This window comes from Megascapheus bottae, chromosome 11 (assembly GCF_031878675.1).
Source record: "Megascapheus bottae isolate mThoBot1 chromosome 11, mThoBot2.hap1, whole genome shotgun sequence".
Classification (NCBI taxonomy): domain Eukaryota; kingdom Metazoa; phylum Chordata; class Mammalia; order Rodentia; family Geomyidae; genus Megascapheus; species Megascapheus bottae.
The window spans coordinates 20,997,476-21,141,654 of NC_143519.1; the positions used below are offsets into that span (position 1 = coordinate 20,997,476).

General features: G+C 37.0%; 1 protein-coding gene across 12 annotated transcripts; it reads left to right on the forward strand.

Moving 5' to 3' along the window:
- The first annotated feature begins 20,862 nt into the window (after window positions 1-20,862).
- Window positions 20,863-87,202, forward strand: Rbm26 (RNA binding motif protein 26). 12 transcript variants are annotated; one of them, XM_090341983.1, is made up of 25 exons: window positions 20,863-21,107; window positions 31,366-31,484; window positions 32,348-32,484; window positions 36,789-36,877; window positions 38,090-38,307; window positions 40,743-41,003; window positions 41,927-42,166; window positions 42,561-42,731; window positions 43,473-43,628; window positions 45,727-45,838; window positions 46,344-46,503; window positions 47,965-48,129; window positions 49,053-49,184; window positions 50,837-50,908; window positions 57,960-58,085; window positions 58,320-58,394; window positions 60,985-61,152; window positions 62,431-62,535; window positions 68,594-68,794; window positions 73,281-73,367; window positions 79,727-79,840; window positions 81,219-82,370; window positions 82,975-83,033; window positions 84,517-84,604; window positions 86,773-87,202. In XM_090341983.1, the coding sequence occupies exons 1-22, from the start codon at window positions 21,037-21,039 to the stop codon at window positions 81,306-81,308; spliced, it is 3,069 nt and encodes a 1,022-aa protein (XP_090198109.1). In that variant the 5' UTR covers window positions 20,863-21,036; the 3' UTR covers window positions 81,309-82,370; window positions 82,975-83,033; window positions 84,517-84,604; window positions 86,773-87,202. The 12 variants fall into 12 exon arrangements, with proteins under 12 accessions (XP_090198109.1, XP_090198110.1, XP_090198107.1 ...); XM_090341984.1 differs by having other exon boundaries at window positions 86,776-87,202; XM_090341981.1 differs by lacking the exon at window positions 84,517-84,604.
- The last annotated feature ends 56,977 nt before the right edge of the window (window positions 87,203-144,179 follow it).

Below are 144,179 nucleotides of genomic sequence, written 5' to 3' on the forward strand. Positions count from 1 at the left end.
AGGCCTGGGTTTGATTCCTAGGTACTACATACATAGAAAAAAAAAAAAAGCTGGAAGTGGTGCTGTGGCTCAAGTAGTAGAGCTTTGGCCTTGAGAAAAGACCAAGGACAGTGCTCAGGGTCTTTGTTCAAGCCCCACAAGTGGCAAAAAATAAATAGGCAAGAGAGGAAAAAGAAATCAATTTATACAAATAAGTGTACACACAAATAAGCAAAAGAAAGTATGCAAAATGACTATTGTGATTCTGCAGTTGGCCATAGGCATTGTCTGACACTCTGATCATTATTTTAGCTATTCTTTCTATATTGTTTTTAGTAAACTAAGCTGGCTGGGGCTCTTTATCAGTAGACTAATCCAAAACATAATTATCAGAAGATCTGTATTCTCAATAATCTTATTTCTTTTTGTTTTAATTTCTTTTAAAATTTTTGTTAATTTGTTGCAGAAGGGGCATCGTTTTCATACAATTATGTGTATGAGGACTTCCAAAGAATTTCCTAAATTCATCTTTTGCCTCCATGTGTAGTGAAAACTCCACTTCTCCTTGGTAACTGGGTATACCAGCTGGCTGATAATTACTGTATACCAAAGAAAGGAATAGCTTTTTTTTCCTACCTGTTGATTTTATGGTATAAGAGCTTAATATTCAGGTGGTAATCTTATTTTATATAGAACCATTGTTTGTTTCTTGCCGGTCGTGGGACTTGAACTCAGGGCCTGGGAACTGTCCTTGGGCTTTCTTAAGGCTAGTACTCTACCACTTGAGCCACAGCACCACTTCCAGCTTTTTCTATGTGTGTTGTACCAAGGAATCAAACCCCTGTCTTTGTGCATGTTAGGCAAGCACTCTACCATTAGGCCAAACTCCCAGCCCACCATTATTTGTTTTTTATTGGAAGCATTCTCTCCTGTGAACTAAGACCTCCAAATTTTCAGAGCTTAAAATTTTTGAGATGAGAAGTTGGAATGGGAGCTATTAAGCACAATAGTTGAAGGTATTCTATACTATCCCTTGATTCCACTGCTTGATATGAGGAAAATGGTAACTATCACATTTTCTAATTCAAAGTATATACAATACTATGTAAGATGGAATCCTATAACTCTAATTTCCTCCACAAAACTAACACCATAATTATGTTTTCAGTATGCCATTTTACTATTTGATTAGGTAGGCTACTATTAGGCACATTTCACATATTTTTCTAAAAAGAGATGACATTGTTTTCAGAACAGATAATGAAAATAGTTTAGATCTGCAGTATCAGATTAAATAAGATGGATCACGACACACTTACGGAACATTTAGAGAAATATTAAGTTAGAGAATGCTTGAACATTTATTTCCAAAATATTCACTGTTACCTGACAAGGACATATCTTATTTGGATGCAGAAGAGTCTTCTTGACCAACTAATGCTTCACCTTGTGATAAATGATAGGCTAATAAAAGAATGTTGAGGGCACTCTTCATGTCTGTGAATTATATAAATTTAAAAAGGATAAAATCAGGGCTGGGATGTAGCTCAGTGACAAAGTGCTTGCCCAGTAAGTGCAATGTCAGGGAAGAAAAGACCAAAAAAAGGATAAAATCAACCAACTGATTTAGAGTAAATTTAAAAATATTTAGCAAACAAATTTTAAAATGCAAGATTAAACCTTACAATACAGAACTTAGCAAACTATTCTATAGTCAAGCAAGTTAATATTGAAGTTCTTTTTTTTTTTTTTTTTTTTGCCAGTCCTGGGCTTGAGCACAGGGCCTGAGCACTGTCCTTGGACTTTCTCAAGGCTAGAGCTCTACCACTTGAGCCTCAGCACCACTTCCGGCTTTTTTCTATGTATGTGGTACCGAGGAATCGAGCCCGGGTCTTCATGCATGCTAGGCAAGCACTTTAACCACTAGGCAAAACTCCCGGCCCAATATTGAAATTCTTATAGAAAAAAAAATGCAAAGGTAAGACTAGCAGGGAAAACATTAAAAAGGGAAAAACTCCTAAGAGGAAATAGCGTTTCTCAATGCTAAAACTTAACACATAAAGTTATCTATAATTAAAACTGTATGGTGCTTGTACATGAATAGACAAGTAGATCAGTGAAACAGCATAGAAAGTCAACAATTTGACCTAATTACATATATATGAATTTAGCATATAATAAAGATAATATCTTAAGAATTAGATATTGCTTAAAAGTCAATGGTCTGAGACAAGTAGAGAACTATTTGGGGGAAGATAAAAGTAGATGGCTATCTTATGCCATATACAAAAATGTATTCCAAATGGATCAGGAACCTTAGAAGGAAATATGAGTGAATACTATCATAATCTTAGTATAATGAAAGACTTCTAATCATGTCTCAAAATCCAGAGACAATAATAGAATGATTATTTGTCTAGATTAAAATGAAACCTTTTTCATGACCAACAAAGTCAACAGAGTCAAAGTACACTGACACACTAGGATTAATATTAATGAAGTGTGTCAGACACAGGGCTAATAAACTTAATATATGGCAACACTGAAAGTTGAAGCATAGAAACTAAAGCAGTGCCTATCAGGGTACCTATAACATTAAGAAAGAAAGTAGAGTTTCAGATCAATAATACAAACTTCTAATTTAGGACTAAACTAAGCTACAAATGAGGAAAACAAATCACAGGGAAGAGGAGGAAGAGGAGGAAGAGGAGGAAGAAGAGAAAGAAGAGGAAGAGGAGGAAGAGACAGAAGGAAAAGGCGACAAGGATGAGGAAGAGGAGGAGGAGGAAAGGGATGGGGAGGAGGAGGAAGAGGAAGAAGGAGGAGGAGGAAAAGGAGGACAAGAGAAGAGGGGAAGAGGAGGAGAAAGAAAAAGGAAATAGCAAAGAGTAGTGCATGAATGAATAACACTTTAAAAGTAACAGTGAAAGTAAGTGAAACAAAGAGGTGATAATTTGGGAGAGAGAAGTAAAATTAATAAACTTGCCAAAATAGAGATAAGGGACAAGATTTTATTATAAATGAAAAAGAGTGTATCACCACAGACCAGGCAGACAATAAATGAATGTTAAAAAAGAATATTAGAAATTATTCTATGCCCAAAAGCTTAATAATCCTTTTGCATGCTTGAAAATTCCTTAAAAATTACAACTACCAAAACTCATTTAAATTGAAATAGGTAACTGTAATAGTCCCATAACTACTTAAGAGATTGAAATACCTACTTTGAAAATCTGGGGGAAAAAAGTCTAGATCTAGATTATCTCACTAGGGAATTCTAGCAAATTTTAAAAGAAATAACCAATTCTATACACCCTCTTTGAGACAAAAAAGATCCAAAAATATATAAAAAGAAAAATACATATCGAGCACAAAGTAGTTGTTTCAGGAATGCAGGTCTTACAGTTAATATGATTCCTCATACAAACCATCTAAAGAAGAGCAATATATAATAATTACCAATTACTGTAAAAAATTGACAAAATTCAATATCTGCTCATGATAAAACTTCAGCAAACTAAAACACATAGGGACTTTTACAACCTGATAACGAGCTTCTATAAAAAGTCTACATAATTACATTCTAAGGGGAACAACTCCAGTTGAATAAAATAAATACATATTTATACAAAGACTTTTTCTAATAGATGATGTAGAATCACATACTGACATACATGATATATAAAGAAGACAATCTAAGTTAGTGTGAATAGCTCACACCTATAATCCTAGGGGAGGCTGAAATGCAGAGGATCTAAATTTGAACTCAGCTAGGGGAGAAAAGACCATGAGACTCCAGGCTCCAATAACCAGCAAAAATCCAGGCTGGAGGCATTTCCCAAGTAGCAGAACATCAGCTGATCAAGAAAGCCAACCAGGCTGGGAGTTTGGCCTAGTGGTAGAGTGCTTGCCTAACATGCAAGAAGACCCAGGTTCGATTCCTCAGTACCACATACATAGAAAACAAAAAGCCAGAAGTGGTGCTGAGCCTCAAGAGCTAGAGATCTATCCTTGAGGAAAGTCCAAGGACACTGATCAGGCCCTGAGCTGAAGTCCACGACTGGCAAAAAAAAAAAAAAAAAAAAAAAAAGAAAGCCAACCAAAGAAGAGGAGGAAGAGGAGAGGAAAAGAAAGACATTTATTTTGACGTTTATCTTTTAGTGAGTCTTATCTTTTTTTGTTAAAAAAGAATACCAAAGCTACAAAGTACAGTTTGTTCTACCTTTTTATCTTTTCACTAGTTACAAAGCAAAAGTTTCTTATTTAAATTAAATCACTTTCAATATAGTTTCAATGGAGAAAAGTAGTTTTGAGAAAAACAAGTCCAGAATTTTCCTCATGTCACATTGAATTTTATAATGTAATGATTTATGCACAAGATATTGTAATTATCTTACTTATTTATGAAACACAACACATGTTTCTCTATTCCAAATACTTTGTTCAGACACAAAGGAATTCCTTTTAACAAAGGAATACCAATGGAAAAATCAAATTTATTTCATCTGAAAATGATATATTCTAATTATATGAAAATTTTGGAAAATGGAATCTCAATATTTCATCAGCTTCATTAATAAATATCTATTTATATCCAGATGGTCTGTTATTGTAGTTTATAACATATACTCAATTTTTATTATTATACAGTTTTCCAAACAAAAGATGAGAAAAAAATTATATATACAATTCTAAAATCACTTGAGTATTTTAGAATATAAACAATAACTATCAAAATTACAAAACTAATATAGACAAGTGTTATTCACTGAATTGTGTCTGCTTCTAAAGTTCACATGCTGAAATAGTAATCATCAGTATGGTAGAATAAAGTATGACTGCAGAGATAAGCCTCTGTTTCTGTATTTTGTTTTTGTTTTTTGGGGTTTTTTTGTCATGGGGCTTGAACTCTGGGCCTGGACACTCTCCCTGAGCTCTTCAGCTCAAGGCTATCACCCCCTTGAGCCACATCCCCACTTCTCATTTTCTACTGGTTAATTGGAGATAAGAGTCTCACAGCCTTTAGTGCCCTGGCTGGCTTTGAACCTCATCTTCAGACTTCAGTCTCCTGAGTAGCTAGGATTACAGGCTTTTTGTTTGTTTGTTTTACTTTCTTTTTACTGTACTTTCCCCCTACAAAAAGAGATTGGGAGAAGAACATGTAGATACAGAGAGAAGACCAGATGGGAATCAAAGAAAGGCAATGGCCTGTATGATGACCGCCATTACAATCAAAGGCAAGTTTTCAATCCTTTTAGTATCAACATGAGTTGAAAAATATTTGAGTTCTTGGCATATGAAGAAGACAAACATTTTTAAAATGTTTATTTTGGGGGCCAGGAGTTTGGCCTAATGGTTGAATGCTTGCCTAGCATGCACGATACCTAGATTGGATTCCTCAGTACCACATACACAGAAAAAGCCAGAAGTGGTGCTCAAGTGTTAGAGCCCAAGCCTTGAGAAAACCCAAGGACAGTGCTCAGGCCCTGAGTTCAAGCCAACGGACTGGCAAAAAAAAAAAAAAGTTTATTTTTTCCACTCCTTTAGAATGTTCAGAATGTTCATCATGTCTTTCCAGTAAGAAGTTCTAAAATTTGCTCAATGGCTTTTCCATTTGAAAAAAAAATAACTAGGCTATTAGTTAAAGGAAGAAATGTTCATAAACTCTGATCTTTGTGGGCTGGTACAAAATGTATAATCTATTTCAATGTACTCATCTTTATTACTCATCCCTATCACTAAATAATTGAAAGTCTCACATTTGAGCACTTACTATCATCTTTTCATGAATTCTTAATATAGTATTGCTATTAAGTTTATAATTCACCTCTCATATTAGAAGTAAATAATTAATAAAAAATATTGAGCCCTGGAATATGAGCTGTCAGCCTTCCTTTCTTTCCTAAATACTATGTTTATTACTTTAACAATTGGGCAAGTGATTAGGATTAGACTGTCCTCTGCTAAACATTAAATAAGCATTTGGAAGGGGCTCCTCCTGGAAAAATTAATAAATTTTATCAGAAAGAGATAAAGGCAGACTTACAGACATATTTATAATATTTACTAAGAAATATTCCCAATACAAAGTTATACCGAAAACGGTAGAGTGCTAGCCTTGGGCTGAGGAGCTCAGAGACAGTGCCCTGGCCCAGAGTTCAAGCCCCATGACAATATATGAAAAAAAAATTATACTGAAAACTATGGGAAACTTTCTTAGGCTGTGTTTGTATTTTGTATCATTTTATTCAGTAGATTCACAAAGGTTTATTGAATGCCTACTATAAGATGGTATTTATCAAATTCTATTGCAGAGAAGCAGAACCTGAATTGGTGTGTTTTCAGGAAAAGTAAGGAAAAGAGGCAGGGCACATTTAGGTACATTGTAATCTCAACCACTGTGTATGGGCAATCCAGCCAGGTTTGAAGGATGGGACATCAAGAGCATCTACTGACAAGAAAAGTCAGGACTTACTCCTGTTTAGTGGTAAGAAGTACCTTACAAAGCACATAAGAAAGTACCTTTCCTTTGCCACATAACACTGACAAATATAATCTTAGAAATATCCAGTTTGATATTTGAATTAATCATAATTCTGAACTCTACCACTAGGTAGAGTGCTTCCCTAGCATGCATGAAGCCCTGGGTTCAATTCCTTGGTACCATATACATAGAACAAGTATTGCTGTAGGTCAAGTGGTAGAGGGCTAGCCTTGAGAAAGCTCAAGGACAGTGCCCAGGCCCTGAGTTCAAGCCCCAAGACTGGCAAAAAAGGAATCGGACTTTTAGCAGGTAAAACTTATTATATCTTAATTACTATTTACTTTCAAAAGGGTTTCTTTTGATTAGTGTATAGATAGATGCCTGGGCCAACCGGCAGCAAACCAGGGTTTGCAGATTGGGGTTCCTGAAATAGGGGACAAGGACTAGGAAGAAAAAGAAGAGAGACAGACACACCGGGTTCGGGATGTCCGCAGTCCAGGCAAAGACTGCTGAGACTGCTGCGTTTATTTTCCACTCCCCTTTCTTCCCTCCTCCTCTCCCAGGGAACCTCCAGGTGTTACATTCATATGGTAATTCTCAGGTCATTTACATAGAATAGGGCCAGAAAGCAATAAGACAATATAGCCATCGTCTGATGCAAGTCAAGGTACAGTTTGATTCCACTCTGGCTCCCAACAGCAAAAAACTTATTTCTTTTTCTTTTATTTTTTTGTCAGTTGTGGGGCTTGAACTCTGGTCCTGGGCCCTGTCCCTGAGATCTTCAGCTCAAGTTTATCACCCTGCCCCTTGAGCCACTTTTTGTTTTCTAGTGGTTAATTGGAGATAAAAGTCTCATAGTCTTTAATGCCTGGGCTGGCATTGAACCATAATCCTCAGATCTCAGCCTCCTGAGTAGCTAGGATTATAGGCGTGAGCCACTGTGCCCAGCTCAGAAACCTTATTGCTAGTACCACTTTTTCCAGGGAAGGCAACTGATAATTTATTTGGGAAGTATTATATTATATGAAATATTGACTGCTGAAGAACAGGTAATGGGGGTAATGGGATAAATTTATCTTGCAAAGAAATCAATATCAAAAAAGATGAGAATATAAAAACAAAGAAAACCCCAAACGACACAAAAATAATAAAGAAATTGATTTCTTCCTATTATAAGTGATGAGGCACAAAAATGCCAGGCTGGAATAGTGCCTAGACATGGTGGAGGGAAAAGAGATGTCTTGTTATTTTTCATAGCAGCACGAAGTATTTTTTTTTTTTTTTGCCAGTCCTGGGCTTAAGCTCAGGGCCTGAGCACTGTCCTTGGTCTTTCTCAAGGCTAGAGCTCTACCACTTGAGCCTCAGCACCACTCCGGCTTTTTTCTATGTATATGGTACCGAGGAATCGAACCCAGGTCTTCATGCATGCTAGGCAAGCACTTTAACCACTAGGCCAAACTCCCGGCCGTGCATGAAGTATTTTGACCACATTTTATGAGGGTGAATCTTGAAAGGACCAAATAGAAATTTATCTTTTCATTTTATCTTAGCTTGAAAGGTGTATTTATGTTGTCATTGGGATTCTGTAGTATTGCAAATAGCTAAACTGTGAGCTCATAACTTGGTTTAAGCAGTTCTTAACTTGGGCTCATGAAAGGTGCAGAGAGTCCTTGAACTTGAATGATTAAAAGAAATTAGATCCTTATTTTCAATAACTTCTAACTGAAACTTACAAAGTGCTTCAGGTAGGAATATTTGTGATGTTTATAGATGACTTTGAGATCACAGATAACTTTGATACCAGAATATTTTGTATTAAACCTTAGGTGCCCTGTCCACAGACTCCCTCTGGAACCAGCTAGAGTTAATTCTGGACCTCTAAATGATGAAACCATATCACCTCAAAATAAAATTATAACAGAGATTTGGAAACAATAGCATAGAAATTTTTTTTGCCACTCTTGGGGACTGAACTCAAAGCCTGAGCACTGTCCTTGGGCTTTCCTCAAGGTTAGAGCTCTACCACTTGAGCCATAGCACTACTTCTGACTTTTCTATATATGTGGTACTGAGGAATTGAAGCCAGGTCTTCATGCATGCTAGGCAAGCACTCTCCCACTAGGCCAAACTCTCAGCCCACATAGATTTGGAAATTTAGTCCATTTGTAGTAGACTACATATTTATGCCTCCTCCTATGTGTTGCTACATTAAGAATATGGCCAGGAGCATACCCTAGTAGTGGTAGAGTGCTCGCCTAGCATGCACGAAGCCCTGGGTTCAATTCCTCAGTACCACATACACAGAAAAAGCTGGAAATGGCACTATGGCTCAAGTGGCAAAGCACTAGCCTTGAGCAAAAATGTCCAAGGACAGTGCTGAGGCCTTGAGTTCAAGCGCCAGGACTGGCAAAAAAAAAAAAAAAAAAGAATTCTAGGAGCCGGGAGTTTGGCCTAGTGGTTAAAGTGCTTGCCTAGCATGCATAAAGACCCGGGTTCAATTCCTCAGTACCACATACATACAAAAAAGCCGGAAGTGGTGCTGAGGCTCAAGTGGTAGAGCTCTAGCCTTGAGAAAGTCCAAGGACAGTGCTCAGGCCCTGGACTGGCAAAAAAAAAAAAAGAATTCTATTACTTTTGACATAATGGGACTTATTTATAAATCTAAATATTTTATATATTCCAAATATTTTTAAGAATGAGACTTTATAGATTTTATCAGTCAAAGGGGTCCACAATTTAAAAAGAAAGTTAAAAGCCGGATAAGACTTATCTCTAATAAAAATTAAGAGGGAAAAAGGCCCTCAAAACGATTTGGCCTATGAAGTCATCTGCATGCATTTATAATTTTGAATAGTCCTGAAGTGTTGGTATAATATCCACATAAACCTTCCTTGGAAGAAAATGCACAAATTTATGTTAAAACAAAACCTTAGCAATACGTATATTTATGCTCATGTTGAACACTGAAAGTTCTCACACTCAAATTTGCACTTCATGTTTTGCTGGTAAATTTTTTCGGTAGATACTTTGCATGCCCCACTTCCTCTTCACTTGAGAATGTGTTTTTCTGTTTTGTTATCTCCTTAGGGCAGATAATGCTGAGTTTCAAACATATGGCCATTTACATTTTCTGCCAGTCATCTACAAGAAAATGCCAAAAAATCCCCAATCACTGTGATAATCTAAAAATAAGTTATGGAAATATGGAAAAGAATGAGTCATATATTTGGGGAGCCAGCAGCTTTGGCTGGCTGCTGATTCATGACCTTGGCGGGAGAGGGGGGAGTCTACATCACTTTTGTGTTCTGTTCTCTTCATAATCTTTTCCACAGAGCTTGTGTTAGTTACTGTGTTGTAGGAGTGATTTATGATTATGCATCTCTCAGAATTTCCATGATTTAGGTATTAAAGTAGTTACCACAAATAAAAAATCCCTATACATAGTACATGGATACAAATCCTCCTCTTGATAGTATGATGGTGTTTAATAACTACAAATGATTTTGATGAAGCTCAAAATCATTTTATAATCAATTTTTATCATTGGTTTACTGTATATATTCACTCTGAATACTGAATTGATATTATGGAACACAATGGAATATCATGAAAAACAATTATTAAATGCTCAATTTTCTATATTTTGCCTTTTCATTCTGATACAGGAAGTGCTTAAGTTTTCCCTTTCAAGACTTTAGCATCTGTACCAAACATACTATTTTTGTCTGCCTAGCAGCTGAACATCATTCTTCTTTTTGTGGATTTTTTTTTTTTTTTGCCAGTCCTGGGCTTGAGCTCAGAACCTGAGCACTGTCCTTGGACTTTTCAAGGCTCTACCACTTGACCTAAGCACCACTTCCGGCTTTTTTCTATGTATATGGCACTGAGGAATCAAACCTGGGTCTTCATGCATGCTAAGCAAGCATTCTACCACCAGGCCAAACTCCCAGCCCTTCATTCTTCTTATTTGTCAGTTGTGGGGCTTGAACTCTGAGCCTTGGCGCTGTCCCTGAGCTCTTGAGCTCAAGGCTAGCACTCTACCATTTGAGCCACAGTACCACTTCCAATTTTCTGGTGGTTAATTGGAGATAAGAGTCTCATGGATTTTTGTGCCCGGGCTGGCTTTGAACCTTGATTCTCAGATCTCAGCCTCCTGAGTAGCTAGGATTACAGGTGTGAGCCACCAGCGCCCAGCTGAACATCATTCTTATGGCATGTTGGAGCAGTTTCTTTAGGAAATTGCTTCCCCCAACTAAGTTCATATGATTTAATTGGAGATAGACTTAGACAAAAGAGCCCATGAAACAGATCTAACCAAGAGAAGCAGCCTGTAGTCTATCTACAATGATTGGCTCAGAAATGGGCATGTGTTACCAAAGATACTCATGATTCATAATAAAATTACTAAGAATTAGGTGATGTTTTTCCAGAGACAGCTTGACCAAGGAGAAATTTTAGTCTTTATAGTAGTGATCTTGTTACAATGAGGAGTGAGCAGTTCTAAGCACTTACAACTCAAAAGAAGTTGGAATTTAGAGGTGTAAAGAAGCAATTTCCAATGATCATTAAACCACTGAAACTGGGTATGCCTGTAGAAAGATATTTGAAATTTGTTAATGTTAGTTAAGGTATTTATGTCCTTTTCTTAACTTCTCTTGGTCTGTTTTCATATTTCTCCAAGACAGTTTTGACTCATTTGGTGTATGTAGCAGACAACTGGTTACTTATTCTATATCCATTTTCATCTTAATCTCAGTGTCATGATCTCAATTTCATTCAGGGTCCAGTTTTCAAAGCTTTAAAAATGCATTTCTCATTCTCTTGTATACATATCTATGTCCATGTAACTAAGCACTGACCAAAGATATATAGGACAGAAGTTATAGGATCAGATTTGTTAGGCAGGTTTTGTTAATAGAATACTTGGATGAGTCAATGAAATATGAGGTATGAAGCAAAGCCATGATCACACTAAGACCTATTTCCTAAAATGAAAACAAAAGAAACAAAAGAAAACTGGATAATTCCTTTAAATTCTGCTTCATTTACCCATCAGAACTCAATAATATTGGTTACTACCACCCAAATAATCAAAAATATTTTGTTCAGAGTGGTAAAGCTTTATTGATTTGAACTTGTAGGAATTTGCTTTCTTTCTATCCTTCCTATTATTGTCCTATTTCAGGCCATTATCATTAATCCTATTATTTGGGTCTAAGCATGATGGGATCCATGGCCTGACACATGCTAAGCAGTTACTTTGTCATATATGCTCAGTCTTTAAATGAATATTCTCCGTATCTTTCTTAGACATTGTAATAAATTTATTTTTTCACCCATGGTATTATATTCTTTTGTCTACTTATACAATTATGATTTAAATAATAATAACTGATTATGGAATCCAGTGGCTTTGACAACAAAAATTTTGGTTAAAAACAAAGAAGTATGAGCGCCCTCTGCTGGTTCTGTAGTAGCATATCCAAATGTATTCGGTTTTCATTTGGAAACTGGCATATGGGTTAGTAGGGTCATTAATTCAAATTGCCCATATTAAAGACAAAATTTTTCATGGTCCAAAAGCAAATGTATTCTTTATCTGATTTATGTAATTGTAACCTCTTTGTACACAACCTTTATAATAACAATAAAAAATAAAATACAAAAGAAAAAATTCTCTTTTCTATAATCTCATAAATGTTAAATCATGCAAAGATGCTACTACCATGGGAACAAATGGCAAAAAAAATGGTAATTCAATAAGATAGTAAAGTTTTATTCAGTATGCAGTTGAACCATTTGGTAGATCTTTGAATATGGCATCAGGTAAGTACTTTGCACAGAATTTTTTTTCTGCATGCTCCACAACATGCACAGGAAGAATTTAGTTTTACATTTTATTATAACTTTAAAAGTTCTGAAATCATAAAATCTGTTACATTGATATGTTAATATTTTAGTGATAAAAATATTGTATGTATAGAGTGGGGTGAGAACAAAGATAAATAATATAGTATTGAATAGTAATGACATACAATTTTGTCCATAAATTTTATTTTTGCCTTAATATCATAATTTAGAACAATGTACTTTGCAAAATTTCAAACTTGTTTCCTTATAATTTACAAATCACTGATTTGTTTCTAAGTGGTGAACATCCCATCTTCTCATTTACCTACTAAACTCTAGCTTATCTAAATTTCCTTTAGAATGTCTTTTAACCTCTATTTTATAAATTTTATTCTCCACATGTTTATTCTTTTTGCTCCTTCATGTTAGATTTCAAAAATAAAAGTGTATGACAAAACGCTTTTGCTATGAAGGGTCTTAATCTTTCATATGCAAGATAAATATATATTAACAATATAGTATAGTGTAACTTTTTTTTTCTTTGATGGTAGACACTATCTCTGAGCTCTTTTACTCCAGGGTAGTACTCTACTATTTTGAGCCACTGCCCCTCTTCAAGTTTTTGAGTACCTGGAGATAAGAGTCTGCCTCAGCTTGCTTCAAAATGTGTTTTTCGGATCTTATCCTCCTGACTAGCCAGGATTACAGGTGTGTGCCACCATGCCTGGCTCTTTATGCATTTCGTGTACTCTAAGCATGTTGTTAAGGATGCACTCCTTGCCGTTACTGCCTGGAGTTCACTCTGGGTTATACCCAGGAAACTCCTTCAAACATTTTATCTGAAAAATGGGAATGCTAAATTGTGAGGATAAACAGAATAAAGAGCACTCAGTGTTCTCTTACCATAAAACACACCCATTTCAGTTTGGCATTATTAATAAATTTGTATCTTACTCTGAAAAATGGGAAACCACTTTAAGTTTTATTTTTCATTTGCATACAGGTGAGGATTTCATTATGACATTTCCATGCATGTTTAGCAATCAATCAATCTCACTCCCTCTATTACTCTCATTTCTCCTCTTTTTTCCTTTTCTAAAACAACTTCAACAGGTTTCACTGGTTTACTTTTTTTTTTTTTTTGGTAGGTCATGGGGCTTGAACTCTCTGGGCCCTGTCCTTGAGCTCTTCAGCTCAAGGCTATAGCTCTAGCACCACTTCCAGTTCTTGGGTGGTTAATTGGAGATCAGAATGTCATGGACTTTGTGGTGCTTTGGCTGGCTTTGAACAGCGATCCTCAGATCCTCCTGAGTAGCTAGGCATGAGCCATCAGTGCCTGGCTGGTTTCATTGTTTTATTTTCATATATTCAGATAATCTACCTTGTCTATATTCATTCTCTTTTATCCTCCCAATGAAGAGTTTCAAATAGGTAATATAACCAATGGGCAGTAAAGTTTAATGACAATAAGAAGATTGAACCAGGGCTGGGAGTTTGGCCTAGTGGTTAAAGTGCTTGCCTAGCATGCATGAAGACCCGGGTTCGATTCCTCGGTACCACATACATAGAAAAAAGCCAGAAGTGGTGCTGAGGCTCAAGTGGTAGAGCTCTAGCCTTGAGAAAATCCAAGGACAGTGCTCAGGCCCTGAGCTCAAGCCCAGGACTGGCAAAAAAAAAAAAAAAAAAAAAAAAAGAAGAAGCTTGAACCAAAGTTGAAAGAGGACTGTATCTAAAATTTTCACTTAAATGAGTGCATCATAGTGCCTTTCTGTAAATTAAGTATTACAGGAAAGGAGCAAACTTGGTTAATGAAGAAAATGGGACAGTTTCAAAAATAATTATTTGAAATTTTTGAAAGTCACTCTAATAAGAATATTCAGTAGGCTTGTGAGAATAGACAATTATGGGGGTATAGGAAGTATACATACATACTTCAGAATCATAAACATATATTTAGCTGAAATTATAGAAATAGATGATGGCTCAGAGATAATACTTAAAAGACCCAAAGTAGGGTTGTAAGGCTACATGAATAAAGACAGAAATTATGGAGTATCTGGGGCAATGGTGAGGGAAAACATGGAAAAGAGACTAAGGTTCAGAGAAAATTGTGGGATAAAAACTTTTTTTTAAGAAAAGGCAGATATGAACAACATTGTTAAAGTAACAACTAGCTTTGGGGACTGGAATTTATACTATTAGTATATTGAACTCATTTTATTCCATTAAAGAAAAGAAAGAAGCCAGGCACCAGTGGCTCATGCCTGTAATCCTAGTTACTCAGGAGGCTGAGATCTAAGGATGATGGTTCAAAGCCAGCCCAAGCATGAAAGTCAGTGAGACTCTTATTTCCAGAAAACACCAGAAAACTGGAAGTGGCCCTGTTGCTCAAGTATGCAACTTTGACCTTAAGAGCTCAGGGACAGCGCCCGGGACCAAAGTTCAAGACCCACAACCAAAAACAACAACAAAAATAAATAAATAAAAAAGAAAGAAAGATAAAAAAGGAAAAAGTCCTGAGATTTTAGAAAAACAACCTGATTAAAAAAAAAAGTGATAGCAACGGGGATCTTCCCGGCACCTGAGCACCCCCAATATTAATGTATGTGAAGTAATGCACCTTCTATCTGGCAAATATAATGTAACCCTTTGATTAATTACAATAAAAAATATATGGAAAAAATGTGAGCCACAGGTGTAATCTGTTTTCCAGCTGATGACTGGAAAACTTAAAACTGCTTAAAAATACAAAACAAAACAAAATCTAGTCGGGCTCTGGGCTCCAATGGCTCATGCCTGTAATCCTAGCTACTTAGGAGTCTGAGATCTGAGGATCAAGGTTCAAAGCCAGCCCAGGCACAAAAGGATCTGAGCCTCTTATCTCCAATTAACGCTAGAAAACCAGAAATGGGGCTTAGCTAAAGGGTAGGGAGATAGCCTAGAGCTGAAGATCTCAAGGACAACACCCAGGCCCAGGGGTAGGGTGGAAGCCTTGAGCTGAAGAGCTCAGGGACAGTGCCCTAGCTGAGTTCAAGCCCCATTTCCCACAAAGGAGTAGCCTTGAATTTTCAGCAGCTTTAACCTAACTTCCACAGTAAATCACCTTTAGAACAGACAGTTTTGGCCTAAGGCTTCTAAGGAACCAAAAATAGCTTGCAAATGTGAACCTTGAATATTTATTTATCCCATTTTTTTTTTCCTGATTTTGGATAAACCATGGAGACATTTCTCTTTTTTTTTTTGCCAGTCCTGGGCTTGAGCTCAGGGCCTGAGCACTGTCCTTGGACTTTCTCAAGGCTAGAACTCTACCATTTGAGCCTCAGCACCACTTCTGGCTTTTTCTATATATGTGGTACCAAGGAATCGAACCCAGGTCTTCGTGCATGCTAGGCAAGCACTTTAACCACTAGGCCAAACTCCCAGCCCCCATGGAGACATTTCTATGAGCAACATTTGTGGGAAAAAGAGGATGGGAGGAAATTTGTGAAGTACTCCCTACAAGCAGCTCTGCAGGAATCACATAGATACTTCTCATGGAGAATCTTCAGGAAGTATATAAACATGCTTTCTCATAGGTTAGGCTGTTTTGTTTTATTCCTACACAAGAAAACAGATGCCATTTAAATTATAATATGGGTAAATACCAGGACTTAATCCTCAGTCTCAGCTGTCAGACTCTCATTCAACTAATCCTCAGTCTCAGTATCAGACTCTCATTCAACTTCTAAGTTTTATTCTTCAATGTTTATTCTTCAATGTTTATTCACTTAATATATACTGAGAGCTTACATTGTGATCTGGAATTCTCTGGGCAATGGAGACAGTTTCAAACAGGATAGTTGTCTGGAACTGCCAGATAACTAGGACTTCCAAGAGATCACTTTCTTTTCTATTTTAAATAATATAAAAATTATGGAAAATTTCAAATATATCCACAAACTGAAAGAAAATCTTTCCTTCTAATTTCAACAATAAAATACGCACTGCCAGTCTTGCTTCATGATACTCCATTTATCCATTGCTGCATTTTAAATACTTTTCTTGGGGGGGGGGGGGGCTGAACTCTGGGCCTGGATGTTGTCCCTGAGTTCTTCAGGTCAAGGCCCTACACCTTGAGCCATAGGGCCACTTCTGGTTTTCTAGTGGTTAATTGGAGAAAAGAGTCTCATAGATTTTAGTGCCCGGGGTTGGCTTTGAACGGCAATCCTCAGATCTCAGCCTCCTGAGTAGCTAAGATTACAGATGTAAGCCACTGCTCCCAGCTGCATTTTAAATTCTAATATTATAAAAATGAAATCAATTTAATGACAAATAACTTAATAAAATTGTATTTCCCCACTTCTGGAAACTGAGCTTTATACTTGGTATAAGGTTTTAATTGGCAGTTTGTACAAGAATCTGTATGTCCATGTAAGAATGTAATGCAATGGATGGGCAGTATGTATGTATATGTATATATACATATATATATGTACATATTTTTTTGGGGGGCAGTCCTGGGTATTGAACTAAGGGCCTGAGCACTGTCTCTGGGGCTTTCTCAAGGCTACAACTCTACCACTTGAGCCACAGAACCACTTCTGGCTTTTTCTATGTATACGTTACTGAGGAATAGAACCCAGAGTCTTTGCACATGCTAGGCAAGCACTCTACCACTAGGCCAAATTCCCAGCCCCTGTATATACTTTTATATGATTACTTTCCAAAAGAAGTGAAGAGAGGCATTCCGGGAAGGAGCAATGCTTAACTGTGGAATGGTAATAAAAACGGTCCATGGATTTAGAGTAGGAAGGGATTACTATCACCCCCAGCAGTCAGGGAAAATCTCGTGAAGGTGACAGGGCTTCATTTGTCAGTGGCTCAAATCCATAAAGCCAAAAAGCCAGAAGTGGAGTTATGGCTCAAATGATAGGGTGCTATCCTTCAGCAGAAAAAGAGCTCAGGTCCTGAGTTCAAGCCCCATGATGCCACATACAAATACACACATAGATTCACACACAGTTGGTCCAGGCATTGTGATACATCCCTGTAATCTCAACATGTAAGCCAGAGACTAGGAAAGTACAATTTAATACCAGCCAAAGCGATATAGCAAGGCCCCATGTACAGCAAATTCTGCATTTATGAAGTTACTTTTTACAAAAATTACTTTTAACTCCCAAATCAATGATTGGAGTGATTTTTCAGTGGACATTTGTGGACATTATGCATTTTTTTACACTTGTTAAGCTAATGAAGCTTTTTTTATTAAAGAATTTATTAACACTGATTTTTACATCATATTTCAAATGACAAGTTTAACAAACGAATGTTCAAGAAGGGAATCTCTATATACAATCACTGGCACTTAGTTTTTAGAACATAATCAAAATTAGGCTAAGGGTTTGTATATCATAGGATACTGTGCAATTTTTAAGCGGCCTGATGTGCATATTTCCAGATAATGCTGGACGAGGTGATGTTCTGATTTCTTTTTTTTTTTTTTTTTTTTGCCAGTCCTGCGCTTGAGCTCAGGGCCTGAGCACTGTCCTTGGACTTTCTCAAGGCTAGAGCTCTACCACTTGAGCCTCAGCACCACTTCCGGCTTTTTTCTATATATGTGGTACCGAGGAATCGAACCTGGGTCTTCATGCATGCTAGGCAAGCACTTTAACCACTAGGCCAAACTCCCGGCCCCTCTGATTTCTTTTTTTTTTCTTTTTTCTTTTGCCAGTCCTGGGCTTAGGCTCAGGGCCTGAGCACTGTCCTTGGACTTTCTCAAGGCTAGAGCTCTACCACTTGAGCCTCAGCACCAGTTCCGGCTTTTTTTCTATGCATGTGGTACTGAGGAATCGAACCCAGGTCTTCGTGCATGCTAGGCAGGCACTCTACCACTAGGAAAAACTCCCGGCCCTCTGATTGCTTTTTAATCATTGGTAGAAAGTGTTCATCTATTTAGTACGATTTTCTTGAGTTTTTTTTTTGTGCATTTTATTTATGGTTTCACTGTGTAAAATGGCTCCCAAGTGTAGTGCTGAAGTGCTTTCTATTGTCCCCATGTGTAAGAAGGCTGTGGAATATCTTCACAGAGAATATACATGCATTAATAAGTGTTTTTCAGGCATGAGTTATAGTACCAGTGGTCCTGAGCTCAATCCTAATGAATCAACAATCTATATTAAATAAGGAGCCTTTAAACAGAAACACATAAACATGATTATTTATTGATCAATTGATAAAAATGTGACTAGAGGCTTACAAGAACTCAGCACCGTATTTCCCTTAGGAGCAATGGTTCCATTATTTGCTAATTCAACATTTGTGGCTGTTTTATAGACTGTAACTACCATGAATAAGGAAAATTGACTGTATGTATGTTGGGCTACTTTTGAAGGTGCTGATTGTAAGCTACAGTCTAGTAAGAAGCAGATAACCAGATAATAGTAAAATGAAAATGAAAGTCATGGATGCTATAATAGAAGAAAGCAGAGGCTAATGTGAGAAAACTTGAGAGGGATTCTTACTTTGAGGGAATGAGGGTAAGGGGTGGATTTCTTTCTTTTCTTTATTTGGTAGTACTGGGGGTTGAGCTCAGAGCCTCAAACTGGCTGGACAGGGATTCTCCCACAAGAGCCATATTTCCAGTTCCCAGGGGAAGGGTTTCTAAAGGTGGTGCTAATATGCAGAGTTTTCAAAGATGAGAATGAATCCATCAAATATAAGGAAGAGAAACACATTTGCAATGAATTAGTGAAAGCGTACACTTCTTTCAAGGTACTCAACATAGTTCAGAATGGCTGGCACAAGGATGGGCACATTCAAATCAATTTTTAGAGAAATGTAAGTCGTTAAAGATTTACATTATCCTGAAGACACTGTGAAAGGAAGTGACAATTAGATGTCTTAGAATTCTATTAAAGGCAATTGAAGACAAACTGTTTTTTGGGTTGCCTAAATACCAGAGATTTAAAAGATGTTGCTCTCGTTCCAAAAGAATAAGGCTAAAGAAAACATTAACAGTGGTATTAGAACAGAATGGGTAATATTTGAGCAGAGAAAGAGACATTCGCTGTGGAAAATAACAAGCAAATAAAGTTACCTGGAGTTTACAGTATTCGATAGATTTGGAAGACTCTACCCACCACTCCAGAAACCTTACCGAAGTGAAATCATAAATATTTGTTCTTTTATGTGGCTTACTTCACTTAACTAAATTGCCTTAATCAATACCCTGGCTATTCAGTAGCTGGATTTCAATTTACATCCTACTTTGGATTCAACTATTGTTTTAGGTCGAGTGCCTAGCTTTGTAGTTGATAATCTTTTCACTTAATGCCTCCAGGAGGCTTCAGTCCAGCAATTTATAAACTCCCAATTCACAAGGACCTTTTGTTGTACCATGTTTCCCATGAAGGAACTTTTATTAGCAAAGTTACTGTCATTAGATTATGCGTTATGTTCGTTTCACCACAGTTCATGCATTTTGGATCCCTTTGCATCATCCCATCTGGGTGGGTCATGTGGGCTATAATAATAGATGGGCAGAAATCAAACTTACTGGATCACCCAAGGAGAATCTGGGATGTTCTCTTTTGCTGCAAAGTAAACTAAGAGATAAGCGTTGAAACTTGGCTGTGAATAAGCAATATCTACACTCTATTGTTATTATTCAGGTAGGAGGAAATCCCAGTTTCAGGTGGTGGGAAAACGTCCCGAGAACCGTTAGGTTTTCTCACCTTTGTCTTGGGGCGGGATCCCTATCATCCTGGGTTATTAGGGTTTCTGTCGAGGAATTTCGGAGAGGTAATTAGTACTCTGGAGGTCGCGGTGGTACTGGGGTAAACTGAGGTACACGGAGAAGGAAGGTGTGTGTGTCTGGGGGGGTTCTCACTGCTTTTGAGGTCAGTGCTGTCTCCATCTTTGTAAAACAACAAAACCTCTGACTTCAGTCACGCCGAGCTACAGAGGCTTTAAGGCAGCAGGCCCCAAGGCACGCACACACGCAGCACACGCCGGGCCGCGCTCGGCGCTCAGCCCCCGGCGCTCCGCTTTACGTCTCTTCCCAGAAGGCTCCGGGAGTCAACGCGAGACTTCCTCAGTTCTCGCGAGGTTTACAGGCAGCCATTTTCTTGGGGGTGCTCAGGTGCCGGGAAGACCCCCCGAGTCGTTGCTATCGCGCTACCAAGGGGGTCTTCTCTTTCTTTACTTTTGCCTCTGCTGCGTTGCCAACAAGCACATAATCCCGACGCTGAAAGAACAGCCCGGCCTCAGCGCGTTTGGCGCGCGCCTGGTTCGGGAAGATTTCGCTGAGGGAGTTGGGAAAGGGAAACAGGGCCCGGGTAAACCGTCGCTGCCACCATCGCCGGGGCCCGGGCCGGGGCCGAGGTCTGGGGAGGGAGACGCTCCCGACTCCCCGAGGGTTCGAGGCCACCCCCTGGGCTCGAGGTCAGCGGCGGCCCTCCCCTTCCCTCCCCCCTCCCCCCGCGAGGCTGCGCGCGGCCCGGGGCTCGCGGGAACCTGCCACCGGCGCCTCCCACCGCGGCCCACGCGGGCGGGCGGGCGGCGCGCGGAGGAGGGGGCGGGGGCAGCGGCGGCCGTAGCGGCCGCGACCTGGGCGGCCTGAGGTGGTGTGTGAATGTGTGTGAGTGTGTGCGAGTGAGGGAGTGTGTCTGTGTGTGCGTGCGCGCGCGCGTGTGTGCGTGTGTGTGTGTGTGAGAGAGTGACGGGCCTCGGGGCCGCGGTGGATGGTTTCTAAAATGATCATTGAAAACTTCGAGGCACTCAAGTCCTGGCTCAGCAAGACCCTCGAGCCCATGTGAGTATCACTGGGGTGTGTGTGTTGGGGGGGGGGGGAGTTGGGAGGGAGCGTCGGAGGGGGAGGAGGAGATCTCGCGGGGATGGCGGTGGTGGACTGGCGGACCCAGATCGGTGCAGCCTCTCCACCGTGTCCGCCGCGCAGGCCGAAGCGGTGATCAGAGACTCCCCGAGCTTCTCTTCCTCGTTCCCCTTCGCGTTCAGGTTCAGAATACTCCCCCCGCGGAGAGCCCGAACCCAGCTTTGAACCGGCGTCTCCTTGCTTTTTTGCTTTCCCGTTATGTATAGACCGACTACTGGCTCCCCCCTCCCCCCAACCGCCTCCTTAGACCCGTGTTTGCCAAGGGCCTCCCGATAGGTTTCTTTCATTTCAGTAAAACCAAGAGCATACCGTCCTGCCTGCAGACGTATTTTTACCCAGTTTTCCTTCAATGAAGTGAATTGGCCTTTGTTAGTTTTTAAGTCGCTTCACGTTTCACCTGAATATAATCCCCGAAAGGAAGGCCACGTCTCCCATGTGCTGTTTGGCTTATCTGCACCCTCTTTAACTGATTGAAGGTGTAACAGGTGCCAAGGTGCCCAGTACATGCCCGTGCACTGGGAAAGGAAGAAAATTGAGTCTCCCTACATACGAAATAGATAATATTTTAAAGAGAGATGCTATAGATGGACTGAAGGTGTGGGGAGTGTGTGAAAATGTCTTAGGTTGGAATATTTAAACAGTGTTTTAAGGATTACTAAATAGTCAAATGATAGACCAGCTGTCTAACACTTGTTTGATTTGCAGTAACAAGATGCAGTGGGGGAAACTGAAGTCACAGAATGCATGTGTTACGCTTTTATTATGAGTGGTGGGAGACTTTGGGAATAGAACTTTTAAATTTCAAAGTTGACAAGATGTAATAAGTAAGACCATCTCTGCTGTCAGTGGTTTTTTTGGATGTTGTAATCAGAGAGTGATTAGAAATGGGCTTATTTCACACCTGATAGGAGAAAGAACTGAAAAATCTGACATTTGAGCAAAATCTTGGGAGGAGAGGAATCTTTTTGAAAATTTTTTTTTTGAAAATTTCCAGAAAGTTCTTTGCAGAAGGAAGAACAAATGCAAAGGCTTGGTAGTAGATCTGAGTAGTGTATTGGTAGTGCATTTACGGGGGAAGGGAGGTCAAGGAGAAGGCCTGTGTAGGTAAGTCCTGTGATGGGTTAGGACTACATGAAGTTGGGAGAAACAGGGGCCACATCATGAATGTTCAACAATTAGGATTTTGTTTAGTGTATACTGAAAATACATTGGGTGATTTGAAGCACACAATCATTGATTTAATCTTAATTTTTCTGTGCGCAAGGTAGTTTAGAGTGAATGTTAGAGACAGAACCAACTATACTTCATAGTCTGATAAAACTTGTTTGTGGATTGGATGAGGGAGAAGGAAATCAAAGGTCATATTTAGAAGTTAGTCTAGGCAACTAAATGGCTGATGAGAGAGAAGACTGGTTGAGGCTTCTGATGGGAGAGAAAAGGCTGGTAGTTTTTGATTAATAAGTATGGGGTATTTATATTTAAGTGAAATACCAGATATGAAGTTGAATATATTGAGTTTAGAACTCCTTCCAGAACTAGAGATATTTAGGGTCATATAAGTAGTATTTGAAGCCTTGGAATTGTAGATTTCTTGGGAAAAATATATATAGATGGGGATTGAGGTAGAAAGACAACTAGATTATGTGTTGCTAAATAAAAGAACAAATGTATGACAACAGAGAAGTTGTTAACCTTATGGTTAAAGGCAGCTGTATAGCTCAAATTTGGCAAGGTTGAACTCATTGTTAATCATAACAAATTAGTTCACTGGAGTGGAGTAGTGTAAAAAATTTTCTTATTTCCGCCAGTGGGTGGGCTAGAGGATGTATTTCAATGGTTGAGTAAATGCTTAGCATGTGCAAGACCCTAAACACACACATATACACACACACACACACACATGCATACACACATACACAGATTGGAAAGACAGTGGCAACATAAGTGTTGAAAGGGAGGAGTCCAGAACCTAATGGCTGGTTTTGGATTGTCTGTCACAAGTTGTTAATGTTGGGTCAGTTATTTAATGCTTGGGTTTATTCATTTGTAAAGTGGGAGAAATGGCGAATATATATTTTTTAAAAATCCAAGAGCACTTCTTGATGTGTATTAGCACTTTTATAAGTTTTAGGTGATTCAAAAACTGCAAAATGATTTATATTGAAACAGTTTTTATTAGTCATTTTTAATTAAAAGAATTCTCAATTTCAAATCACTTACTGCCATTTCCTCTTTTTATTCACTGACCTAAAAATCTACAGCTACTTAGTGTATGTACGTCTACTTTTTTCTTAGTTAAAAAAATTTTTTTAGCTTTGTTGGTAGGACTGCGGGTAGCATTGCCTGCCATACTGTTGAAGTAAATGAGACACTGCTAGTACAATCTACAGTGGTGGAAACTGTGATTTGTCTGATTGTAGCATGCATTGCTTGTGTAAACTACAGTCTTGATCTTGCATGGGTTCATGCATTCCTCTAATTGCATTTCAGATATATTCTTTTAGGTGATATCAGTAGTTTTGTTACTTAAAGTGATGTTTTGCTACATTTTAAACTTTGTAGCTGACATTTAACTTTGTAACTAAGAAAGTAGCACCTGTTCAAGGAAAGACCATATGCAGGATCAAGGATAAGATTTTACTTGTTAGCTACTTATCATTTCTCAGGTCTTTGCACTTACCTGGAATTTTATTTGGGGGTAGGGGCTGGTCATGGGGCTTGAACTCTGGGTTTGGATGCTGTCACTGAGGTCTTTAGCTCAAGTCTGGCCCTCTACCACATTGAACCACAGAGCCACTTCAGGTTTTCTGGTGATTAGTTAGAGATAAGTCCTATGGACTTTCATGCTGGGGCTGGCTTTGAACCTCCATCCTCAAATCTCGGCCTACTGAGTGGATAGGTGTGAACCACAAGTGCCAGGCTTTACCTGGAATTTTAAATGTATTCAACAAACTTCCTATTGGATATTTTTATCTACTCTGTGCTAATTGATGTGCTAGTTATTGGGGAAACAGAATGAAGATGAGATGACTATCTGCTATTCCTGGGGCTTGAACTCAGGGGCCTCTCCTTGGGCTTTCTTAAGGCTAGAGCTCTACCATTTGAGCCACAGCACCATTTCTGGCCTTTTCTATGTATGTGGTACTGTCTTTGTGCATGTTAGGCAAGCACTTCACCACTAGGCCAAACTCCTGGCATCTAATTTTTTTTTTGTCGGTTGTGGGGCTTTGACTTTGGGTCCTGGACTTGTCCCTGAGCTCTTCAGCTCTAGGCTACTGCCCTACCCTTGAGCCACAGCGCCATTTCTGGTTTTCTAGTCGTTAATTGGAGGTAAGAGTCTCATGGTCTTTAGTGCAGGGGATTGGCTTTGAACTTCCATTCTCAGATCTCAAAGTCCTGAGTACTCAGCTAGGATTACAGGCTTGTTTGTTTGTTTCACCATATCTCCTGTGGCTTAAATGTTTTGTTTCTTGTAAAATATATGTTGAAATTTAATTACCTTTCTTACAGATGGAACTTTTAAGAGATTATTAGAGCATTAAGGCCATACGTACCCTAATGCATGAGATTAGCACCTTTATAACAAGCTGAATTAAGTGCCTTTTTTTACCTTCTTTTGCCCCTCAGTTTCCCATCACGTGAAGAACAATATTTTCCACTGATTAAAAAATGCTGCATTAGGGCTGCATCTTGAGATGAGAGATGCTAATCATCCAGTACTTTGATAATAATAGGGTTCCCAGCGTCTTGTGAGCTGATTAATCTGTGTTTAGTATAAATGATCAACTCTAGGATAATTTGTTATGCTAGCACAATTGGCTAAGGTAATTTCAGTGTACAATTTCTTTTATAGTCTTTATCATTGACAAAGAAGACTAAACTTTAGAAAAAGTTATTGATCTGTTCAAAGTCTAATTGAAGTATCCATTCCCTAGTCTTCTAGGCATACTTGCACATTTACATTTGATTTCAGAGCTTATTAATGGATTCTGTGTATGAACTTATCTTCTCTGCATTTATTTTTTCACATGAGCATGTTCAGACTTAACCACTCAAATTATTATGCTCTTATCTCTGATTGCAAATTGTATATATCTATCTGGATCCTTCATGTGATCTATAAACTACATATCAGAAACAAAATAGTCTCTAGCCATGTCGTTTTTTCTAATTTTATGTTTTGCTTCCCTTTCACTAGTTGTCACTAATTCACTTTATTTGTTTGGGTTGTGGGACTTGAACTCTGGGCCTTGACATTGTCCCTGAGCTCTTCAGCTCAAGGCTACTGACCTACCCCTTGGGCCAAAGTGTCACTTCCGGTTTGCTGGTATTTGGCATTGATGCCCATTTCTTGACCAAAATATTCACATTTTCAAATGTATGCCTTTAAGCACTGATTCAAATAATCTTCCTATTTATATCTTCCTTTTTGTCTTAATTGTCTTCCTAATTTCAAGTAATATACATGTATTGGCTGCTTATAATGTTAATTATTGTCCATTCATTGAGTGTGAAGTAGATTCTTTTAAAGGTTATAAAATTTAGTAACATACTCCATTCCTGGATAGTGATGGTGGCAGCATCTCAAACAAGGTACTTTGTTTGCTTCAGAGTTTTGCATATTATGTATGATAGGATGTCTTCTTCCTTCCTATCTTTTATAAATGTATATGTAAATATTTATATCTAAATTTCTTTCTCTCTCTCTCCCTCTCTTTTTTTTTTTTTTTTTTTGCCAGTCCTGGGCTGGAGCTCAGGGCCTGAGTACTGTCTTTGGACTTTGCTCAAGGATAGAGCTATACCACTTGAGCCTCAGCACCACTTCCAACTTTTTTCTATGTGTGTGGTGTGGAGGAATTGAGCCCTGGTCTTTGTGCATGCTAGGCAGGCACTCTACCCCTAGTCTAAACTCTGGCTTATGTATGTAAATATTTAAAGGTGTGAAGTTTGATCTGTTTGCTGTGACTTATCTAGCTGGAAGCAGTGACACTTCTCTTTCTTCCATATAATACTTTTTTTTTTTTTTTTTGAACTTAGGGCCTGGGTGCTGTCCCTGAGCTCTTTTGCTCAAGGTTAGCACACTTGAGGCACAAGCTTCACTTCCAGCTTTTTTGGGTGGTTATTTAGTGATAAGAGTTTCATGAATTTTCCTGCCAGGGGTGGCTTTGAACCATGATCCTTAGATCCTGAGCCTCTTGAGTAGCTAGGATTAGACAGCTGAACTACCTATCAGCTGCTGACTGGTTAGTTTCTGGCCCTTTGAAGCAAACTTCACTTCCTAAGATAGAACAGATGCTGTCCTGTTCTTTACAGCACCTTGCACAATGCTTTGTATATGGATGGTATCAATTGAATATGCTTAAAATTTAAGTACATTAGTTGAAATTTCTACTTTGTGTGCTCAGAACCTAAGAGAAGAAGCAATTATTTGCATAAAACTGTAAAATCTACCCTGCTTTACTTTCATTTCAAAGCAGAGTTTTGAACAACTTGAAGGTTCAGTTGCTTATTGTTCTATTTCTTTTGTTTTTATTTCATAGCACCTTAGGATTAGAAACTTAAAGCTTAAAATTTAGTTAATAACTAAATATCTTGCTGAATGCGACTATGAGCAAGATTTTTGCCTCTCTTGAAGCCAAAAAATTACACATAGTAAGGATATGATTAATCTTATAGATGGCAGAAGAGTTAATGTTTATAATTATTTATTGGTCAGAATACTTTCATCATTCCCCCTAACTTTTGGTAAGTTGGCTCTCCTGACCATATTCTACTACTCCAATGGATACCAGGGGTTGGGTAAAGCGAGGCAAATAGATAGAGCTCAAATTTTTTTTAGACTGTAATCCTGGGGATTAAATATGAAATTGTTGTATATAATATTGTAGTAATAGATACATGGTATTATATATTGTCAAATTTGCACATTGTTTACATTTGTAAACAATAGTACTTTATAAATAATAAGGCAGATTTTTAAAAAGAATTGAGGATTTTTATTTTCTTAACCATTTAAAAAGAGGTGCCAGGAAATGGTCTGTCACAGTATGTAACAGTCATCAGGAAAAAAAAAAAACAACCAAGAAAAAAAGTCCTTTGTTTCCATAACTTTGGAGTTTGCTTCAGTACAGATATTATTTTATGTACACATGAAGCAGCCCTTGGGTATTGTACTCTTGTAATTCTCTTCTAAGATTATCCTCTTTTGGGCATGTGAGCAGCTTTTAAACCGTAGTTTAAAAGTGAGTCGTGAAGTGCCTAAACTTAGACTTTGCCATGTAGTGCTTCTTAGTCTATGAGGCAGCCATAGAAAAGGTACTAAATACGTATCTGTCAGTCTTAATCTTCCAGCTTTTGGGAGAAAAAGCAGCTTGCCAAAGGAAAAGGAGCTTGTCAAAATTCTGGACCCATCTTATTGACCTTTTTAGCATCCATAACTAATCTGAGAACTTGATAGTACAGTTTTGTATTTGTTCTATTTGTTTCATATAAACCCAACTTGCTTTTTTTTTTTTTTTGGTTTGTTGCTTTGCCCCTGATTTTGTATGCCTTTTTATGTTTAGGAATTAGTAGGTATGTCTAGCTTATTGTAGGTTGGTTCTTTTTATTTTATTTTTTTTGCCAGTCCTGGGGCTTGAACTCAGGGCCTGGGCTCTGTCCTTGGACATGTTTTGCTCAAGGCTAGTGCTCTACCACTTGAGCCACAGCACCACTTCTGTCTTTTTCTCTGTATGTGGTACTGAGGAATTGAACCCAGGGCTTCATGTGTGCTAGGTGAGCACTCTGCCACTAGGCTACACTCTTGGCTTGTAGTTAGTTTTTGAAAAGGCTGACATTGTTACTTAGAATTCTCTGGGGGGGGGGGGGACAAATATATCAATAGTTACAATTTTACAGTGCTGTAAATTTTATGTATATGTAAGGTCTGTAAGCTTAAGAGAAATATACAATGTTTTCATTTAGTAGAATTCAGAAGTATATGATTTCCATAGGTTTAAGCCTTGTACTTGATACTGAGGGGATACATTTTTCTCCTTGAAGATTCTAACATGCTAATATACTGAATTTTTTTTTTTTTTTTTTGGTGGGTCATGGGGCTTGAACTCTGGGTCTGGGCACTGTCCCTGAGCTCTTCAGCTCAAGGCTACTGCCCTACCCCTGGAGCCACAGCCCCACTTCCCTTTTTCTAGTGATTAATTGGAGATAAGAGTCTCATGGTCTTTAGTACCAGGGCTGGCTTTTAACTGAGATCCTCAGATCTCAGCCTCCTCAGTAGCCAGGATTACAGGCGTGAGCCACCATGCCTGGCTCTATACTGAATAATTTTGAAGCTCAATTAACTGAAAGTCATATGGAGGGGGATATGGGGAGGGAGATGACAATGAAAGCTTAACATAAATGAAGTACTTTTGCAGATAATATGGTATAGAGTCTTTGTTTTAAAAATCAGTAAATAGAAGCCTAGGAAGAAAAATGTTTACCTAGGATTGCATGAGTAAGGTTAAACTAACACCAGACTAGAAACCTACAAATTGCAGGTATTTTGGGGTTCAGTACAATGTTGTGTGTTGTTTTTCTTAAATGAAAAATAAAAAACAAAAAAAACCCCACACAATACCAGACTGTTTAAGGAAAGGCTAACAATATAGCTTAGGATTAGATGAACTAGGAAGATGTAGTATGTCAAGTTTAATGAAAACATCTCTGTGTGTGTGTGTGTGTGCGTGAATGTGTGTATGCATGCATACATACTGGGGCTTGAACTCAGTCTGAGCATTGCCCCTTAGCATTTCCAGCTCAAGGCTGGAGCTCTATATTTGAATGATAACTCCACTTTCAGCTTTTGTTGACTAGTTGGAAATTAAGAATCAGAGTCTTTACAGCTATCTTCCACCTACCATCATCCTCAAATCTCAGCCTCTTAAATAGCTAGGATTGTAGGTATGAGCTAGGAGTATAGGTATGAGGCACTGATGCTTAGTATAACTTTTACTTTTTATCACAGTTCATTAAGTAATATACTTGGGAAATTAATAAGTGCCTTATTTTCAATCACATGTAATCTGTAGTTCTAATTTGATAAGCCAGCTTTTTTCTCAGGAAGCAACTAAAGATTTTGTTAACTTAATCTTGAATTTGTGAGCTTAAAAGTATCTATAATAACTTTGTTGTTGTTGGTTGTGGAGTTTGAACTCAGAGCACACATCTTTCTCCTCCCCCCAGTAGAAATCCTCAGTACAAAGTATAGAATCATAACTGATGCAGATTACGTTTTTCATGAGTGTAAAGATGAAAATTTTGTTGGAACAGATGTGGGTGGATATCCATGTTCTAAAGTTACTGAGTTAATATATTTAAATTTGTTTCAATTCCCTCTGCCGCCTCCAGTTTCTTTTCAGAATTACTGGATATGGAAGCTTAAGTTAAATTCTATTATTATATTTCACTGAAATTTTAAAGCCATCATAAAATTTGAGAAAAGCTTTTTGAAAACACTGTACTGGAATGTTACAACTTGCTTTATTTTGCTCTCTAATTTTCCATTTTAAGAATCCTAAACTATAGCACATAAATGAGTATGATAGTCTTTATTTCTAGGGTAATTTGATTCTAGTTATTTGTACTAATTAAGAAATTTTAGCGTATTTGGGGAGATTTTATTATAACATTTCATTTTCTCCATTTGTTTTGCTTCATGAACTTAACATCTATGGTTCCCTCGTACACATAACTGAAAGAACTTAACCCTCTTAAGTAGTTATCATATCTTGCTAAGGATTTACATGAAGTTGGACCTACAGGTAAATACACAGTCATTCAGAACTTTCTCTTGGTTAGCAACTGATGAGACAGGGATGTGGAGGTTTGGAGGTTTTGTTTTTTCTCCTTCCACTGCTTGGCAATACTAAGGTTTAAACTTGGGATTTTTGTACTTGATGACAGGTATCCTACTACTTAAATATACCTCCAGCCTACTATGGCTTTACTAATTTCTGCAGATGAGGTCTAACATTTCCCAGGGCCCGCCTCAGAGTTCTTCCTCCCTACAAATTCCCCTGTAGCTGAGACAACAGATTTGAGACACCTGAGATAAGATGAGGGTTCTCATAACTAACTTCTTTTGCAAAGGCTGGCCAGCAAATTTGATATCCCTTTGAGTAGCAGGTATGAGATAATGCTCAAATTCTAGGCTTTAAAAAAGAGTAATCTGAAAGATGGGCTTGGCATTTGTAACTCCAGGTGTTTGTAGTAATAAATAAATTGGAGAATGTTTTTGCCTGGGTTGACCACTGGGATAACAGATGTGAGCCAACTTCATTTTATGTCAATCCTTGTGGGATTTAATGTAATTTATTTTTCTGTCTTATTTAAGTGGGTGTTTGTACCTTTTGGTTTTGCAGTCATTATAATACTGTCATTTGAACATATATGTACTTTTAGAATAAATTCATAAAAGTAGAATTTTCAAGTGAGATTACATGGTAACTGTCAGAACACCCTCCTCCTAAGTTTCTTGTGCCTATTCAGTGTGTGTAAATTGCTTGTTTCCTCTATTGGCCACCAGAATATATTTGCAGATATTTGAGAATTTAATTTGTTAACTGAGAAATAGTATTTCATTATTCATTTTGTTTTCATTTCTCTTACAGTTGAAGTTCAATTTTTACACCTTTTTTTCCTTTTTCAACTGTTCATTTCTTTTTGGGGGGGTTGGGGGGGACTTCTGGGGAGTTGTCCCTAAGCTTTTCAGCTCAAGGCTACCACCCTATCCCTTGAGTCACAGCCTCACTTCCTGTTTTCCAGTGGTTAATTGGAGATAAGAGTCTCACAGACATTAGTGCCCGGGCAGGCTTTCAACTGGGATCCTCAGATTTCAGCCTCCTGAGTAGCTAGGATTACAGGCAAGAGCCACTAATATCCACCTAGTCTTCTCTGTTTATATAGTACTGAGGAATCGAACCCAAGGCTTCGTGCATGATAGGCAAGCACTCTACCACTAAGTTACATTCCCAACACCAAAGACGTATTTCTTTAGTGCCTTCTTTGACCCAAGTGTTTTATAATATATACTCACTTAACCGTATATTATACTTTCCAAGTCATTTTGTAATTGAGATTTTTGGAATATGAGGGTATTTGTGGCTCAAATTCCTTCAACATTGCTTTTTTTTTCTAGCTGTGATGCAGATCCATCAGCCCTGGCAAAGTATGTTTTGGCTTTGGTAAAGAAAGACAAAAGTGAAAAAGAACTGAAGGCATTATGTATCGATCAGCTGGATGTATTTCTTCAGAAAGGTAAGATCTTTGTTTTTAAATATTATTTTCTTTTAATAATTACTAGTAATTAATTATTCTTTTAATAAGTTATTTAAGTTAAAATCCCCAGATTATTCAAGGAACTCATTCTCAAATTATAGCAGAGATCAATAACATTATAACTATTATATCCATAGGTTATTTGAAATGGATACTTACTTAAAAGGATTCCTTAACATAGATTAAGAGAATTAAAAAAAGGCTAAATGCCTATTCCTGCCAGGCATAGTGGCTCATGCCTGTAATCCTCCTTCCTTAGGAGGCTGAGACCTGAGGATCTCTGTACAAAGCCACCCCGGGCAGGAAAGTCCATGAGACTCTTATCTCCAATTTGCCACAAGAAAACCGGAAGTGGCGGAACAGCACCAGTTCCAGAGTTCAAGTTCCATGACAGACCAAAAGAAAAAAAAAAAAAAGATATTTCTTAGAAATATCTTTAGGGAATTTGGCCTATTGGTAGAGTGCTTGCCTAGCATTCACGAAGACCCAGGTTCGATTCCTTGGTACCATATACATAGAAAAAAGCTGGAAGTGGGGCTGAGGCTCAAGTGGTAGAGCTCTAGCCTTGAGAAAGTCCAAGAAGAGTGCTCAGGCCCTGAGCTCAAGCCCAGGACTGGCAAAACAAAATAACAAAATAAAAAATAATAATAATAAAAAAGAAAATTACTTTGAGTCTTGTTTAGTATATTGCTTTTTAATAATTTTGTTATATACTGGATAGGCTACATGATGAAAAATAGTCATGACTTGAAGCAGTTGACCTAGAAATCTTATGATTAGACATGAGGAATTATATAAAATTTTTTATTAGAGGATTTTTTGTTTCTTTGTTTGGTTTTTAGAGACTCAGATATTTGTAGAGAAACTTTTTGATGCTGTGAATACCAAGAGTTACCTGCCTCCTCCAGAGCAGCCGTCATCAGGAAGCCTGAAGGTAGAGTTTTTTCAGCACCAAGAGAAAGACATAAAAAAAGAAGAGGTATGAATTTGTATTATACTTAATAAATAGGTTCTATAAACACTTAAAGGGATAATTAAGCTGAGGGTTGTGGGTTTTATTTTGTTGTTTGTTTTTTTTTGCTGATCCAAGGCTTGAACTCAGGGCCTAAATGCTGTCCCTGATTTTTTTCTTAAGGCTAGTTTTCTAAACACTTGAGCACAGCTCCATTTCCACCTTTTTGGGGGAGTTTATTGGAGATAAGAGCTTATAGGCTTTCTTGCTTAGGATGGCTTTGAACCATAATCCTAAGAGCTCAGCCTCCCGAGTAGCTGAGCCACCAACATCCAATTTCAGGGTTTGTTTGTTTCTGTATTTTTTTAATTTAGAGTCTTTAGTATTATTTAAAGATTTATCTAGTTGCATCATAGGATTCATGTGTATGGCTATGACTTATTAAAGAAAAGTAAAATGAGTCAGGAAAAAGTATGAGAGATAAGAAAATTGGTTGGAAAACAAGACACAAACTATCAAAGTCCTTGGAGGTACTTAGATGTGCTTATTTCCCTTAGCAATGAGTTGTAACTGCACACATGAATGGAGGAAGTTTTTTAGAGACTCATTACCCAATATTTTTATTTGAATTGGGCACCCACCGTGTTGTATACATGAAAATTTCAGACTCCTAGGTGGAAAGACTGTTGATAAGAAGCCATTTCTGAGGATAGTCTTAGGTCTGCTTTCAACTCCCTTCTGAATATTCTTCTAGATGTGCAATATTTTTTGTGTTTTGGAAAATAAGTGGAGTATCAGTCTTTTTTTTTTTTTTCATTTTTCTTTTTCTTTTTTTGGAGACTTTTTTTGACAGTCCTGGGCTTGAGCTCAGGGCCTGAGCACTGTCCTTGGACTTTCTCAAGGCTAGAGCTCTACCACTTGAGCCTCAGGACCACTTCTGGGTTTTTTTTATGTATGTGGTACCAAGGAATCATACCCAGGTCTTCGTGCAGGCTAGGCAAGCACTTTAACCACTAGGCCAAACTCCCGGCCTCATTTTTCTTTGATTCATTTAATAGTTGACTACTTTTAAGGTAGCCAAACATAAGGATCTTATAGCACCAGAAATGTTTTCATTCTTTAAGATTAGAGTTTGAAATATTTTGCTGTACATAATAATCTTTACATATCCTTGTTTAGTAGTCACATAACATTACCCCAATTTGATTTTTTAAAAGAAAATACTTGTTGGCAGTTATTTTAACATTTTTGGGGATTCAGCCTAGCTTTATGTGAAATATCTGTGAAATATCTTGTTAGAAATTTTGGCTTTGTAAGTCACTACTCTGACTCTGAGATGTTGAAGACATTGCTACTCTTTTTTTTTTTTTTTTTTTGTGAGTCCTGGGGCTTGAACTCAGGGCCTGAGCACTGTCCTTGGGCTTACTCAAGGCTAGACCTCTACCACTTGAGCCACGTATATGTGGTACTGAGGAATTGAACCAGGGTTCTGAGCATTCTAGGCAAGCACTCAACCACTAGGCCAAACTGCTGTCTGACATTGCTACTCTTAGCCTCAGTTTATTACACACTGAAGTGGAAATACTAGACTTGTAGTACAGAGTAAGTAAAATAGTACATAATGTACTGGCAGTTGCGAGTTGGGGGTTGAGAAGTCTAAAGTGTTAAATTGCTTGACTAGCCAAGTGTGAGGCCGTGATTTCAAATCATATGTATGTGTAGACACACACATGCATGCATAAACACATGCACCGTTTAATTTCTTACAGGAGACCAGAAATGTAACATAATGACAGTGTTTTATACCTAGGTGTATAGGAATATATTAGTAAGACGGACAGTAGATGGTGTGGTAACAATTCCTTTTGATGCTACATAGAGATATGCAGTAGTTAGTTGTGTTTTTTTTTTTCAGTTGAGTTTGAGCTGGTTCCAATTTTATTTCTATAAATTACCCCAGGGTATTTCTTTCCTCTCCTGTACCTGTTTTCCTCTTCCCTTTTGGGAGCAGTATGGTGTGTTTTGTCCCCCCCCCCCTCCCCAGTCCTGGGACTTGTACTCGGTGCCTAAGTACTGTCTTTGGGCTTTCTCAAGGGTAGAGCTCTACCACTTGAGCCACAGCACAACCACTTTCAGCTTTTTCTATGTATGTGGTACCAAGGAATCAAACATGAGTCTTTGAGCATGCTAGGCAAGCACTCTTATCACTGGGCCAAACTCCCAACCCCCAGCAGTAGGGTCTTTCTGTGTTGCTTAGACTGATCTGAAACTCTTGAACTCAGTTTATCCTTTGACTCCTGTCCTGGATATGCAGACATGTGTCAAAATGTCTCATTTTATATTACATTTTAATTCTTAGAAAATCTTGAGTAACACAGTTTTCTCAGTGCAACTTAGTGATAAGTGGTGGTGTATCTGTTTCCAAAGTAATCTATCATCGCAATTTTCTGACTGTTCTTGAAGGTGTAATTTTTTTGCAATTATTAAAATGACAGATGGCAATGTGGGTTTAAAATTCTGAGGGTATGAAAATTTACCAGTCAGACACATTCTCTGGGATATGGATATCTATCCATGTAACATTACTTGGAGAGAAAAATAAGGGGAGAAAATGCATCCAGGGGATTGGGTATGCCTATATTTTTAGCACTTAGAAGGTGGAGAAAGGAGGAATGTGAGTCACAGGCTAGCCTGGGCTACCGAGTAAGACCCTGTCTCAAAGAAAGGACCTCTGTAGGGTTGTATTGCATATACGTCGTGACTCATATTTCTAATCCTAGCTACTCAAAGGGTAGAAATCAGAAGATCATTATGACTTGAGATCACCTCTGGCAAAAAGTTAGATTTCCCATTGGAACCAGTGAAAAACATTTTGATGGTATTCACCTACATAGGAGACATATATAGACTGTCTAGGTCAGCCTTGGTAAAAATGCAAGGCTATTTAAAAATTGACTAAAGCAAACAATTCTGGGGCCATGCTCAAATGATATAGTGCCTACCTGGCAACCTCAAGGACCTAAGGCCAAATTCTGCTACTGTTCCTGTCTCCCACAAGCACAATCTTAAGACCTAAGGTTTTTTTTTCCCATTTTTTTTTATTGTAATTAATAGAAGGATGACATTATATTCGCCAGATAGAAGGTGCATTACTTCATTGATACCCTTTCTTGTGTCTTGGTCCCCATTTCCCTCTTCCACCCCCACCCCTCATCTTGTTTGTTTGTTTTTTTAATAGAAACTACTGTCAGTATTTCCTGAATCTAAGTTGTAATTCTTTTTTTTTTTTTCCTAATCATACACTAATGCCATATAGAATCAGTTTTCTGGTCAGTACAGTCTAGACAGTAGCACTGATGAAGGGAATGTTTCCTGATTACTTAGTACTTTTATAAGTCCTTATTGGCATGATGCTAAGATGGAAAACTACTTGTTGTTTTCAAATATTCTTTTTTTTTTTTTTTTTGACATTTTGGTTAGTTCTAATGTATTTTGTACTTTGATGTTTTTGGTTAAGACCAAACAAATTCAAGGAAACAAAACATGAATGCACATTAGATTTTTCTTTTAAAGAAGGAATAAAATGAAAAAAAAAGAATAAAATGAAGATACTTAAGATAATTTCTTACAGCTATTCCAGCTAATTCTCTAAGGCAAAGATTTATGAATTTTCTTTCTTTTTTCTTTTTTTTTGGCCAGTCTTGGGCTTAACCTCAGGGCCTGAGGGCTTGAGCACTGTCTTTGGGCTTTCTCAAAGCTAGAGCTCTACCACTTGAGCCACAGCACCACTTCTGGCTTTTTCTATGTGTTAGGTACTGAGGAAGACCTGGGTCTTTGTACATGCTAGGCAAGCACTCTTACCACTAGTCCAAAATCCTAGCCCTTCTTTCTTTTTTAATTTAATTTTGTCTGTTGTGGGACTTGAACTCGGGTCCTGGGCGTTTGCCCTGAGCTCTTCAGCTCAAGGCTATACTGCAGTAACCTTTGAGCCACCGTGCCACTTCAAGTTTGGTGGTTAATTGGAGATTAAAGTCTCATGGACTTCAGTGCTCAAGGTGGTTTTGAACTGAGATCCTCAGATCTCTGCCTCTTGAGTAGCTAGGATTATAGACGTGAGCCAGTGTGTAGCTTTTCTTTATTTTTGACTTTCAAAACACTGTTATGGTTAAGTGTTTTATTTAAATAAATGAATTTTGTTTGTACATTTTAGGTGGCATTTTGCTCCTATATTAGATAAGTTCTAATATTAAGTCATTGAAATAGTAATATGGCAAGAAATAACTTAGTATCATGTACTTGGATGTTTGTGTGTGTGTGTGTATGTGTATCAGGTCACGAAGGAGGATGAGCGAGAGAAGAAGTTTTCCAGAAGGCTGAATCACAGTCCTCCCCAGTCAAGCTCCCGGTACAGAGAAAATAGGTAAGTGATATGATTAACCATTCTCAGTGTTTGACTTAGATTTTTATCTGTCAAATGGCAGCAAATGTTGTCTAGTATTTTATTAGTCCAGGGAAGTATGACTAGGTCCTTTCCTATCAAGATATTTAAGTCAGATTTTTATGTCATAAGTTCTTTTTTTTTTTGGCCAGTCCTGGGGCTTGTACTCAGGGCCTAAGCACTGTCCTTGGGCTTTCAAAACTTCCAGTTTTGTATGTGGTACCAAGGAATCAAACCTGGGAATGCTTGGCAAGCATTCTACCACTAGGCCAAACTCCCAGCCCCCTTTGTTATTTTTATTCCAGCATTGAAGTATTTTCCTTTAGTATGATAAAACTTTCTATTAAGCTTTTAGAAATGGGTAGAATACTATATATACAATACATGCCTATCATGGACTTTTTAGTGCCTGGGCTGGCATTGAACTGTGATCCTCAGATTTCAGCCTTCTGAGGATTACAGGCGTGAGCCACTGTGATTGGCACTGTGTGTGTAAGTGTGTGTGTGTGTGTGTGTGTGTATGTGTATAGAGGGGGAGGAAGACCAAATTGTATAGATGCTGATGTACATAAGTTTAAGAGTTAAGACAATAAAGAGAATTTTTGGGGGGAGGGGGAGGGGCTTGAACTCAGGGCCTGAGTACTGTCCTTGGGCTTTCTGAAGGCTAGAGCTCTACCACTTGAGCCATGGCACCACATATGGCTTTTTTCTATGTATGTGCTACCGAGGAATGGAACACCATTCTTCCTGCATGCTAGACAAACACTTTACCACTAGGCCAAACTCCCTGCCTGAGAAATTTTTTTTTGTTGTTCTGTCGTGGGTCTTGGACTCTGGGCCTGGGTGCTGTCCCTGAGCTCTTCAGCTCAAGGCTACTGCCCTACTCCTGGAGCCACAGCACCACTTGTGGGTTTCTAGTGGTTAATTGGATATAAGAGTCTCACGGTCCATTTAATGCATTGGCTGGCTTTGAACCATGATCCTGAGCTCTCTGCCTCTTGAGTAGCTAGGATTTTAGATATGACCACTGGGCCCAGCTTGAATTTTTTTTAATTTGATTTTCCCATATTTATATTTTGAGAGTATGATAAAATAGTATGCTGTAAGAATCAAATACAAGTTTTGCATTTGGAGGTTTTCTTTATCCAATTTTTACTTAAGCATTGTTTATATGAGTGTTGATATTTTTTTTAGAAGTCGCGATGAGAGGAAAAAAGATGATCGTTCTCGTAAAAGGGATTATGATCGAAACCCTCCTCGAAGAGATTCCTATAGAGACCGGTACAATAGAAGACGAGGACGAAGTCGCAGTTATAGCAGGAGTCGGAGTCGAAGTTGGAGTAAAGAGAGACTTCGTGACAGGGACAGAGATAGAAGCAGGAGTAGAAGCAGAAGCAGAACACGAAGCAGAGGTAAATAATGCATGTATATATATATTTTTTGGTTAGCATGTTTTACTTTGAAAAAGTATCATATTTAAGGGATTTTTAGAACCCTTTATTATTTTTCTAGTATTACCTTCATTTTTCTTCTTGCTATGTATTCTGTAGTCTCAAAAATGCACAAGCCTTGAATTCAAACCTTAGGCTGTATAAGTTTTTAAAGAAATTTTTAAAAAGCATTTACTGAACTGGTTGCCATTAGCTCACACCTGTAATCCTAGTTGTTCAGGCGGAGGGCCAGTGTCTAACCTTTGAGTTTAAGCCCCAAGGACTGATACACATACAAAAGATTATTCCATTCAAGATGACAGCACAGTTACCATTACACTTACCAGGTTGATTACCATTATGAAAAAGATTGTATTAAGTGTTAGTGAGAATATAGATCAAGGCAACTCTTTGGAAAATACTGAGACACTATCTTAAAATGAAAAGCCTGTGGCTCACTAATTCCACTCCTGGATGTTTAAGTAAGTGAAAACACATCTTCACACCAGGACTTGTACACAAATGTCTAAGACAGCTTTGTTTATAATAACTCAAACTGGAAACCACCCAAATGTCCATATGCAGAAAATAGGCACATGAATAACCATATATTGACATGGATGAAAAGAAGAAAACATTGATACTTGTAGCAAAGATAGCAAAGCAGCCAGGTTCCAGTGATTTACACCAGTGACCCTAGCTAGTAAGAGGCTAAGATCCAAGGGCCACAGTTCAGAGCAAGCTTGGGCAGCCATGAGACTCGTATTTCCAATTAATCATCAGAAAACCAGAAATGGATCTGTGTCTCAAAGTGGTAGAGTACTAGCCTTGAGTACAAAAGCTGAGTTTAAGCCCCGTACCACTACCACCATCAAGAACAATAAACAACAAAACAATAAGGAACAAACCATTGATAGCTGTAACCATTGATAACTGAATCTAGTGATAGACAAAAGAAGTCAGTATGTCTCATAGCTACAGTAGTTACAGAAATTCATTTGTGTGTGTGTGTGTGTGTTTTGCCAGTCCTGGGGTTTGAACTCAGGGTGCTGTCCTTGGGCTTTCTCAAGGATAGAGCTCTACTAGTTGAGCTATAGCACCATTCCCAGCTTTTTCTACGTATATGGTAGGGAGGAATCAAACATGAGTGTTTGTGCGTGCTAGGCAATCACTCTACCACTTGGCCAAACTCCCAGCCCCCTTGTTTGTGTATTTGCAAGAGCATTGCTATTGCATTTGTATAATTTTTCCTTCCACTCTATGACATTGAATGGAAGATATATTTGCAACAAAATAACAAATATGTTGAATAAAACATCAAACTTCTCTTAATGTACTTTATGGCTTTTGTGTAAGCCACATATGTATTGTTTTTTTTTTCCTGATATTTCCTCCAGTGTATTAATGCTATATTAGGCATCTCTGCACATTACTTCACTTAACTAACATTAACACATTTTCTCTTTCCTAGGAACCATATGAATCCTCGTTTGTTGGTTTGTTTCAGTTTAATATGAACTCTTTTTTTCTTTCTGGGCCAATCCACTTGTGCATTATAAAATTGACTATAAAAGCAGTCATTGTATTTTTTTTTTAGATGGATTACAATCACAGCTTCCTACATATATATATATATACACATATATATATATTTTAATTTTTATTTATTTATTTTTTTTTGTGGATCATGGCACTTGAACTCAGCCTGGGCGCAGTCCCTGAGCTCTTCAGCTCAAGGTTACTGCCCTACCCTTGAGCCAAGCCCCACTTCCCGTTTTCTAGAGGTTAATTGGAGATAAGAGTCTCAGGTCCTTTTGTGCCTAGGCTGGCTCTGAACCTTGATCCTCAGATCTCAGACTCCTGAGTAGGATTATAAGCATGAGCCACTGCGCCCAGCTCATGTTTTTGTTTTTTAGGTTACAAATGTGCACTAGTAAGTTTGTGAGAAAAAAATTCAAAGTTCTTTTTTTCCTGCTAGCAAAACTGTTATGGAAAAATTTTATACTTGATGTCATATTGAAGCAAATAGCATATCTTAAAATATTGAGTGATTTTTTTTTTTCTTAAAAGAGGTTTGAGGGGCTGGGAATGTAGCTTAATGGGAGAATGCTTGCCTATCATGCATGAAACCCCGAGTTTGATTCCTCAATACAACATAAACAGAAAAAGCCAGACATGATGCTGTGGCTCAAGTGGTAGACTGCTTGCCTTGAGCAAAAAAGCCCAGGGACAGTGCCCAGACCCTGAGTTCAAGCCCTAGGACTGGCAAAAATAAGAGGGTTGAGAAAAAAATTACTCTCTTTTCTCTGTTCAGTAACAATACTTGTATTTGGAACATATTTATGAGTATAGTTTTAAAAGTTGGTTTTATTTATTTTTTTGTTTATTTATTTTATTTTATTTTATTTTTTTTGCAGAAAGGGATCTAGTAAAACCTAAATATGACCTGGATAGAGCAGATCCATTAGAAAACAATTATACTCCAGTTTCTTCAGTACCTAATATTTCATCTGGCCACTATCCTGTCCCTACTTTGAGCAGCACAATTACTGTCATTGCTCCTACTCATCATGGTAATAACACCACTGAAAGTTGGTCAGAATTTCATGAAGACCAGGTGGACCATAACTCTTATGTAAGACCACCAATGCCAAAGAAACGGTGTAGAGACTATGATGGTAAGTCTTTAAACTGTTTCATGATATACTGAATTCATATTTCTATTGCTTAAATCCTTTTGGTCTAGGTTGTACACTTAGAAGGACATAATGCTGATCATAGAAATAGTGAAAAAAGTATTTTCATATATTTCCTAATACTACAGCCTTCATTTATTACCCCTATTTATTTTGAATAGATACAAATATTAATAATAAATTGTGTCTGGGCGTTGTCCCTGAGTTCTTCACCTCAAGGCTACCACCCTACCCCTTGAGCCATAGCGCCACTGCCACTTCCGCGTTTTCTGGTGGTTATTTGGAGATAAGAGTCTCATGGACTTTTGTACTTTTGTGCCCCAGGTAGCTTTGAACCATGATTCTCGGATCTCAGCCTCCTGAGTAGCTAGGATTACAGGTGTGAGCCACCAGCGCCGGGCCAAATAGGTTATTTTTTAGAGAAGTTACTATACAACATTTAATAACAAAAGTCACTTCTTTAGAACAGTGGTTATTGGAGTATAACTAGGACCTGTAAATGTAAATATTACTTAGGTGTCACTTTTATAAGTGAATAGAAGACTTTTGAGGATGTGTTATAAAAAGATTATAAGTAACACTAAACCATAGTTTCAAGGTTTTCAAGAAATTTCAAGTTTCAAGGATGTGTTTTTTAAGGACAAATATATGCCAGAAATTTTTCATGCCAGAAGTTTTTATCACCTTATTGGCTACACATCATTTTAATTTGATGATTTTAAGAAATGAGTATGGTAGACATATTATAATTTCATTTGTTTTTATATGTTACTGGGGATGGATGGTTAGTTCTTTTAAAATGTTTTTATTACTTGTTGATAAAATATTGTTACTTAAAATAACTTAACAGTTGGATAATTTATATTTCCATTAATTTCATTTTTTTTTCAATTCTTTTCTCACAGAAAAGGGTTTTTGTATGAGAGGAGACATGTGCCCTTTCGATCATGGAAGTGACCCTGTTGTTGTAGAAGATGTGAATCTTCCTGGTATGCTGCCTTTTCCAGCCCAGCCACCTGTTGTTGAAGGACCACCTCCTCCTGGACTTCCTCCACCTCCACCAATTCTTACACCCCCACCAGTGAATCTTCGACCTCCAGTACCACCTCCAGGTCCCTTACCACCCAGTCTCCCACCTGTCACAGGTCAGTTGATAAGTTTGGTTACCTATATTATCTGTCTTTTTATATAGGCTTTACACATTTAATAGTTTGGTGATTGCTTTGTTTTAAGTTCCTAAAGCTGATAGATGCCTAATAGAAACTAAGAGCAATATATTCCCATTTTGACTATATCTTCATGTTGCAGTCTATCCCAGGCTAACTACTGTGAATTAGTGTACATCGCTGATATTCCTCATCTGCCAGTAGTCCTTTAGAACTTACTGCTAATGTGTTTTGAAAAACATTAAAAGAAAATTTGCGATGGAAAAGCTAACTTAGTTTTAAGAAATTGTGTTTGTGGAAGATAATTATTGTTTGATAAAGTAGAACACCATGTTTGGATGTACAATAATCTATTTTGTTTGTTTACTTTCAGATGATATTTCTTATTCTTTGGTTTTGACAGGACCACCACCTCCACTTCCTCCTTTGCAGCCATCTGGCATGGATGCTCCCCCAAACTCTGCAACCAGTTCTGTTCCTACTGTAGTAACAACTGGCATTCATCATCAGCCTCCTCCTGCTCCACCCTCTCTTTTTACTGCAGGTGCAGTTTTAGTTTTATCTATATTCATAGTGCAATGTAGTTTATTTTTGCTATCTTTAACTAGTTGTAAAAAAGGTATTTCACCTTCATTAGTCAATTGAAAGCAAAGTTTTAGATGAGGAAATAAAAATGTCTGGAATGGCTTGTTCTTTTAGGACCATTTTTCCAACTAGTATAAAAATACATTACCAGCTTGGTGAATTGATATTAAATAAACATTTAATTAGGATTTTTTTAAGTAATTGATGCGTGCGTGTGCGTGCGTGCGTGTGTGTGTGTGTGTGTCTGTGTCTGTGTGTGAGTGTGTCAGTCATGGGGCTTGAACTCTGGGTAATTGATTTTTAATACTTATTTTTGTTTTTGTTTTTTTGTCCACTGTGGGGCTTGAACTTGGAGCCTGGGGGCTGTACTTGAGCTCTTCAGCTCAAGCCTAGCGCATTGCCACGTTGAGCCACAGTACCACTTCTGTTTTTTTGGTGGTTAATTGGAGATAAGAATCTCTCAAGGGCTTTTGTGCCTGGGCTGGCTTTGAACCACTGTTCTCATATCTCAGCCTCCTGAGTAGCTAGGATTGCAGGTGTGAGCCACTCGTGCCTGGCAATACTTTTATATTATTGAGAACTATTTAGTGCATGTAAAACATGTTGGTTACATATTATGTGTTAGTAATATGTTAAACGATTTGTTTTTCTATTATTAAAAATTGCCAAGTTGAGTTTTATAATTGTTTTTTAATTACAGTTTTTGTATTACCAGATACATATGACACAGATGGCTATAATCCTGAAGCCCCAAGCATAACAAACACTTCCAGACCTATGTATAGACACAGAGTGCATGCACAGAGGCCTAACTTGATAGGACTAACATCAGGGGATATGGATTTGCCACCCAGAGGTACTGTGATTAATCTTGATGTTTTATTTTTGTCATGTCAAAGGGCAAAGTATAAGAACAGTTGATCTTGAGTTTTTTGGTTTTAAGTAAGGGATAGGGTGGTGTTTGTTCTCTAGAACCTTTGACCTTTCAATAGAGAAAAAGTAATGTGTGATTCCATATTTGGAGCCACAGTTTAAAGAGAAATTTCCCCAAAGTATGTCTCAGGTAGTTTTACTGTTTCTTGTATTTATCTTCATTTTTACAATGAAAAGAGTTTATTTTTTTACTTTTTACTTTTTTTTTTTTGCCAGTCCTGGGGCTTGAACTCAGGGCCTCAGCACTGCCATTGGGCTTTTTTTCTCAAGGCTAGAGCTCTACCACTTGAGCCACAGCACCACTTCCAACTTTTTTCTCTGTATGTGGTACCAAGGACTCAAACCCAGGTCTTCATGCATGCTAGGCAAGCATTCTCACCAGTAGGCCAAACTCCCGGCCCCTTATTTGAATTTTTGAAAGTAACTTTTTAATACCTAAAGTCCTACTTTGGATAATCTATCTGTATAAACTTGCATGTGCTGTGTGTGTGTGTGTGTGTGTGTGTGTGTGTGTGTACACACACATACATATACATACACATATACACACATTACATATAATTTTGTTCATATATAGTTTTGTTCATTGGCCTATTAAAATTTGCTTATAATATTTTTAAGCATAGAAATGTAAGTTAAGAAGTGACTATCTTTTTTTTTTGAGGAAACTTTTTTATTTAAGAGTTGAGATTGATAACATAAACAAGTCATGGCAGCAAAAGTGCAATGCTAGAAGTTAAGCTGTAGAATTGACCACGATTGAGAGATGTAGCATTTGCTACATTGGATGTGACAGAAGTAAAGGTTTGTCAGACATAATAGAAAATATTACATAGTCTTGTAATCAAGTCTTTGGCTTAACCAATGCAGTTAAATTTTTGTGTATCGATACTGCAGTTGAAGTCAGAGTTTCACTCTCTCACTTAGCTTTTTCATTCAAGGACATGGCTCTACCATTTGAGTTATACCTTCAGTTAGAGCTTTTTCCTGGTTAAGTAGAGGTAAGAATCTTGAGGACTCTCTGTTCAGGCTGGCTTTGAACTATGCCCTTAGATCTCAGCTTCCTGAGTAGCTAGGTTTACATGTTAGAGCTACCAGAAAATTTCTCTCTGTGTCTCCCTCTCTTTTATTGTTTATTTCTCTCTCTGTATGTCTGTGTGTCTGTGTGTGTTTTTGCTAGTGCTAGTCCTGGAACTTGAACTTAGTTACAGCCTGGCCACTGTCTTTTTTGCCTAAGAGCTTTTTTGCTTAAGATTGATACTCGACTGCTTGAGCCAAGGCTCCACTCTCATTATTTTGGTACTTGAGATAAGACTTTGAAAATCTTTTAGTATTTGTAGGACACTAGATGGGGTCTTGATACAAGTTTATATTCTCTGAGACCACAGGGTACTTAATAATATGCCTGCTCCTCGTGTACTTTTTTAAGTTATGGTGGAGGCCATCCAATAATTATTCATTAGTAGGAACAGGGGTTTGGGTTTTTTAAGATAGTTTCTATGAAAAGGGTATTTAGACTGCTGGTAATTGAAAAATAGCTACTTTAGATTGTAACTGCTTATAATGTGTACCTATTTTCTGATTGTCTCCTACCGGCCTAGTTTATAGATTTTTAATCCCTTCTTCTTGGTCACTATCAAGCGGCCTTCTTTAACTTTTTTTTTTGGTCAGTCCTGGGGCTTGAACTCAGGACCTGGGCATTGTCCTTGAGCTTTCTCAAGGCTAGCGCTCTACCATGTGAGCTATAGCACCACTTCTGGCCTTTTCTGTATGTATGGTACCAAGGAACCAACCCAGGTCTTTGTGGATGATAGGCAAATACTCTACCCCTAGGCCACACTTCTGGACTAATTTGCTTTTTTACAAACATATTCCTGGTGATTTCCACTTCAAATTATCTTTCACTTTGCTTCATAGAGAGTACATATATCTTACAATCTTTTCCAGCATGGGTTTAAAGAAATAATTGATTAGCACAAAATATTAATGTATGCTTTTTTCATTTTCTTTTGTTAATACAGAAAAGCCTCCTAATAAAAGCAGCATGAGGATAGTAGTGGACTCAGAATCAAGGAAAAGAACTATTGGTTCTGGAGAACCTGGAGTTCCTACAAAGAAGACTTGGTTTGATAAGTAAGCTGGCAGGGAAAACAAGGAGATTTTAAGTGAATTTTTCTTTTTTTGCTGTATGAGAGTGATCATATTATATTTTCTTTCAAAACATCTTTTGTAGTGAATCTCTAAAATTTATACTATAAATTTTTAAGTGTTTAGCACTTTAAAGACACTTAAAAAAATAAAAGTGATGTGGTAAGAGTATAATATTTACTTTCTACTTCCCCATTCTCCAAGAGATGACACTCTGAAACTAGCTAATGGCTAGTGCTCCACAACCGAAGCCACGGCATTACTTCTGCTTTTTGAGTGTTAACTAGAAATAAGAGTCTCACAAAACCTTTTTCTGTCCAGAGTGGCTTTGAACAGGCCTCACCATCTAGAGTAGCTAGGATTACAGGTGCGAGCCTCTGGGGGCCACTGCTAGGCATTCATTTTATGTGTCAAACTTTATTCTTTTGTATTTGGAATAGAAGCCAGGATTTATAAATGCATTTGTCAACCTCTTTTTTTTTTTTAATAGACCAAATTTTAATAGAACAAATAGCCCAGGATTCCAGAAGAAGGTTCAATTTGGAAATGAAAATACCAAACTTGAACTTAGGAAAGTTCCTCCAGAATTAAATAATATCAGCAAACTTAATGAACATTTTAGTCGTTTTGGAACATTGGTAAACTTACAGGTAAGAGCTAGGAAATTATTTTGTCAACACTAAACTTTTAGAGGAGAAAATATGTAATATTTTAAGGTTGGGAAAATGAAATACCTGAGATAGTCTAACCCATGTTTAGCTCATGGGTTTTGAAGGCTGAAAAGTTTGAAGGTGGTACCCTGGATTTGGCCTTTGATGAAATCCTAATGTTTAGTGGTGGAATGGTGAAAGTTATATGGGTGGATTAGATTATCTCAAAGCAGGAAGTCAGAGCTATCCAGAGATTAACTTTGTTCTCCTAATAGTCACTTTTTTTAAAAAAATTGTAATTAATAGAGAGGTTACAGTTATATTCACCAGTTTGCTTCGTAAACATTGATACCCCTTCTCATGTTTTTGTCCCCATTTCCCTCCCTCTACCCCCTCCTCTAACAGTCACTCTTTTGAAAGCTCAGGGGTCCACAAAAGCTGCTTGAATCCATTAATCCTTCTTAGGGACAGGTTCCTTTCCTCATTTTACTGATTACCTCTCTCCAGACCTGACTTCTTAAAGGTTCACTTTACCTCCCAAGATGGCCAACTAAGCAATAATCTCTCCACACTTAAACTCTTATGGAGACACATGCTATAGCTGAACGATGACAAACATGAGATTGAAACTTACAAATTATTGTGGACCCATAGTGTACATATTACACTTAATTTTGTTTCTTTTTTTTTTTTTAAAGTTTATAAACTTTTTAATTTGGAATTTAATCATAGTCGTGCAGTTTTTCAATCTAGTTTCTGTAGAAATTTTTTTTTTAATTTTCATTATTTCTTTGGTGCACCTCAATTTGCCTCACCACATTTATCTCTAGATATGAAATTCTCAGAATATTTTTCCTTCATATATTAAACACACGTAATAACATAAACTGTTTTAAGAGTTTGGTGTATTTAAGTTCTAATAAGTGGATTATTTTTAAAACTATCTGAAATCTTTTTTTTACACTTACAATTGTAATTACTGTTTATTGAATATTTAGTATAAATCTCTAATCTACATGAATCATTTCTCTTTACCTGAAGAGGTGAATACTGTTATCTGTTTATGTAAGATGACACAGGCACAGAATAAATGACTTCATTCATGCTCATGTGAGAATCATCCAAAGTTTGAACCATGAAATTTGATGTGGACTATGCTTGTTTTTCAGTATTCTGTGTTTATGCAACTACCTGTGGTTTATATACCACAAACATTGTTAACAAATATTGTTATTAAAAGAATAGAATAGTTACATTATTAAATTGAAGAGGATTTGTTCATAGCATTAATAATCCTCAGTTACTATTTTGCTTAGAAATAAGAGAAATAAGATTAGGACAGTCTAGGTATAAGGAAGAAGATCTTTTTTGGGAAGGACCTATTTTTCACATCTTATGAAATTTTATTACACAAAGCTACAAACTCCTCTAGAAATTTACTGTTAATATTTTCAATCTTAGGTTGCCTATAATGGTGATCCAGAAGGTGCCCTTATCCAATTTGCAACGTATGAAGAAGCAAAGAAAGCAATTTCAAGTACAGAAGCCGTATTAAACAATCGCTTTATTAAAGTTTATTGGCACAGAGAAGGAAGTACCCAGCAGTTACAAACTACTTCCCCAAAGGTAAGAATGAAATGATTCTTTTCTTACAGAGCTTTTTAGTACAGTGTTCAAAAGCAGAGACATTTGAATCAGGAGAACTGTGTTCAGATCTTAGCTTTTAGTGCTGTAACTTTATAAGCTTGATTATGCTATTTAGCTTCTCTATCCCATTCTCATATAATTGTGAGATTAATCCTATTTTATGATAGTATATGAAGACAAATTTTAAGCATATAGAACAGTCCCAGCAGATAAGAAGCATTCAGTAAGTGGTAGCTAATACGTATTTCATAAATTGAGAGTCAGAAATTCTTTATTCCTTTCCTTTTCAATTAACTTTCTCTGCTTTCCTGTATCAGTGACTCCATTAGTGTAGACTCAATTAGTGTACTATACAATGTTAGATTGTTTAGGGAGAGATGTAACAAGTTTTTATTTACTAAAAGTATTGAAGGACAGACTTTAGTTTTTTTCCTGTACTTTGTCAGTAATATCTTTCTGTTTTTCTTTTCTTTTTCCTTTTTTTTTGTCAGTTGTGGGGCTTGAACGCTGCGCCTGGGCAGTGTCCCTGAGCTCTTCAGTTCAAGGCTAGTGCTCTACCACTTTGAGCCACTGCATCACTTCTGGTTTTCCAGTTTTCTGGTGTTTAATTGGAGATAAGAGTCTCATGGACTTTACTGCCCGGGCTGGCTTTGAACCAAGATCCTCAGATCTCAGCCTCTTGAGTAGCTACGATTACAGGCCTGGCTATAAGTAACTTCTTGTAAAGGAAATAGCTATATGTATGTGTTAAGAAAATTGAAAGGAAGTTAGGTTTGATTGTATAAGCTGTATTTTAACTTCCTAATGCTTGACTAATCATTTCTTAAAATAAATACAGCCATCTTTTTCATGGTCCTGGGTTAAACAGCTTTTAACACATTCTCTTTTTTTCTTGTCCTGAGGTAATGCAGCCTTTAGTCCAGCAACCCATTTTACCTGTGGTGAAGCAGTCAGTTAAAGAGCGGTTGGGCCCAGTACCTTCAAGTACTATTGAACCAGCAGAAGCCCAGAGTGCTAGTTCAGACCTTCCTCAGGTAAATGGAAAAAATGTCTTACTACTGTTCCTGTGAAGTAGAAGTTCTCAATAAATTAGTTTCTCCTACTACCTTAATTCTTTTCTTTTTTTTTTGGTGGGTCATGGGGCTTGAACTTGGCCTGGGCGCTGTCCCTGAGTTCAGCTCAAAGCTACTGTCCTACCGTTGAGCCAAGGCCCACTTTCCGTTTTCTAGAGGTTAATTGGAGATAAGAGTCTCAGGTCCTTTTGAGCTTGTGCCCGTGCTGGCTTTGAACCTTGATCCTCAGATCTCAGCCTTCTGAGTAGCTAGAATTACAGGTGTGAGCCACCGTGCCTGACTTTAGTACCTTAATTCTAATTTTAGTGTAGGTGATTTTGGATTTTTTTCTTTTTCTTCTTTTTTTTCCCCATGCTCGTTCTGGGGTTTGAACTCAGGGCCTGAGCTCTGTCCCTGAGTTTTGGTACTTGAGGCTAGCACTCTACTATTAGAGTCACAGCTCCACTTTAAGCTCTTCGCTGGTTAATTGGAAATAGGAATCACACAGACTTTCCTGCCTGAATTGGCTTTGAACCAGGAGCTTCAGATTTCAGTCTCCTGAGTAGGAAGGACTACAATTATGTTTTGTGTAGAGATGTGGTATAAATGTATTTGAACCCCTCTCCCCATTAATTTCACTATAACTTGGATTTTTACTATCATTTTTGAACCTTAAATTATTTTCTTCAGTTAATACTTACAAGAAAGATGCCTCTTTCATTTTGTGGAGGAGATATATTTCAGCAAACTGCCTGAAGAGTGAAGTTCAGTACACTTATTAAGTCTTATTTTTTTCACCATCTTTTTACTTACATTTTCATTCTAGGGATAATTGTATAGTAGAGTGAACTAGAAAGTCTTAAAACTGTGTTAACCCTGCTTGATAATGTTATTATTTCAAGTACTTATACAACTTGGTCAGAATTCTGCATCATTTACTCTGGGATTCTCAGATCAGGACAAGTTGGATTTTTCTTTTTCACTTCTACATTGAGTGACAGTTTCTTGGGGGCATTTGTGTACTCTGTTTCTAAAACATAGCTTTCTTTTTTTTCTCCAGATGTTTCAGAATTTTCTTTGTAGAATAGATAGGATGTAGTATTCCACCTAGTTAATAGATGCCATCTTATTAAAATACTCTTCCTAATTCCTAAAGTATAAGATACTGACATTCTATAAGAAAGCACAGAATGTAAATTGGTCAATTAGTAGTAATGATTATATTGAAATCATCACCAAATGCAGTCTGAATATTTAGATGTGATATATATTTATATTTAAGTATAAAGCAGCATATATTAGGAAAGAAGGACACTTCTTTTTAAGCTTGGAAGCATGTAGACTTCTGCTTGTTAACATAGGATTCTAAGAATTTATGATTATCAGAGAACAGACGTTAGGGATTACCTAACTTATGTTACATAATAATTTCTCTTAAATTCTGTTGATTTGTTTCCTCACATACATTTTTTCTTTACCTTTCTCCCTCTCTTAAAAAAAAAGATATAAGTTTCTGTGACAATCATCAGTATATGCATAGTCTCAGTATATATTGATGGGATCCTAATGTTCAATATCCCAACAAACATATATGTTTGGGAAAACACTGAATATGTCCATTTTAATTTTTTTAGAATGTAACTAAGTTATCTGTGAAGGACAGGTTGGGTTTTGTATCAAAGCCATCTGTTTCAGCAACTGAAAAGGTAAGAAGAATAGCATGATGTGTTTGTCTTGGCTTCATAAATGTTTTCAGATGGCATCTTTTTTTTTAATAGCTCTAAATTTCTGTTGCTTAGTTGTATCTGTAGCTTTTATTCCAACTTTTGCTTTTACATTCAATGAGAAAAAATATTACTACTGTATTTTTTGCCTCAGCATTTTAATACCCGCTTCTATTTTATTTTTTGCATCATATTTTAATACTTGCTTCTATTTCTCTGTCCTCCATTTTTTTTTTTCCTTTGCATTTAGTGTCTTTAGGGACATTGTATTTTATTAGTTTGGGGTTTCTGGCAGCCCTAAAATAAAGAGCCAGGAACTAGGAATTTTGCCTGAGCTTGATCTCTAGTTCTTACTAACTGCATGATACTGCACTATACTCTTAACCTTTCTGAGTATTTTTACTCATCCATAAAGTGGTGGTGGTAATATTTGTCTTGTGCATGGAGTTTTGTGAATTTTAAATGAAATAGTTGATTTAAAAATATGCTGGAACCGGGAACGAGGCCTACTGATAGAGTGCTTGTCTAGCATGTATGAAGCCCTGGGTTCGATTTCTCACTACCACATACATATAGAGAAAAAGCCAGAAGTGGTGCTGTGACTCAAATGGTAGAGCGCTAGCCTTGAGAAAGCCCAAAGACAGTGCCCAGGCCCTGAGTTCAAGCCCTAGGAATGGCCAGAAAAAAAAAAAAATCTGTAAATGGGAATGATGACGATTTATTACTAACAACTGATTTTGTAGCCTGATTATTTTTTAGTGAGAAGATAAGTGTGTTATTATGTTAATAGTATTTATGGCTCTATCTCGTGTGAGAATGTGTTTTGTTTTTTGTGTTTAGGTATACCATTCCAATAATCTTTAGTTTCATATGAGGTGTGTGAATCACAGATTATTGCAATGGTATAATCCAGGATCCCCAAACTTGTTGCTAGACTAGTCTGCAGTCTTTCTATCCCATAGCTCTTTCCATTTTGGTATGAGTATTCACATTGAAAGTAAAACAAAGACATCCAATGAGATTGCTAACATGTTCTCATTTGTCCTTCAATATACTGTTATTTCATTAAACGTAGGTACTCACAGAAGTTGGAAAGGGAACCTCATTCTGTCCTTACTTCAGACCACCTCTTGGGCTCTTGTTATTTTAGGCATAGCACTACGTAAATGAATTACTTTTCATGTAAATTAACTTTCCCTAGTCCTAGCTGTAGAAGTGATCCTGTATATAATCTGCTTTTCTCTATCACCCTCAGACCCTATTAGGCATTCATTTGTTTATATTGTCAGCCGTCTTACTGCCAGACCTATTTTATTTTAAACTTTTTTTCATATATTTTTTATTGTAATTAATAGAAGGGTTACATGGTATTTGCCAGATAGGTGGTGCATTAATTCCCATACATTGATACCCTTTCACATGTCTTGGTCCCCATTTCCCCCCACCCACCCACCCCCACCCCTCATCTTGTTTTCCCTCCTTCCCTATCCAGTTTCAAATAACCAAATACAAATATATCTGATATATCAGGTAACAAAGTGAGATACTGTAACAATATGAGATAACCAAGGGGCAGCAAAATGAGATAACGTAGTACCTTAAGAACAACAGTCATTCATTATATGGCTTATGTTTCTATATTCTAGAGATCCTTTCATTTAGAATCCTACTATATGGCCTTTTGTCTCAAGGTTTTGCTCTATTGCAAATCTTTGCTAGGAGAATCCAGGGTTTCTACTGATTATGACGAATGAGGGAAACCATTGAGCCTAAGTTCCTTAATATGATCTTTTCTAAGTCTTTCCATTTCCTAACAAATGGGGCAATGACAGCAGCATAGAATTCCATTGTGTACAAATAACACATCTTGTTGATCCACTCATGAACTGAGTGACATCTGGGTTGGATCTCAGCACAGCCTTGCCTGGACATAGAGCAGAACCCTCCTTTGAAAATAAGCAATGCAAAAACAACCCAGAGGTGTGTCTTAAAGGGGTAGAGTGTCTGCCTAGCAAGCATGAGGCCCTGGAGTTCAATCCTCAGTACTGCTCAGTACTGCTACTTCCCCGATTCCTTCCCCCAACCCCCAGGAGGGAAAAATATCCCAAAACAAAAGTAGAAACAAGCTGTTTTCTTTGTTAGGGATTGGTGATCTGCAGTGTCTGATCCACCAGAGATAGTAGTATTCAGTGTTGAAATGTTGAGATCCTGAATGTCTTGCTTCTGCTAAGAAATGAAAAAAAATGTCCACCATCATCACATTTTTCCAGTTTTGTACTGAAAGGTTAACCAGTACAATAAGAAAATAAATCATACAAAGATTAGAAAGGAAGAAACCAAACGGGCAGAGTGGCTCATTTGGGAGCCTGAGAGAAAAGGATTGCCAGTTTGAGACTGGTCTAGGCTATTCAGTGAGACTGATTCAAAGGATAAAAATGCATTGACAGAAAATAATACTGTTTATTCATAGACAATATGATTTTCTACACAGAAAATTCCAAAGAATTGATGAATAGTTGAAATTTCTAGATGTGACTACAGTAAGGTCACCAGAAGAAGTCAGTTATAAAAATTACAGCCTATACAGAAATGCATTTGAAAATAGAAGAGGCTGCTTTTCTAGAAAGGTTATTGCTGCCAATTCTTTTGAGTTTCTTTAGGACTTGTAGCATCTTTCGTTGAGTCTCTTTTTCCCTACACTGGTTTTATTGTTTTCTCTCTCTCTCTTTCTTTCTTTTTCTGTTTTTTTTTTTGTTTTGTTTTTTTTTTTTTGTGGGTAATGGGGCTTGAACGATGGACCTGGGGGCTGTCTCTGAGCTCTCGCTCAAGGCTACCACCCTACTCTTGGAGCCACAACCTCATTTCTCCTTTCCTAGTGATTGATTGGAGATGAGTCTTTTGTGCCCCTGCTGTCTTTGAATCTGGATCCTCAGCCTCCTGAGTAGTAAGGTTTACAGGTGTGAACCACTGCACCTGGCTGTTTTCTTTTTCTTTCTTTTTTTTTCCTTGCACTATTATGGATCAAACCCAGGGCTATTTACTTGCTAGGGAAGCACTTTGCCTGACCTACAGCCCCAGCCCTGCATGTGCGAGTGCGTGTGTGTGTGTGTATGTGTGTGTGTGTGTTGGTGTGTTGGTCATGGGGCTTGAACTTAGGGCCTGGGAACTGTTTCTGAGTTCTTTTGCAGACGGCTAGTGGTCTTTTTCAGCCATAGCTCTACTTCTGATTTTTAGGTGGTTATTTAGAGGTAAGAGTCTTATGGCCTTTGTTGCCTGTCCTGGCTTTGAACCATCATCCTGCTAGGTAGCTAGGATTATAGATGTGAGCTACCAGTGCCCAGCCCCTTCCCCCCCTTTTTTTAAAGATAAGGTCTTAAACTAGCCCAGCCAGTTCTCAAACTTGGCTCCTTACTGTGTCTACTTCCTGAGTGCCAGAATTGCAAGGATGTGTCAGCGTGGCTGGTTTAATCTCTTGAAAATACAGATACTGTTTATTATCCAAATTGTTAACTATCCAGACTCTTAAACCAAACAAGATGAAAATAGTGTGTAAAGCTTTTACACTTTAGTACTTTTGAAATTTGGTCACATTTCATATTGTTGGTGTTTATGTTATAATTGGTAAAAGGTGAAAGATTTATACGATATGAAGAGAAACCAGAGTATTTATGTTATAATTGGGAACTTTCTTTTAAAGTGGGAATATAAAGAATAATAGAATATTTTAGAGTCCTTGAGACTGAGGCTTTATGAAGTATTTTATTGTGTCCTGTTTTTACAGAAGGAAGTTTCTGAATGAAATAAAGGAGTCTTTTCATTTTTGTCAGATAGTTTGATTCACTTTAAGCAAGCACTCTTTATAATCTGCTATTAAATATTGAGGTACTTGAAAAGAAGCACTTCTGTTCACTGAAGTTTGAGAATTAGGACTTAAAAGTGTTCATATGGGTTTCTTTGTTCCCTTGGTTTCTTCACTGACTTGATTATGACTTCTGAATAAACATAAAAAATGGAGAATAGAGCTCTGACATTCCAGTGTATTTAAGCATAGAAATCTTTTTGTCTGCACCTTTCAATTTGTTGAATTCTCATAGGCCACAAATGAACACTCATTTGTATGGTTCTCATTTTGTATCTCTTAATAATACTTCATTGTTTTAATAAGTTGTCTTAATAAGCTATTCTTTTCTTTTTTTGCCAGTCCTGGTGCTCAAACTCAGGGCTCTACCACTTTGAGCCACAGCACTACTTCTAGCTTTTTTTTCTGTGTATGTGCTATTGAGGAATCAAACCCAGGGCTTTATGCATGCTAGGCGAGTGAGTGCTCTACCACCAGGCCACATTCCCAGCTCTAAGCTACTTTCTTGTATAATCATATAATTTGATATTTTGTTGTGTAATAAGATAGTATAGAGAAAACTTCTTTTCCAGAATTACTGAGAATGGTAATAGAGGTTAAACTATAAATTTGTTTGCCTTTTTTTTTTTAATTTGGAACATCCTAGGTCTTGAAATTGGGGTTGGCATTACTGTCTCTGAGCTTATTTGCTAAAGGCTGGTTATCTACCACTTGAGCCACAGCTCCATATCCGACTTTTCTGGATATAGTTAACTCCAGATGACTTTCCTGCCCAGGCTGGCTTTGAACCACAATTGGGATCTCAGCATCGTGAGCGGTGCCTAGCTGTTTACTCCTTCTTTTTTTTTTTTTGGCCAGTCCTGGGGCTTGAACTCAGGGACTGGGCACTGTCTTCGGACACTTTTTTTCAAGGCTGGCGCTGTGCCACTTGAGCTTCACTGAACCTCTTCTGGCTTTTGCTGTGAACGTGGTATGCAGGAATCAAAACTAGGGCTTCATGCATGCAACCACTATACTATGCTCCTGGCTGTTTACTCCATTTTTTTTCTTTTTTTATTGTAATGTATAGAGGGGGTTACAGTTATATTCGCCAGATAGAGGGTACATTACTTCTCACACATCATCCTCATGTTTTTGTCCTTATTTCCCTCCCCCTAACCCCTCTCTTTTTGCTACTTTTTATTATTATTTTTTGTGTGTGTGTGTGTGTGTCAAGAGGCTTGAACTCTGGCTCATGGCTACTACCCTACCCGTGGGCCAAGGCATTATCCCTGAGCTCATCAACTCAAGGCTACTGTCCTGCCCTTGAGCCAAGCCCCACTTCGCATTTTCTAGAGGTTAATTAGAGACTCTCTCAGGTTTTTTTGTGCCCAGGCTGGCTTTGAACCTTGATTCTTAGATCTCAGCCTCTTGAGTAGCTAGGATTACAGGCATGAGCCACTATGCCGGTTTGTTCACTATATTTTTAAATGCATATAACCATTTCCTTCTTATACTGATACCTGAGTATCCATTTTTTATCATTGAAGAAAAGGATTTCTACCAAATCTCAGCATATATCAAGTATTGTTAAAAGCCTTTACTTTAAAACATTAATCCTGTTGTGTGAAACTCTAATACAAGTGTTCTAGATTTTTATGTAAAAGCTAAGACATTCTACTTAGAACAATGGTAAGTTGCTTAAGCTTTATGTTATACTTTAGTTTTGTGATGAAAGATTAGAAAGTGGTTTCCAGATTGCTACTTGTGATATATTCAGATTGTTAACCTTTTAGTAGCAACAACATAGGGTCATTTTCTTACTGCTGCTCTTCTTAGTTGGGTTTAACCTGTTGTTGGTCATGGACTTCTTTAAGACTTCAGAAGGAATATTTTTCCTCTGGATCATTAGAGTTCACACACATGGTTTGCTTTCATGTCCTAGTTTTATATGTATGTTGATTAAAGATTCCCTAGCATTTTTCTAAGAATTAGCATTCTATAGGTTTGTTTTAAAAGAGAAGAAGCAGCTTCTAGCAATTTATTGTTTTGAATTAACCTTTGTGTAGAAAAGGTTTTGTTCCAGCTTGGTTTTGTACAAAAAATGCTTTTGAATATTTGCTGTATAACCTGACATTTGGTAGATAGTGAAGATTATAGACATGAACCAAGTAAAAAAGGGAATCTTTGCTTACAAGAAAAGAATATTTGGGTTTCTACTTTAGACAAAGAAGCTTGTCCGGTGGTCGGATAGTTAGCAAGATATAGGTATGGTTATCAAAATTCAGGTATAAGGAACCCAAAAAGGAGATTTTGTTTCCAAGGCCTTGACAATGTAGACAGAAAAAATAGGTAATTGATATATCATCAAATTATTTTTATCTAGTAGTTAAAAGAATAAAATTTTATTGAAGGACGTGGATAGAAGATAGAAATGATGATGGATGTTTTGATTGTGTTAATACTGAGCTGGGATGAAGAGAATAAGGTCACTTCAAGCATAAAGAAAGAATATGGCTAGCAAAGAGTTCTGCGTTTTCTTTCAGAACTGCATATTACATTTCAGAACTATCATGTTAAATTACTTTTTGAAAAAGCGTTCATTTGGTTTGGAAGGTGGCTTAGTGGTAGAGAGCTTGCCTAGGATGCATGAAGCCCTGTGTTTAATTCCTCAGCACCATATAAACAGAAAAGGTCAGACGTAGTGCCATCCTTAAGAGGTAAGAGTGCTAGCCTTGAGCAAAAGAAGCTCAGGGACAGTGCCCAGGCCCTGAGTTCAAGCCCCCTGACTGGTTCCCCCAAAACAAAAAAAGGCATTCATTTTTCTCCTTTGCCATGCTCTTGTCTTTAACATTTGCTTTAGTCAATAGAGATCTTAAGTAGTTAATACAGCAGTGTTTCCTGAGTTGTATGGGCATGGCATTGGCTTCTTTTTGTTTTATTGATGTGGCATTTATGAACATCTCATTTTGCTTCCTTTTTTCCTTTAGGTATTTGGTAATTGGAAGATTTTCAGTTTAGGGTATATTTAAACCCTTCTTTGAAATCATGAAATATGTTTTAGTTATGAATATACAATACATTTAGTTCAACATGCTGGATTTTGACAGAATTTGAAATTTCATAGAAAATAGTACTTAAAAATTATGAGTGGTTCTTGCATTATTTTTAAGAAACTGAATTTATTTTTGATAGGTGTTGTCTACATCTACTGGCCTAACAAAAACAGTGTATAATCCAGCGGCTTTGAAGGCTGCACAAAAATCCTTACTTGTTACCTCTCCTGCAGCCGATACTAATGAAGCACAGAAAAAAAAACAGGTAAGTATAGCTAAGATCATACAGAAAATGTTCATATAGGAAAGCTGGTCTTAAAATGCTTATCACAAAATAAGACCAAAAGAAGGCATATACTGATAAGAACTTTTATCCTTTACTATAACAATGTTATCTTTTTTTCTTGAAAAGAAGGTTTCCTTGATCTTAAATTTGCAAACATTACATTGCTGATTCTTAGTAATTATTCTCTGATGATATTTTTGCATCTTGATTCAGGAGGCCCTGAAACTTCAGCAGGATGTAAGGAAAAGGAAGCAAGAAATTTTAGAAAAGCACATTGAAACACAGAAGGTAAAATATTAAAATTGGATCTGGCAAAATATATTTGTTACATGAGAAAAGGGGTATCAGTGTGGGAGAAGTAATGTGCTCACTACCTGAAGAATGTAACTCTAACCGCTCTATACATTACTCCAACAATAAAATAAAAGAAAAAAGAAAAAGAAAACCAAAATATATTTGTTAGCTATTTCTCTAGTAAATTCACCCTATACTATTTAGCCAGCCCTTAGAAACAAAATTAATGTATGTAATGATAAATGTAATTATATTGTGTCATCAGTACTACACTGTATGATCAACGTAATGTAATAGAGGATGAAGATCATATATAAATTTTTTTAATTGTGGGTTTTTTTTTTTTTTTTTTGCTGCCAGTTCTGAGGTTTGAATTCAGGACCTGGGTACTTTCCCAGTGCTTTTTTATTTATTTAATTATTTTTGCAAGTCCTGGGCTTGAGCTCTGGGCCTGAGCACTGTCCTTGGCCTTTCTCAAGGCTAGAGCTCTACCACTTGAGCCTCAGCACTTCTTCCGGCTTTTTTTTTTTTTTTTTTATGTATGTGGTACCAAGGAACGGAACTGGGTTCTTCGTGCATGCTAGACAAGCACCAGTAGGCCAAACTTCTGGCAAGATCATATATTAAATGAAATTATGGTTGTCACTATGAAATGAAAATGAGAGTATTCATTCATCTATGATGCTACCAATAGTTAATAGTGAAGTGGGATTTTTTTCCTCAGTGTTCATATTCACATTTGCTGTCTATGTACCCTTCATTGTACATGGAATTCTTTTCTTCCCAAAGTTGATAATTTCATTCGTTGCCTGAGAACCCTCTAGTCCTGTCTTGTCCACTACTAAGGCACATCTGTCAAGTATGTGGAATGTGCCTACTCCAAATTGAAATATATATAAAGTACATGTCAGATTTCAAAGATGTGATATGAAGGGGGGGAAAAAGTGAAAATGTTATTGAATGTAATTTTTAGGCTATTATGTTGAATAAATGATTCTTTGTGGGCAGTGTTGCTCTGATTTAGGACATTGGAGTCATGTGTTGAATTATATCTACATACATCTGACTAGGTATGGTGGTGAACACATGTAATACCAGCGCTTAGGAGATGGAAGCAATTGTTTTGAAAAGTTAAGGCCAGCTTTGTCTCTTAAAAAAAAAAAAAAGATGGGGGTTGGGAGGAACAAAAGCCTATAACATTTCTATTAGAAATGTTTATTCCAATTTAACTTTTCATATACTTTATAAAGAGAAATTACAGTGTTTTACACCAAAATAGAAGCTATTTTATTTCAGGAAACCTGTCATACTGTATGGTTTCTTAAGTTCACTACTACCTAGATTATCCTCTTCTTTTTCCTGTTCATACTGTGGTATTATTCTTAGGCTAACCAATTATTGTTCTCTGTGACAAAGAAAGTAACCATTCAGTATTTCTAATACCTTGTCATATGAAAGGAGCCTAAAACGTTAGTGTTCTTTCTCCCTCCCCCCTCTTCTCTCTCTCTCATCCGTGAGCTTGAACTCAGGGCCTGAACACTGTCCTTGGGCATTCTCAAAGCTAGAGTTCTACCACTTAGCCACAGCACCTGTTCCAGCTTTTTCTATGTATGTGGTACCAAGAAGTCGGACCCTGGTCTTTGTGCATACTAGGCATGAACTTTTCCACTAGGTTAAACTCCCGGCCCCATCTCCTGCAACTTCTTTACTTGAAAATATTTGAGTCATGAATAACATCAGAAAATGCATTGGAAAGCAAAATTTTTGATACTTCAAAAAACTTTCCAGGGATTTTGAGTTTAGCTTCTATATGCCTTGCTTTTTTTTTTTTTTTTTTTTTTGGCCAGTCGTGGGCTTGAACTCAGGGCCTGAGCACCCCCCTTGGACTTTTCTCAAGGCTACAGCTCTACCACTTCCAGCTTCCCCCCCCCCTCCCCATGTATGTGGTACCAAGGAATCGAACCCGGGACTTCATGCATGCTAAGCAAGCACTCTACCACTAGGCCAAACCCTGCCCTACCCCCCCCCCCCCTTTTTTTTTAAAGAACTTTCCTAGTATTTGGCTCTTGTGGAACCATACAACCAGTAGAAGTATGCTAGTGAGGTCTAAGTCCGGGGATTATAGTCCAATTTTAGACCAGTAAAAATGTGATACTGTATCTGAAAAATAACTAAAAAACCCTAGCAAGTATGAGGCCCTGAGTTCAAATCCCAGTACTCATGTGTGATATTAGCTACCCTTGGCTTAGTGGTTGTTCGTTTTTGTTTTTTGTTTTTTTTTGCCAGTCCTGGGCTTGAGCTCAGGGCCTGAGCACTGTCCTTGGACTTTCTCAAGGCTAGAGCTCTACCACTTGAGCCTCAGCACCACTTCCGGCTTTTTTTTCTATATATGTGGTACCAAGGAATCGAACCCGGGTCTTCATGCATGCTAGGCAAGCACTTTAACCACTAGGTCAAACTCCTGGCCCCGTGGTTGTTCGTTTTATTGCGAATATATAAACTAAAAATAGTATTACATGTATACTCATTTTCTTGTTTTGATTTGATAATACTAATCGAAGTGTCTTTTAAAAAAATTTGACAGATGTTAATTTCAAAACTAGAGAAAAACAAAGCAATGAAATCTGAAGATAAAGCAGAAATAATGAAAACTTTAGAAGTTTTGACTAAAAATATTACCAAGCTGAAAGATGAAGTTAAATCTACTTCTCCTGGACGCTGTCTTCCAAAAAGTATAAAAACTAAGACTCAGGTACTTTCATTTTTGTTGTTTTCATGGAATTGCTTATTAAAGAATATTGAATATTAAGCACTAACTTCAAGATTCAGTTTTATATTTAGGTTATATTCTTTTTCCAAAATCTGACCATTTTAATTCTACTTTGAAGTTGCAATTGGGAAGTTAGTAATTAGGAAAGTAATTATGGTTAGTTGGTAATATATCTTAAGGATAATTTGATATGCATACTTGATCATTTGAGCAAGACAAAGAGCTGTTTTTTGTAAACAGTTGATATAAAAGCTTAATGCCAGAAAGTAAAATTCCTATGCAGAATTGTTTGATGTAGGGTTAAATCTAGATTAGTCTAAAAGATATACTTAAATAAGCAATATACTTAATTTTAGATAGTAACCATCAAAACAGAAAATAATATAGTATGTTATAATATATTAATAAATGACTTCATTGTATTCCAACATCACATTGTTTCTCTTTTTTCCTATTCCATATTGAATGTATTTCCATAAGAACAGTTTTGATCCTGTAACATTGGTTCATTGAACATTTATTCGTTGATGAACAGATCTATATCCATTCAAAATAATATAAAATTTGGCATACAAATAATAGCTACTTCTAATAGCTAAATATACAAATAGTAACAATTTACAAACTCAATATACTCCACTAAAGGAATATAATCAGAGCTGTGTTATTGAATCTTCTTTTTCTCCATGATACGCTATGGTCTTACAAAATTATATCTGCTTATTTTTGCATTCAGATTTGAATCCTCCTCCCCCCCTTTTTTTTCCTCAAGGCTAGAGATCTACCAGTTGAGCCACAGCGCCACTTCTGGCTTTCTCTATGTATATGGTACTGAGGAAACTCAGGTCTTCGTGCATGCTAGACAAGCATTCTACCACTAGGCCAAACTCTAGGCCCCACAGTTATTTTTGATACTGTTTCTGTCTATAGAAATATTAACCTACCTGCTCTATAGAAAATGTATAATAGAAACTTGAAATATCAGAGGTGATTGATAGATTAACATAATAGTTATGGAAATAGGGAAGAAATGTGACCAGGCAAGGTGACACATGTCTATATGATCAACTCTTGGAAAGCTGAGGCAGGAGATACATAAGTTCAATACCACTACATAGGAAGATTTGTATTCCCCTCCCCCCCAAAAAAATGCTGTTGAAGGGGAATGTATAAAAAGGGAGAATGTGTTTCTTGTAAATGTTTTAGAAATAAATTCAGGGTCTTATTAAATGAAATACATTTTTTTCTTTTTGTTTTAAGATGCAGAAAGAATTACTTGACACAGAACTGGATTTGTATAAGAAGATGCAGGCTGGAGAAGAAGTCACTGAACTTAGGAGAAAATATACAGAATTACAGCTGGAAGTATGTTCCATCCATGCTACCTAGTACTTTTAAAAGAATCAGATCTAGTTATAGTAGCTAACTTAAAAATGTATAGTCTTGGCAGGGAGAGTGGCCTAGTGGTAGAGTGCTTTCCTAGCATGCACGAAATGTGGGTTTGATTCCTCCTTACTACATACACAGAAAAAGTCAGAAGTGGTGCTGTCACTCAGGTAGCAGAGCACGAGCCTTGAGAAAGCCTGAGGACAATGTCCAGCCCCTGAATAAAGCCCCAGGACCAGCACACACACACAAAAAATGTATAGTCTTGGTTCTCATCAGCAATTATTGACTGTCATACTCATAAGGATATTGATAGAATTGTGGAAAGAGGTTAAAAGATGTTTTAGAACCACTACAGGAAGTACTATTTAATGAGAAAAAAAACAGTAGTTCTACCTGTATGTTCAGGTGTCTTCATTTCTAGTGAATTTTATTTTATTTTTGATATCTCTTTTTTTCCCTAAGACCAAAAACTGTTCAAGGTATTCTTATGGAGAAAGTTTTTGCATATACAGTCCTATTATTTTGAGTTGCTGTAAAGATTACTTTCAGTTATAGAGTTACATTGAAAAACCTTCTTACCCTAATTTTGCCAATAGATGGTGCTGTGGATATTTTTAACAAGAAAATAAACTACCTTCATATAAAGTTATTTATGAGAAACTTGAAGCAAAGTTGCTTTCTATTACAAAGCAAATATTTTTAACATTTAGCAAAAATACTTAAATTTTGAACTTCATTGTAAAATACAAAGATAATAGTATTTTAAATAAAATTGGCATATGCCCATATTCATTATTATAACTTTTTTTTAGATTGAATAGCTTAATCTTTTTTCAAAAATGATTTATGATATTATATATACACTGTATATATATACAGTGTATATATAATATATATTTTTTTCTTTTTCCTGCAATGTACATTTATTGAGTACTGCAATTTAGATACTAACTTTCACAGTTACTGGACTTAAGACCTTAAGTTCCTATCTAGTATGAGATTTGGGAGACTTAATATGGGATCTTAAACTTGAATATATTTGCATTTCCTAGAAACTTAATCTGGTTACATATTTCCTATCCAGAAAGTGAGTTATGAGTAAAATTTCTTTTATGTTAATACAGAAATTTTGTTATTCTAGAAATTCCATGTCACTGTTGGTACTTCACTAAACATGATTTTTTTTTTTTTTTTGGCCAGTCTTGGGCTTGGGCTCAGGGCCTGAGCACTGTCCCTAGATTTTCTCAAGGCTAGGGCTCTACCACTTGAGCCACAGCACCACTTCTGGCTTTTTGCTACATATGTGGTACTGAGGAATTGAACCCGGGTTTTCGTGCATGCTAGGCAAGCACTCTACCACTAGGCCAAACTCCTGGCCCATGATTTTTTTTTTTAGGTCCATTTTCCTACTTTTATGATGAATTCATTTTGTTTATAGTCAATACTGATATACGAAATACTGTAATATTTCCTATAGTGTGCCTATTTGTCATAGTAATTAGATATTAGTAGAAATTAGTGTACAAAGACTCTGTGGTCAAATAAATTTGGGAAAAGTTATGTTAAGCACAATGTTTGACTGTAGGGTTTTGCACTATTTAATTTGTATGCCTTCTAAATTATATATTTTAATATTCAGGATTGCTTAAACGCTGTAATTTGGGACATTAATATTCTTCAGTATACTTTTATATATCCAGCTTTTAAAGTTATTTGTAAAATATTTAGTTTTTACATTTTTATTGTGAAAATGTATGTGTATAGCATGATGTTTTGATATATGTACATTGTAAAGCAGTTAAATTAATGGTAGTCTTTTCACCTTTTTTTTTTTTTTTTTTTTTTTGCCAGTCCTGGGCTTGAGCTCAGGGCCTGAGCACTGTCCTTGGACTTTCTCAAGGCTATAGCTCTACCACTGGAGCCTCAGCACCACTTCCACCCCTCCCCCCCCATGTATGTGGTACCAAGGAATTGAACCCAGGTCTTTGTGCATACTAGGCAAGCACTTTACCACTATGCCAAACTACTGGCCCTCACCTATTAATTTTTTAGTGAAAACAGAATATGTAAAACTTTTTTGAATAATTTTCAAGTATATAGTATGTTACTATCAAGAGTAGCCCTCCTGTCTAACTGAATGTTTATATCCTTGTACTCAGCATTTCCTCATTCTTCATGGCACTAGTAGATTTGATTATTTTACATTCTTTTCTACTTGTATGTCATACTATCTTATCTACATAATAAGGATAGTAAAAATCCATGTGTAGTTTCCCAGACCCAAAATACAGTCGTCTCAGTAGATTCTTCCCTTTCCTATAAATCCAGTTGATTTGTAAAATTCTATTTATTTACTTATTTTAAAAATAATACTATGGTTTGAATTCAGGGCTAGGCAGGAGCTCTTTTTTTTCATATATTTTTTATTGTAATTAATAGAAAGGTTACACGGTATTTGCCAGATAGGAGGTGCATTAATTCACATACATTGATACCCTTTTGCATGTCTTGATCCCCATTTCCCTCCCCCCCTGACCTCCACCCCTCATCTTGTTTTCCCCCCTTCCCTATCCAATTTCAAATAACCAAATACAAATATATCCGATATATCAGGGATACTGTAACAATATGAGATAACCAAGGGACAGCAAAAGAGATGAGAGATAACATAGTACATTAAGGACAACAATCATTCGTTATATGGCTTTTGTTTCAATATCCTGGAGGTCCTTTCAATTAGCTTCATACTATATGGCCTTATGTATCAAGATTTTGCTCTATTGCAGATCTCTGCTAGGAGAGCCCAAGGTTTCTACTGATTATGACAAATGAGGGAAACTATTGAGCCTAAGTTCCTTTGAGTCTGGCTTACTTCATTTAATATGATTTTTTCTGTCTTTCCATTTCCTAACAAATGGGTCGATTTCTGATTGGTTTTAGGCAGGAGCTCTTAATTAACACTTGAATCGTGCCCAATTCATTTTTGCTCTGGTTATCTTTGTGATGGTGTTTTGCCTTTTGTCTCTGCTGCTCTGGACTGTGATCCTCCTATTTATACATTTTGCTGTATCTGGGCCAATGGGCACATATACTACATCCAACTACTGACTGAAACGGATTCTTACAAGTCTTTTTGCCCAGACTGGTCTCAGTTCATTTTCCTCTCAATTGCAATTGTCCCTCACTGTATTATGGTTCACTTATTGGGGATTCACTGTATTGCAGGTTAAAAAAAATTAAATAATGATTCCTCACCTGTCATGGGAGTTACATTCCAGAGGCCCCAGCAATAGGTGAAAATCCATGAAGTAACAATAAGTGAACTGCAGTTTAGCCCGGGCTGGCTACATAATGCTACTTTGTGGGTTCTCATCTATCATGGCGCTCTTTGGAATATAGCTCCTGTAGTAGGTGAGTGATTACCATACATTTTTGGAGTGTAAAGGGATTACAGGTGTGATCTACTGTTACTATATAGCCACTACCAGGTTTGAAGTGTATTATGTATTATTGTCAAATTGTGTGTGTATGTGCACATGTGTGTGCATATGCTTGTGCATGTATATACATAACACCAGTCCTAGTGCTTTCAGTTTGGACTTGGGCAGTATCATGTTAAGTGTCAGTTTATCCTGTATTGGATTTTATCCCAGGTATATGCCACTGCCTTGTCCAAACTTCCCTCTATGGAGAATGGAGTTTTAGGAACTTTTATGCCTCATATGACCTAGAACCACAATCCTCTCAATCTCAGCCTTCCACATAGTTTAAGATAACATATGTTGTTTTGCCCAATTGTGAATTAGAAGTTTTATAAACTTCATTGTCCAACTGGCCTCAGACTCTACCTTCCTAATTTCTGCTTCCAAGTAGCTAGAATTTCTGTATTTTAAGTCAGTTTTCATTAATATAATTTAACACTTCAGTTATTTATAATGATGCTTTACCTTTGCAGCAGGTATGTATATGCTTATTGAATATTGGTATGCTGAAGGAATGTTACTCTATTAATGTAAAGTGATGTGGTAGAATACAAATTAATATACTACCTTGCTTCTATATGATAGTGGCAAGTGATCGAATTAATGAGTGTGAGAAAACTACTCAGTCAACAGGCAAGAAAGTAGACATTATAACAATATTACATATTAACTTTTACCTTGCCTTTTGGGCACCATTTTCTTTTTGGGAGGCATATTTTTACAAAATTAAAAGTCAGGAAAACTCAGAGGATAACATGATTATTTCAACACAATTGAGGATAACAACTAGGCTTCTTGGAATCATCTAAGCTGCATAATGTGCATGCAGGTATTTATTTCTTTTAAGTGGTTACTTATTTTTTAATTTTATTTTTACTTCTCTTTATTTTTACTTATTTTGTGATGACACTTGGTCAAGACCAAATGTAGTAAGTTCATAAATAAGATAAACTTACTATAGATTACACACACACACACACACACACACGTATACACGCATATGTAAAGCTTTTTTTGTGTGTGTGACTTGTGGCTTAAACTCAGGGCCTACAGGGTATCCCTGAGCTACAGTTCCACTTCCAGTTTTCTGGTGGTTAATTGGAACTAAGTATCTCACGGACTTTCCTGTCCAGGTAGGCTGGCATTAAACAGTGATCCTCAGATCTTAGCCTCTTGAGTACTTAAGATTGTAGATTTGAGCCCCCAGTACCCTGTTATTAATCTTGACTTTTTTTTTTTTTTTTTTTTTTTTGGCCAGTATGGGGCTTGAACTCAGGGCCTGACACTGTCCTTGGGCTTTCTCAAGGCTAGCACTCTACCACTTGAGCCACAGCACCCCTTTCTGCTTTTTCTGTGTAAGTGGTAGTGAGAAATCTAATCCAGGACTTCGTGAATGCTAGACAAGCACTCTACCACTAGGCCATGCTCCCAGCCCCTTAATCTGACTTTTGAAGTAGTATTCCATGTTAGATTATTTAAGAAATGTAGAGTTGCCAGGTTTTGTGTGTATGTGCTGAGTCTTGATATCTTAGTACAACTTAACGGAAAAGGCCATTTGGTAATTTTAGAACCTTAAGTTACTTGGTTATCTAAATTCAGTAGCTACTTAAATTTGTTTTCATTTTAAAAATTAAAGTCCTAATTTAAAATTGTATAAAAGCAGTTGACTTCAGTTAACATAAAACTACCCTATGGTTCAGCAGGTCCACTCATGATCATAACAAGATTACAGTAAAGCCATCATCAGCACAAGCATGTACATTACAGCAGTACTCATTATAGACAAGATATGCCTTTTAATGGATGAATCTTTTTTCATCTAATAGAAAGGGTATTAATATACCCCGTGTAAATAAATGGAAAGTCTTGGAAAGAATTATAGTAAGTGAAGTAAGCCAAACCAAGGAAACAGGTTGCTTGGTTTCCCTTATTTGTGGTTGATAGAATGTGTCTATACATCTGTAGGTAAACACATTGGGTAGTATGTTTAGTAGTTACAGTGAATTAACTGACGTATCATAGACTTCTGTTGCAGCTCATGTAGTATAACTTTTTAGAAAGATTATATTAAAGCCCAACACACCAGGAAATGGGTACATGCCAGAAGGGGGATTGGGCCAAAGACAAGTAAACTAAGAAAGAGGGCATTTAGAGGAAAATGCAGTCAATAATTCCTTGTGTGTACTACACTATTAAGAAAATAAAGGAAAAAGGGGGTGGGTTGAAGGGGAGTGAGAATGTAGAAGTGTGTGACACTTAACAAGATGCAATTATATATTGCTTTGTTAAATTATACCTTCATTGTGCATCTAATTAAAGATATTAAACGTTGAAAAGATAGAGTATTCCTTATCTAAAAATCTCAAATCCACAATCGAGAACTTGAACTGGATTTTCAGAGGATATTCAACCACAAATTTCTGTGCAAATAGACAAGAATCTAAAATTCTAAACATTTGGAACTCTGTAGTCCCAGTTATTTTCAGATAAAAAAATATTCCATAGGTACTTCTACATTCATTATTTTAACCTATGTGCCTAATATCTTCTAGGCTGCAAAACGAGGGATTCTTTCGTCTGCTCGAGGTAGAGGAGTTCATCCAAGAGGTCGAGGGGCAGCTCATGGCCGAGGCAGGGGGCGAGGGCGAGGGCGAGGTGTGCCTGGACATGCTGTGGTGGATCACCGACCCCGGGCATTGGAGATTTCTGCCTTTACAGAGAGTGATAGAGAAGATCTTCTTCCTCATTTTGCGGTACTTTCTTTCTACCCAGCAAGACAAATACCAATTGATAATCATGGTTCAGATAATAGATGCAGTAACTAAAGGGGAACTTATGAAATTGCAATGAATAACGTAAAGCCATTGCTCTAAACAAAGGTTTGATTAACTATAAAAAACTATGATATAGGAGCTATATTTTGTTGTTTGTTTTGTTTTGTTTTTTTATTTGATTTGGTGGTGCTGAGGTTTGAACTCAAGGCCTTATATTAGCTAGGCAAGTGCTCTACCACTTGAACCACTCCTTTCATTGCCACTTCTTTTTTTTCTGTAATTTTTCAGTTAGGGTGTTGTAGTTTTTGCTGGGGTAGGCCTCAGATCTTCATTCTCCTACTTAGGTATATGTACCACCATGAGTAGATGAGAGGAGCATCTCAATAAAATTTTTGTCCCAGCAGCCTTTATCCCTCTGATCTCTATCTCTCAAGTAGCTGAGATTATAGATGTGATTCACCATGCCCCATGAATTATGGTATCTTTTTGTTTATCTGGAAGAAATGATACAGTTCTTAAGCTTAGTAGGCCTTCAAAAGCTTTGAAAATAATTATTTAAATTGTTTGAGAGACTGCCATCTTTAGCCTAATTTGATAATTTGTGAAAAATATGACATCTATAATTTAAAAATTGTTACTTGATCTAACTAGCCAGAATTTAGCCAAATTTCGATAATACGATAATTTGATAGTTACCTTCATAGCTTGTACAAGGGTATAATTAGACTAGTGGTAGTAGGTAGCCTCATAAAAGGGGAAATGTAAATTCTATCCTGTTAATATATTATTTAATTTGGGCTTCCAGACATTCATTAGCCTCGTGTACAGAATGGAGATTATACTTACCTTAAATGCCTTCATCATAAATATTGCCATTCTTGCTAATATCTGAAAGTTCAGTTACCAAGCATCAGTTTTTTTCACTCAACATTGTAGCAATTTCTCTGGAGATAAGAAGGAAGTGCCAGTTCCTTTTCAGTGGGGCATTTCTATGTAATAGTTTAATGCAAATGAGTTATAGTAAACTACAGTGGTAATTTATAATCAGGTTCCATTTATTAGTGGTATTTATTATTATTATTTATTGTGGTATTAGTACCACAAAGAAATATCTTTTTTTTTTTTTTTGCCAGTCCTGGAGCTTGAACTCAGGGTCTGGGCACTATCCTTGGACATTTTTTGCTCAAGGCTAGCGCTCTGCCACAGTACCACTTGTGGTTTTTTTCTGTATATGGCAGAATCGAACCTAGGACTTGGTGCATGCTAGGGAACACTTTACCAGTAGGCCATACTCCCAGTTCCAAAGAAATGTCTTTGACATTAGCATATGATAGAATAAAAATAGAAGAATATTTAATGAAATAGTTAAAATAGTGTAGATTTTAAAGGATGACAAGCTTGTAGATGGTACACAAATTTTTACCTTTTTATAATTCACACTCATTAGAGCAGTTAGTAGATACGTGGTCAGGACACAAAAAGGTATTAAATGCTTTAAGAAATACTTAAAATAATATTTAAAGAGATGAATGTCCTGTGCTTTATTTATAGATTTAAGGATAAAGAAATAGAGGAACTAGAAAGGAGCTTGGAGAGAATCTAATCTAATCCTGCTTTGTCCCCTACTTCCATACCTTTCTACAAAGGAGACGCAGATAACTTGAGCATCTTGCAAAAAATTATGTAGCTAATCAGAAAAGTAGCAATAAATATACTAAAACAGATGAGTTTATTATGACTGTGTTTTGATGAGACAGATTGTTTGAAATAAATATTCAAAGTTTCTCAGCAATTTTTGCATGTACTTAGAGATACAAAAGACATTCAAACGTTAGCAGTGGTAGTTCACATTACCAGTTTTAAGAATGCCAGTAAAGGGGCCAGGAGTTTGGCCTAGTCCAGTGCTTGCCTAGCATGCACGAAGACCTGGGTTCAATTCCTCGGTACCACATACGTAGAAAAAGCCAGTAATGGTGCTGTGGCTCAAGTGGCAGAGTGCTAGCCTGCCAAGGAATGGCAAAAAAAAAAAGGAATGCCAGTAAATGTTACTTCTCTATCTCAGCATGAGTTGAACACATAAAATAAGAGGAAAGTAATCTTGTATTATTAAAGAATGTGCTACATTTGTGATTAACAGAATGCTTTAATTTATCCTCTGGGACTAGTAATAATAATGATTGTAGCTATAAGTTACAGACCTGTCTTATTGGAGGTATTATTGAAAATGCCTTAAAAGTTAACTCATTGTATAAATTATTTGAATCATTTTGTGTGGTAAGTTCCTTTATTAATGGTAATTTTAGAGATGGTAGAGGTTAAGTAACTAAACAAGTTTACTAGTGACTGGCAGATCTGGTTTCTTAGCTATACTCCCAGTTATAGTGGCCATTATTAAGGAGACAGTAACAGTTGCTGGTAAAGATGTAGTCATGAGGGACCTTAAAGTACTATTGGTGGGAAGGTAAACTTGTTCAACCACTCTGCAAAACAGTGTGGTGGTTCCTCAAAAAATTAAACATAGAACTACCTTAATAATCTAGTAATTCTATTTCTGGTCATTTACCCAAGATTACAAACCAGGATATAGTAAAGCCACTGCATATTTATTGCAACACTGTTCACCATAGCCAAAGTATGGATTCAGCCTAGGTGCTCCTCAGTGGATGAAGAAAATATATATGTACACAATGGAATTTTACTCATCCATTAGAAAGAATGATCTAATAGTTGTAATTTCTTCCTCATGTTAGATGAAGTAAGTCAGGCCCAAAGAACAAAAGATCCATGTTTTCCCTTTTATGTGGGAACTAGATTTAACTAATAATAAATACAGTACAATACGAGTAAAATGTGATAGTTTCAAGGGAGATCTCAAATAGTGTAATTCCTTGGAAAGCTAGACATTCAGCAGGATAAAATACCAGGAAGCAGGTACTCAAAGTGGGGGGGTAAAGTGGGGTCAAGGTGAATGTGGTACATGAATGAAGAGAAAAAGAGGGAGAGAATGCAGACAGGAATCCATTGAATATCCTACAAAATTAAGAGTGATGAAAGGGGTATATATGGGAAAGATGGGTGAAAATGTTAATTGGCTGAATTGGGATGACATTGATCAAGAAATACTGTATTCAAAAACTGCTTTGTTAAATGGCAACTCATTTGTACTATTACTTAAAGATTATAAACCTTTCTGTATGATGTATATGTATGTGCATGTAAGTGCATGTGTCTTCATGTTTTTAATGAAATTATGGATGTAGGGATCTTTTTTTTGCATATTTCAGTCCCAGAGCTGAAACTGAGAGCCTTAACTTCAAGACTAGCGCTCTATCAACTTGATTCATGGCTCTGCTTCTGGCTTTTTGATGGTTAATTGGAGATTAAGAGTCTCATTGGCTTTCCTGCCCAGCCTTTAACCACTATCATCATATTTCAGCCTCCCGAGTAGCTAGGATTACTGACATGAGCCACCAGCGCCTGCAGTTTTATTTTGTGGTGAAAAGTATTAATAATAAAGGACTAAATATTGGTGTTGTGGAAAGGTACAAATCCCAGACAGGCACAATGTATTTAGCATTTAAGTTGCCTGAAAAGTTTATAGCATAACAATATATAGTAAATGAAACTGTGAGCAAGTGCAGCACTGAAGTTTCAAATAGAAAGGTCTGGACTTTTGCCTTTAATCCTCTAATTACTTTGGGAATGTTACTTAAATTTTCTGAATCTCTTCAGGGCACCGTGGCTCAGCTTGTAAAATCCTGGCTACTCAGGAGGCTGAGTTTAAAGCCAGTTGGGGCACGAGAGTCTTTTATCTCCAATTAATCACCAGAAAACCGCAATTATCACTGTGGCTCAAGGGGTAGGGTAGTACCCTTGAGCTGAAGAGCTCAGGGATAACGCTCAAGCCCAGAGTTCAAGCCCCACGACTGACCAAAAAAACAAAACAAAACAAAAAACTTCAGTCTTTTTTCCCGTCCATTTATTGGGAGGGTACTGAAAATTTGTAGATTGTTCTGAGTGTTCAAGTATGCTGCTTAAGAATGAGTTTAGCATGTTTTGGATTGGAATAGTAAAAGGTCACTAAGTAAGTTCAGGCTTTGATTTGATAATTAATTCATTCAGGTAAAGAATACTTGAGGAGTTTGGGATTTAGCCCAGTAGAACAGCATTTGCCTGCCAAGGGCAAGGGCCCACCCTGAGTTAGGGTCTCAGCTCTGCAAAAGAAAACCAGAAGAATACTTGAGACAAGTGGAGTTCACTAATTCAGGATTGGCAATAATGAAGAGGATCACACTTTATCTTAAAATATCAATTATTAAAATGAATTACTATTCTCATTGTTAACTGTCATCATCTGTTTAGTCTGGATTATATTTCAGTGTTTTAACATTTTTAATGTCATTGGGAATTTTGGATGTTTCATAGTATTTATTTGCAGGAAATATTTTTCTTTTTCAATTTAAAGCAATATGGCGAAATTGAAGATTGTCAGATTGATGATTCTTCACTTCATGCAGTAATTACTTTCAAGACAAGAGTAGAAGCAGAAGCCGTAAGTATTTTTTTTAAGTATCAAAAGTTCAGATTTAAATTAATATTCCTTCTAACTTTTAATATAAATGAACTTTTAAACTTAATGAATATCTGTTTTGACTTAAGTTAAAATATAAAATGGCACTTGGGACCATGATGTCCTAATGCTGTTAGGCAATTTTACACATAATGTAATCATGACTATTTGTAGTTAGTTATCAAGTTTAATGGCAAATTGTACTGTCTGGGGACATCAAAAATTCTGTCTTATTTTTCCTCCCCCTCAAACAGTAGGAACATCCCATTTGCAATTTGGTTCCTATGACCTGAACCAAAGCATACTTTGGATGAATAAGTGTAGATGGTTAATTTAGGAAAAGCAGGGAGAATATAATCATGGCTTTATCTCCCTCCCTCCGTCTCCCCCCACCCCCTCTCTCTCGCACTCTTTTTCTTTCTTGTATGGTGAATTCTGGGCCTGGGCACTGTCTCTAAGCTCTTCAACTTAAGGCTACCACCGTGCCACTTCCGGTTTTCTGGTGGTTAATTGGAGGTGAGAGTTTCATGGACTTTCATGCTGGGCAATCCTCAAATCTCAGCCTCTTAAGTAGCTAGGATTACAGGTGTGAGCCACTAGCATCCAGCTTATGGCCATCTTTCTTAATTATCTTTCACTTGCTTATTTCCTGTACCTGCAAACTGAATTCTAAAGAAGTTTTGGTAGCTCAGCTATTAGTTTTTGTCCAAGATATGATACATAGTTCTAGCTTTTGAAGTATTCTTTGTATAGTTATTATGAATTGTATCTTGAATGATTTTTCTAAAGATTAACTAGAAATCTTTTCATGTGTCACTTGGGTTTTAGAGATTTTTTAGAAAGAATAATTAGAGTGAGTTGTAAAGGATTTATAGGAGCTTTTATAGCTCTGGTATGTTCTTTATTAAGGCATTGTAGAGAAGATAGTGTAACCATTTTGTTTTGGACATTATTCCAAGGACAACATAGCTTTCTAGACAATCATCTTGAGTGAACAGAAGAGTTAGAAGTTTTAACTTGATGGTTTACAGAAGTTTTGAAATTTTGGAGGTATCTTGATACAATCTATTGACAAAGCTGGGCACTGGTGTGTCGGGGTCCTTCATCCCCAGTCCCTCTTGAGGGATGGGAAAAACACACCCCAACCAGTCCAAGCCGCGAGAAGAGAGGGCCCACTATCCTCTCGCACTCAGCCTTGCTTCTCCGGAGCACGAACAGAAACGCCACGCAGCTTCATCAAGGCAGGAATCTTTTTCTCTCTAAAACTTCCCTCCTTATATTCGGTGCGGGAGCCTATCAGCACAACAGGTGGACAGGATAAAGAGGTCCACTTGTTTACCCCTACTACAGGTCTCAGCAGAAAGTTATTAGAATGGCGTTACTCTGCCCCCAACATCTCCCCCATTTTTACCTTAAAAAAAAAAAACTTAGGCTATGTGGGGCCACCACCATATTAGATCGGCTGTGCCTGTTTTAGGTGTCTCCAAGCTCATTAGTCTTCTTACCTGTCATGGGATCACCAAGTCCTTTTTACTTGGCTCCTGTCTTAGGTTAATAGGCTAACAGCTGGGACTTTCCCGTCTTTGACTACCAGCCATCTATTTAAGCAAATCAGACCTGAGGGGATGCACGTATTTCCATGGGAGCAGATGCCTGTCACATTAGCATTCACTTTCTGCGTTGACTTTGTAGGCAAGCAATATAGATAGCCCATAAAAATAAATCCACACCGATCAATCCCAAAATAGTGTCAAGATAACAATCGCCCAAAGTTAGAATATTGTCATAAAAACAAATCCAAACTGATCAATCCCAATAGTGTCAAGATAACAATCACCCAAAGTTAGAATATTGTCATTTGTGCACATAACAATTCCAGTCCTCACATTCAAAGCATTCTCTGCAGGAACCACAGTGGCAAGGACAATACTCGCAGCAGTAAGGGCAGAAAAACACCAAAGTCTCTTTTACTGATGAGCGGGATAGCATTCTCCTCCGCCTCTACAGGCACTAGTACATACTGAGTGGCTTTGACTACAACAGAGAAAATAGGGAAACATTCCAACATTAACTAAGAAAACAACATTCACACAAGCCATAGGGAATAGCAGGGCAATGGAAGAATTAGAGGAGTCTTCCAGTCACCCCCTTTTTGTTTTCCAAAAGGGACTCTGGTCCCTTCATTTTTAGGGGGTTATGGGCGAAGATCCATTTTCTGTAACTTCAAGCTGACTTAGGGGCGTCGTCTCTATATTTTGTCAGGGACTTTAAAAAGCTTTAGTTTCAACTATTCTGAACCCGAGCACAGGCTTTCTAAATCACTACCACTTAATTCTCTTTCTCAAGTCTGCGCTTTTCACCTGTTCTTAAACTGTTTACTCCCGTATAGACTTAGATTTACCTTTCACACACACATTCATGGTCGTTCCAATCTGAACCCATTTGCTCTATTCTAAAATCTCTTTCATTGAAAAATAGAAAATAGGCCTCGCCCTCCGCGAGGTAACCATTAGCCTCGCCCTACTGCTCTGGTCAGAGACTCCCGCGAGGTTCCTCCCTTCCTGGGACATTGCCTCGCCCTCCATGAGGTTCCTCCCGAAGTGATCCGCGCTTCGGGGGTGATCTAGGAATAATTAAAATCTCTTTCACACACACATTCATTCACTGGTTTAGTCTTTGAGGAGCTTTCTTTCTCCCTGTGTCTTTGTCTTTTCTCTTTCCCTGTGAGAAATTTCAGCCTGCATTTTCCCTGGCCTTTCAGTCCCTTTTTCCTTTCAGGTTTCTCTGGTTTTGCAGGTAGTTGCTTCCCTTTCTCTTGTTTACCACCTTTTTTCTTTTTCTCTTCCTTTCTCCTTGTCTTTTTCCTTTGTCTTCCTGTCTTTTTCTCTTTCCCTGTGAACGACTTCAGCCTGCATTTTCCCTTCAGGTTTCTCTGGTTGTTCAGTCTTTTTGTGCCTTTCAGGTTTTCTCTGGTTTTTCAGTCTTTCCTCCATGTATCTCTCACTTGGCTCAACTCACAGTCGTCCCCCTTTCATGCCCCATTTCGTGCCTCTTTCGTGCCCCACGTTGGGCGCCAATATGTCGGGGTCCTTCATCCCCAGTCCCTCTTGAGGAGGGATGGGAAAAACACACCCCAACCAGTCCAAGCCGCAAGAGGAGAGGGCCCACTGTCCTCCCGCACTCAGCCTTGCTTTTCCGGAGCACGAACAGAGACTCCACGCAGCTTCATCAAGGCAGGAATCTTTTTCTCTTTAAAACTTCCCTCCTTATATTCGGTGTGGGAGCCTATCAGCACAACAGGTGGGCAGGATAAAGAGGTCCACTTGTTTACCCCTACTACAGGTCTCAGCAGAAAGTTATTAGAATGGCGTTACTCAGCCCCCAACACTGGTGGCTCACTCCTGTAATTCTAGGTACTCAGGAGACTGAGACCTAAGGATCACAGTCCAAAGCCAGCCTGAGCATGGAAGTCTGTGAAACTCTTTATCTCCACTTAACCACAGAAAACTGGAAGTGGCACTGTGACTCAAGTGGAAGGGTGATAGCCTTGAGCTGAAGAGCTCAGGGACAGCGTTCAGGTCCAGAGTTCAAGCCCCATGACCAGCACACAAAAAGAAAAATCTATTGACTTTTCTTTTATTTGAGTTTTACCTTTTCTACTTTAGTAGAAATGTAATGCAGCATATATATTCTACTATTATTATTATTAGTAGTAGTATTTTGGGGAGCAGTCCTGGGCTTACATCAGGGCCTAAGGACTGTCCTTGGACTTTTCTCAAGGCTAGAACTCTACCACTTGAGCCTCAGCACCACTTCTGGCTTTTTCTAAGTATGTGGTACCAAGGAATTGAACCTGGGTCTTCATGCATGCTAGGCAAGCACTCTACCACTAGGCCAAACTCCCGGCCCTTCTACCAGTATTTTTAAAAGCAAGGATTTAAAAAGACCCAATACTTAATTTTATCAAGATTGAATAAATGACAGAATAACTGAGAGTTACATAGAGTAATAGCTTAGAAGGAATAGCTACCACTGCTATGATTAATGTTCGAAATTGTTATAAACATTTCATTAAGCCAAAAAGTTTAAATTTTTATATTCTGTTTTGAAGAGAAGAGAAAACTATGATAGAGAAGAAACAACTGATCTTGAAACTTCTGGATTTTGGGGAGCATTTAAATTTTTAAAATTTTATGAATTAAGAATTACTCATTTTGACATAGAATGACAACTTTGCTCAGAAAGAATATTTACATTGTATAGAATATTGCCATGTACTGTTGTCGTGGAGATAAAAAATGTAGTATGATAAAGACTGAGAAGAAAGGTTTATTAGGACTTTATAAGAAAGGAGATGTTTAATTTTTGCTATTGTTTGATTTTTATTTTATTATATATATTTTTGTGTTTGGTTGGTCATGGGGTTTGGACTCTGGGCCTCAGTGCTATCTCTGAGCTCTTCAGCTCAAGGCTGTGGCCTTTCCCCAGCCACAGCACCACTTTGCTTTTCAAGTAGTTAATTGGAAATAAGAGTATCATGGGCTTTAGTACCCTGGCTGGCTTTGAACTGTGGTCCTCAGAGTTTAGCCTCCTGAGTAGCTAGGATTACAGTTATGAGCCACGGTGCTCAGCCAGTTTTCTTTCTTTCTTCTTTTTTATTATTGGGGTAATATATAGAGGGGTTACAGTTACATTTGCCAGGTAGTAGGTACATTATTTCTCACAGATTGATACTTCTTATGCTTTTGTCCCCATTTCCAGTTTTCTTTTTATATACCATTTAATACCTGGACATCATGTGGCAGAATAGGTCATAGAAAATGACAGTACGCCTTAATTTTTAGATTACTTATTTTTACTTGAATGAAGAAATGAATTTTGAGTAGGTATTTTGCAAAAAGATTACTGAAATTGCTTATGACATATGTAATAGTTTTAGCTTCAAAACATTAACAATTGTTTTTGAAATTAAGTATTTTTAACTAGTTAAATGATGCTATGATGAGGCCATGAACTTTTTTAATAGTTGTGAAATCTTTTAAATTTATTGTAAATTTATATGTGTAGATTTAAAATTTATACCTGGGGACTTTAAGATCACACAACTCATTCATATGTCATTGAACATGTAATTGTTTCTACATTTTACATTATTCTGTTCTTTGTGCTATCAATCTTTTGTGAATATGAGTTATTTCAGTATGTTGCTGATGTTGTTGAATGCACTAGTTCCAAATTAGCCACTTGTTATAGCAACCCTTAGATCTATTTGCTAAGTTAAAGTTTTTCCTATTCAGTTGTAAAGATTTGTAGGAAATACGATTCAGTAACAAAGTTTCAGGTTGTTCCCTACCCACTCCTTTCTATACCAGTTCCCTTAAAATGTTTATGCTTTACATTAGTAACACATCAAAATATTTTCGTAATTGCAACCATTTTATGTAATATGAAGATAATGTAATACTTTCTATGCAAATTCTTTTTTTTTTTTTTTAAGCCAGTCCTGAGGCTTGCACTCAGAGCCTAGGCATTGTTCTTGGAACATTTTGCTCAAATCTGGCACTCTGCCACTTCAGCCACAGCGCCACTTCTAGCTTTTTTCTGTGCATGTGGTTCCACGGGAAATGAAACCAGGGCTTCATGCATGTGCTAGGCGAGCTCTCTGCCACTAGGCCATGTTAAGAGTTATTAGGTTATATACCTAGTAATGTTCATTTAGTCTATTCATGCTAATATAGACAATGATTTAGAAGCATAGCCAATGTGGTTAAGCATGTTGGGATAATTACAATTGTATCGAAAATATATATACATCTCTTCTAATCAGCTACTTCTAGTACTGAAATAATTTAACTCATTTATGAGACATTTTCTGTGCATGCGTGCGTGCGTGTGCACATGCATGCATGTTTGTGTATGTGCTGCTCCTGTGATTTGAGCTCAGGGCCTGGGTCCTATCTGAACTTTTTTGCTCAAGACTAGAATCTCCCATCTGGGCCACATTTTTGGCTTTTTTTTTTTTTTTAAATTGTCGATAAGTCTCATCAGCTTTCCAGGATGGCTTTGAACCTTGATCCTCAGAGCCTCCTAAGTGGCTAGGATTATAAGCTTCAGGTCACCAGTGTTCAGTGAAAACTTTTTTAAAGTATTAAATAAATACAAAAGGTAAAAGTTAATCATAAATTATAATTATGAATAGCAAATTGTGAAGTACCAAAAAGCAAATAAATCAGCAGTTGATTTTCTGGTCAGTGTAACTATTTTAAGTTATATACTGGACACTATAAAATTAAATTTTTCTCAAATTATTGTATATACTCCAATGTTCTCAATTATTTTAGGCTGCAGTTCATGGAGCTCGTTTCAAAGGGCAGGATCTAAAACTGGCATGGAATAAACCAATAACTAATATTTCAGCTGTGGAAACAGAAGAAGTTGAACCTGATGAAGAGGAAGTATGTCTTTTCCCACTTGTTTTTACCTTTAATTGTCCATAGTTTACATACAAAATGAGAACTGTGGATTGCCAATCCTAATGAATATATGAACATATACACATGTGCACACACGTGTCTGTGCATGCACACAGTTTTCATTTTTCTAGAAAATAATATATACTTACTAGGTTTTTATCCACAGGAAATGTTGTAGTATCTTAAATTTTAGAGTATTCTACTTGATTGCTGCCTTTAACATTTCAGCTTTCTTTTGTTTTCATTCATATTGTTTTAGTTCATTAGACTGAATGCCTCCTGTATTGTAGATTTTTAGGCACAAGAATGAATAAGACACGGTCCCCATCATCAAGGAGCTTATAATTTGGAAGGGCGGGTGGTGGCAGATATTTAAGAAACTAATTATAATAAGCTGATTGATGTGCCAAAGAAAGATTTGAACAACATGCTGGGGAACACTGAGGAAGTGATATTTTTGTTTTGTTTTGTTTTTTTCTGTTGAGGAGAATCTTGAAGAATGGACTGACAGTAAAGCTGGGTCTTGGATGATAAATTAGCTTTTCATAACTAAGTACTGGGCCTGGGGATAGCTGAGGGATGTATTTTAGGCAAAGCTATATAAGCTTCAGGATATGTATGGAAGACTGCATTTTTCTTGAGTAGTAACACTTAGTTGAAGAAATAAACATAGGGCAAAGAAATGAAATGATTCTGTTGCCCTTATTAGATTTTCATAATGGCACTTGATTTTGTTTCAAGAACATTTCAAGGCTGTTAAAAATAGTCAAATGCAAGAATAAAAATGTATCTTTTGAAATTCATATACATGATTTGTCATTGTATATTTTAGATTATACCTTTGTCCTTTGAATGGGGGAAATAAAATGCAGGAGAGCTCCTGGTATTAGGTATTTGAGAAGTTTGGAAATGCAGTCTAAGAAGTTTAATTAAAGGAATGGGGAAATGAAAAGAATGTTGTAAAGATTGTTCATTAAGATTGTTCATAAAAGAAATAGATATCACAATTCATTGATTCAGTGTTCAGAGTTAAAGGAACTCAGAGAAAACACGTCTTTAACTATCAAGTAATGTCATGAACATACAGAAGATGTCATAATGTTAATGTATTAGCGGCAGGAGAAATAGCATGCAGAAAGCCTTAGTTTGGTGTTTAGTGCCTATTTCATGGAAGCAATCAAAACTGGAGAGAAATCCTTGAATGGATAAAAGATTGCCTTTGCTCTTTGAATGTTCTAGGTGTAGAAATAACCTTTTTTATTTGACTCAAAGAACAGTGTTTAGAAATGTCACCTTTTTTTTTTCTTATTTTTTTTCCTTTTTTTTTTCGGTAAATTCCTAAATACATTTTAACCTAAAGTTTCAGGAAGAGTCTTTGGTGGATGACTCATTACTTCAAGATGATGATGAAGAGGAGGAGGACAATGAATCTCGTTCTTGGAGAAGATGATTTGACTGATCACTGATCTGCATATACTAGAACTGTACCTGTGTTTCATTAGTATTATCTAATGTACTTTTACATATTTGTAAAAACAATTTTTGGTAAAATGTGATGAAGATGGATTTCACAAATAGACAAAAGAGAAGAAAACTACCTTCTGATCCTGTATTTTGAAAGATTGATGTTTGCATTTTATTTCAGTAAACAGTTGCTAAAGACATCACCTAGAACATATGCAATGTTTTTATTACATACTTCTACTGAACATTACAGAATTCTTTGGGTTCTTTGTAATTTAATGAATAGGTTTGAAAATTTATGACCTAATACTTGTTATAACTTAGAGGATTTTGTTTTACTGCAAATAAGGAATGAATTTGCATTTAAAATCTTAATGAATGTTTTCAAAAATGAATTGATAATACAGTACTCTAACTAAAGTCTCCAAGTTATGTGTTCATAATATTACATAGTAGTATGCTTAGGCTTTACTTACTATGTATTAGCCTTTTGTTAGACTTGTGTATGTATTTTACCACATGGGTTTTAATGATAATGGTGTATGACTGCTTTACATATGAGTCCCTTTGCATCTGGATGTTCAAAATAAAGTGGAATGGTCTTTTAAAAAGAAAAAAAAAAAGAGAAAGAGAAAAAAAAAAGAAAATTAAGACAATGTTCCTTGATTTAAAAAAAAAAAAAAGAAAGAAAAAAAATGAAAATAAATAGACCATTCCAGATGGTGATTTGCTTTTCCCTTAGTTTTCACAAAAAGAGCTTTAATCACTAATTTAATAATAATGGTTACCTGATACCTTTACAATAATGTACAATCCAATGTTTAAATTTATTCCACTTCAGTTTGATTTGATCCTATAAATTTTCAACAGATGTCTTAAAACTTAAAAAGCAGGCTGATTAGTTTGGAACAAGACTTCAAGTAGTGCTAACATTTGGTGAATAAGAACATCATATTACATTTTGGATGTATGAAAGAAAACTTGACCATTTGAAGATGTATGAATAAAGAAATGTACTATAGATACTACTTTAGGAAAACACTGTTTGGTAAGTGTTCCAGTCTGATATTTTATGTGTGCATTTCCTGTGCTTGTATAAAAATCTTGGACATTTTCAAAAATTGTGATTTTTAAGTGAATTTCTCTGGCAAGTGAGCACCACCATTGAAAGTTGATATAATAGTTTCCAGGGGGGGAATAAATTTGTAGAATAAGAGGGTTAGAGATTACTATGTTAGATCTTTAAAATTCATCATTTTGGTTGCAGGTATTCCTGCCTCTTTTGAGATTGGTGATGTTATTAATAACATTAAAAAAATCACCTTCCATATTGGGGACATCACAATCAAAATCTGTTTTCTGCCAGCACCAACCTTTTCTGAATGGAGTCATTTGTGAATACCACTTTTATTTTTCTTTTGTCCCCTCACATTTGGGGTTAAAATTTTGTGTCCTTGATACTATTTCATAGGAACATTTTGACTTGAAATTACTTAATACATTTATATTTAAATTTTCAAACTCAAACTTTAGTTGTCAAAATACTACCTTACTCAAACTTTACATAGATCTGATATTTTTATGCAGTCTCTTGTATGTTGATTGTGTGCTATTCTGATTCATTAGGTAAGTTTGTTTTCTTTTCTTTTTAGTAGTCGTGAAAGGTGCCAAATTGGCAGAGGCTCACGTTTCTTCTCTTTACACCAAACAGGTATTATAAAGAAAGTAAATCTTTCGAAGGCCAATTAAATCTCTATGCTGATTGATACTTGGCTTTATAATTAGACTAGGTGCTTTTAGCCTATATTTTAAAAAGTATTGTAAAACTTCTTTGTAATATAACTGAAATTACCTACTCTGTATATTCCAGCATATAAATAATTTCTCTTTCCTAGAATTCTCTAGTAACTTAGAATTTAAAGTCTAAAGCTATGTTGATTTCAATTAGTAAGAAGACAAGTATGTTTTAAGTTTGTTTTCCCTATTATGGCAAATATACCAACATATGTTAGGTTCAATTATACACTTATAGGCATTAATGATTTCAATTATGTATATTTTATGTTGTTATTTGAATTATAAATTTATGAAAATATTTAGTATTAATACTCTTACATACACTTTGATATATTCTCATTTAAAACTAGCTTAAATTCCCACTTTACAGGTAAGGAAACTTAGGCTAATAGAAAAAGAATGACTTAATCATAGTCATATCTACTGTCAGGACTAGATTTAAAGTTAGGCTTTCTGATTTCAGCACCAACTCTAAAAATATATACAAAACTATAATGCTACCTTCCAATTATTAATTTGGTATTATGTTTATATCAAACATGGTAGTTCTGTCTCAGAGGTAATGCACAAAATTGGTAGATTTCTTGGTCACTAGACAGTTCGTGTTTCCCCTCCCGTTTAATACAGCACTTTGTTCATATCTCTGTTATGAATCGTAATGTTGTAAAATAATTTATCTGGTTTATATGTCTGTCTTTCCCACTAGATTGCAAGCTCCTCTAGGAAGGGGACCATGTCTTATTCATCTTTTTATTTCTAATGCTTATCATACAGCCTTGCTCATGTAGACACTTAGATGTTTGGTTGATTAAATAATAAATGAGTGCATATTTACATCTCCAATAATCGGTGACAATTACCTCCCTTGCTAATTCTTAATCAATTTTCAAAGAATCTGTCTCTTGATGGTTTTCTTGGTCATTGAGAGTTTTTTGTTAAACAGTTGGTATGGTTAAGCTTCTTTTCAGAGGGGCTACAAGTTCTGGTGGAGGTATGTATCTGTAATCCTAGTTGAATGAAGTTCTAATACCTTAGAGTACTAAAGATTGTATTTAGTTTCAGTGATTAAATTTTCTATTGGAGTATGAGGTTACAGCTTCCAAGAGCCACCTATCTTGTCCATCCCACTCCTTTTTAAGTCCAAAGATCACCTAGTATAGAGAACTGGACAGTGGTTAAGAGATACTGCTTTTGGTTTCTGTTTTATAACTCTGGGGTCTTAAACAAATCTCCTACCATATCCAAGCTTGTTTCCTTGTCCAAAGTGAAGAAAGCTGGATCAGAAGACTTGAAAGAAAATTTATTGTTATTATAAAGGTGCTATAGAATCAGGTACAGATGTACATAAGTCAGGTAGAGAGTGTTTCTTTACTAACACTTCTCTTTTCCAATTGTAGCTTTTCCTTTTGCATCTAAACACACAGTAAAAATTGGAATATTTGCCTACAATACAAATATGCAGTCAGTGGTCCCATAAATATGGACGTAAGTCCTCCCATCCTTCTCCATTTATAAATTCCTTTCCAAAAGAAACTTTTTGATCATTGGACAGCTTGCTTACTATATATATCTGGGTTGTGCAGGATGAGTTGAAAGTGGGAAAATTGCAAAAGGGCAATATATGTAACCACAGAAGAAATTTGAGGGAAATATTATTGATTAAGAGATTGATTAGGATTACCTCAAGGGATGGTTATGTTGTCATATTACATACTTAATATTTTATGTGTAAACAGTGTTTTAAATGTTATTGGTAATTGTAATAATTTGAAAAGTTAACATTTGATGCCCAAACATTTAAATGAACACGTTGCAGGGATAGAAGACTGTTTCATAGCTTTCATTTTGTTGCAATCCAATCAAGTGTAATATAAAGACAAGACTTACCTGTTTTGGCTTATTACTTGGAGCTGAGCTTAAATGACAACTATATCTTGTTGATAGAACTGTTTTGGGAGACTACTGTATTTCTGTTGTTAGTTGGTATAAGAGCTCAATAAGGAAATATAAACAGTTGCTTGTTTGGTTTGTTAAATCACTGGAGTTATAAAAAAAGTTTTACGGGTTTTCTTACAATATTTTCTTTGTCCCCTTACATATAATGTAGACTAATTATAGAAAAACTAGTTTTAAATACTGGAATTTATGGAATTATTTGTGAGATTGCCTCACAAAAGTCTTACAAAAAGTCTTAGTCTTTAAGTATCCTGCAGTGAATTCCAACATTACAAAATTCATTTTGAGTTTTTCTCTCCAGACATGTCTCCTAAAAACCTATAATCTAAAAATGAAAATTTAATGTAAAACTAAATCATCTTTACAAACTATTTGTAAGGCTGTAAGCAAATTTTCTTTTTCCACTCATCAGGAACTTAATTCCCTAAGGTGTGTATACAAGCCTTTTCAAATAAGGATAGTTGTGTTTTGCTCCCTCTTAACATCTTTACATGCTTATCACATGGAACAAGTAATCTTCTAAATAGCTACCTAAAACTCCTGGTGGGGGAGGCAGGGGAAGAGAAGTCTAAATGAGCATGACTAGCATTGTTTGTCATTTCTGAGGAAAACACCATACTTGCTTAGTAGAACTTTTTTTTATTAACTTTCTTGCAATTTGTGCTTTGCGCTCTCTATCCTAATATAGCTGAAAAGACTTTAAAATTTTCCCTATTTTATGTAGTATTTTTATATTTCTTTTTAAATCTAGGGTTTTTTTAAATCTATATATTCATCTCCCTCTAACAGCAGGCATTGTCTTATTCTGAGATATGTGTGTGTGTGTGTGTGCCTTTGACTTTATGACCTTAGTGCTTATTTTAGAAAGGATAATTCAAGAATAACATGATCAGAATACACAGTTAAGGAAAATTAGGCATGACCTTAGTGCTTATTTTAGAAAGGATAATTCAAGAATAACATGATCAGAATACACAGTTAAGGAAAATTAGGCATTCTGCCATTACTTTGAAATCTCTGGGAAAACTTTTGTTTTTTGTTGTTTGTTTGGTTGGTTGTTTTTTTGTTTTGTTTTGTTTTGTTTTATTTCCTCGCCTTTTGTGGGCTTGGGAATTGTCCCTGAGCTGTCTGGGTAGCATTCTATTACATGGAGCCACAGTGCCATTTCCATCCTTTTGGTGGTTATAATTGGAGATAAGAGAGTCTCATGGGCTTTCCCTCCGGAGCTGTCTTTGAATTGTCATCCTCAGATTTCAGACTCCTGAGGAAGTAGGATTCTAGATGTGAGCTGACAACTGGCTTTCTAGGAAACTTTTAATAACATTCCTTTTGTTTTTGTTTTTCTTCATGATGTCTTAGTTTGATCTTAATTTCTTAAACTTTCTTTGCCTACATGCAATAGCATGAAAATACAATATCTAGTTACTAGATTTCTTAATGAAAAATTTCAATCATAGTCATGTTGCCATACTGTGACTTTCATAGCTTAATATTCTAAGGAAACACAACACAAGGAAGTTTGTTATAATTCCTTTAGTCCAAAACTGATCATTTGTGTAATTTGTCTACATCTTTGATTTTGATCAGTATTTACTGTTAGCAAAGTAGGAGATCAGTTTATGGTGTGATTCATTTATTAGATATATTTGCTATTTTCAAAGTTGTTGTTTTTTTTTAATAGTGTTCTCTTTTTTCAGCAGAGAGAAATCATCTTTGCCTGAATTTAGCTTTGTGACTGCAAGAGCAAGACCAGTCCTGTATGGAGACGACTGTTATCATTCTATCATTTTGTTTGCTCTTCACCAATTTGAATAGATGTTTACATGTACTGTAATTAGCATTCTATCTTTACAGTTCTCTGAGAGTACATCTGAGACCAGAAGTATATCTGAATGTGTACTCTGAAAGTGTGATATTATTCATAAATGTTTTCTTCCTTCTATAGCTTTTTATTTTATAATCACCTTAAAAGAAGGAATAGGGCTTCCTGGTTTATCCTAATATGAAATATGTTAGTCTTAGCCAAACTTAAGAATTGTGTCTGGGAAATCTGTATAGCCTTGAATAGTGTGTTTATTACTGTGAACAATTTAGAATGAAGAAAATGAATTAAAATATCAAACCTAAGTTTGGTTTATTTATTTTCTTGATTTTAGGATGTATTTCCTGGATTAGGATAGTGGCTTAAAATATTTTTAAGCATATGGTAAAAATCCTTTTAAGCACTATTTATTAAATTTATTGGTGTCATTGCTAAGGATAGTGACCCAAATAATTTTTAAAAATATTTTTTAGCTCTTCAAAACCTACAAGGAAAATTACTTTTTAAGTAATAAAAAATGATCTGGGGATTATTGATATTGAAAAATACATATAGTAAGTGTATAATTTACAGTTTTTTCATGCTTTTTTCGTTGTAATCAAGACATCAAAAGCAATTGTAAAAGCAAGGGGAAATAGTCCCATGTGTCTCAACATTGTTAAAGATAGTCACATGATTTTAAAAGTACATACAAATGATAAGCAGTAATGGTTTTTGGATTATAAAGTATACAGCTAGATCTTAATATTCATTAACAGTATCCTTTTTATAAAGGGTATCAAAAATTTTCACAATTCCTGAATATTCATATATTCTTGTTAGAAGTTATACTTAGTATTGACTTTATTAGAAAAGAACAAAATATACTTAATCTGTTGGCTTTTTTTTAAAGTTTAATCCAGCCATGCTTTTTCTCTGCCAAGCTATTCTGCAAACACTTTTTTCCCCTTTGAGTATGCATTGTAATTGTCTTCATGAACAGTAAAAAGAATGGGATCCAAAAATTTACAAATTTGCTGTTCTTTAATGCCAGTTATAATTTAAAATATCTATTTTGATCCATAATGGTTAAAGGAAAAGTATGTATTTTGAAGTTTTTTAATATGTTACTTAGTAGCCCACAAGGTGGTTTTTTTTTTAACTAGGCTGGTTTTAAGTGAATTCACATTTGCAGACGAGCAGAGAGTTGTATAGAGTTCATAAATATTTTCCCAGATGAGTTTGGTATTTTTTAATTTTTCCAAGAATTCTTGACCCCTCCTGTAGTGCTTCAGCTGCTAGTTTAGAACCCAAAGAACATTGTCAGAAGAGACTGTACTTGCTGGTAACACTTTTGATCAGTTAATGTATGTTGACCATGTACTATAATCTTCAACTTTATTTTGTCATCTTTTCCCTGTGCTTTTAAGATTAAAAAAATAAGATAAAACAAAACAAGACATGTCATTTAACAACAGTGATTTGACTAACAGTAAGATCATTGTGTTTTGAAAATTGCTGTGAGATCGAGTTTGTCAGGTGTATGTTAAAGTCCTCATACTGGTAAAGTTCTCATTTAAAAAAAAATTTTTTTGAGTAGGACTCTCATGGAGCTATGTGTAGATAACTGTACAGTCACTTTTGTGTAATTGAATGAAGCAATTTACCTCTGCATGATTGCATTATGGAAACCTTTTATATATCTTTATATTTTTCAGTACTTAGATTTTACACTATTAGCCACTCTAGTCATGCTATATTCTTTTTTTTTAAAGAGTTTATAAATATTTATGCTCAAAATACAGATCAATTGAATATTTTTTGGTCTTGTTTATGAGATATACTTTAAAATGATATAGACCCCTCAAGTGTCTTAGGAAAAAGTCATTGGTGCTACAGAAACTTTCAGTCTAAATTCTGAATCTGTTGTCTAGTCTTTACTAGGCTTTAATCTACGATTGCTTTATTCTGTCTAGCTGTACAATTATGAAAGTGGTCTGTAGGGAAGCAGATTAAGAACCCAGCCATTAGGAACATCTTAATACTTCAAGAAAATGATACATAGTGACTGCACTTATTTGTGCCCAGCTTCCCCCAAAGGAAACACACTATTTTGGTACATTTGGCATGACTTTTCTCTTTGTTTTTAATGGAAAACTTTTCTAGTCCAAAAATACACAAATTTGCTGTTCTTTACGTTCCCATTTTAACAGGATTAGAGTGATTCTTAAATATTGAAAACATTTGATGAGTTATAAAGAGATGTGATAATAGCATCATGCAAGTTTTACATAACATGCAGTTTTTGTTTTATCCCCAAATTTTGTTGTAGTACCTTAGTGAATGTTCTTAAGATGAACTTATTAAGAATCAGCAAAGCCTTCATGGATGTCCAAAATCCTGAACCTGTTTTGAGTGTAGTACTACTTCAGAACAAACTGTCTGGCACAAGATTTCTTTAATACATGATTTTTTCTTAGCTCGGTTATTGTGGACTGTTAAATCTAAGAACACCAAAGGAGTCTTTTCTTGTCTGAAGACTGGATTGTTTCAGTATTTAATACCTGTGCCCATAAGTATCTCATTTCATGAATGTGTGTTGGCATGGGGAAAGAGTATTCCCTGCTCTTTGAGTGGAGCGCGAGTAATTCGTTAAGCTGTAGCAGCTTTTCTGTTTATTTTTTAAAGTGATAATAAAACTTGAACTGAAAAAGACAAAACTTGAACTAGAAAACTCGTGTCTGCTTAGAATGTGTATAATAACATGTTTATGTGGGTTGTCAACATTTTTATTTATAGTTGAATTATGTTTCTTTTGTTAAAAAACCATAATATTATTTTTATATTTTGAAGAATTTTAAAATAAAATAGTCTTACTAAAACAGTTGTTAATGTTTAAAATTGTTCTATATCTCGCATCAATTAATACAAATTAGGAAAAAATTGTGTTCGTTAGACAATATACAATTGAAGATTGAAGTGGCACCACAGTTCTCTTCACTTTTTTTTTTTTTTTTTTTAATACCAGTCCTAGGGCTTGTACGTAGGACCTGAACACTGTCCTTGGGCTTTCTCAAGACTGGAGTTCTGCCACTTGAGCCACAGCATCACTTCTGGCTTTTCTATGTATGTGGTACCAAGGAAATGAACCCGAGTCTTCATGCATGCTAGGCAAGCACTCTGCCACTAGACCAAACTCCCAGCCCTTCCTCTTCACTTCCTTACCTTCCATTCTAACTTCGGTTATTTTACGTTAATTTTAGCTCTAGTATGTTACTTGCCCCAGGGCCATTCTTGTATAATCCTTCGTTGCCTTTTACCCCTGGTTCATGTCTTTTTACTGTTGTAGTTATTTCTTCTTTTGGTGGACCCAAAGCTTTCACTGTTGTGAATAATTATAAAAATACTGTAGTGATATCAAAGGACTGCTGTAGATTTTTAAAGTGATATATGTATATACATACATATATGTATACATATACACATATATGCACACACACACACAGCTCATTCTGTTCACAATGCTCAATTCAATTAAGTTCCTTTCATAATTTTTATTTGTATCCTAATCTTGATCTGATTTAATCTGTTTTTTCAGCATTTAGCATGTTCGTTTCACACTTAATTTTATTGAATGCTAAGTGTTACCTGTGATGTAGGTTATAAACATTAGTGGTGACATGTTTTCTGCTTGTCACAAGGATTCCATTGAAAAGTATATTCTCATCTCAAAATATGGAACACTTGTGAAACCTTTAGGCTATGTATAGTTGAACATCTGTATGTATGTATATACACATATCATGCCAGTCCTGTGGAATATTTGCTGATGTTGCCGAACCTTCACAAAAATGCCTCACAAAAGAGTTTCTCCTGAGAAAAGTTTCTCCTAGCTATTCAGGAGGCTGAGATCTGAGGATGGCTGTTCAAAGCCAGCCTGGGCCACGAAAGTCCGTGAAACTTATCTCCAACTAACCACTAGAAAACCAGAAATGGCACTATGGCTCAAGGGGTAGGGTGGTAGCTTGAGCTGAAGAGCTTAGGGACAGTGCCCAGGCCCAGAGTTCAAGCCCCACTACTGCCACGCGCACACACACAAAGTTTCTCCACAAAGAATAAATTTGTTCATTTTAATCTAACTCTCAGGCAGTTATTTACCATTGTAAAGCAATGAAGCTTATCTGTAAAGGATTGCTAGACATTGTAAATGGGGTATGCTATTTTTCACTTAGGACAAGTCTGTGTGTGTGTGTGTGTGTGGAGGGGGTGATAAGGCTTGAACAAAGCACCTCACACTTAAGTTTTGCTCAAGGCTGGTGGTGCTCTGCCTTTTGAATCACCTCCACTTCCAACTTTTTACTGGTTATTTGTATGGTAAGAATTTTGAATTTGGTTTGGTTGGCTTTGAACCTCAATTCTCAGATCTCAGCTTCTTGAATTAAGCAGTTCTAATCTTAAAACATCTTTATACCTTGGATTGTTAATGTCACTGTTCCCATGATTTGGTAAAAGTGATCAGTACTTCAAAATTGTGAAGCATTTTGCATTCTTTTACATAGCCGATAATACAACCAATTCCTTCTATAGTTTAACTTGTGAATAACAAGCATGAACTCAATTTTCTTTGCATACATGCTAGGCCTTGTTGAGTTCCACATGGATACTACAGCACTAATAAGTTACACCTAATAAGATTTAAAAAAAAAACATGATGCAGTATTGACACTCAATTTGTCACACTACATTTGGTTGCCAACATTTTGTATATTTTGTTAGGTTGCTTTTTTCAGAAATGATGTTTTTAAAACAATAATTTTGTATTTTTATGTACTTTCAACAAGTTCTTGAACTAGTCCAGTGAAAGGCATGGCATACTTATTTTATTAAATTAGTATGAAAATTAGGATGGACTTTTGACTACTATATTCACTACAAAAATACCCAGACCTGTTGTAGGAACTCAGCCAAAACATCTTCAAATTTATCTCTAGACTCCTTTTTCCAGAATATTTGTGCTCCCAGGCCCCGCCCAGCCATGAAATCCATGCTGGTTCACATAAAGTGTGAAGTAGGCTGAAAAAAAAGATAATGGGGAGATGGTACCATGTTGATTTTTCCCACCCTTAAGAGAAACTTTTGAGGACATTAATTACTAGGAAATACTGATTGTCTATGTGTCATAATGCTTTTATACAAATGTGAATGGGAACATTTTAGACAATGGAAAGTTTATGACATTGGTTCCAGTTGTGTATTCAATTCTGTCTGATTCCCCCTTTAAAGCCTGTGATACCTATTGAAGCATCACATAGTGTTAGATTTTGTACACAGTGCTTTGAGAATCTTGGTTCTTGGTGTAAAAATACTTTGGATTTTAGAAGAAGGTACAAGTCACACAAAAATATCCTTAATGTCCTTGATGTTATTTATATATGTATATATATTATTGTAATTAATAGAAGGTAGATAGAAAGTGCATTACTTAGCAATCATTGCTACCCCTTCTCATGTTTTTGTCCCCATTTCCCTCCCCCACCCACTCCCCTCATCTTGGTTTTTCCCCCTTCCCTAGTCCTTGGTATTCTTAAATTTTTTTTTTTACTGTTTTTTATTTTTTTAACAAAAAGATTTTTATTAACACAAGATATTTTTAATGTTAAAATGTTTTAACTCCAAAGATCTCATCTAAGTTGTTTTTCATGTTGGAAATGTAGGTGAATATTAATATTTTCAAGAATTTATCAAAACTTTAGTGTGTCAGGAGTATTTAGAGATTATGGAGTATTTGCAGTTTTGGAATTGGTTAACTGTCAAAAGTAGTCTCTTGGAGGATTGGTCAATTGTTAAAACATGCATAGCAAATGTGAATTCAAACCCCAGCTCAAGGGAAAAGAAAATTGGATAATCTTCATATTTCTGTTTTACAGCCTTGTTAACAAATTAACCTTTGCAAACTGAGTTTATCTTAATAACTAGATTGCCATATCAAAACTTTTCTTTAATAATTCTGATTAGTTATGATCCTCACATGTATATGTATAATATTAAAATAGATTTAAAAATTAAATGTTTTACAGATACCTACACAGACATTAAAATGACATTTTCCTTTTTCACGAATGTCCAATTTGTACTCCCTAAAGAGTAAAGACATCTAAGATATCAGGGAGGAAAAGGAAAGATTTGGGGTTAAGTTAGTTCTACATTGGTCACAGTTCTATTTCAGATTGGAAGCTGCCTTAAAACACCTAACAGTTCATTGGCTTGTTTTTCCCAACTGGTAGCTTTACTTAAAAGCATGACTTTGTAGGGGATAGGGCTCTAAGAACATACTTGTTTAGGGTAGCTCTGCTGTTTTTTACATTGACTAAACAAGGTGACAAGGGCTTTCCCAGGTATCCTGTTTTCTATTTTTATTAGCTAACAGTAACATAGATTCCATTGCTAGATGTCCACATGTTTATAAATATATTTCCATCAATCTCCCTGTGCCCTTCACAGAACAATCTCAACTTCATAAAGCATGGGACAATTTCAACAGTTTCTCTTCTATTTTGGACTATATTCAGTTTTCTAATCCTTGTTATCCCACCTCTTCCATAGGAAGAAACAGCTGCCCTCCTTACCCTACCAAGCAACAATTTTCATTAAGATTCTTTTTTTTTTTTTTTTTTTTCTTTTTTGCCAGTCCTGGGCTTGAGCTCAGGGCCTGAGCACTGTCCTGGGACTTTCCCAAGGCTAGAGCTCTACCACATGAGCCTCAGCACCACTTCCAGCTTTTTTCTATGTATATGGTATGGAGGAATTGAACCTGGGTCTTCGTGCATGCTAGACAAGCACTCTACCACTAGGCCAAACTCCCAGCCTCTGAGATTCTTTTTGGATCATATATATTTAGCAATATTTTTTGCTGTTTGTTTTTTATTTTGCCATTTCTGGAGCTCGAACTCAGTCTAGATGCTGTTCCTGAACTTTTGCTCAAGGCTGTTGCTCTACCATTTGAGCCACAGCATCACTCTTAGCTTTTTCTGAGTAGTCTATTGGAGATAAGAGTCTCACAGACGCTTGCCTGGCTGACTTCAAACTGCAATCCTCAGATCTTGGTCTCCTGAGTAGCTAGGATTCCAGACATGAGCTATCAGAGCCCAGCTTGACAGTGCATTTAAAAATTTTTACCCTTTGGGCTGGGAGTTTGGAAAAGGAAAAAAAGAAAAAAGCTGGAAGTGGTGCTGTGGCTCAAGTGATAGAACCCTAGCTTTGAGGAAAAAGCCCAAGGACAGTGCTCAGGCCCTAAGTTCAAGGCCCAGGACTGGCACACACAGAAAAATTACCCTTCAACTTTCCTTCCCTCATTCTCTTAAGTAGTCTTCAGTGTTCGTTCATACTAATTTTTGCATATCCGTGAATATTGATGTGAGAACTAGTTTTCACATGAGTAGAAATATACTTCGTTTTTCAAACTTGTCTTGTGCAGTATGTTGTCCTTCATTTGATTTTTCTATATGTAATATTCCATTTACATTTGTGACTGCATACAATTCTGTATTCTATACATGCATACACATACATGTACATTCACCTGTTCTTGTATACCTTAGTTATTTCTATCATTTTGCTGTTATCAACAGTGTGATAACAGATAAGCAGATGTCTTCCTGGTATATTATTTACTGTCTTTCAGATACATTCCCATAAGTACTCAGGTCTACTTTATACTTTGGAGGGCCTTTCATACTGATTTCCATAGTGATTACTGTAAACATCAACAGTATATTGGATCCTCTCTTCAGATTCTCACCCACCAGCATGTGCTGTGTTCTTTTTGTTTGAGTGTCATTCTGAATCGGATGAGATGGAATTTTTGTGATTTTGATTTGCATTTCCTTTGCAGCTAAGGATATTAAAACATTGCTTTATGTTATTTTTGTTTCTTATTAAAATGGTGTAGTTTGCTGACCCACTTATTAGTTTATTTGACCCATTAAGGTTTCCTTTTCTGTTTAATTTTTGAATTATTTGTATATTCTGATCATTAATCCTTTTATCTGTTAAATAATGTAGAAGTTATTTTCTCATTCTATGGATTGTCTCTAGGCTCTAGTGATTGTTTCTTTTGTTGTGTAGGAAATCTTCAATTTTTGCCCCCATTCTCTGTGCATCTAGTTCTAGTCAGAAAAGAAAGTTTTTCTGTAGAGATTTAAAGTTTTACACCTTACTTTGAGCTTTTTGGTTCAGTTTAGTTGGATTCTGTATAGGATGAGAGATCCAAAGGTCCTGTTTTGGTTTCCTATAACTGAATACTGAGCTTTCTCACTTGGAAAGGCTCATTTTCTGTTGTTTGGTTTTGTCTCCCTTGTCAAGTGTTCATTGATTGTAATTGTGTGGTTTTACTATGGATCTTCTATACTGTTCCATGCTGTTTAGGTCTCTCACCTTCGCCCCACCCCCCATAGCAAGCTATTTTTGGTACTATGGCCCTGTAATATAATTTGAAATTTTGTTTATGTTAACCTATAGTGATGCTCTTTTCACTTACAAATGAGTTATTCTATGAGGTAAGTTACTGCAATTTTGATGGGTATTGCTTTAAATATGGATTGCTTTTGGAAGTATTGCTATTTTCACAATGTTCTGCCCATCCATGAGCATGAGAGGTCTTTAGTTTTCTTATGTTTTCTTCAATTTCTTTCTCCAAGGTATTAGTTCAGTGAGTAAAGATATTTCACTTCCTTGGTTAATATCTAGTTACTTTGATATTTTTTTGGCTATTATGACTTTTAATTATTTAGAAAAGCTGCTGCTTGATGCTAGGAGTCTGTCTAGTGATACCACAAATACAGAAAAAGCAAGAAATGGTGCTGTGGCTCAAACTGTAGAGCACTAGCCTTGAGAAAGCTCTGAGACAGTGCCCAGGCCTGGAGTTCAAGCCCCAGGACTTGGAAAAAGAAAAAAGAAAAGTTACTGCCTTTAGAGTATTGATTTTTTTTTTTTGTATCCTGCTGCCTTTACAAAGGCATTTGTGAGTGTTATATTTTATTTGTATAGTCTGCCGAGGTTTGTAAAGTACAGGATCATATTAATATCAGAAATCATTTGATTTTTTTCCTTTCCTATTTGAATCCCTTCTATTTCTCCCTCCCCCCCCCCCGCCCCCATAACAGATGTGGGACTTGAATTCTGGGTCTGGGCGCTGTCCCTGAGCTGTTCAGCTCAAGACTACCACCCCACCCCTTGAGGCACAGCGCCACTTCATCCTTTCTATTTGTTTTGCCTGCCTTACTGCTCTGGCTATGAATTCTAGTATTGTGTTGCATAAGAGTGGGAGATTGGACATCATTGTCTTTTCGACTTTAGGAGAAATAATTTCAATCCTTTCCACTTACAATTATATTGGCAATGGGTTCATTATATATAGCTTTTTTAAAGTTCAGATGTGTTTGTTCTATTTTAGTTTTTAGAGCTTTTGTACTAGAAGGATGTTGAATTTTGTTAAAGGCTTTTTCTCTATGGATTGAGATCATGTAAGTTTTTAATTGTTGCTCCTGTTTATGTAAGTCATTATACTTACTGGCTCATGTATATATAACCATTCTTATTTCTCTGAAATGTCAATTTGATCATGGTTTATGAAATTTTTGGTATGATTTTCACTTACAAGGATTTTATTGAGAACTTTCACACTGATATTCATCAATTAGAATAACAATACTTAGTGGATTATAACTAATAAAATCCATCTGGACTTTCTTTGTTGGGAAATATTAATATTTCAATCTTATTGTTATAACCTAAAAATTTTTATTCTAGCAGTGATGTACAGAGACGTTGCAATTATATAAGTCAGGTAACAATTCTTTTTGAGTGTCACCTCTTCCTTCATTTTTTCCCAGTTTTTTCCTCCCTACCTCTCTCCTCCACAAGTTGTGTAGGTCTGTCTAGTGAGTATCACTGCTACATTTTTTTCACCGTTTGTCCCACCATTTCTGTGTTTTCTCCTTATGCTATTCCAAACAGATAAACCAGATAAGACAAAATGGACAGGAATAAAAACAGTGACAAAGGAGGAGGAAAAAGCAAAATAACACTTTTTTAACAAGTATTTTTAAAAACTTTTTTTTGCTATTTTTATTGTAACAGAGGGTTACATTATATTTGCCAGATAGAAGATGCATTACTTCACAAATATTGATACCCCTTTTCATTTTTTGTTCCCGTTTTCCTCCCCCACCCCTCCCCTCATCTTGTTTTTCCCCTTCCCTTTCCTATTTCAAATAAATATGTATACAATATACCAGATAAACAAGGTAAGATACTGTAACAATATGGGATAATCAAGGGACAGCAAAAGAGATGAGAAATAACATAGTACATTAAGAACAAAAATCACACATTATATAGCTCTTGTTTCCATATCCCGGAGGTTCTTTGATTTAGCCTCATCCTATATGGCCTTATGTATCTTGGTTTTGCCCTATTGTGGACCTCTTCTAGGAGAGGACAAGGTTTATACTAATTATGACAAATGAGGGAAACCATTGAGCCTATGTTCCTTTCAGTCTGGCTTACTTCACTTAATATGATTTTTTTCTAAGTCTATCCATTTCCTTACAAATGGGGCAATGTTGTTCTTTCTGAGGCCCTTGTGCAATGCAGAGCTAGTAAAGATCTCTCATTCTGTGGCTTTTTTTTTGAATTCAGAAAATTAAATCCCCTCCAAAAGAAATCCTCAGACAACAACCCAATTAATAAATGGGCTAAAGACTTCAAAGAAAGCTTTTTAGAAGTAAGAATGGCCAGGTCAGGAGTTTGGCCTAGTGGTAGAGTGCTTGCCTAGCATGCACAAAGACTTGGGTTCAATTTCTCGGTACGACATACATAGAAAAAAGCCAGAAGTGGTGCTGAGGCTCAAGTGGTAGAGCTCTAGCCTTGAGAAAGTCCAAGGACAGTGCTCAGGCCCTGAGCTCAAGCCCAGGACTGGCAAAAAAAAAAAAAAAAAAAAAAAAAGAGATACTCAACATTTCTGGCCATTAAAAAATAAAATACATTGAAGATTCCACCTCACCTCAGAATGGCCATTATCATGGTAGGAATGTGGCCTAAAGGGAACACTACTACACCATTGGTGGGAATATAACTGTTCAAGCACTCTGGAAAGCTGTATGGAGCTTCCTCAAAAACACAAACAACTTCCTGAGGACCCAGCAGTTTTACTCCTGGGCATAGACTACAAACAAAGCCATGCTAATAAAGCTACCAGCACAAAAGTTCATAGTTACAACTTTTTTGGGGACGGGGGGGGGGGGGGGGGCGGGGAGCAGTCCTGTGGCTTGAACTCAGGGCCTGAGCACTATCCTTGGACTTTCTCAAGGCTAGCTCTACCACTTGAGCCACATTACCACTTCTGCTTTTTCTTTGTATGTCTTACCAAGGAATCCAACCCAGGGCTTCAAGCCTGCTAGATAAGCAGTCTACCACTAGGTCATGCTCCCAGTCCCATAGTTACAACTTTTTATTTAGAAGTGCATTTTATTTTCTTGGTTCAGTTTTGGTGAGTTGACTATCTAAAAAATGTCCATGCCTGTTTTTCTAGCTTATTTGAATATAGGTTTTGACAATATTTCCTCATGACATCTTTTTCCATTTTTTAAAAAAAATTATTGTCAATATGATATAGAGAAGGGTTACGGTTACATTTGAAAGTAGTACATTACTTCTTGCACATTGTTACCCCTTCCCATGTTATTCTTCCAAAGTAAAGTTCATTTCCAATATATTGTCTTGTGAATATCACTGTTACATTGGTTCACTCTTTGTCCTTTGTCTTACAACTTTTTAAAAGTGCCTTTTATTCTCTTGGTTCAGTTTTTGTGGGTTGATTCTATTTAAAAATTGTCCATGCTAGTTTTCCCAGTTTATGTGATCATAAATTTGAAAAATATTTCCTCATGGTTTTCTTCTTTGATAATTTTTTGTGATAGTCACCTTTTCATTTTATTGATTTTAGTGTTTTCTTTTGGCAACATTAGATAGGTGGTTATAATTTTTTCAAAGAATCAACTTTTTGTTTCATTGATTCTTTGTATAGCTTTGTAATCTCAAATTAATTTATTTCTACCCTAATCATCACTTTTTCTCTCCATCTAATAGTTGGGTGCTTGGTTTGTTTCATTTATCTAGAAGTTTGAGTTACAAAATAACTGCAAAGTTTGAGAAAAAAGAGAAACTGGACCCTGGAGTTAGGTGACAAGGTCTTAGACTTGATCACAAAAGCTTTATTTGTGAAAGCATGATAAATGGGCTTTCATTAACATTTAAGTGACTTTTGCTTTATTATGAACCCATTTAAAAGATGAAAAAGGAAACAGACTAATTTTGCAAATAACATGCCTTGTAAATGTCAAAGCACTAGCATCTAGAACATATAACAATAAAAAAGCAAACAATCCAAGTAAAATATGGGCAAGACATGTGACACTTTTACTCAAGTGATATACACATGAAAAATTAGCAGGTGATTATCAGTATCATTTGTGTTAATGAGAGTGACAAATGAAAGAAAATAAGAAAGATATCACTATTGGTCCATAATGCCTAAAGAAAATAATAGAAAAGCCAACTATAAGGATGTAAAAAAAATCATGCATTGTATGTACATAAATGTAATATTTAATCCTCTGGCAAACAACTTAGTAGGCCCTGAAAGTGTTAAACATACTAGTAATATACAAACCATATTTAACATTTTTTTTCTTGTTGGGGTAATGTATAGAGGGGTTACAGTTACATTTGTTAGGTAGTGGGTGCATTATTTGTTGCACATTGATACCCTTTCCCATGTTTTTGTCCCTGTTTCCCTCTCTCCACCTCCTCGCAATCATCTTTTTCCCCTTCCCTTCTTTACTTCAAATAAATAATTGTATATACAATATACCAGGTAACAAAGTCAGATACAGTAACCACATGAGATTAATCTCATAGGGGTAAAAAGAGAAAAGAAATAACAGTACATTAAGAACAGCAATCACAAAGATAAACCTCTATGAAACACATTTATTACTAGTTATTTAACTTATTTTCATATTACAGGAACTTTAATAATAAAAATGAAAGACTGGCAGTAAACCCAGTAATGAATAAATGCTTAAATTATCCATTCCATGAAATAATATTCTATATCACAAATAATATACATAACCTGGGTGAATCTTCAAAGATAATGCTGTTAAAAAGTCTTATCTCAAAAAGTTGTTAAATGCTTAGCATGCAATTCTATTTATCCAATTTTATTCACATATCATTCTATTTTCTTTTTTCCTTCCTGTTTTGTTTTTACTAGTCCTGGGACTTGAACTCGAGGCTGGGGTACTGTTTCTGTGCTTCCTTTTGCTCAAGGCTAGCACTCTACCACTTGAGCCACAGTGCCACTTCAGGCCTTTTCTGTTCATACGGTACTGAGCAATCAAACCTAGGGCTTCATGCATGCCAAGCAAGCACTCTACTACTAAGCCATCTTCCTAGCCCATGATTCTATTTACATAGCATCTTTGAAATATAGATTACAGGGGTTTATGGAAAAGCTACATACTGGAGGGAAATAGGTGTGACATAAATGAAGAAAATAAAATAGTTCTATAATGATGGAAGTATTCTGTGTCTTCACTGTGTCACTGTCAACATCCTACTTGTAGTTTTATACTATGATTTTTGCAAGAGAGTACCATTAAAGGAAACTCAATAACGGGTGGATGGGCTATATTTTGTGTGATTGCATGTGAACTTAAAATTACTACAACCTGTTGAATCTAGAGGAAAAAGAAGCCCAGATACCATCAGACTAGTAGCATTCTTGGAGATGTAGGATTTGGAGAAATACTGGGGAATGAAATGTGCTCACTAGAAAGAATTAAGCCTTTTGAAAAGAATTTGAGGTATTTGAAAGGAATAAATTAATTGATATGGTCTGGAGGTACTGCAGACCCATTTCTCCCCTGTGTTATACTGTCACTAGTGCCAGCAAATGATGTGGTTTTATTATATACATGCTGTCTCTTTTACTATTCCATTAGCATTGTTAAAAAGAAAATGGAGATAGAGCTGGCTAAAGTCCCTTAACTGAAAATGTGGATGATTGAAACAGTTCACTTACTCCACCATCTTTGGCCCTAGTTCAGGCGGGCTGAAATCAAAGGAGGAGACATAGAACAAAAGCATCACTAATTTAAAAGCTCAAAAATAAAAGAGTTTTATGGAGGTAGAATATAGGAAATTTGAAAGCTGAGCTAGGTTTTGATAGTGGAAAATATATTCTTGACAGTTCGTGCAAAAGTATACGGGGATTGGGGCCTAGGGAGTTTGACTTAGTGGTCAAGTGTTGCCAGCATGCCCCAAGACCGGAGTTTGATTCTTTGGTACCACATACATAGGAAAAAAGCTAGAAGTGGTGCTGTGGCTTAAGTGGTAGAGATCTAGTCTTGAGAAAAGTCCAAGGACAGTGCTCAGGCCCTGAGTTCAAGCCCCACAACTGGCAAAAAAAATTGCAATAAGTGCAAAAATTACCCATCATGTGACAGCAACTGATGACCTGGAAAGTGAGGAGGTTGTTTGTTGTTGTTGTTTTTATAAACTTGTAAGTGCAAGGAACCCTTCTGCCTCAGCCTCCCAGGTAGCCAGGACTACAAGTCTATACAACTATGTCCACCCTGTTTATTTTTGAAATGATGGATACAGAGTATGTCTTTTGGATAAATTCTTACTATATTCCCAAGGATGACCTTGAAACTCTAAGGCTCAGACAATTCTGCCTGGACCTTTTATGTAGCTAGCAAAGACTATAGGTTTGCACCAATGCACTTGGCTTACTTTGATTTTTTTTTTTTTTTGCCAGTCATGGGACTTGAACTCCAGGCCTGGCGCTATCCTTGAACTCTTCAGCTACTGCCCTACCCCTTGGGCCACAGCCCACTACTAGTACAAAGGGAAAAAAAGTCAAAGTAGGTAATAATGATTAAGATGCCCAGAATAATAGGATGAGAAAGTATCCACAACTCACCTGAGTTTAGAAGGATGAAAGCTAAATTCATAACTGAAGCAGAGAAGAAAATTGTATTCTGGTTTATAGATCTGACAGTGGAAATAAGATGGCTTCAATTTTGTTTCCAGTTTGGAATATAATTTGTTTTGTGATTGTCAACTACATAACCTCTGATCTTCCTTTCACCATCATGGTTATACTTGACTATCTTCTAAAAAGTCTGCACTACCTTGCATTCTCCCATACCAGACTGAACAGGATCCTTCACTCTGGTTTTTCCTGCCAGTCACAGTGGCCATCATAAGACCATTGCTTTGCTCAGTACATCTGTCTGGAATCTGTACTCTGGACACTGAGCTATACTATGGTCTGAGGAAGTTTATGACTCATCCTTGACCCTATCAGCCTTTGTTCCTGGATCCAAATGCATTGCATCTGTTTTTTTGCTTTGTTTTGTTTTGTTCTTTTTTGGTGGGTCACATGACTTGAACTCAGCCTGGGCGCTGTCCCTGAGCTCTTCAGCTCAAGGCTACTGCCCACCCTTGAGCCAAGCCCCATTTCCCATTTTCTAGAGATTAATTGGAGATAAGAGTCTCAGGTCCTGATAAATGAAAGGACCTCCAAGATATAGAAACAAGAGCCATATAATGTGTGATTGTTTTTCTTAATGTACTATGTTATTTCTCATCTCTTGTTGTGCCTTGGCTATCTCATATTGTTACAGTATCTTACCTTGTTATTTGATATATTGTATATATGTTTACTTGCTTATTTGAAATAGGATAGGGAAGGGGGGACAAGATGAGGGGAGAGGGTGGGGGAGAGAAATGGGGACAAAAACATGAGAAGGGATAGCAATGTTTGTTAAATAATACACCTTCTATCTGGTGAATATAATGTAATCTTTCTATTAATTACAATAAGAAATATATGAAAAAAAAGTCTCAGGTCCTTTAGTGCCTGGGCTGGCTTTGAACCTTAATCCTCAGATCTCAGCCTCCTGAGTATCTAGGATTACATGCGTGAGCTACCGTGCCTGGCTTTTTTTTTTTAACAGTTCTTATTTTGCATATAAACATCTCAGACATCTTGTTATTCCTTTTTCTTTTCCATCCACTATCTTTCTTAATTTCTTATTTAGGAATAGAAAAGCTCTCATAAATATTTATTTGTAATCTGGGTGTGGTGGCTCCTTCCTGTAATCCTAGCTATTCAGGAGGCTGAGATCTGAGGATCAAGGTTCAAAGCTAGCCAGGGCACAAAAGGACCAGAGACTCTTTATCTCCAATTAACCTCTAGACAGTGGGAAGTGGGACTTGGCTCAAGGGTAGGGCAGTAGCCTTGAGCAGAAGAGCTCAGGGACAACACCCAGGCCAAGTTCAAGCCCCACGACCAAAAAAAAAAAAAAAAAAAAAAAGAAAGAAAAGAAATTGTAATTGTACAAGTAAATATTGAAGGGTTGGCAAGAAGCATGAAGTGATTACAATAGAAAGTGTTTTAAGGATAATAGAACAAGCTAAAACAGGAGTGTGAAAAGAAACGAAGCTGAAAGCATGGTAAGAACTTTGAATTTCATCCTATGGTCTGACCTGGGAAGCCATAGAAAGGTCTTTAGATTTGGGAGAAAGAACAGAATGAAAGGTGAATGGAGTGAATGTTGACAGGCGTGGAGTGAATTGTATTTGCGGTGTTTTAGAAATCATGGTTGCAAATGGTGAGAACTTGAGTTGGATTTTTTTGATAAAGTATTTAAATTAAGCCTACCTAATTTGTTGTCATGTTCATGCCCCAATTTTATATATTTGCATCTGTCATATATTGTGACACTTGGAAAAAAATATAAAATTACTTACAAGAGCTGAAAGAAGAGGTCCCCTTGAAGTAGATGAAAAAGTTAAAGAGAGCAACTAAGTAAGATCATGTCAAAACAAAACAAACAAACAAAAAAACCAAGGTAGAGCGAACCTCACAGATGGGGTCTAATAACATCAAGTATCAGGGGCCTATTTGTCTGGAAATGTATAAATTCATACATGTATTTTTATAGAACACAGACTAATATGGAATAAAGACTGGAAAAAAAACCCAAAGTAGATAGTGAAGGGAAGATAACCTTTAGTTTCAATGTCTATTGGGTCAAAGAAAAATGGAAATTGTTTCTGTTTAGAATGGTGGACATCATTTTAGAGATAGAAGAAATTTTATGTACATATTTTATAGACTGAAGGAAGAGTAACAATAGGAGAGATATTATGTTTGTCAAGGAATTATTTTCTAATTGATAAATGTTTCAGAACATGCTGTGGAAAGAATTAAAAACAGTGATGAGAGTATGCTAGATGGCAAAAGCCAAGGGTTTTTTTTGTGTGTGTGTGTGTGTGTGTGTGTGTGTGTGTGTGTGTGTGTGTGTGTGTGTGTGTGTGTGTGTGTGCGTGTGTGTGTTGGGGGGAGTGCTCATAGGGCTTGAACTCTGGGCCTGGGTATTGTCCCAGAGCTCTTCAGCTCAAGTTTATTGTTCTACTATTGGAGCCACAGCACCACTTGCGGTTTTCTGGTGCTTAATTGGAGATAAGAATCTCATGGACTTTTCAGTGCCTGGGCTGACTTTGAACTGAAATCCTCAGATCTCAGCCTCCTAAGTACTTAGGATTACAGGTGTGAGCTACTATACCCTGCTAAAAGCCAAGGTTTTAAAAACCTGACATTATAGAATCGAGTCTACAAAAATTAGATATGAGATACTGAATAAATAACTGTCATGAGTGCAATCATCATTTCTCACTGGGATTGTTGGCAAAACAGGATTGCTAATGCTTTTCTCTGATAACCCTGGCCTCTAAGGAGGTACATGTCCTGAGCCATAATCCTGAGAGTTTATAAAGCCTACAGGAATGCAAATGGATACAGGCTGCCCAAGATACAGCCAGAGGTGGTAACATTCAGATGTATTTCCCCAAAGGCTATCATTAGTTTCTAATAGTTTACTTCATTTCTTTGCCTCATCTGGCTAACCTGTGAGTATTTCTGTGTCCAAGACCTTTGCTTGTGTTCTTTTATCTGTTTTCAGGCAGTGAGTTGCTTTTTCTTTACTTCTGTTCTCATTTGCCTCTCTAGTTCTGGTAATGAGGTATCCTGGGTGTTGATTCTTTGAGGGTATCTTTCAGTTTCTTCTCAAAGAAAAGGAGGCTAAGAAATCTAAGATTTTATTTCAACTTTCTTTGTTTCTTTCTTTTACTTCTGCTGGCCCAGTTGGAAGAAACAAGTCTATCTCTTCAGAGATTTTAAGCTCATGCTCTGAGCAAGAAAACCATAAGCTTACTCTTACTTAATATATTTCTTGTTTTCTTTTACATATATTCCTTTACACATGACAATAGTGTGCAATAAACATAGACATCTGTGACATTTGAACAGTGTATAAACTGTCGCTGAGACAGTTGTGGGATTCCCTGAACCTCCTTTGTATGGTGGCAGTACACCCTCAGTGGAGGATGTTTTGAATTTACACAGTGGAAGTAAAAATTACAACCTCAACAACCCATTGAAAAAAGAAAATGATTGGTTTCGTCTTATATTCTAATTTACATGGCTTCTTTTCAATTATGTCTTAGATATGATAAAAAAGTAAATGGAAGATACCTAAGTTAAATAGTCAGTGTCTGGTTTTCATTGTGTTGTTTTGCATTTTTCCTATTTTTATGGCACATTTTCGGAGGCACTTCACTTTTTATTTTAAAAATACATAACATATAACTTGTATATTATATAATATACATACAGATATGTCCATGTCATTTTCTTCACCTGCCTAAAAGAAATGAATATTTACAGAAATATTGTATACACTCATTAATAACCAGCTATTAAATGAAAGTATAATATAGTAGGAAGAGTCTTAGGTAACTCGGGTTTTAGTTCAGGTACTAAAAGACAGCTCTGTGACCTAAACAAAGCTGTTTAAACTCTCATTAATGGCAACAAAAGAGAATGAGCTAGGTCAAAGGCAGCAAGCAGATCACCAACTCCCGAATGCTGCTAGGTCAGTGCTAAGGCAATAATTCTAAGGCTGAGTCAATGCTGGACCATTCCAAAACTGAGTAGGTGCTTCAAAGAGTTAGATTAGTTCTGTCTTCTATAGGTAAGGAAGAAAGGCGTGAGTTGTGTGTGCTATATTAGCTATCTCCATAGACTAGATTGTCTCCAACACTACTTGTGCTCTGCCATCTAATTCAAGTTAATTGTCATTTAAATTTAAATGTACAAACAGAAACTGAAAAGGCAAACTTCAAACTTTGCTAATCTAAAAGTTTTGGAAAGCATTTCTTATTAGAAGAAATGCAAAAGTGAGTTTCTGCCAGAACTTGTTTTAGAAAGATTTGAGGATAATATAAATTTATCTTCCTTCACTCTTTCATTATCTCATGAAATATTTATTAAGTGCTAACTTTGAAACTGACACAGTGCAGGGCATTGAATATTTGCTGAATTAAATTGAAATGGGGGATTGAAAGGTGAATAAGACATAGTTCCTGCTCTTGTGGAGTTCATGGCCCAGTGGGAAAGACAGACATCCAGATGGTAATTATAATACAACGTACTAAATACTATAATGGTCTTATGAAGCACAGAAAGTGAAATGACTTAAAGTTTCTCAAAGAATTTTCTTTGGATCCTCAGAGGAGGTAACATCTGAGACGAGAGTTCAAGAATGAATAAAAGTATGTCCTCCAGAGGATAGTTTAAGCATTTCCACACTACCGAAAATAGAATTTCTCTCCACAAATTATTGGCATTTGAGGGAGTTATTTTGGTGGAAATAGAAACTTTGTTGTGAGCAATTACTCTTCTACTTAAGAAACTGGCCAAATGAAATGGGCCTAGAAATGGGAGATGAGCCATTTTAGACAGAAGCATGGATGATCAGCTCAGGGGAATCGTAAGAAGGCAAGGAGGGCTGGGAGGGCAAAGAGAAGAAGTGGGCTCCAGTGAGTGCCAGGGCTCAAAGAGGAGCCTGTCACCAGCAGGAAGGTCTTGAGGAAGCCAGGGAGTGGTGGCCTGATGATATACTAGTGATTGAAAATGCTGTCCTTTGTGTGAAAAACCACAGAAGACAGAAAGTAAGTGAAAAACGGCCTCTTACTATGTAGATGCTGTTGGTTTCTGGAGAAGGCAGAGGCTCAGCCCTGGGGCCTTGTTGGAAGGATGAGATTCATATTTTTCTCTTCCTACTAATGAGCCCTTGTTAAACTATTGGGATTCAGGAACAACCACTACTCTGATTTTAGCACCATATGTCTACATTAGAATTTCACGTAAATGGACTCAAGAAGAAGAGGAAGAAGAGGAGGAAAGAGGAAGAGGAGAGGGAGGAGAAAGAGGAGAAGGAGGAGGAAGAGGAGAAGGAAGAAGAGGAGAAAGAGGAGAAAGTGGAGGAGGAAGAAGAGGAGGAGGAGGAGGAGAAGAAGAAGAAGAAGGAGGAGGAGGATGAGGAGGAGGAGAAGAAGGAGGAGGAGGAGAAGGAGGAGGAGGAGAAGGAGGAGGAGGAGAAGAGGAGGAGGAGGAGGAGGAGGAGGAGAAAAATGGTAACTAATAGTAATTGTTAATTACATTATGCCAGTACAATACCTAATATGAATATGTATGCATGACAGTGGATATAAATCCTAGCTTTTCAAAATAGTATGTGGCACATGCTTGCAATACCAGCTATGTGGGAGGTGGAGACAGGAGAATCAATATTCAAGGCTGATCTGGGATTCTGACTCCAAAACAGAGATAGGAGGATCACCATTTGAAGCCTGCTCAGGAGGGAAAATTTATGTAGGACCTTATCTGAAAAAATTCAACCAAAGCAAGAACAGGTGAGAACTTGGTAGAGTACTTATCTAGCAAGCATAAGACAGTGAGATCAAACCTCAGTACTGCGAACAGATGAAAAGAGGAAATAATTCTGAATTTCATGCAATCATTTTGTTTAACTACATTAATTGTACTTTGAAACAATATCACAAAACTTTAAAGTCATCACCTACTTGCCCATTTATATTTTCTAAAGTCATTGCCTATCTGTACATCTATATAATAGAGTATAATGCAATGGGAAACAACAACCACTGTTTACCCAACAAAATAAATAAATACCACAAGCAAAATACTGAATGAAGAAATAAGACCCCCCACATACACAAAAGACACCTGATCACAAAGCGTGTGTGTGATTCAGTTGGCAAGGATGTCAAAGCCAGAGAAGGTCAAGCTGCGTTGAGGGAATTTGAGCGTACTTGCATCTGAAAGAGTCAGTGTGAGGTTGGCTAGGAGCTTCTGTTATGCTGCTTCACAACGCTCCATTTCCAGACAGGAATGTTGCCAACCCAGTGTTGACTCACCAATAAATGCTTTCATCCACACAATTGCAATTCTGACTTGTGTGTTTTTCTGTGTTTATGCTTTTATGATGCTGGGGAAGTGTCAGACGTAGAGTTTCATGTATGCTACATTATTAGCATTCCTTCACTGAGCTATACCCCCTGCCTTCTATTTCTACTTATATAATTTATTGATAAGGGCTAAGTAGTAAATATTTATTTATAATATTCTTTTATTATAATATATTCTTTTATTATATATTATTAAATATTCTTACAAATTGGCAGATTAGGGTCAAGTCTCTTACACAGAAAACATTTCTATCATTGGCATATAATGGCTTGTGCATAGTAAAAGGTTTCATCATTACATTTTCTTTCTTTTTTTTTTTTCTATGTATGTGGTACTGAGGAATCGAACCCTGGTCTTTGTGCATGCTAGGCAAAGCACTCTACCACTAGGCCAAACTCCCGGCCTCATCATTACATTTTCATACATTAATGTAATACTTAATAAAATACTCTATTTGTGAGAGTTTGGCCTAGTGGTATAATGCTTGCCTAGCATGCATGAAGACCTGGGTTCAATTCCTTGGTACCGCATACTTAGAAAAAGCCGGAAATGATGTTGTGGCTCAAGTGGTAGAGCTCTAGCCTTGAGAAAGCCCAAGGACAGCACTCAGGCCCTGAGTTCAAGACCCAGGACTAGCATGAAAAAAAGTATATAGTTATATATATATATATATATATATATATATACATACACTATACTACATGTATACTATGTATATATATTCTATTTTTCTCTCTAATGCTTTCTTTTCCTCCCTGCTTTCCTTTCTCTTTTAACTTCCCTAGTAGTGTCCTATTTATTGTTTTGTCTTGTCTTGCTTTGCTTTTAATTCCCACAAGTCAGAGAAAATGGGCATTTTTTATCTCTGTGGGACTGGCTTATTGTACTCCACATGATGATCTGTTTTCCAGCAAAAGACACACTTTTCTTATTAGTGGCTACAACAGACTCTTGTGTTTTGGCATATCCACATTTTCTTTATTCATGTGTCTACTGATGGTCACTGAGGCTGATTCTGGATTTGTAATCGTGAACAGTGCCAGTGTAAACACGGGTATATAAGTATTCCCACATTTATTTAATTTACAAGGATATTTGGTTCTGGTGTGTTTTAGTCCCTTGGACTTTATAGAACTGTAGACAGTTAGAAATTGTGGTGAACTGAGAATGAGTGCCCTACAGAAAAATCAGAAAAATCATTTCCAGAGTCCTAAGAGCTGGTGACCTGTATATGAACCTCTTAACAGAGTCACTGAAGTTCAGTGGATTAACAGGCATGTGGCAATTTTGCAGATGGCCCCCTGTCCTGCTGGAGAGGGAACCTCTTCAAGAAGCCTTCAACGCCTTGAGTTCCTTTCCATTTGCTTCACTTGTAAATTTTTAAACCTTTCCCCCCAGCCCTAAGGCTGATGGTATAAAGACACAACTTTACAATCTTATCGATTTTCCAATGTAGGATAAACAGACTGGGTTTAGTTAAATTATGAATGCTAATAATATTCATTTGGTACAATTTATATTCCTCTTTTATCTTTTTATTCTTTGACAGTTTAGGCTGGGTCATAAAGCATAATTATATTCTTAGCATCCTCCCTTAGAAGTTTTAAATCAGTTCATGAGGCTTTCAGCATGGTTCATGTCATTTATCCATCAGCGTTCAGTCCATTTAATCCTGGCCTCCCAGCCCAGCAGTCCTCGCCCCTGTTGTGAGTGATTGGCCTGCTCTAGTGCTCCCAGCTTCTCCTGTCACATTGCATTTGCATAAAAGAGGACAGATAACCAAATTTGAGCACACAAATGAAAATGCTAAGCGCTAAACCTGTCACAGTTGTTGTTCAACTAATTGTGAAAAATTTGATTTGCTCACCTTCCACAGTTTGTCATGTGGACCCCCTTCTCAAATGTGCCTTGACGCCTGCCTCTGTCTGTGTGGCTTTTAAACTCTTGAGCACAAGCAGCCTTCCCTGGGGATTACTTACCTCTCCTACCAGCTTTTAATGTTGGCTCATCCTCTGGACTAAATTAGGCCACCATGGCAAACAAACACATAATTAAAAACCAAAGAAAGACAACCACAATTGCACTTCTTAAATTGGTTTTCCTAAGGCTGGTGGCTGCCTTCAGGAGCTCTTCCATTTCATGATTTTTATTTCTTTATATAACCTTTTGGTAGGAGAAATTTAAGGATGATTATTGTCATAAGCATTATGTGATTTTAAAACATGTGTGCTCTTTTGTTTCTTGCTTTCTGCTCCTTAAATAACAAAAATTGTATAATGGGTCTTTAAAGGCATATTCCTATTCCTTAATACCTTACCTGACACACTGGTATACATTTTTAATCAAGGTTTCAAATGATTCTATTTAAAATAGTGTTAGAAACAATGGAGAAAATTTCTTTGCTTAAAACACTCAATCACAGGAACTTCGTTTAAATGGTCTGTAATATGAATGTTTTGAAAATTCACATGTGTAATATGAACAATGTAGCTCAGTATTTCTTATGAAGATTCCTGAACTATTTTCTTTTTCGTTTTGCAGGTATTAGGTTAGCAATTTTTTATTCTTTAAAATTTTTTCTGTAATTAATAGAAGGGTTACATTGTATTCGCCAGATAGAAGGTGCAAGCAATTTTTTATTCTTATTAAAACAGTACATATTTGTCAACAATCACATGAGAAAATGACTCTTTGATTAAAAACAATACCTCTGATTGTTTTGTTGCACTAATTTGTTCCTGATATTCTGGGCATGTAACTTTCAAGCATCAAGAACAAGGTATTAACTAATTATTGGAGCCTTTTAAAGCTGAGAGTGTTTCAAATAACCTTTGAGAACTGGAAGGTGAAAATTTAGAAACTGTGGGAAAATGAAATGTGACAAGCTAATGGTGGTTTGTGGTTTGCAAATGTTGGCTTTGGCATCATTTTTTTTTTTTGTCAGTCATGGGGCTTGAACTCTGGGCCTTGGCACTGTCCCTGAGCTCTTCAGCTCAAGGCCACCACCCTTGAGCCACAGCACTACTTCCTGTTTTCTGGTGGTTAATTGGAGATCAGGCTGGCTTTAAACCTCAAGCCTCAGATCTCAGCCTTCGAGTAGCTAGGATTACAGGTGTGAGCCACCACACCTGGCTGTCAACATTTCCTGCACTGATCTTTAGGATTTATTTTCAGTAGATCACATGAAGCCATTTTTTTTTTTTTTTTGTGCCAGTCCTGGGCTTAAGCTCAGGGCCTGAGCACTGTCCTTGGACTTTCTCAAGGCTAGAGCTCTACCACTTGAGCCTCAGCACCACTTCTGGCTTTTTTTTTTTCTATGTATATGGTAACGAGGAATCAAACCCGGGTCTTCGTGCATGCTAGGCAAGCACTTTAACCACTAGGCCAAACTCCTGGCACATGAAGCCAATTAATGGAAATTATTTCAATGTGTACAATGTGCATATGTAGTATTTAGTGGACATGTATGTGTATAGTATTTAGCCACATAACTACTTTATACAGACAGATCCTTAAGAAAAAAATCTACCTCTTCTACATTTACTCTCAAACACTAATAAATTTAGAAAATTTGACTATTCAAAAATATCTTAAACTATCTTATTTTAGCTCAAAGCAGCTAGATCATGAGTGAATTGTTCACTCTAAACATTGGTGATGCATTTAAAGAGCTGAAATTTTTCTTTTGGAGGGTGTAATTTTGCTCCTATTATATTGTATTTATACATCATTATTTTTGTCAGTATAGCTTCTTATTTTATCTCCATGTGTTGTCTGTATATGTAAATTTCAATCTATTACATACGGACAACAATGGTAAATATCACTTAGAAAACAATTTTGTTCCTCAAAATCCAATTTCTGGAGAGCCCCACAAATTTAATTTAATTCTCCAAAATTGAGTAAGAGCATTATCAGAGTGCAAACTTATTAAAACATAGTAGATGGCCTTATGCAAAGAAATAGACTATAATTGTCTATCCTACTTGTATTCTATTTCTAAGTTATGCTAAGTTCTCATCAACAAAGCTTTGTATTTCTTACTCAGGCTTTACTTTTGCATTGGTTTAATGTTTTTATAATTATACGATAGCATATGCATTGTGGCTGATAGTTTGGGCTTTGGAACTAGATTGCACAGGTGTGAATCCTGTATCAAACCTTCAGAAGCTGTGTGATCTTGGGTATATTTTGACTTTCTCTAGATAATAGAGATGATAATCACACAATCTTACAGTAAACATTAGCTTTTAAAGGAATTAATTTGTGTGATATTTTGGATCAAACTTGACTCAAAAATTCTGTGTGCATAGAGCAAAACCTAGATACACAAGGCCATATAGTATGATGCTAAATGAAAAGACCTCCAGGATATAGAAACAAAAGCCATATAATGAGTGATTGTTGTCCTTAATGTTCTATGTTATCTCTCATTTCTTTTGCTGCCCCTTGCTTATCTCATATTGTTAACAGTATTTCACCTTGTTATCTGATATTTGGTTATTTGAAATCGAATAGGGAAGGAGGGAAAACAAGATGAGGGGTGGGGGTAGGGGGAGGGAAATGGGAACCAAGACATGAGAAAGGGTATCAATGTTTGTGAAACAATGCACCTTCTATCTGGTGAATATAATATAACCTTTCTATTAATTACAATAAAAATATATGGAAAAGATTCTGTGTGCTGTGGCTAATATGACTATCATAATGAAATAATAAAAGCAATGTTTTAGGATAATGGTACTAGTGCCAGGCTGGAAGTGGAAGATGAAAAAAGAAAACATCTGGGAAAAGGGTTAGATGATTTCAATGATCTAGATATGAGGGTTTTTTTTTTTTGTTTTTTTTGTTTTTTTTGTTTTTGCCAGTCCTGGGCTTGAGCTCAGGGCCTGAGCACTGTCCTTGGACTTTCTCAAGGCTAGAGCTCTACCACTTGAGCCTCAGCACCACTTCTGGCTTTTTTTTTCTATGTATGTGGTACCGAGGAATCGAACCCGGGTCTTCATGCATGCTAGGCAATCACTTTAACCACTAGGCCAAACTCCCGGCCCTAGATATGAGGTTTTAAGCATCACACCAAGCCAAACTGTGGTAAGAAATTGAAAAGAATAACCACAAAAGAATCCTTAAAAGAATCATGTCCTTAAAAAAATCAGTTAGATCTTGAGGCTAGATAACATTTGTTATAAAAAAATGAAAATGTTAGTGTTCACTGCTACTTAAAACTTAAGCAAGAAAGCAATTAGAATCAAAGAGACAACCAGCTTGGAAGTGTATTATGACTGTGAGTCTTAACATGAATAAGATGTACAGTGATAAGGTATTGAGCAGTGGAGAGAATACAGGTAAATATTTGGATACCAATTATGAATGGCTCAAAGAAGAGGGAGTTGGATAATGAGGAACAAGAGCCAGAGAGTAGAACTTCCTTCACTAGTTTTCTGGTGAAAGAGGAAGAAAGATATCAAGGTACCTGGAGCAAGTGTGACAGTTAATCAGAAAGCTATTATTTTTCCAGATGATCCAGTGAGATAGATACTTCTTTCCCATGGGGATGTTGCTTTCCTGTTGATTCTTCCTCTGTAAGTCCTGTAGGCATACATATTAATCGGTAGAGATAATTTTTGTCCTTTTTATTTCTCTAGGTATAGAAATAAGAAAACTTATCTTTTTTTGCCATTATAGGATGATATCTGAGTTTAGAGAAGTCACCATCAATCTAAATTATTTTATATGATTGTTCTTTCATGACAATACTTGTAAACTATTGTGGAATTTAAGTGTTTTATTGGATTTGTGATAAAATGATAGCTTTTTGTAATTAAAAGACATGTTTTGAATCCTCCGTTCCCTAGTTTGTTCAGGTTTTATAGACAAAGAACTAGGGATATGTGGAAAGAAATGTTATGCATGATTCTCCCACAGTTCTGATCTGGTTAAGCATTAGTTCAGTCTTTATTGTAGAGAGAGTTCTGGAGAAGAGCAGTTATTACTGTCACTGCAGACTGACCACTGACTGGTCAGGTTAACAAGCTATCATTGCCTGGTGGCTGGTCTATTGTATAAACGCTCTATTGTTCTTTCGGGGTAGTTTCCATGCCCATAAAGGTAGTACTGATTTGTGATAACCCCAGTTCCAAAAGTGATTGGGATTCTTTACACTTTGCAAAGTGACTACAGAGAGAGTTGGTTTAGAGCAAAGACATAGACAAAATGAAGGTGGAAATGACACACTTTTCTCCCGATGTGAGTTAATCCATGGTTCCAGCAAAAGCAGCTGTTGAGCCTATCTTATGAGAGTCAGCTGGAGGAGTAGGTCCTATGGGTGGGGTGGTTGGGGTCCTTATTCTTCTACTCTTCCTATCATCCTGTTTCCTGTCTTCCCTGGGTGAGTGGTCAGTCCTAATGCTCTTGACAACATGGGTATTCCGCTTCACCCCAGGCTCAGGATCAACAGAACCTCGTAACTATGAATACAGCTGTAGGAGACTATCATCCCAAACCGATTCTTCCTCCCTTGAGATGTTGGTTGGATATTTTGTCACAGCAATGTGTTCCTAATGATTCCACTCCACAATGGTGAGTCCTGGCTGGACCTGTGACTGTGAGAGTCCGTAAGATCAAATGTACAAGAGAACTCAGCGCGGATAGACCATGTTCTGGAATGTTGTCTCACCTCCAGAGCTACAGCAAACCAGTGAGAGTGAGAGAGAACATTTCTGGAGAACATTGTTCATGATGAGGTTCAAGTCCATACTAACCTGTCTTTAGAAACCGCATGCTTCAAATCTATAAAATGGCTTCCCAATGAGCCCACAAAAGATGAGAGGCAGATGTCCTGAATCTGTGGTGTTTGAGGGTAAAACCCACTTTTTTCTTTGTGTGATTCATCACCCCTTTAGCCTTGAGATCCTTTGGCTAATAATTAGTAAAATATCAAACTGAGAAGCATGATAGAGATTTTTGGAGCAGCAGCAGTTTGCAAAGATGACAACTTTTTTGTTTTGTTTTGTTTTGCTGATCCTGGGGCTTGAACTCAGGGCATGAATATTGTCCTTGGACTTTTTCTCAAGGCTAGTGCTCTACCACTTGAGCCACTGCACCACTTCTAGCTTTTTCTGTGTATATGGTATTGAGGAATCAAACCCAGGGCTTTGTGCATGCTAGGCCACACTCCCAGCCCCAACGATGGCAATTCTTGTTTGGTTGGTGAGTAGGAAGCAGATCCAAGCTGCACATAATGTGTTTACAGAGGAACATGCATAACCAATTAACTGATTTTTATAACTATATCTATACACATTGACTTTTTGATTTATATTCATTTGGTATATTATTTATTAATTTATATATCTGTATATGGACATTCACAAATACTCATATATATTCATATATTTATATTAAGATAACTTTTTCCTGCTTATTGAAACTGATGCTGGCTTTCTATTTACAATACTGATATGTAGTCTTATTTTCAAATACTTGCATTTAGGTAGATAAAATTAAATTGGCTCATAGGTAAAAATTAGTGCAGATGGTATTTGCATATTTAGGGATGGAAAATATTGTTCTAGACAGCACTATGCCCTGACTGAAGGGTTGAGTCAGGGTGAGACTACGCTGCTGGAACAAATAGTCCCAGAGTCTAGGAAGTGAAGAAAAGCAACATGACTCACATTGTACATGCTAGAGGAGGCTAGGAGGAGCTGTGAGAACGCAGTAGCCACTCAGGAGCCAGACTGGCAGAGTTTATACTATTTTGTGTTATTCAACCAGGCATTGGTAGATTACTTATAGACCAGATCCTTGAAAGAAAGAGGAGCTTGGACCATATCCCGAAGCAAAGGAGATTAATGCTTTTCATGGTTTTTGTTCTGTTCCCACAAGTACAGCACATCAGGCGCTAAAATGACAGTGTGTGGTGTCTTGGGATCTATCAGCATCTTTGTTGTTCAAACCTAGTATTTGAAAATCTAGGTTTGTGTGGTAAATAATAAGATGGTTACTATTATATATTTTTTCAAAAAAATTTTTAAATGTTTAGTTCAGGATGCTCTTTAAGAATAAATACCCCTGAGTGGGGACTGCTTCAAATTAATTTTTTTTACCAACTTTAATTTTTAAAAAAATGTTTGGTCATAATGAAGTTTGAACTCAGAGCCTCCCATTTATTAGGCAGTCATTCTATTTGAGTCACACACCCAGTCCTATCCCCAACTTTCTAGAAACTCCTGCGTGATACAGAATTTTGTCTGTCATACAATGAAGACAATGATGTAACTTTAAAATGTGACACTAAATTGACCCACTCTAGAATGCAAGTGTAACTTAGATTCTAAATGCTGAAGCGGGAATAATACTGAGAGGCAAGTGAATTTCTACAGTGATTAGTTAAGCTCTTAAACCATTGGTTTGCTTCCCTCTCAGTGCCTACCTTGTTTATTACCTGCCTGCAGGGATGTCTTTTTCAATAACTCTTGGGAAGGTAGGGCTATTATCTTTGTCTTCCTAGAACCTTGCACAGGACTTAGCTTCTAGCAGGTGCTCTATCAATGTTTGCTGACTGACTAAATAAACACCTTCTTGCATTTTTCAGGCTGAATTCTGATGCAAAAGGTTTTTCTAGTGAGCTTTGTTTCTGCTGTCCATAACTTCCTTTCAATTTGTCATTCCTCCATGTGATAGTACCTTTGCCAGGTCTAACAGTTAATCCAAGATAAAGAAGAAATGTACTTCAAGAGAGCCAGTACTTCCTTAAATTGGTGAGTCTTGTGTCTTACTGAGAAAGATAAGAGTATCTCTGCTGCCGAGAAATATATTCTAGGTGAAATACACACCGTTGTCTGGTTTTAAAATATTAAGGGCAATTAGTTAAGTACTAAGTACGCTTTAGTTACGTACTAAGAAAGTTTATTCTTCTCCTCCAACCTAAGAGAGGAGAATTTTGACTGCAAGAGATCACGAAAGCTATCTATTACAGAGATTTGAAATGCTTGTTACCTCAATTTCTATGAAAAGTGTATGCTCATTGTGCTTCAATGTCAGTTTTACAAAAGATTTGCATCTCGAGCAAGAGAAACAGCAGTAGGAAAATAATTTCCAAATAATTGATTTCTGGCTTTATTAATTCTCCTTTTCAGGCATTTGTTTTTCTTTAGGTACATTCCAATTACATCGTATTAAGTCCTAATGAATATTCTAAATTCTGTGTCCCATGTGCCATTGGGAACTCACGTTCCAGACTGATCACCGTCTCCCCGCAGTCAAGCTTACACATCATTCCCCATCCTTGAAATTTATGTGACAAGACAGAATTGTGGTCATGTTTGCCTTTGCTTGGGAGAGTACAAAACTTACAAAGAAGTAGACAGCAGATTGCAATCAGGGCTCAGATTAGCACTTGAGTTTAATGATAATGAAAAACCTACCAGTAATTAAACCATTTCAGAATAATGAACTGAGTGTATGCAATGTTAAAGGAAACCCTCCATTGGGGAAGGAAAAGAGACATGGGCTGAGGGAAGTATTTACCCACCAGATGTTTTCTTTAGGTACTCATGAACAATGATATTATTCAGAGGCATGTGCATCTTCTAAGATGAAATATACTGAGGTCCAAATATATGTATACTTAGAATGTGTTTGAGAGCATCCAGATATCATTTTTGAGGGGTCCTTTGTTAATCAGAGAGATGCTTGCATAAACCAGTAACAATTTGCTAGGGTAGGGATAACCAGTGCGGACCAGCCATTGTCTACCAACAAAACAATTCCTCTTCCAGCTCATGTTATTGTAGTTCTGTTTCAGAAAACTACACTTAAAGCTATTTAGATGGAGAGGAGTGAATAGGGATGAAGAGACCAATTAACCAATTTTTCTTGGCCTTTCCTCACACATAGACACATTCTGTACAACACCCCAGTTTTGATGTATTATTTTAATTAATCCCAGTCTTTTGATTCCTGCAAAAAGAAGGTTAGCAAATGTAACAATGCTCCGGAGTTTCTTTATCGTAAAAGACACATAATTTCAAGCATTTAATAAGGTAGATTTATTCTGGGTAGTTTAGCTTGCACATTCACTCAAACAGCCCTCCCCAAAGACAACATTAAAAATGTGATTAGTTAGCTGCCATCAATAACACAAAATAGGAAAATGCTCTCTGAAGGGACAGCTTTGTTGAGGGCACTGCACAGTGTGTAGTAAAAATATATGGCCTAATAAGTTTACATTTGCAGGCTCATTTGTTAAAACTCTTGAATTTCTAATTTGTGTCGGAAAGATAAATGGATGGAGCCATAGTAAAGTGTGAGATTAATACTGATGGATGGGGATTCAGTATTTTTGCTAGCTTCTTACTTCCATACAACCCAGTAGGCAGTTTATAGGAAAACCAAATGTAAATAAAAAGAAGGACATTATTTACTCTGGTTGAGACCAATTACCAGCTATTTGGTTCTGTTCAGCCCCACAGTTAAGGAAATTTCTATGTAATCTAATTATTATACTTCAGCCATCAAAGGACTACAATTTATAATTTGATACTTCTAACAGTGGCCTCAGGAAGTTTCCTTATGTAAGGAGGAGCTAGACTTGTCTAACTCATTCTAGTTCATAAAATAGAGCTAAATTGTCCCTATAAAGTATTTCTGGATGCAACATGGGGAGAAGGCATGGGTTCTGACAGAGTGCATAACAGCAGTGGATTTTGCCACAGCCAACAATTTTAGGTAAATGACGATTTAGCTGAACAAGTACCCTGGTGGTATGATAGAAACCAAAAAAGGAAGGAAGGAAGAAAAGATAGAAAGAATGAAGGAAAAAATACAGAAAGGAAAGGCGGGAGGGAGGAAGGAAGGCAAAGAAGAAGGGAGGGAAAGACGAAGGGAAGAGTGATTACACATGAAATTGACTTTTTTTTTTTTTTGCCAGTCCTGGGCTTGAGCTTAGGGCCTGAGCACTGTCCTTGGACTTTCTCAAGGCTAGAGTTCTACCACTTGAGCCTCAGCACCACTTCCGTCTTTTTTTTTTTGTATGTATGTGGTACCGAGGAATCGAACCCAGGTCTTTGTGCATGCTAGGCAAGCAGTTTAACCACTAGGCCAAACTCCCGGCCCCATGAAATTGACTTTTTATTATCTATTTCCTTGACTAGGGTTTGTCTGTCTTCTCTCTTTGTAGGTGCACCTCCACTCACACCTACAAAGTGTGACTCTAATCATCTGTGACTTCTTACCAGCTCCATTCTTTCCTCTCAGCAGACCATGAGATCATCAAATAGAGAGAGAAGAGCTTTAGCCAAGGGAACAGAAAAATCTAGGAGCTAGCTCTGGTTTCATGGTTTGAAAGCTGTATGACAGAGCTATCTCTAATGGTAGCTAAGCAAAGGCTTATTTTAATGCAGGTTAGTCCTAAGAAGGTAGACTTGTCTGTAGATTGGTTATTCTTTTATCGACTTAGGAATTAGTAGGAGCTGCTAACAGGCAATTTACAAACATTTATTGAACAACTATTATGCTTCTTAAATGAATCATTTTTTTGTGGGTCATGGGGCTTGAACTCTGGGCCTGGGTGCTGTCCCTGAGCTCTTCAGCTCAGGGCTACCACCCTACCCCTGAGCCACAGACTCACTTCCCAGTTTTTAGTGATTAATTGAAGATAAGAATCTCCCATTCTTTAGTGCCTGGGCTGGCTTTGAACCTTGATCCTCAGATCTCAGCCTCCTGAGTAGCTAGGATTATAGGTGTGAGCCACCTTGCCTGGCAATGAATCCCCCCTACTTTTTTTTTCCCCTGCTCCTCAGCCTTTTTTTTTTTTTTAATTTAAATGTTATTGTCGGGATAATGTATAGAGGGGTTGCAGATACATTTGTCAGGTAGTAGGTGCATTACTTCTCACACGTGATGCCCCTTCTCAAACTTTTTGTCCCCAATTCCCTCCCCCACTCCCTCCCAATCATCTTGTTTTTCCCCCTCCCTTCCCTATTTCAAACAAACAAACAAATGCATATATAATATACCAGGTAACAAAGTCAGATACAGTAACAACATGAGATTAAACCATAAAGACAAAAAAAGAGAAGAGAAAGAACATAGTACATTAAGAACAACCATCACTTTTTATAAGAATGATTTTGATTTATTTTTATGAGGTAGACCAGAATGGAGGAACTGTGGCAAATGTAGAGGGCAAGGAAATGGGAGCACTGTCCTGCTGCATAAACTCAAGTCAGATTGGTGCACAGAAAAAAAAAAACCAAATACACTCAAAAGAATTCCTTAAAAAAAGAATTGTAGACAACTGTCCTTAAAAATGAAGTCATACATCGTCTGACCATTTTCTTGGATGATTTTCTTTTGTAGAAAATATGAATCTGCAGATTACTTTAGAAAATTCTAAGAATGGATTTAGCCTGAGCTTAAAGACCATTTGCTTAGGGCTAAGGAGGAATTAGAACATACTTAGAACAGAAGAGTTCTCTCCTTTCATGGGCCCTGCATCCAAGGCCAGTAGAGGAATTTGTGTTGGCTGGAATATTCTTCCCTAACCTATAAAACAGAGAAAGATGCCTTTACAGAGTTTTAGTTGAATAGATGATGAAACATGAAGAAACATTAACCTAGAAATTTCTCTTTTATTACTTAAAAGTTTGGCATGGCTGGATATGTAACTCAATGGTAGGCTGTGTGCCTAGCATGGGCAAAACCCTGGATGCAATTCCAAGCTTTTCCCGTGCATGGAAATGGTTTTCTATTACTTACGAGATAAAACCTCAAGCTCCTCAGCTTACCATAGAGAACAATTTCCTGTCTTAATTCCATCTTCAATGACATGAACTCCACGTAGAGGTCCTCAAAAGTTGTGCCTTTCTAGTCTGTCTGTGCTGTTCAGAAGCTGTGTCAGAGTGAAGGTTGCTCTGGGTCTCTGCAAACTCTGTATTCCCAGTCCCTTAACCATCAAAACTTTGTTCCAATACTGCCCAGAGAGCCTGTGCGAGCTCCTCCTTTCTCATTCTTTCTTTTCCAGTCCTCATTCCATAGCTGGCCTTTCTCCATTCTACCTTTGTTCCCAGAGGCAAACCATGAGCCCCTCAAAGAGAATTTATTGTCCTCACACCATTGGTGAAAGGACAAAAGCTCTAGCAGTGTGAAGGAAAGAGAGCCATTGTTCACAATTAGCTTCTCAAACATTTTGTTACTGGAAACAGGATGTGGTAGTTAAAGAAGATCAGTTGCCAGATCACATGACACAAGAACATCATGGTTTAACACTCACCTTGGGCATGGCTGAGGATAGGTCTGGCAAAGCTAGAAGCAAAGGCAAAGTTATGTGCTTTAATATCAGGTCTGGGGTAACATTTTCCCATATTTTTTTTCTGAAACTGCTGTGTTTCTAAGAAACTTTTAGTTTCAGGAACACACATGTTTATGGCCTTTCTTTGTTTCAGTTTTGCTTGTCTATTTGAGAGTTTCACTGTTTATCTCAGGCTGGCCTGGAACATGAAGTTGGAAGATCTTCTTACCTCAGCCTCCTGAGTAATGGGATTGCAGGCAATTACAGGTATATACCAACAAACCTAGCCAACTTTTGACTCTTTCATGAAATAAAAAGGAGCACTGTGCTTTAGATGACAGTTCTCAACTTATATAAAGTCAGAAGAAAGCCTACACTATTAATTTGAACACAGTACAGCTGAAAAATCTTATATTTTTAAAGCCCCACACTTTTAAACTCCAAATCCATCAGATCAAATATTCAGAAGCTCCAATTCCTTGGTCAGTAATCAATAACTTCACCTCTCAAAAAGCCAACAGCCTGTCAGCCTTGTTTAATCAGAATTTTAGGAAGGATTAAGGCTGTAATGAATCTTTACAAATTTTCTTCCAATCTTCTCCAGCCTGATGACATCCTTGCATAAGTACAACCACATTTGCAGCTCAGTGGGAGTGCATCTTTGACATTTCAAAGACTACAAAAGAGGATGTGAAAAATAAACACTGCTGTAGTAATCTTGATGGTTGATCATCTGTTTAATGTGGTGTCAGTTCACTCTGAGCCTGTAAATTAGGCTGACTTCATTTGTTATCAATTTCCAGTGTTGTTTACCATCTTGAACAAAAAAGGAAAAACCAAAACCCCCATACAAACCAAGGAGGATGCAATAGAGGGACATGTTTTTCCACCTGTCATGCACTGTCAGGTGTTTCTCATCTAAATGAGGCTGCTTGGAGTAATTCGAAGGCACAGAGGCATTTTGCTTTTTGTTTTTAGATTTAAGGAAATAATATTCTATGCAAAGGATCTCTGTTTTTATTCTTTTGGCTCACAGTTTGGATAAGTCAGTCCATCGTGGAAGGCAGGGCATTGCGGAGCCAGAGACGGGGGTGGGGGGTGAATAGGATGAGGCCATAGAAAGTTACATCACTAAAGACACACCCTTAGTGACCCACTTTTTTCAACTTTGTTCCCTTTCCTACATTTTACTGCTGCTCGATAATGCCATCATATCAGGAATCCATCAAAAGATGAATCTAATTATCAACTCAGAGTACTTGTGACCTAAGCATGTCCTAGACATACCTAGAGGTATGTGTTACTAATCTCCTGTGTATGTGTCACCTAATCAAGTTGATAATCAAAACTAAGTGGCATTGCTCTGTATAGTAGAATGCTCAACAGTTTTGGATTCTTCCACTTATTGAACGTTAGTTTCTTAGGTGATACTTATTCCAGATGCTTTAATGTTTATGTCTATTGGCTTGTTTCTTCATGGCTTTTAAGTTTGAACTTCTTTGCTCAATATATATATGCATATATAATATTATATATTAACAGTCATCTATCTCCACATCCTCATTTAGTTGTTTAACAAGCTCCTAAAACAGCACATACAAGAGGATATCGACCTTTCCCTAACTATACCTCTCAGTATCTTATTTTTGAAGATTGTTTCTCCTTCACCCCATATTTTATTATCATTATTGTTATTTGCTCTTCTGTAGATCAGGGACTTTTCACATGCCAAGTAATCACTGAGATACATCACCAGCTCTTGCTTGTTTTGAGAAAGTGTTTCACTATAAGGCCCAGACTGACTTTGAACTTCTCATGTAGCTGAGACTGGCTTTGAACTCTCCATCTTCCTGTTTTAGCCAAATAATTGCTAGGCTCATGCCATATTCTTAGCCTGTAAACCTTGAAATCATCCTTGACTTTCTCCTCTTTTCTTTCTTTCTTTCTTTCTTTCTTTCTTTCTTTCTTTCTTTCTTTCTTTCTTTCTTTCTTTCTTTCTCTCCTTCTTTCTTTCTTTCCTTCTTTCTTTCTTATTGGATTTGGGACTTGCCGAACTCTGGATCTGAGCATTGTCCCTGAGCTCTTCAGCTCAAGGCTACAAGGCCTCCCCCTTTAGCCACAGCACCACTTCCAGTTTTCTGGTGGTTAATTAGAAATAAGAGTCTCATGGCAGCCTGGGCTGCCTTTGAACCGCAGTCCTCAAATTTCAGCCTCCTGAGTAGCTAGGATTACAGGCATGAGCCACTGTGCCCGGCTTCATCTTTCTTTCTTTTTTACTCTTGGTATCCAGTTAACAAATTTTTTTGCCTCTACTTTCAAACTAGGTTCAGCAAGATAAATATTCTCTTACCACTTTCATAACTAACACTCTGCTTTGAGTTGTTCTTATGTCTTGTCTTATAGAAGACAAAAGCATCTCAATTATCCTGCCTCCGTAATTGCTTTCCTGTAGTATATCTTCCTCACAGCAGCCAAAATGAAGTAGTAAGGCTGCAAACCACATCATGGTTTGCTTTTTTTCTTCAGTATCTCCACTGGACACTGCACAACTATTGGATAGGTAAATTTCCTTTCTTTACAGATAGAATGTATGTTCCATAAGAGCAGGGATATTGTGTTTAGTTTATCTCTGTATCACAATTGTCTATGAGAGGGCCTAATACTTTGGAGAGTTTTGTAAGCATTGAATAAATGACCCTGTATTCTCTGAAGTAGCCTTCTCCTGGGATTATGTAATTGTTTCTTTATCTACCACTGCTTCCTTTGTCCTCCTGCCTTGTCCTAAATAGCCACTCTCCCACAGATCCCTTAAATATATAAAAATTTAATGTTATGCAATTTGTTCTACTGCCCTATTCAATTTATTTAAATGTAGTTTAGGATGCTGAATAATGGAATAAAGTATATAATAAGCAGACAATTAAATGATCTAAAATATAGCTAATATGATCTTTTCTACAAATGTCTTTGTGAAGTTAAACAAACTGTATCGTGTGTGTGTGTGTGTGTGTAAGTGAATATATTTGAGTTAAATTTTATCTAACAGAATTTCCTTTTAAAATAGGAGCTGTGATAAATATCTCAGGACCTATCTGGTGCCTTGAACTGTATGCAATGCTTATGTGCATATATATATATGTATATATATGTGGATATATGTATGTTTTTGAAACTGAGAAACACAGTGAAATAGGTCACTTCTGCCACCAGACCCACGTAGTACACTATGGATAAGTGTGTCCCAAGGGTTCATACGTTAAGGACTTGATCTCAAATCTGTTACCATGATTAGGAAATGGGGAATCATTTAAGGGTAAGGCCTAGTGGAAGTGCTCCATCATTGAGGGTATGCCCTTGAAGGAAGAGATGTTGGGGGCCGAGTAAAAGCCATGTCTAATAACTTTCTGCTGAGGCTTGTAGTAGGGATAAAACATGTGGACCTCTTTGTCCTGTCCATCTTTTATACTGAAAGGCTCCCTCACCCAATATAAGGAGGAGGGATTTGGGGAATAAAGAGAGAGAGAAATCTTCCTGCCTTGATGAAGCTGCGTGGAGTCTCTGTTCTTGCTCTGGGGTAAGAAGGCTGAGTCCAGGAGGACAGTAGGCCCCTTCCTCTCATGGCTTGGCCTGGTCTGGGTGTGTTTTTTCCCCATCCCCCCTACTAGTAGAGAGGGACCGGGGACGAAGGACCCCGACAAGAGAGGGCTATCAGCCCTGTGAGGTTTTGTCATATGCTGTTACCCTGATATCCTGCCTCTCTGGCTACAGGTGTCTAAGCAGAGGGATCAATCAATCGTGGACAAAAACCCTCCAAAACCCTTGTATTCCTGATAAGTTGGTTATCTCAGCTATTTGTTGCAGTAATGGAAAGCTGACTGAAAAGTAGCCCAAGTTTGATCTGTACATTTTTAAATTTAGAACAATGTTTCATGTTTGGCTTTTAAAACAGAGAATGTACTCATTATTAGTACATAAAGCTATGCACAAAATACAACTCGTGACTTAATTGAATTGGACACAGTGTTTTCTTGCTATTTCCTTGTGGCTTTGGTCTCTCTCTTTCTTTGGCCTGTTCGTGCAAGGGATTCTTATCTATATTTACAACAAGATGATGAGTTTTTCACAGACTGATTTCTATTGGTTTAACTTAAGAGCATATGGCAATTTACATACAAACTGCTTTATGTTGGTCTAATAAAAATGTCAGGACAAATAGGAGATGTTAAACAGAGTGATATTTTTATACGATGTTAAATTTATGACCCCCATTTAAAAATTAAAATTATAAAGGAGTGTGATCGATATTGTACAATACAGTTGCCAGAGCGATTGTAATACCACTGGAGTTGTTGGTTTACTTTCTGGCTGAATGCTGTTTTATTTGGTAGATAATTTGTTGCGTGCATCCTTTTGTCTTGTAACCCCGTGGGGAGCCTACCTAGAAAGCTGAAGAGTGTGTTTTTTTTTTTTTTTCCTGAATGTATTGACTTAGGTAAACAAGTTTCCTTTGCAGTCTTCCTCAGAGGGAAAAAGTGAAATATCGGTCAACTTCCTTGTATCTTGCCTCCTTCAGTGGAGTTTACTATGGTTTGGAGTTTCTAAGGTCCCCGCAGAGGACTCTTTTTCAGATCCCTTTCTCAAATTCTACAAGCATACAAGGTCCTTGGAGTGTAGACTGAGGAGATTTCCACTGGCCTCTTCAAATAGAATAAAATAGACTAGGAAAAGAAGGAGACATGGGAAAGAAACAAGTCTCAACAAAGAATGCACCAGACAGACAATAGATCCGGTACGATTTACTCAAGGCTCGTGTTTTTTTCTTTCTAAATTTTGAAAGAGGCGAAAGATATGCTTGAACACCTGTGAGTCTATATAACAAACACATGTGTGCATCCAATTTTGTATCTCAAGCATCAGAAATAACTCAGGCCTGTCAGCTGGATACCCTTGGGGGGTGTGGGGGTGGGGGAAGAATTGGTGGAGGGGAATTCTTTAAAGTAGTTGTAGTCCCTTTTGGGATCAGAGAATGAAGTTTGACTTGTGTTTAGAGACTACATTAATCTGTGTGGTTCAAAGATCTAGATAACATATCCCAGACATTAAAAAAAGAGAGATAAAACCAGAAAAATGGAAATTTTTGCACCAACTCAAAACAGACAAGGGTCAGCTGGGGAGTCGTTTAGCTGAGTTTTTCAAGCATGGAGTCGCTCACTGTTCTTTCTTGAAATTCTGGATAGGATGGAGCAAAGCCTGCAGATTTTCATGCTTTGGAGCAGACTGGTGTCTAGTCTTGACACTAATTATAAGTCAGGTCTCCTCCTCCCCAGAATGGCTCAAGACTTGAGTCTGGGCAAACGCTCATGTGTATGCTATCACTCACAACCCCACAACCACCCCAGCGGATTCTTCACTGTGGTGCAGGGAGCTACTCAGGAGATTTTCAAGTAATAAATTCCTCTCAGAAGCCCTTATTCTTTGTACCTTGAAGGCAAAGTAAGGCAAAAGAAATAGAGCAGGTGACAGGCTAACCTAACCTGCAAAGTCTTTCCTGGGATGACTCAATGCTTTCTCAAGTTTTCTTTTGTGATCTGAAACATACATCTCTGGGTCTGTAGAGTCTCAAATAGCACATTGTCATGGAGAAAGCAGCCTGTCTTCATTTCCACTCCAAATATACATACAAGTTAGGTACTGTGGCTGGGTGGTTATTATCCTTTGAAAGAAGAGAAAACAGGCTATGAGACTTGAAAACACTTGTTTATGTTACAGAGGAGAACTGATAATGAACTGGTTCTCAAATGGAAGCTTGAAGGTCACCCAACATTTTGTTAGTAATAACACTGTTTTGGAATCATATAACATTTTAAAATCAGAGAGACACATAAAGATTTGTCTATATGCTGTCCTTAATTTTTACAGGGATCCAGTGAAGCAAATTAACATTTTTCTCCTTTCCTTTTTAATTGTATTTTATTGCCGAGGTGATGTATAGAGGGGTTACAGTTACATTTGTCAAGTAGTGGGTATATTACTTCTTGATAACCCTTCCAATGTTTTCCTTCCGCTTTCCTTCCTTCAACCCCCCAATTATTTTGTTTTTCCCCTTCTCTTCCCTATTTCAAATAAACAAATAAACGTATGTATAATAGAGCAGATACCAAAGTCAGATACAGTAACAACATGAGATAAACAATAAAGGGGAAAAAAAGAAAAGAAATAATTTCATATAATACATTAAAAACAACAATCACAAAGATAAACATCTTGTTTCCATATCCTGTAGCTCATTTTTTTAGCCTCATCCTATATGGCCATAAGTAATAGCTTTTGAGCTATTGTGATCCTTTGTTAGGAGAATCCTAGATGTAAGTATGTACCTATTACAAGTGAGGGAAACCATGAAGCCTATGTTCCTTTGGGTCTGGCTTACTTCATTTAATATGATTTTTTTCCAGGTCTTTCCATTTCCTTAAAAATGGGGCAATATCATTCTTTCTGATAGCACCATAGAATTCCTTTGTGTATAAATACCACATCTTCTTGATCCATTCATCTACTGAGGTGCATCTGGGTTGGTTCTGTATCTTTGCTATAGTAAATAATGCTGTAATGAACATCATTGTGCTAATAGCTTTAGTATGGCCTTGTTTCTGGACATTTGTGTAAATGCCCAGGAGTGGGATTGCTGGGTTATAGGAGAGCTCTATGTTTAGTCTTTTGAGGAACCATCATACTGCTTTCCAGAGTATTTGAACAAGTATACATTCCCACCAACAGTGTATTAGCATTACCTTCTGGCCACATTGCCACCAGATTCTAACTGGGGTGAGGTGGAATCTCAAAGTTGTTTTTTTTTTATAGCTAAAGATGTGGAGCATTTCTTCACGTGTCTATAGGCCATTCTTATTTCCTCTTCAGAGAAGTCTCTCAAGTCTTTAGCCTACCTTTTAATGGGATGGTTGTTTCTTTGAGGATTGGTTTTTGAGAGATTCAATTTTTTAGAGCTGTAGATATATTTTAGATATGATGCCCTAGTCTGTTGTATAGCTAGTGAAGATCTCCCATTCTGGGTTTTCTATTTAACTTGCTAGCTATGTCCTTTGGCACACACAAGCTTTGAAGTTTAATCAACATTATTATCCCTGTTTTGTAAAGTCATGGAGGCTCAGGAGAGGCTAACATGTGTCCTCTGTCGATGGTTTTGGTACTGTTAGCTTCTTCTAATTTACACAAGTTCTCTTAACATCACTGCTACAAGTTACTGCATATGCAATCCCATATTAAAGATGAGACCAACAGGCTGCAATGAAATGTATTTCATGGCTGTATTCAAGGAAAGAAAGGAAAACAGATGCCTGTATGTGTGGTATCCATCCCCAGCCATGGTTTAAAGAAGAGCTGTAGGGAAGGAAGTGAGACACTGGTGTCATGGTGAGAGGATGATAGGCTAGAAGACAGAAGCAGGCCTCACAGTAGCCACTCTAAGAAACAGATGAGAACTTCTGGTGTCCCAGTCTTACTAATCACACTTTGACTTTGTGGCCTAATGATATTTTCGGCCATTCTTTTGGTTCTGTGAATCCCCTTTCCTGTGGCATTTTATTCTCTTTCTGCAGGAAGTCTGTATAAAGGTTGAACAAAGAACTCATTTACATGTCATTAAAGCTATGGTTCTGAATGGACCTTGTATGGTAGTGTCCTCATTTGTCCAGCTCTTTCTTGGAAAACTCAGCCTCTGTTCTAAGGGAGCTCCACAAAGAAGTATATCCTATTAGCATAATCACAGGCAATAATCATAAAAGTCTTGACCTTTGTGAGTTCAGGGAGCTGGATCACCTAGTCAGGCTGTGCCCTCTCTAGCTTCTTGGGAGTGTAGTTTTGCTTTTAATCAACATCACTTTAGGCACTTACAAACTTATTTTATGAAACTCCTGTGTGTGTCCATCTTTCAATTCTTTCTTTAGCAAGATCAAGAATCTACTAGGCCGTAGTGATGTGACCTACTGGCACCAGCATTGCTGAGGAGAGATGCTACCACCGTGAGCAGCTTCATGGAGCTCACAGGGACCTTACCTCTGTGGCAGCGATGGACACAGAGACAGCAAGAGACCTGAAGCAGGCTTTGCTGAAAGTAGACTGAGGAGCTGGCAAAACTGCTTCCAAAATGCCTAGCTACAAATACCTTTTCTTTTGTTGCAAATGCAAAGCAGACATTGGAATTAGATCCAAGAAGGCAGGAAATAATTCATCAGTTGCTTTTGGTACCCAGCTTCCTTTAACAGGAGTCACTGGAAATGTAGCTAAATCTGGGTGAAGAGTTGGTTTGTTTATTAGGGAGGAATGAAAAATCTGCAGGTATTGAACTATGTCAGAAGAGGTCAGGTTATATGAGCTACTGTGAAGCTAACCAACTCGGCAATAGCTGTTTCATGCTGTGTCTACGATTTAGGGCCATTTCTTCCAGGTGGTAGATGCTATCTGCACAGCCACATACAATTTTAATCTTCTGGATAATATGCTCATTTGGGTTCTTTTCACTGCTTTTTCTTGTTGCTCGATTGGTGTAGTTGATGCATTGTCAGACCTATTCCTTTGCCTTTTAGTTTTTACCTGGACAATATCAGAGTGGATGGATACACAGGAAGTTCCTTTGATTATTCTTTCTTTAAAGGGTTGATAATTCTAAAGATAGGGAATATTAAGCACTGGTTGGACACTAAACTTTACTACTGACATTACCTATTAAGTATCTCTAAAGGAAATAGTAAAATGGCAGCTTTTTAGAGCCCATTTGTGACTCATAAAATATGGGTTAAAGCCTTCCACTTTATTACACTTTTACTTCTGTAATTATTACTGTAAATGATTGAACCATGCAGGGCAATCAAGAAATCAACTCTCTCAACTCCTACAAAGTGATGCAGGTTCTCTGAGAATGACAAAGAGTCTGTATTTCAGGACTGTGTGTGGAAGTCCACAGAATAGCCTATTGCAGTGACAGAAACAGAGCAAATGAAAACCCTAACAAAAGGTACCTGTGTAATAAGGGACAATAAAAATAATGGTAAAAATCAAAGACCTATAGAATTCCTGAGTGAAGTCAGGCTTTACTTTACTTTGAGAGGTGACCGTAGGAGATTTGCTCAGTGCCACTGTACTTTAATTTTCCTATCCAGAAAATAGAGCATAATCATTGCAAATAATGAAGTTTGTGGGGGGAACTAAGGGTGTAATGTATATCCATGTATACACATTAATACGCTCCTCTATATAGATATAACAATACTAGTTCTGATGAGTTATACAGTGTCAATACATGTTAAAATGAATTAGCATGATTTTATTATCACTAGCAAAGACATTTCTTTTCTCATATTTGGTCCATGAGATTATCTTGTGTGGTGGGACTCGTGATGGACTGAGTAGCAGCCTATTTTTTCCCTCTAATATGACAGTGCCTGAACTCGAAGTAATATCTGATTATGCATAGAAAAAGCTTATGTTCTCTTTTTTTAACTGGGAATGGATGGAGATTGAACAGGGAGACAAGAAATGTAATGATTAGGTTTTATAAATATTGTGAGAATACCCACTAGGTTTCTTTTAGTGTAAGAAGCAGTCATATGCCTGATCTCAAGAATTTATGGTGTAATATGATACACAAACATGGATACAAATGCTGTTATACAATAGAGAGAACTAAAAAGGAGTTTCTCAGGGAGGGGAGGTGTACATGGATTAAGATTCACGTTTCAATTAAACCAATATTTAACCAATGAGCTACTGGATTTCAGGCACTTCTCTCAGTATTCACCGCTGGTTCACAGTAAACCAATCACCCACAGCTCTAAATTGGAACATTAATTATTGTGATATGCAGTAATCACTTTGAAATCTCATTGTAATTGTGTTAGTTAAGATAGTTCAGTCTGTGTTTCAAGTTAGGAGAAAAGATGAAAGGGTGTTTAGTAATAGTTTGTATTGATACTTCATACCTTTCTCAGCACTTCCTAGGCCTTCTAGCATCATTCATTCATCCATTCACTTTATTATCTCAGTTGACCAGTGTTCATGACACTCTTACAAGATGCCTAAAACTATGGTAGGCATTGGGCATTTAAAGATGAATAGCTGCATTTCCCTGACTCAAGAGGTTTACAGTTTAGTGAATACAGTAAAACTTTAACTATGTTATATAATAAATACTGTAGCTGAGAAGGAAAGTAGTGAGACATGCACAGTTTTCACTGAATTACTTTGCAGTCGTCTCTGGGGAAGGTAGAGAGTTGGTGAAAAGTTTTTTCTGGCCCATTGATTCCCATGGTGTTTCTGAAACCTTTAATTTTTTCATATATTTTTATTGTAATTAATAGAAGAGTTACATTACATTCACCAGATAGAAGGTGCATTACTTCACAAACATTGATAGCCTTTCTCATGTCTCGGTCCCCATTTCCCTCCCCGCACCCCTCATCATGTTTTTTCCCCTTCCCTACCCTATTTCAAATAACCAAATAAGCATATATAATATATCAGATAACAAGGTAAAATACCGTAACAATATGAGCTAACCAAGGGACAGCAAAAGAGACAACATAGTACATTAAGGACAACAATCACTCATATGGCTTTTGTTTCTGTATCCTAGAGGTCCTTTCAATTAGCATCATACTATATGGCCTTATGTATCAAGATTTTGTTCTATTGTAAATCTCTGCTAGGAGAGCCCAAGGTTTATACTGATTTTAACAAATGAGGGAAACCATTGAGCCTATGTTCCTTTGAGTTTGGCTTACTTCACTTAATATGATTTTTTCTAAGTTTTTCCATTTCCTTATAAATGGGGCGATGTCATTCTTTCTGATGGCAGCATAGAATTCCATTGTGTACAAACACCACATCTTGTTAATCTACTCATCATCAACTGAGGGGCATCTGGAAGAAACCCTTAATTTTTACTGTATACACTCTGAGCTCCTATATTAAATGCTATGCTTGGGGCATAGATTCTCTTTCTATTTATCATTGAATTCCTCTCACAAAATATTAATCTACTAACTTGATATTTCCTCACTTTCAGGGTCAAAGTTTCAATAGGGACAACTTGAAGAAGCAAGTGCTTAAATACAAGATGTATGAAAGGCGACAGAGAACTTTGATTAGGGTGGTATCTGAAGAGTCTGCTTGTCCGATCATAGAGTCTTGTGTTACATGTGAAAAAGAATGAATCTTGGAAACGGCCAGATTTTAACTCTTGCCCCTTCCATCCCAGTTGTCTTGGGTAAGTTGCTTAGCTTCCTTTGGTCTGGTTCCTTCTTATTACAAAGGACTAAGGATGGCTATTTTAGAGAGTCATTATTCAAAATACTGTGTACAATAGAACATATGCAAATCTCCAAGTATGATTTTCTGTATATTGCAAATAATAACAAGTTCCAGTGTGGACTGACTAAGGCTGGTAACAAAAATACACATTGCCATAGCTAACTGAGGATATGGAGGGAAATAGAATGGAAACAAGAAAGGTAACTTTAGGGGTGGCTTAAGATTTTTGAAAAGACTGGTTGGAGAAGGATTGTTTGAAGCCATGAGAGAAGCAAGGGAGCAGAGTCTTAAAAAAAAAATTGGGGGGCTGGGAGTTTGGCCTAGTGGTTAAAGTGCTTGCCTAGCATGCATGAAGACCTGGGTTCGATTCCTTGGTACCACATACATAGAAAAAAGCCAGAAGTGGTGCTGAGGCTCAAGGGGTAGAGCTCTAGCCTTGAGAAAGTCCAAGGACAGTGCTCAGACCCTGAGCTCAAGCCCAGGACTGGCAAAAAAAAAAAAATTGGAAGGAAGAGAGTTCCAGGAAAAGGAAGCAACAGTACAAATCCTGCACAAGAGCACCATCATCGCTGAAAGCAGGAGAGAAGCAGAAAGGAGCAGGAGATGAGCAAGGAGAAGAACTACCAGGATGATGCGGGTAGGATGGAACGGATTACTGGGGTTCTTATCTTGCTGGCTAATAGGAAAACTTTACTTCCTTTGAGGAAAGCACAAAAGCTTTTGAGGTTCTTGGGGAGAAAAGTGGCATGAGGGTCCTTATATTTAAAGGCTCAAGAAAGAGCAGGGATGTGACCCAATCTTCAGAGTGAGTATCTTTAACTTGAAAATTTCCAGATAAGGTTGTCTGGATTAACTGGGTGCGGGGGCTCACGCCTATAATCCCAGCTTCTCAGGAGGAGGCTGAGACCAAAGGATCCTGGTTCAAAGCCAACTCGGGCACTAAAGCCCATGAGACTCTCACCTCCAGTTAACCACTATAAACTGGAAGTGCTCTGTAGCTCAAGGGCTAGGGTGGTAACAGGGACAGCATCTGGGCCCAGAGTTCAAGCCCCACAACCCCCCAAAAAATTGTTTGGACTTCAGATTTGCCTTTGGATTTTGGAATACTTTTATATACATGATAACACATCTTGAGGATGAAACCCACATTAAACATGACATTTATTTATGTTTCATACATATCTTTGATATGTAGCCTGAAATGATTTCATGCAACCAATCACATGAAATCTGGTATAAAACTTTCCACTTGTGTCCTGTTGATATTGGAAGAGAAGAAAACTGGAAGGAGATGTGAAAGTTTTGTTTTCTACCCCTTTAACTTAGTCAATTCAAGAAAGGAGAAAATGGCATTATACATTTAACTAGCAATCATTTGAAGTTGACCTACATTTTTATTTTAGTTTATTTTGTTGTTGGGGTAATGTATAGAGGGGTTACATTTGCATTCGTTAGGTAGTGGGTGCATTACTTCTCCCACATTACCCCTTCTCATGTTTTTTTGATCTACATTTTCGTGGTGGGTTTCATTATTATTATACACAAGAAGTTTGTGATTTAGGGGTGAAGGACCTGCCAAATGTTGCATTTTCACGTCTATCAACAAAAATGGATTTAATAATTGAATGATTAAATTTATTTGTACAGATAATCTGAGAACGTAAGTACACTGCAGTGATGAATTTTGGGAGGACAAAAATGTAAATTTCGATTGCACAATACAATCAATTTATTCTGTAGATTTTTCCTGTGCTCCATACATGAGTGTAAACTCTGTTATATCAGCAATTAATTGGTTATAACATTAAACAATTAAAACATGACAAATACCAAAGGCAAACTAGATTCCCCAAAATAAAGAACCCAAAGCTAAAAATCAACATTTTATCTAATATTCTTTTCTTCAACTATATGACTTTTTTGACTATTTTTGGGGGGATATAATTGACTACAATGAACTTTTCATATTTTGAAAATGTTCACTATGATGAGTTTTGACATATTTGTATGCCTATGAAACCATCACCAAAGTCAAAGATTGACATTTCTATATCCCTAAGCATTTCTTTGTGATTCTCCATAATCTGTTCTTTTCCTCAAATTCCCTATTCATTTCTACTCTACTTCATATCTGCTTTGTGTTGGGTTAGTTTGGCTTACATTTTATAGAGTTTCATATCACATGTATAAAATGGATGTTAAAATGTTCATCAAAAAATCAGGTTGTTTTGGAACATCTTAAATCAGTAAAAACCAACCAACCAGCCAACCCCTGTGAGAAAATTAATATATAAAGATGATATACTAGTTAAAAAGGAACTTTTATTTTAGTTCTCTTACTACACATAGTTAAGTTTCCATTTTTAGCTGCTGTCTCTGTTTTATAACAAAACAAGAAAAGATTTTTGTGCGGAATCTTTTCCTATATAAACCAGCCGTGTGTGTGTGTGTGTTTTAGAGTCTTGCTGCTTTCCACACCAGTAGATGGCATTCTTATTCTTGTTTTTAATAGTCTTAGTTTCGGTGATAAATGAAAAACTGGTCTTGTTCCTTTTCTCCAAGTTCAGGATGACCAAATTCTGATGTCCATGTAAAGGGAAGAAGCATACTCAAGAGCATATAAATGCAAGTCATAGTGCAGCAAATGTGTCTTTAGTTTTTAATTTGCTGACTGATGTCTGGTTGAATAGGGTAGGATTTTTGGCCTGAGGGAAAGACTAAACTTGACTGGTAGAGGCTCCCTTATTACTATTCTTTGCTATCTACCTTCTTTACCAACTTTATGTGTGAACGACTGGTTTCCCTCTGCAACTTCTCTCTGGAAGAAAAGGCCACCATCTTTGACTACTTCTTGTAGTCTATTTTGCTTTGCTGACCTTTCTGGGGGTGAGGTGCAGAAGGCAAAGTAGAATCTTCCCAGGGTTCCAGCTGGGAGCTATGCTACAAGGAGCCTGACTATGGATGGCTGTCTACTTATTGGGTCTCTTAGGAGGCAGGCCCACTTTTACTCCCACTCACTCTTTCACATTTTCATCCCTTCTCCCTGTTCCTAGAAGAAGCAGTTTTCCCCAGTGTGTCTGTTAAGACCATCTCTTAACTTTTGCTTTTGGCCACCTGGATTACTTTTGCCCCAGGTAGTATTTGCCAAGTGCCATGCCTAAGATTCCTCTTTTCTATAACAAATATTTTTATAATACCTGCTTGTAAAGAAATATGAAAACATGCATCTAGATCTTAATCTGCCCATGTTAGGATTCTTATCATTTTTTGGCAGGAGGGGGAAGGCCAGTTTCTTTCTTTGAAATTGTATTTCACAGACTTTTCTACCTGGTTTGGCCTGGGACTAAAATCTTCTCATCTCAACCTACAGATAGAGATAGATTGGCAGGCATGGATCACTGTGCCCAGCTGTCAGTTGAAAAGGGGTCTCATGCACATTATTGCTTAGATGGATCTCAAAGTGCAGTTGTACTACTATCAACCTCCCAGGTATTTAGGCTTACAGGCACAAGACACTTGTACCCAGCTTTGAGTATGCTTATAATAAATGCCTGGATATCGTGTATGATAGATATTCTCTTGATGGCCTTTACAACTGCCATCATGTAAAGTCATGCATACTGCATCTAGACAAATAATACTGTATGTACATTTATAAAATAAACCTAAATAATTATAAACATACCTTCATGAATGAGACGGTGTACAAAGTTTTATGAATGTAAAACAGTTGTTCCTTCTGCAGGGCTATCTGTGCATTATAAGACAAAAAGGAACCCTGCCATCTGCCTAGTAGGTGGCAGTCAGTGTTCCCCCTTATTGTAACAACTCCCAACCCAGTTCTGAAGCTTTCACTAAGGGACAATAGAATGCCCATTGAGAACATAGTCCTACATAGTCCTGCTTATAGATAAAGTTAAAAATCTTTCCCAGGCATGCAAGTCATAGCTTTATCAACATTCCGCCAGAGAAACCTTTTACTCATATACTTTTGGAGCTATGAAACATCTTGTTACAAATCACCCTGTATTTATTTGGATACTCTTATATTGCCTAGAATTTTGTTTGAAAAGCACCTTACCAAACTGGGTGCTGGTGGTTCACGACTGTAATCGTAGCTTCTCAGGAGGCTGAGATCTGAGGATCAAGATTCCAAGCCAGTTGGGATAGGCAACTCCAGGTCAGACCCTTATCACTAATTAACTACTGGAAAACCAGAAGTGGAGCTGTGGTTCAAAGTGGTAGAATGCTAGCCTTGAGCAAAAGAGCTCAGGGACAGCACCCAGATTCTGAGTTCGAACTCCTTCACTGGTAGAACCTCTCTCCACAACAACAACAACAACAACAACAACAACAAAACAACCAAAACCCCAAACATTGTACTATTGTGCACTACCCTCTCCCTGTCCTCATCGAACTACTTTTCAATGATTTGTATAAACTATGACTCTGGAGTAGAAAAAATGAGATAAGTCAAAAATCAAGAGGCCAGGAGAGGGCTGGGAATATGACTTAATGCTAGAGTGCTTGCTTAGCATACATGAAGCCCTGGATTCAATTCCTTAGTACCACATAAAATAAAAAAAAAAAAAAATCAAAGAACAACACAGAGGCCAGGAGAGTCACAAAAAGTCACAGAGGTGAGAGTTGTAATAGACCAGGACCAGAGTCTCAATCTTTTATCTGGAACTTGCTCTTGTTTTATTTACTGCCTTGTAAATGAATCCTTGGTCTTATTATTTGGAAATAACTGGCAAATCAATTCATTAAGAGCTGATTTCACTTGGGTGATGTGACACATGAATTCTTAACCCACAGTGAGTCCACTAAAGCTGCATTCATCTTTAGGGATCCAGCCAAGAAGGCTTTGCCATTACATCCACAATTCCTTTTTGGATCCAAAATGCCATGACATCCACTGGTTTTGTGTTTCATATTGAACCATTTTTCAACCAACCATTGTTTGTTGCATTGCCTGATTTTTTTTTTAACCTGAAGACTTTCATTCTATTTCCAGATGCTTACTTGGACCAATCCATCTTGCCTGGAACCAGATAATAAAATGAATCAAACATGTATCACAGCACCGGAACCATTTTGCCTTCTTCTCTTGATGCTTCAGGTCTTAAGAAGAGGAAAAATAGTGTCTTCTATGTAACATTTGATTTTAAAAAGTTTTATGTCAAGAGGAAATTTTATGATTCAATTGTCTCACTTTGAGTACTTCTCATCTACCTAAATGTTGTTCTTTCTAAATCAAGGAAAGAACATTCGGGGCAATGGTTGCATTGTCAATGATCAAATCTGTATGTATATTAGGGAGAGAATGCATATGTAGCAATTGACTTAACAAGGTGTACAGCTCTGTGTGCATTTATGTCTGAGATCCAAAGCAAGCCCTTAACAGGGAAGATTCTTTAATATAAATGAGAAATAGGCTTTATTCTGCCATAATGACCTGCAGCATCTCAGACATGACTCTCCACAGACCCATCACTCCACGGAAATGCTGGCCAGCTCACTGAAGCCATTATCTTTTATTTATGCAGATCAGATTGTGACAATTCTTGGAATTCTTTGTGTTATCTCTCTTTTTAAAATCTTCCTTTCTTTCTCTTTTAGCATAGGCAACTCCCTAAGCAAGCATTTTCATGACTTTCTAAGTCATTGAATGAAAATATTAGAGTATAATTTGGTTAGCTTATATTACTCCACAAAGAAAAAAAAACTGTTTTAATTTTGGAGACTACTAGATAAAAGAGGAAGAGAAAATTCTTTATTTTTTTTTAAACCACACAGGGAAGTATGTACTCTGCCAACATACTAACCAGCACCAAGTCCCAATAGTTTACACTTTCATTATTTAATGTGCTCTCTGGAGTTTTGGATGTGGCTCAGAAAAAAAATTAAACAAATTTCTTACATATGACCTTAATTTCAATGGGTTTGCCTAAAAAAACCCTTAGCTTTCTTCCTTTTAGGTTTCCCATTAGTCAATATTAGCTACATATTCATGAGTGGCAAGAAAAATAAAAAGAAAGTGAAATCACATAGTGGTGACTCTTTCTTATGAGTAGGCTTCTAGTGATCTTTTCCTCTGGGGATGGGTGGTGTTCAACAGAAGGAGAGTTGAAAGGGAAAGAGAAAGCATATTACTTTTGAGTGTGGTAGTTTAGTCTCCATTGCATATTACTTTTGTTTTTTCTTCTGTATGCTATTCTTTTGAGTTTTCATCTGAGCCAAGCAAGAAGTCCACTGAGAGATCATGGAAGGAAAACTTCACCCCACTGATTTGGGGTAGGGTATGTCAGCATGCAGCTGACATCCTTAGAGTTGTTACTCTTGCATTTAATCCATGAGCATTTTACCAAATACGAAATATGTTTCAGTTACTCCAATAGATATTGCAACAGATGAGAATAACACATCATGTGTGATTTATGCCATTATCCATGCATGTGCTTAGCACATGCTATCTATCCACTGGTAAAATAATGTGCACCTAGATGGTCCATTGGTCTTACTTGTCTGAAGAAGAAGTCAAATTCAATAAGTGGTGGTGGGTTAACAGGGCAGGTGAAGTATGCCAGCTGGCAGGAAAGTAGAAGTACCAGGTGCTAAGAGAGCATTAACTCAAGGGCACAAACCAAGCTGAGGGCCTCCGGAAGCAAGTTAGACCTTGGAGTGGCATGGAATGGAAAGTGCTCCAGAAAAATGGGAGAGCAACTCGTATAAAGGTTGAGTTGATGGAGGCACATCATTATAATGAAGGCACTAAAAGAAAGCTCAATGGCATCTTGCTGAGATGGTCAGTTTGGAAGGCTACTTCTAAGTGACTGCTGTGGCAGAAGACAAGCTCTAAGAAGCATAGCTCACCAAGTGCAATTCACATCTCCACAGGGGTGGGGACATCCTTCCTCCAAGCAGAGGAGGGGGTGGGAGGAAAGAGTTTCAGAACAGAAATCACCTGGGATGGAAGTAATATGAAGACTGACAGGTCATCAAATATTAATTGATGATAAGAGGAAAATGTTTTACCACAAGTAAGGACTCATTGAGCTTCTGCAAGTGGACAAGACTGCTACGCAGGCTTCGTATTGCTTGTTATTAACAGTTCACCAGGAATGAGATTTTAATTCCTACTTTAAGGCCAGCGATTAAGAACAATAGGTTTTAGGGCAGGAATGTTTCTTTGGAGAGTGGAATAAAAGGATGAGACTAAATAAATGAGAAGAAAAATGTGGTGGAAGACTTGAGTGGCTAAACTTGGAGAGCAGGGGTTGTGGGTGAAGGCTTTACCTACAGGGCTCATCCAACTTTTCATTATCCAAAATGACACATTGATAACCCATTTGGACCAGAAGGTAGAGGCCTCAGACTTGACTAAATATGAAATTTCCCATGGCCTCCCCTTCTATAGCATCACCAAAGCTATTTCTTACCACAAGGAAATAAATTGCAGTACATATATATGGGACTAGAAATGAGGTATGTCAGAATAGTTTGGGATGAATATTACATAAGTACCATGAGGAGAGCAACACAATGTATATATTTTTAAAAGATTTTTAAAGTTTACAGCTTACAGGGAATGTGGCATTAAGTTGCATTGCATTCATCATGAATTTCTTTTATTTAATTTAAGGTACTTATATATATATTTATTACATTTTCAAATTTTAAGTCCAGAAGTAACTCTAGAGAAACTACTTGAAAAAACCTTCCATGGCTTTAAGAGAGATCAGGACACTATTTTAGCCTTCTTTTTTTGTGGGTCATGGGGCTTGAACTCTGGCCTGGGCGCTGTCCCTGAGCCTTTCAGCTCAAGGCTACCACCCTACCCTTGAGCCAAGCCCCACTTCCCATTTTCTAGAGGTTAATTGGAGATAAGAATCTCAGGTCCTTTTGTGCCAGGGCTGGCTTTGAACCTTGATCCTCATATCTCAGCCTCCTGAGTAACTAAGATTCAGGTGTGAGCCACCACACCAGCTTATTTTAGCTTTTGAAGGAAGAAATTATAATCTAGATGATACCTGCCTGCCTCCATGCAAAGTATCAGTGGTGATATCCACCACACAAAGTGGAGACCCTGGAAATCCAGAAAGAAAACTTGTGATAATAGCAGAAACAGAAAAGCAGATAAAAAAGAAAATAATGAAATTCTGCCCAAATTCATTTATGCATCAGGACCTTGAGGTCCCCTAAATTGGGTTTTATCAACTTGTACAGATTCCCTACTGGCAAGTGGTTTTGAGGAAATAACGCTAATTTAAGATGAATGAGTTTCATATCTATATGAATCATGAAAATAACCATCAAATCTGAAATTTCGGTGTTCTAGAAGCCAGCTCCCATCTGATCTATGAGAACACAGTCTTTACTTGTGGCATTCTGGGTAAGGGAAGCTATCTTATTCATGTGTAAGAAACTATAATGCATCTTTTACATTTAAAGTGCCCTTTAAGCTTTCTGCTTCACAACCTCTCTCCTCCTTTCCCTCTTACCTCTAAATTTTTCATATCATCTTGAACATCTTTCAAAGAATTGCAAATTCTAGCTGGAACATGATTAATTTAGCATGTGGCCTCCTCCGATGGAGTGTTCTGTCGTTCATTCTCCTTAGACAAGGCTACCTCGCCTGTTGGCTTTTAGCAGGAAAAGTGAATTAAAGCAAAGCATAGGTTGTTCAGGTGTGCTGCTAGAAAATGAACTTTTACTGGTGGTGCCACAAAGTCAAAAGTGTGGTGCTGCAAAAGTGAAATTACAATTTATAGTCCATGTTATTTTAGTTGGGAAGCTCAGCCACCCCATTCCTCTTTTTCAGGTTGTCAAGAAAGTGTCTATTGTTCTTTATTTGGAGGTGAAAGGCAAAAACGCAGGCATTTCTCTTCCTTAAAGACTCCCTACCTTTATTTTGTTCATAGATCTAGCATTTTCTTGCTTATCTGATCAGCTATTATTTTCTCCAAGGTTCTCTCCCTTTAATATCAAAAGAAGAAACACCCTGGTTTCATAGCTGAGAACATCATCATAGAGTTCAATGCCACAGCCACGGCCGATGGCTTTCCATGAATTCATCAGGAAATCTACAGCAGAGCAACTTGTAACTTAGGCTCCTTTGGTTCCCATGAAGAAAGATAATTTAAAATCTCTGCTTTGGAAGGTATGTTAATCACTTCATATTTAATTTGCTTGTTTAAAGACACTGTTTATATAAGAGATGGATTGAGCCTATTAGATATCTAAAAAGCACTTAGCAAATATCTGGTATGTAGCTAGGATGTGGTGTGTCTTAGTGAATCAGTGATGATGACAAGCTGATGTGTCAAGAAGAATTTACTGAAACAACTTGTTGACAAGAAAAAGGACTACGTTTGTTTTCATTGCAGAGGAGAAATCTGACCTTGGGGGTGTCCTAGCATTGGGTGTGCATGGTAAAATTGGGAAGTCTGCTAAAAGATCAGTCTCAAAGTTGAGGGGAAATGGGAAAGAGTTGGGAGGGTTCCAGGTGTTGGGGAGTGGCCAGCAAGATGGCACTCGAGATTGGATGAAAGAACTTAAGATTATTGATGTCACGAATGTTTAAGGATCTGAGGGAGTAGATAGTCAGTTAATTACAAATTGATGTTCTTTTAAGTGGGATATTTAAGAAGTTGCTGGAGCTAACAATGAAGTCGACACTTTTATCTTCTTGAGCAAGAGTTTTCTGAAGCAGAAGATTGATACATGTAGAAGATTCTCGTGTAAAGATGGAAAGAGAAGTGGGAACTGCTAAAATAATGATGGGAAGAATATTTGGAACACAGAGGAGGGAGTAAATAGTTTTCCTGAGCATATCAGCATTGACAGCACAGGGCATGAGAGTTGACCATGGGCCTTGAAAGTCTGGCAACTGGAGAAGGTAGAGAACAGCATTCCAGATAGAAGGGATGGTCAGCATACACACCAGCAAGAGAAGGAAGCATGGTAGATTGCAGAACCAAGTCTATTTTGATCCTCAAGGAAGAGAGTTTGGCAAACAATTTAAACTACTAGAAAGTATTTTGGCATCTCCAAAGTTAAACTCTTAATTAGCTGGAAGCATGCTAATCTACAATAGCTTTCTACTTCACAACTGCCCCCAAATCAAAGTGTTACTTCATGATATTTACTTCTACTGCCTATTCTGATCGCTTTTCTTTAATGTGTTGATATGACTGCTCTAAAATATGTAGAGTTCTTCTGTGAGCAAAGTGACTGTAGAACCTAAGTATCCATAGTATAGGGCAGATGTGGTATTATTAGTTACGGAAAGTAATGCAAATGTTGACAAGAGAGACATTTTTCCAAAATTTCTTTTTTCTTTTCTCGCTTTGTCAGAAAAAAAACTTTAAATAGTTGTACAAAGGAGTTACCATCTAACAATCTAACAAAGCAGTTTATGACTATAATACATATTGACCAGTGTCACTGCTTTCAGCATTCTTACCTATCCTGTCCAATTTTGCAGTATATATAATCATTTTTTTTTTTTTGGTGGGTCATGGGCTTGAACTTGGCCTGGTCACTGTTCCTGAGCTCTTCAGCTTAATGCTACCACCCTACCCTTGAGCCAAGCCCAACTTCCCATTTTCTAGAGATTAACTGGAGATAGAGTCTCAGATCCTTTTGTGCCCGGGCTGGCTTTGAACCTTGATTCTCATATCTCAGCCTCCTGAGTAGCCAGGATTACAGGCATATGTAATGATTTTTAAAGTTATATTCTCTCCCATTATCATCTTCATTTGTCTACTCCTCTCCCATTTGCCCTATCCCCTCTCTTGCAGGTACCCATTTCCTGATACTTATTTTGTTGGGCTCTGACTTTGTCTTTTTAAGGAATTACACATTTCAGTTCATTCTGCCGCATTTCAGTTAACACATTGTTTTATTTTGTTGGGATTGGAGTTTGTATTCAGGACCTTGCATTCCCCAGATGAATGCTCTACTACATAAGCCACAATCCCCAAGCCTTCTTGATATCTCTTGAACAGAGTCTCACACTTAGGCATAGGCCAGCCTTGATCACAATCTTTCCAGTTATGTTTCCTATGTAGCTAGACTAATAGACATACACCATGGTGCCTTGCTTTTTGTTGTTTGAGATAATGTCCGGCTACATTTTTGTCCAAGCTAACCTGTAACCATAATCTTTCCGAGCTCCATCTCAAGAAACATTCTAAAAAGAAAGATGAAG

Excerpts from the sequence above, each read along its gene's own strand:
- Rbm26 (XM_090341983.1), top strand. The coding sequence starts at position 21,037 with ATGGTTTCTAAAATGATCATTGAAAACTTCGAGGCACTCAAGTCCTGG. Across the intron at positions 61,153-62,430 it reads GTATAAAAACTAAGACTCAG|ATGCAGAAAGAATTACTTGA; the intron begins GTACTTTCATTT and ends TTTTGTTTTAAG. Across the intron at positions 68,795-73,280 it reads ATCTTCTTCCTCATTTTGCG|CAATATGGCGAAATTGAAGA; the intron begins GTACTTTCTTTC and ends TTCAATTTAAAG.